The 140,708-nt window shown below is 44.4% G+C and overlaps 7 protein-coding genes across 23 annotated transcripts in view; 3 read left to right on the forward strand and 4 right to left on the reverse strand.

Annotated features, from left to right (window-relative positions):
• The window catches only part of MYO9B (myosin IXB), a 47,565-nt gene extending 39,228 nt beyond the window's left edge, over positions 1-8,337 (reverse strand). For 6 of the 13 annotated variants that reach the window (XM_059489532.1, XM_059489531.1, XM_059489529.1 and 3 more), the window contains exons 1-4: positions 3,900-4,245; positions 1,728-1,803; positions 1,411-1,509; positions 1,322-1,376 (exon numbers count right to left, since the gene is read on the reverse strand). The gene's annotated coding sequence lies outside the window, so the exon portion shown is untranslated. Of the gene's footprint in view, positions 1-1,321; positions 1,377-1,410; positions 1,510-1,694; positions 1,804-2,808; positions 2,837-3,899; positions 4,247-4,382; positions 4,458-8,285 lie in introns of those variants that run through there. The other 7 variants (XM_059489534.1, XM_059489533.1, XM_059489524.1 and 4 more) reach the window with 6 other exon arrangements.
• A 1,030-nt stretch (positions 8,338-9,367) lies between these two features.
• On the forward strand, positions 9,368-16,132 carry HAUS8 (HAUS augmin like complex subunit 8). Of its 2 annotated transcripts, none has more exons than XM_059489982.1 (10): positions 9,368-9,502; positions 9,628-9,731; positions 10,020-10,116; positions 10,810-10,923; positions 11,422-11,510; positions 12,108-12,179; positions 12,655-12,813; positions 13,506-13,647; positions 14,686-14,827; positions 15,455-16,132. In XM_059489982.1, exons 1-10 carry the CDS (start codon positions 9,442-9,444, stop codon positions 15,579-15,581), a joined length of 1,107 nt encoding a protein of 368 aa, XP_059345965.1. In that variant the 5' UTR covers positions 9,368-9,441; the 3' UTR covers positions 15,582-16,132. The 2 variants fall into 2 exon arrangements, with proteins under 2 accessions (XP_059345965.1, XP_059345966.1); XM_059489983.1 differs by having other exon boundaries at positions 11,455-11,510.
• A 7,781-nt stretch (positions 16,133-23,913) lies between these two features.
• Positions 23,914-86,442, forward strand: CPAMD8 (C3 and PZP like alpha-2-macroglobulin domain containing 8). Its single transcript, XM_059489930.1, is given in 44 exon segments — positions 23,914-24,136; positions 26,993-27,144; positions 28,244-28,266; positions 29,124-29,289; positions 29,402-29,454; positions 30,454-30,471; positions 31,466-31,520; positions 31,664-31,777; positions 32,710-32,794; positions 33,068-33,176; positions 34,712-34,939; positions 35,073-35,243; positions 35,597-35,725; positions 38,919-39,108; positions 40,291-40,355; positions 40,357-40,464; positions 40,564-40,713; positions 40,808-40,969; positions 43,488-43,630; positions 44,560-44,622; positions 47,701-47,926; positions 49,134-49,287; positions 49,814-49,956; positions 50,397-50,448; positions 51,618-51,916; positions 52,999-53,224; positions 53,772-53,948; positions 55,952-56,033; positions 57,765-57,921; positions 58,356-58,430; positions 61,117-61,282; positions 62,629-62,715; positions 63,549-63,685; positions 64,011-64,166; positions 64,534-64,596; positions 66,103-66,335; positions 70,017-70,104; positions 74,178-74,252; positions 74,842-74,947; positions 75,031-75,141; positions 76,161-76,376; positions 76,844-76,918; positions 83,484-83,679; positions 84,804-86,442. Coding segments are annotated over 44 exon segments (5,580 nt in total). The 5' UTR covers positions 23,914-24,041; the 3' UTR covers positions 84,805-86,442.
• A 2,014-nt stretch (positions 86,443-88,456) lies between these two features.
• F2RL3 (F2R like thrombin or trypsin receptor 3) lies at positions 88,457-91,835 on the reverse strand. The gene is made up of 2 exons (XM_059489931.1): positions 91,616-91,835; positions 88,457-90,482 (listed from the first exon to the last, which is right to left on the reverse strand). Exons 1-2 carry the CDS (start codon positions 91,689-91,691, stop codon positions 89,413-89,415), a joined length of 1,146 nt encoding a protein of 381 aa, XP_059345914.1. The 5' UTR covers positions 91,692-91,835; the 3' UTR covers positions 88,457-89,412.
• Positions 91,836-97,195: 5,360 nt separating this feature from the next.
• On the reverse strand, positions 97,196-112,415 carry SIN3B (SIN3 transcription regulator family member B). 4 transcript variants are annotated; one of them, XM_059489625.1, is made up of 19 exons: positions 112,308-112,415; positions 111,666-111,772; positions 110,644-110,797; positions 109,341-109,604; positions 108,835-108,978; positions 108,505-108,627; positions 107,922-108,011; positions 107,559-107,677; positions 106,729-106,936; positions 106,009-106,125; positions 105,329-105,567; positions 104,688-104,871; positions 103,891-104,485; positions 102,822-102,991; positions 101,855-102,028; positions 101,484-101,576; positions 101,096-101,190; positions 100,484-100,688; positions 97,196-99,689 (listed from the first exon to the last, which is right to left on the reverse strand). In XM_059489625.1, exons 1-19 carry the CDS (start codon positions 112,413-112,415, stop codon positions 99,459-99,461), a joined length of 3,420 nt encoding a protein of 1,139 aa, XP_059345608.1. In that variant the 3' UTR covers positions 97,196-99,458. The 4 variants fall into 4 exon arrangements, with proteins under 4 accessions (XP_059345608.1, XP_059345610.1, XP_059345611.1 ...); XM_059489627.1 differs by lacking the exon at positions 112,308-112,415 and adding an exon at positions 111,897-112,031; XM_059489628.1 differs by lacking the exons at positions 108,835-108,978; positions 109,341-109,604; positions 110,644-110,797; positions 111,666-111,772; positions 112,308-112,415 and adding an exon at positions 108,710-108,769.
• Positions 112,416-129,024: 16,609 nt separating this feature from the next.
• TMEM38A (transmembrane protein 38A) lies at positions 129,025-136,363 on the reverse strand. The gene is made up of 6 exons (XM_059489624.1): positions 136,097-136,363; positions 133,994-134,150; positions 132,881-133,065; positions 131,472-131,559; positions 131,249-131,366; positions 129,025-131,005 (listed from the first exon to the last, which is right to left on the reverse strand). The coding sequence occupies exons 1-6, from the start codon at positions 136,218-136,220 to the stop codon at positions 130,790-130,792; spliced, it is 888 nt and encodes a 295-aa protein (XP_059345607.1). The 5' UTR covers positions 136,221-136,363; the 3' UTR covers positions 129,025-130,789.
• Positions 136,364-136,427: 64 nt separating this feature from the next.
• SMIM7 (small integral membrane protein 7) lies at positions 136,428-139,024 on the forward strand. Its single transcript, XM_059489916.1, has 5 exons — positions 136,428-136,489; positions 137,138-137,179; positions 137,265-137,317; positions 137,891-137,981; positions 138,378-139,024. The coding sequence occupies exons 1-5, from the start codon at positions 136,464-136,466 to the stop codon at positions 138,391-138,393; spliced, it is 228 nt and encodes a 75-aa protein (XP_059345899.1). The 5' UTR covers positions 136,428-136,463; the 3' UTR covers positions 138,394-139,024.
• The last annotated feature ends 1,684 nt before the right edge of the window (positions 139,025-140,708 follow it).

A 140,708-nucleotide genomic window follows, 5' to 3' on the forward strand; every position in this document is an offset into this window, starting at 1 on the left:
TGAAGCTTTGTACCCATCACAGCAACTCCTTCCTCGCTGGGTTCAGGGGCCTCATTCACACATCTCCAAAAATCATTCATCATGATGGCTTTTTCCTCCCCTCAGCCTTGGTGCAGGCCAGACAGTAACCCAGCCTATCAATCACCAACCTCAGAAGCCACCTCTTCCTCAGTGCCAAGTTAAAAGTCTCCAGCCTCTGTCACCTCTGTGCCTTCCCCACTGATTTTCCCCTCTCATTTGCAGTTTGGTGTCACCAGGGCTAAGTTTGCCCATGCTGCTTTAGCTCCACAGTTTTTTTGCTTATCAAGGGGTACTGAAGGAGAAGGATAATGAAAAACCCCTTTGTTTCAGCAGGCTGTAAAACTGCATTCTGAGAATAGCAGTTCAATTTTTGTTTCAAGAACAAAGTGTTCTAATTATACACTGACATGCCAAATACATTGAAAAAAAAATAGGGAAGAGGCAGAGAAATGCCAAAGAAGTTACTTTTTGCCACTAAACAACTGCACAGGAACTTGCACAAGGCCACAGAGAGCAATCATTTCAAATTAAAATCAGTAGAGTTGGAGGCTTTTAGCTGCCACTTCCAGTGCAATAATGAATCATTTCACAAAACATATGACATAGCTGTGGCTCATGAGGAGGGAGCTGTGCTTTCAGGGACTCTGCACAGCTTACAGCAGACACTGCCACACAGGCTGGATCATTTGTAGTGGCTACTCATCAAAAGGAAGGCTGAATAAGGCACAGATGGCAAGACAAACCACAATACATCTCTGATCAAACTGTATGATCCACCCAAAAATGTTTTTCCTCATGAAATGTCACTCTGTGTTCATTAAGGAGGGTTGTTCCAAGAGCCAGGCCATCCAAAGGCTGCAGCAGGGAGCTCCAAGTGCTCACTTCATTTCCTGCAATTACCACTGGCCACTAAAGGAGTCTGAAGCACCTTTGAAGTAATTAAACAAGTGTTAAGCATTTTTAATAGATAAAAGCTCAAACCTTACACAGAGCAGAATGTGCAGATTTTCTATCTGTGCCCTTGGGAAGATCCACCTGAGCACAGACAGAAAAACAGAACAGTGACCATTTTCCTCTGCAGCCACTCAGCCAGTTTAAAGGACACAGCCTTTTGCAGACTTCCTTTTTTCACTCCCCAGCAATGAGTTTCAGACACTCAGTCTGCTGAGTTAGAGGAAGTCCCCTCAGAAGCATTTTGGCCAAAAAAGCTCCCCAAAAAACCTTGCAGCAGCTTTTTGCCAACACAGAAGAGCTGAACCTCAGTGCTGACCTGTGACTTTACTGACACACATTTCCTAACCTTGTCTCATGTCAGCCACCAAAATTTGGGACATTGCTCAAGATCCCAGCTCATACTTCCCAAAGGGGAAATCAGAGTGCAGATGTCACTTCTCTACAAGTGACAAACCCAAGCCAGTAGGGTCTGCTCAAGTGAGTACAACTGGAAAATTCAATTTTTCCATCTGAGAATGTCCAGATATTGCAGAGGTTTGAGGAAAACCTCCTGGTCTCCTACTGCTTGTGATTTTCTTACAAAGGATATCAAATTTATTTGATGACAACACTGCTCTGAAAGAGGCAGACCTCTGGCTTCTCACTGAACAATTTTTCAAGCTACAAATTAGAACATAAAAGCAAAAGAGCATTCACTGGACAGATTATTAATTGGTTACCTAATGAGTCCCAGTATTCAACTAAGGACAGGTGTCTTCAAGCAGTTGGAGGGTGAGTTCCTAGTGAAGCTGGGGTCTTGGCATCAAAGTAAACATTTTCATGATGGTTCTAAAAAAAAAAAGGAAAGAGTTACTGATAAAGAACATATCATAGATGGAGAAGGCAGCAAGAAGTTAAATCAATTAAACAGTTCAGGAATATAGGAGTAAGAAAACAACTGCTTAACAAATTTCTGCTGAGTTTACAGATAAATAAAACTTCAACTTTATCCAAGAACCAATCTGTATCAGAGGGATGGAAGGGCAGATATCCTGAAATAGGTTTGAAAGCATAGCAAGGAATTATTTGAACATGGTTTTCTACCATAGCACCCCAAGCATGACAGTGAATGCAATCTCCAGATAAACATAAATTAATATCTCATTAGGCAGCCCTATCACCCTTGGACTCAGAAGATATGACCAACACAGCATCTAGAATAAATACAAATTTCAATTAAGGAGCTAAGGGCAGCAACAACAAGAAAATAACTCCCTTTGCAGGCAAACACTCTGCAAGCTTTGTCTGCCAGGAGCACACAGAGGACCCTGTTATCAGGCAGTCCTTGCACAGGAGCTGCACTTGGGTACAATCACCAGGCTGGAGGACAAAGCCACAACACAGGGCACAGGCTGCAATTCCCAGCTAAACAAACCCAGGCAAACAGGAGACAAAAACACCAGCAGAAGGTTAAACTGCAAAAATTTAACTGACACCAAACCTCTGTTTAGAAAATCAGCCAGCCCCCAGTAACCAGTTAATTAGAGAGTTAATTAGAAGAGTTAATTAGGTACCACCCTCTTGTTTATGTCAAGAGCAGTCTGAAGAGATTGCAATGATTCCTTCTCGTTTTATGATCAATTATTTAGACAATTTGAAGCAATTGAAATATTTATTCTGTGGGATCTGGTTCATCATGGAAGCACAAGCCTGAATTCAGGTGCAGAGAATATTGGCAGTAAAAGGAGAAATACAAGAAAGAAAGTAATCCTGAAACCAAACACATCACAGGCAAACCCTGCAGCCCAACCACCAGTGCTGGCCTCTGCCTGGAGGTGGAAATTCTGCAGTTACCTCAAGTTCTTTCAATACCTTTTCTTAAAAGAAATCCCTTTTCAATACACAGAAGAGGAAAAAATCCGTAAATTTGATTTTGCTCAGAAAATTTTAGTAACAAAACCAAAAATTCCAATTCTAGATCGTAATTTTGGTGGTATTTTGTGAGGGTTTTCCAGACTCCATTAAGCCAATTAATAATTTTTTAATAGACATTAAAGACAACAGTGGTAACAGAGTGGAACTACAGCCCAGAGCTTTGCCCCAATCAGTGCAGGGTCTCTCTTTAGTTTAAATAAGGCCATAATTTGAAGGCACATATTTAGTCAATGAATCATGGTGAAGCTAAAAAGGGAAAGCTACCATTACAGCAAAATTGTTGAGGATGAACTGTGTAATATTCCAGTTCATCACATTTTCATGTGCATTTCCACTGCTGCATCCTCAGAGGGAAAAATTCCAGCTTCTCCCACTGCTCACCAAGCAATTCTCACCACAAAAGTGCAAATCTACCACAGGTACTTGGTCCTGATATTCAACACCAGAACTGCCAGTGACCATCCCCAAAAGTGACCAATCTGTTTGGTTAAATTGAAAACATTTAGCAAATTCAAAATATTCAGCATTTAGCAAATTCAAAATATTCAGCATTTAGCAAATTCAAAATATTCAGCGTTTAGCAAATTCAAAATATTCAGCGTTTAGCAAATTCAAAATATTCAGCGTTTAGCAAATTCAAAATATTCAGCGTTTAGCAAATTCAAAATACTCAGCGTTTAGCAAATTCAAAATACTCAGCATTTAGCAAATTCAAAATATTCAGCATTTAGCAAATTCAAAACATTCAGCATTTAGCAAATTCAAAATATTCAGCATTTAGCAAATTCAAAATATTCAGCATTTAGCAAATTCAAAATATTCAGCGTTTAGCAAATTCAAAATATTCAGCGTTTAGCAAATTCAAAATATTCAGCGTTTAGCAAATTCAAAATATTCAGCGTTTAGCAAATTCAAAATATTCAGCATTTAGCAAATTCAAAATATTCAGCGTTTAGCAAATTCAAAATATTCAGCGTTTAGCAAATTCAAAATATTCAGCTATTACTAACCCTGATTTCCAAAGTAAGGAATTTCCAGCAAATCAGGCTACAGAGACATTTTAAGTTTCTACAATTAACAGGAAAGGTAAAGATCCTTGTCATACCTCATGTCTGTTAACTGAGCATAATTGATTTTAATTTTTTCAGTATTCCAAGCATTTGTAGATTACCCGAAAATCACTTCAGGTTCTAGTCACACTAAACAACTTTAGATTCTTGCTTTTCTTTAAAAGTACTTGGATTTTCTGCTCCAAAAGGAGGAGTTCTGAATGGACCACACAAAAATTACACCACATTTGTTACCACTCTTTGCAATCAACCCTGCAGGGAAGTTACTGCAAGCTGGGCTGCAATGCAGTGTAACACAGGAAAAAGTCAAAGAAATCCTTTTTGGTACAGTTCCTTCTCTGTTACCTGCTCCCATCCCCACCCTCAAGCAGCCACTTCCTCTGAGTGACTCAAATTCACATTAAAACACAGACACAATCTCACCTCAAAACACAGGGTTCTTATCAGTGATGTTACCTATCAAATGTGATGTCACAGAGTTCCACATCAGAACATGATTCAGAAAATGTGGCCCAGCTGAGGAATCGAGGCAAAGCAAGTGAAAGGCTCAGAGGTAAAGAATGCAAGCCAAAAGAATTTTAGGGGTAAAAATATAACTTCTCTAATTTTAACTAATTCACAATACTTACTATAAAAACTACAATTAAAAAAAAACTTCTTAATAAATTAGCTCAAAAATATACAAATGCTATTTATACAAATTTAAATGTTACTCAATTAACTAATAACTCACCTTACCATAAAACTAAAATTCAAACAATAAACCTACCTCAACCTATTTTAACAAACATTAAAAATACTACAAAAAAACCCTTATTATCACTTAAACCAACTAACACACATTTAGATTCTTATCCACTAATCAAACAAAATAAAACTAAATCCTACAATTCTTTTTTAAACAAATTAACTCAAACAATCAAAAAACAATATCCAAATAAACAAACCCACTCTTATATTATTCAAAACCTTACTTATGTAAATACTAATAATAAAGGTAAAAAAATTATTCTAACTTTACCTAATCAACCTCCAACAATTACCCAAATATTAACAACTTACAAATTCACAAAAATCTTACAAATTCACAAGTTAATAGTTTAAAAAAAATTTAAAAACAATTTAACACAACAAATAAATAAAATTCTATCACCTTTTGTAGTTTTTTTTTTTTTTTCTTAACAGGGCTACAGCTGGCAACAAAGGAAATAAAAGTTTCATTGCTCTAATGTTGCATTTACACTGATGAGAAATTTTTTGAAGAAACTTCAGGCTGAACAGAATGTACACATGTCCAAAATAGCTTGAAAAACACTTTTATTGTTTAGTATCAATGGTCTTTCTAGAAAGGGCAGATTTTTCTGGAATCTGCATTGAGTTTCATTTGGTAATCAGAGACACACAAGACAATAAAGCCTTGATAAAAGCAACTCCACAAGCCAGGCTTAAGTCACTTGATACACCAAGAAAACACAATATTCTACAGACAAAACCTCTGAATTTTCATTTTGGGAAATAAAGACATTCCCATTAGAAAAATAAACCCTTATCAGCATCTCAGGCTTTGCTTCTCCTCAATATTTGCATAAACAAGCCTTGTTTCTTAGAAATGTGATAAACACCTTCACCTTCAAATCCCCAAAAAACACTGAGCCAAAACATTCTGGTGAATCAGAGTTTTTATTTTTCCTTGACTGCTCAGACAGCCAACACTGCTGCATTTTTTAGGAATTCTTCCTTTTTGAAAGCCTAGGATATGCAAATCCTGCCCTGTGACCTTGGAGCTGAGGAAAGGCCATATTTAGCCTCAGTGTGCATGTGAGTCAAACCCGTTATTCATGCACAGGATTATTCAAGAGCTCTGATGTTTGAATCACTGTGGGTCAGAAAAGTTTTCCTTCCTAGGTGAGCCTCCCTTAAATCTTTCATTGGCTGCATTTATTCTTTCTAAATTATTCAGCTCCTTGGGCGTTTTGGGTTCCACAGAAGAGCTCAGAGCTGGGAATCCTCCCACAGGGAATGGACAGTTTGTGCAGGCAGCTGTCACTGCAGGAGCTGCAACATTCAACTTGTGAAAAAGCTTTTTGTTGAGCCAAATGTTCAGGCACAGTAACAAAAAAACCAAAAAAAAAAAAAGTTCCAAGTTAAAACACTTTGCATTACTGCAGTTAACTCCCGAGTTTTATGTGAATAATTTTTATGTGAATAATTAAGGATTAAAGATTGAGGAAGTGGCTTCAGATGCATCATCCTGAAAAGCACAATGTTATTGCCCTTCAGATGTAGGGCAGGCAGAAAACCCCACAGCAGTGCAACGACAAAAAAACCCCAAGCTAAACTATTTTCTAAAAAAAGCCACAATGAATCTTGGAGCTTGCAATTGAAATATGCATTAAATGCTCCCCAAGCTGCTTCCCCTACATTAAATGGGTTTGTTCCTGACAAGATCCTGAGTTGAAGTCACCCAGGGCTCACTAAAACTCGCTGGGTGTGACAGCAACATCCTAAACCGGAATGCGAGCTCACCCCACGCTGTTTCTTTAGGGCAAGTTCTTCAGCCCTGGATTGCAGCTAACAGGCCTGGAAATCAAAGAGCTCCTAATTACCCATGACAAACTTATTTGCAAACAGCTTGGCAGACGCACCGATACCGATCCACCTCTAGGAGCACCGTGGGAGGATTGCTGATGACATCTTTGAAAGGGTAATTGCATCTGCCAGGAGCTTGAGATCATCTCCAGCCCTCTGCTCCATTGCCACCCTTTTCCAGAAGGTGAAATCAAAGAATGCTCAGCTCGTTTGCATCCAAAGCGCTTCTCGCTTTTCACAAACGAGAATTGCAAATAAAGCTGGGCGAAAAAATTACCAAAATGCTTACAGAGTAACAGAAAACAAAGCTAAAGCGATAGTGGGAATTCATCTTCCAGCAGGATCACACATACCTGTATCAGACCGATGGCCACAATTGTCATGAGTCAGGAGAGTAGTCTGATACTTTTAGTCTAGAAACATGTAACAAAGGATGTTCCGAGCTTGCAAAAGTTTTTACTTCCCAGAGATTGCAAAACTGAGCTTGCCAAAAACACAGAGCACTATCGACATGCACACAGCAAGAGGCACGATTCAAGTGGGTAATGACATTTATCAGGATAAAGCACGATCTCAGCACAGCAGCAGCACCGGCTGTCAAGAGCTGCTCGAAAATAACACAAAGAAACCAAAGAACCCTGAGAGCTTTAACGAATTTTTTGTAAGATCGTGAGATATGTGTCTGAAAGATTACAGGCTGCTCATACCGAGAGTCAAAGACAGCACAGAACACCGAAGAATCACAAGCAGGGGACGGAAAAAAACCAGGAGCTGGAAGCAACACCGTGCCCTGCTCAGCGGGCAGGATCTACCCGAGAAAAGGGAGGCACAGCCGGGGTCGGACACTTCCCTTTCCCTGGGCACCGCTGACACATTATCAGCATCTGCCCGTGTCCGGTACAGCCCCGGAGCCGGGCACAGCCCCCGGAGCCCGGCACAGCCCCCGAGCTGGGCACAGCCCCCGGAGCCCGGCACAGCCCCCCGAGCTGGGCACAGCCCCGGAGCCCGGCACAGACCCCCAAAGGCCCAGCACAGACCCCGTGAACCGGGTACAGACCCCCGGAGCCCCGGGAACAGCCCTGGAGCTGGGCACAGCCCCTCAGCCGGGCACAGCACACCCAAGCCGGGCACAGCCCCCGGAGGCCGGAACAGCCCCCATGAACCGGGTACAGACCCCCGGAGCCCGGCACAGCACCCAGAGCCGGGCACAGCCTCCCGGAGCCCGGGCACAGCCCCACGGAGCCCCGGCACTGCCCCACGGAGCCCCGGCACTGCCCCACGGAGCCCCGGCACTGCCCCTCAGCGGGGCACAGCACACCCAAACCGGGCACAGCCCCCCGAGCCCGGGCACAGACCCCGGAGCCGGGCACAGACCCCAGAGCCGGGCACAGACCCCGGAGCCGGGCACACCCGAGCTCCTCAGGGAGTCCCGGGGAACCGTTCCGGCGCCGAGCTCCTCAGGGCGGCTGCCGCGGGCTGGAAGTGCCCCCCGGGCTGGAAGTGACCCCCAGACAGCCCCTCCGAGCCGACCCTCCCGCGCTCCCTCACATCGGCCCCGACCCTCACAGATCCCCTCAGAGCCGACCCCCACACGCCCCCTCAGAGCTGCCCCGGCCGCCCACAGCGCTCGGTGCGAGATCGGTCGCTGCAAGGCACGGCCACCACAGCGCTGGGTAGCCCATAGCGAAGGAGCGGGAGGTTTGCGGAGCAGGGGAAGAGGAGCGCGGGGCCCGTTACCTGCGCCGGTGTCGAAGCGCGGCCGCCCGGCCCGGCCCCGCCGCCGCCACAGGCCCCGCGCGCGCCACTTCCGGGTGGGGGGGGCCGGGGCGCGCCCATTCAGCGCCGCTCTCGCCCCGCGCATGCGCATGGGCAGCACGGCCTGAAGGGAGTGGGAGAGGAGATGATGCTGGAGTCCCGGGTTCAAGCCCCGAGCCCGCTTCTCGCCCCCGCTGCGGGTGGGTGGTGGCAGCAGCAGCCAGGTGCTCTGTCTGTCTATCTGTCTGTCTATTTGAGGCCGTGGGGGTGGATTTCTGTCAAAACCGAAGAACCCTGGGGTCCTGCTGGGCGGAGAGCGTCCCCGCCTGCCGCTGCGGTTGTTGTGGGGTGGCTGGTGCTCGGTGTGTCAGAGCCCTGGGGCACAGTGGTTCACAGAATCACAGAATTGTTTAGGTTGGAAAGGACCTTCGGAGATCACCCAGTCCTGTCTCCACCTGAAGCAGATGACACAGGAACGCCTCTCTCCAGAAAGGGAAACTCCACATCCTCCCTGAGCAGCTGTTCCAGTCCTCGGCCACCCTCAACGTAAAGAAGTTCTTCCTCATATTGAGGGGTTTGTCTTGTGTTTTAGCTTGTGCCCATTACTCCTCATCCTGTCACTGGGCATCACTGAGCAGTAGCACCATCCTCTGTACACCTCTTAGAGCGGTATATTTATATATTTATATAGGACTGATGGGATCCTCTCAGCCCTCTCTTCTCTGGGCTAAGCAGCTCCCACAGTCTCTCCTCATGACACAGATGCTCCAGACTCATCATCTCTGTGGCCTCCATTGGATTCTCTCCAGCAGCCCCTTATCTTTCTTGTACTGAGGATCCCAGAACAGACTCCACCAGCTAAAGCTACCTCCCACCAAAAGCCTGAGGCAAGGAGCACTTTTAGGGCCAGCCGTGCTGCAGGAGTAGCCAGACCCTCCTTTATCGCTTTATTTAAAAGCAGCGCAGCCCCCGGGAGGGTTTCATTCCTCCGCGCCGCCAGGGGGCGCTCTGCCACCCCCTCACCGCCCCCGCCTCGGCGCGCGCATGCGCGGTGATTCAAAAGCGATGGCGGCTGCGGCCGCTGAGGGGGAGTGATCCTCGCTCGGTCCTTTCGTTCGCTCTCGGCTGCCTCGGCGCGATGTCCTCGGAGGGCAGCGGCATGGCGGCGGCCGGACAAACGCCTAAAGCTAAGCGGAAAGGTAGCGTGGGGTGAGGGCGGATCCGCACTGGCTGAGGCGGGAGCCCGGCCCGGCTGAGGGGGGACCCGACCTGAGGCGGGGACGCCCCGCGGTGGGCCCGGCTGAGCTCTCTTTGCTCTCTTTAGGAGGAAGAGTCGTTCAGTCTCGCTACCTGCAGTACGATAAGAAACAAAGCAAGACGGTGCCGAAACAGCCAAGCTCAGGCGTCGCTCAGCGAAAGGCAGCAACGGTGTGAGGGGCTGCTTGGACGTGTGGGGCTGCTTGGACCTGTGGCAGTGAGGAGGAAAAAAAAAAATAAAAACACCTCAGCCAACCAAAAAAAACAAAACAAAACAGAGGGGAAACCACCTCTGCTGCGGTGATGAGGGAGTGCTGCTAGGTGGGAGCTTGGGACTGTACTCAGGTGACTTGCAAAGCAGCAAGGTGACCTGGGATTTAGTTGTTTATTGTCAGCATTTAAGTTGAAGGTAAGATACTGCTGATTATGTTCTGTCTTATCTGTTTTCTTTATTTTCAGGATGCTTCCTCAGGTTACTCCTCATCAAACAGTTCACTGCTGTCTTCTAGAGCTGAAGCAAGAGCAGTTGTATCTCAGAAACATAAAGCTTCTGCTAGTAAGTTTTACCAGTGTTTAAAAGTTATTATTTTGTATTTCTAGCCTATGAAGCTGTTAACTCTAAGGTAGTGATATTTTGTGTTATTTGCATTACTGGCAGTTATTATTTGTATGCATAAGAAATTAAGAAACTTGATGTGGGACTAAGACAAATCAGGTCCTGGCTCTGGCATTCAGTGATTTGGTCTTTCCTGCCTTCTGCAGGATGGTTCTTTTCCTCTGCCCTCACCATTCCTCTGCTTTTTTTATTTGATCTTTCTGTTAAGCCAAATGTGAATGACAGAAAATCTGTCTGCAAACCCATCCATTTTTATTTCTTTTGTTATTACCAATGGTTCCTGTCTGGTATTACTGATAGTCCTTGGTTGTCTCCACAGATACCCAGTTATTGAGACAAATTATTCCCTTATTTTCTGGGAATTGGGACCTCAAAGGGTCTCACTTTATGGGGGATTCTCACTTTTTAGAGAGTGAGCTGTAGCCATAATAATTTTCCATTCTGGCTGCAATTCCAGTTGGTAACTTTCTCAGGAGGTTCATTAGAAAACAGGTGCTTATTAGACATTGCTGGGAAGAGAGAGTGTTTCTGATGAGCTCAGGAGGAACCTTGTCCAGGTGGAATTGTGATTTGTGCTGAACCTTATTCTTCTAGTTCTGATTCTCCTAGTCTGATAACAGCTTCTCTCTACAGGTGTGAACCTCAGCTCATTGGATCAGGCTGGTCTTGAGAAGGGTGACTTGCAGTCCACTTTATTAGATGAAGAGAAAATGAAGCTACCAGACCTTGATATTTCTGCTATTAGTGGTAAATTTCCATTCATACACCATTTCTGGTTTTTTTTTGTTTTTTTTTTTTATTTTTAATGTGTGTGCTGAAACTTGGAGATAAGAAATTGTTGTATTCTTGTATATTCACAAAAGGATTTTAAGTAGAGGTACCAATACTTTTGGAGTTTAAAATAACCTCTTAATTGATATCTTTTGGTGCTCTGTTTTTATTTAAAGTCTAAAAGTAAAGAATAAAGTCAAAGATTAAAGAATAAAGTACTCTTGAGTCTTTGTTCCTATAACAGGTGGGTGTCAGCCCTTCTGACAAGTGGATCACATTTGTTTGTCACTCAAAGCTAAATGATCCATGTCTGCTCATGAGTAAATCTGAGCCAGAAACAGAGCACAGATCTTTCTTACTGGTGCACACAATAATTTTAAAATGATCTCTGCCTTTAAAGAACCTGGTGCTCTCTTGACCCACCCTACAGACCTCTCAGAAGAGCAGCACACTAACTTTGTTGTTGTGATTCAGATAAAAGTGACCCCAAGAAGAGTTCTTTTTCAGAATCTGTTTCAGAAAAGAATTCAAAGACAAAGAAAAGAACTAATAAGACTCGTAAGGTGAGTCTCACTGCTTCCATTGGTAAGGATATTTATTTTGAAATGAAGGTTTTCTGTTTATCTTTAATCTGAATTACAGCTGAGGCCCTGGGAGGACCCGAAGCCTCCTTGCAGAAGTCAGAGCTGGCAGTGTTTGCTGTGTTGATCAGACACCTGGGCACTGACCAGAGCTTTCCTTCCATTACTTGTGATAAAACATCTGTTCCAATTATTGCATCTCCTCAGGTGGATTCTTCTTGCATTCCTGCCCATACTCTTTAATTATATCCCATTATCTTTAAGTATTTCCTGGCATTTTTGTTCGGAGAACAAACACTGACTCAATCTAATAAAAAGGGCCTTATTTGTGCATCTCATTCAGTGTAGCACCGAAGCTTCAAAATCTCTGCCAGAATAATGAAAATCTGCTGAAAATATTATTAAAGGTGGTGGAGCAAAGAGATGTGTTTAATTAACATGAATGTTAAAAAATAAAATTTTATCATTGAGCTGCCTGATTCCAGGCATGAATTGGACTATCAGTAATTAATTTCACCACTGATAAAACAATTATTTCAATACCTAACTTGATGTAAAATATTCTTTTCTTTTCTGAAGGCAACTGCTTCTTCTGATCTGCTGGAAGTGCTGGAATCTGAGACACTAATTTTAACTTTCCTAAAATTAAGGGTGAGAGCTGCTCAAATATTTGGTGTTTCACATAGAACTTGATATGGGGGAATTGTTTAATTTCTTAAATACTTGCTGACCTATAAAAGTTAGGTTTTTGTGACTGTATATTTTTATAATTTTTTAAAACCATAAGACTTGCTATCATTCAATACCAGTTTATTAAGCTAATGCTGGTTCTTGGGAATTAGGGGGAGGCAGAAATTTTGGGGAAAAATGTGATTCTGTCTGGAATTGAAGGTTGTGGCAGTGACTTTGTTCCCTCAGTGCTCTGTGTATTTTCCTTTAAATAGGAGTGAGGAAAGAGTATTAAGAGGATCTTTAATTCTGATTTTCTCTGCTTACTGTGTGAGGTCTCCTCTTCATTAATTGAAACTCTTTGATCTAATCTGAGGCTTGCATTTCTTTGTTCAGAATATGTTAATTTCTCAGATGTAGCATTGCTTTAATTGTCAATATTTTTGGGATGTAATAGACAGAAAAAAGGGTTGCCAAGATGGAGGAGAAAGCAGAAAAAAACTTGTTAATGTTGTGTGAAGAGAAGCGGAGACAGCAGGAGAAGCTCTTGGAGCTGAAACGTGAAATTCTGCTCGAGGAGAGAAAGCAGAAGCTCAATGAAGCATTAGACAAACAGGTAAGTTTTAAAAATGTTTGCCTGTAGTTACAGAAACTCATTTATGATGTAGTCCTTTATCCAGGTGAGATTTCTCTGTTTCTGTGGCCTGCAGGGTTACAATTTCATACATCTTAAAGGAAATAAATCTCTCCTTCCTGCTGAGGCCTGCAGCACCTTTGGCACTGTTGAGTTCCCTGGTGGACAGGCAGGAAGGAGAAGCTGGAGCTCCTTGGCAAGGGCAGAGATTTCAGAGATTCTGTTTTTTATTTGCCTTGTTTGTATGTGTTAGCCACAAGTAGTTCTGGCCTAATTGTAAGAAGACAGGTTTCTAATGAATAATTAATGTTTGAATAATGAATTTTCCAAACTGACTCTCTTTGCTTTTTAATAAATACTCATTGAAAAATCAAACAAGGCTTTTGGAGAACACACTTGTTAATTACAATCAAAGAATCTGATATAAAACCCTTTGCTGGCTGTGTTGCCAATCTCTCTGAGCTACAGAAACAAGGGAATGGTACTGAGGACAGAGAGGAAAACACAATCAACACTTTGATAGGATTATTGTACCACAGACTTCTTGAATTCCTCTGTCAATAAACATTTCAGAGTGGTGTTTGGTTTGATCATAAAGTTGTTTTTTTTGTAGTGAGCCAGGTGTGTAATGACAGATGTTTTTGGAGAGGTGTTGATCAGGGTTTCTCTTTCAGACAGAAGTGCTGTCTCCCCTGGTTGCTGTGTGTGAGCAGTTTAAAGAGCAATACAAAAGCTTTGCAGCTGGCCTGGATGCCACAAGACATGAATTACCCATAAAGAACATTCACATAGAAGGAGATAAGCAAACCTACCTTGGTATGAAAATTTGATTTTTCAAATTTGCTTTCAGTTTTAGTGGGTTTATGCTAAAAAAATTCTCACACTGTTACTGCTGCATCAGCCACTGGAGGAACTGTGTGTGCTCTGAGAGCCTGTGTGGATACATTATCACACATTGTGCTGTGTGGAATTCTTACCTCTCTTTAACCACTTAACTACACAGCTTTTTATCTTGCAGCAGAGAATTTTATTAAAAAAACTCCTAAAATTTTAAAAACTTTTTTTAATAAAAACTTTTAAAGTTAGCTCAGTCTTCATATACACCTTCTTTAGCAGGTTTCTATGTATTTTAACTTTATTCATGGCATTCCTCCCCCTTTCTTTTTCCTACTGTGTAAATAACTTACAGGAATGCTCTGATCTTTCTTTTTTCTGTGTTTGAGGGACAGATTCACCTGGGCAGACTTGCTCAAACTTCTGTTTTTTGTAGAACTGGAGCTTAAATATTATCATGTGCTGTCTTTAAATCAGAGAATATTTAATAAACCAGTACATGCATTTTGTATTGAAGTCTGGACAAAAAGTTACATTTTTGAACTGCTGGTCTGCAAAAAACAAGATTCTTAAATCATTTACAGTAATCTTGCACTTTAGGACAAATGAAAAACATTTCTTGAAGAACTTAAAATTCTTCTGAGAAGACTAGAAAAGAATAAGTGCATTTTTTGTTTGTGAATGTTAGGAAATAGCTGAGTAGATTTCATGGAGGGGATACATGCCAACAGCAGTACTGGCCAGGGAACTTTAGGTGTCTAAAACTTGATTTTCCTCTTACATTTCTCTTTAAAATCTTTGACATACTCTAAATGAGAGCTTGATGAGCAATTTTAATAGCTTGTTGCTGCTGCTAGTCACAACAGTGAAAAATAATTTGGCTTTCACAGTTTCATGGTGGTTTTGTGAAAGCTGAATATTTTTTGTCATCTTTTCACCTGTCTCTGGGTTACTCCAGCTGTTAATATCTTGTATTAACTGGTTCATTTTTAGTAATACCTTTAACTTCTCATCTTCCAGAGGAACTGGAAAAGCAACTAAGGATCACACAGGAGCTTCTGACAGAAGTTATGCCAGAGCACTCAGAGGATGGTGGAAAAGCACTTGGTGCACTGAAGGAGCTTCAAGAAGTGTCTCAGCAACTGAGTCAAGGGCTTCAAAGGTATCACAGCAATTGGGTGGAAAGATTTGTTGACTAAATATTTGGAGGAAAATCTCTGTCCCTTGCCAGAATACATCCAGAACTCAGACTGGAGGAGGGTTATCTGAGGGTGAGCCACCTCAGTGTGCCATTCTCTGCCACTTCAGCTGGGAATTTCACTGAGCAAGAACAGACTTGGCAAGTTTAGGTGTGTAGGAGTGGAGAAACCCAGGAGACAGACAAGTGAGCTACAGACTGTCCTAAATAACAACCCTGCAAATGTGTCATCCTTGTGAGGGCACAAGGAGCACAGAGAAGGGTTTTCTTCTCAACTGTTGTGACAACAAGTACAAACCATCCCTGGGAGGGGGAGGAAGAGATAAATCATAACTGATGTCCTTCCCTTCCTTCATTGCCCCAGAAGAGATTGGAGTTAAAATCTTTGAGGATTAATAGACCATTAAGCCACTCAACTGCCCCATCTCTCCTCCTAGTTCCTACTTTTGAGAAGAAAATTCACATTTTACATTTATTTTCTTCTTGTGGGGCCATAGTAGGAGAAGGATGTACATGTCCAGGCATGCAGTGTTTGGGCTAAAGCAGAATTTTTGTCCTTCAGAGTCACTGATTTAGCTTCATGTGTTCCAGGAGCTTCACAGATGTGCAGAACCTGTCCTTTGAAGCCAGTAAAGAAGTTTCTCTGCATAACCAGTACTTGTGTGAAGAGAAGCATGGAGTGGATGTTGTGAAAGGCTGGTATTTCAACTCTGTGTAGTGTTTTGCTGGGTAGGTACTAACTCAAAGCCAGCTGACTTCTTATCCTTTTATTTCTGCTGTGGACATCCAGCTTGCCCAATTTTTCAGTGAAACCAGCAGCAGGGGTGCTCACTGATACAGAGAATTGTTCTGCCTGTCCCACAGGGAGACATCACTGCTTGCTTTTAATGGGGATTTCTGTGACAGGTTTTCCCTCCCTTTCTGCCCTGACACAACTGAAAAGTAAATGATAAAAAGTGTTATTCCTGGCAAATCTGATCTCTGTGGTAATTACAGCCTGAGCATTGGTTGCTCACTGAACAACCTCTGCAGGAATTCTGATTTGTCCCATATTTCTGGATGTGCTGGGTGGGTGTAAAGCACTTGCTTGGAAGGAGCCTGGTCACTTTAAACAAGTGAGAAGTTTTGGTATCTTCTCACTTCTTCTTCATTGCCTAATTGCCTTGTAAATAAATTATTGAAATTACAAATGCTTTTGTATAAACCTGACTCCTCTTTAAGGATTTTATTGTTTTTGATAATAAAGACTGTTCTCCACTGCTCTAACAAGTTTGAGTGTGTTCACTGATCTCCTGCAGCAGCTTCTGTTTCCATCTGGCCTCACTAAGGGCTCATACTGCACAGTCCAGTGATGCCCTTGTACACACCAATGTCCCAGAGTCCCATGAGCATCCCAAGGGCTGAATCCAAAGGATTGGGAATGGGAAATAAACCACAAACCTGATCACTGAGTGCATGTGCTGTGCTAGGAACATCCCAGCCACACCTGGCATGTTTCTTCAACATCCTTTCCTTTTCTCTACATTTTTCTCTGGAAGATGTGCTGTAACCTGTATTTTTTAACCTCATTCTGTGATCATTTTCCACATTTCTAGCTTTAGCTGTGTCTATAAGGCTTTTTGGCCTACTCCTAAAATACCTGGAGTATTATCCTTGTACTCCTTCAGGTGCTGTTCAGGTACTACTAAAGGTCTAACTAGATTCTTTTCTCCTTTTTTTAAAAATCAGGTGTCAATTAAGTGTGATGGTGTTCACAGGGCTCTGAGGATGAGGGAAGAGACAAGAATGTTGACTCCATGTTTCGGAAGGCTGATTTATTATTTTATGATGTATATTATATTAAAACTATACTAAAAGAATAGAAGAAAGGATTTCATCAGGAGGTTAGCTAAGAATAGAACAGGAATGATAAAGGCTTGAGACTGACTGAGACAGCCTGGACAGCTGACTGTGATTTGTTAGTTTTCTGTGTTGCTGTTCTGGTGGCCTGGAAAGGCCCAGGGATGGCCTTGGAGAGCCGACGCTTCAAAGGACGAGGAGAGACTTCTGATCTTGTCTCGGTCTTGGTGTTTATTAATTGTTTATCTAAAAGATTTTCTTTCAGCCCGACAGAGGTCTGCACAGCATGTCAGCCATGGGCACACTCCCGAAGCCCCCGGGCGGTCACTTATCTTTATACCCGAAGTTACGTGTACAATATTTATCATTTTTCTCCAATACTTTCTACCCTTATTAACCGGTGCAGTTTTAGTAATGACCAATCCCAAAGTGCCACCACCACCACAGAAGATGGAGGCCAAGAAGAAGAAGAAGAAGGACAGGACACGCCCCAATTCCTCCATCTTACTTCTTTAGACCCCCCTGTACCAAAATCCTAAACCCTGTGTTTCACACTTTAACTAACTTATCCCTTCACCATTCACCCAGTGAATTCCTCCCAGTCCTCATACAGGTCTCATCTCCTGTGTAGGATCAAAATCCTGCCACCTGACACTTCTGGCAACATTCCAGGATTCCCGAGCCCCCCAAGGGTGGTCTCGGCCTCTCTGCACCTCCATCCTGAGGTGCTGAGATCCCACAGTGATTGGCCATTAATTAGAAACAACCACACGAGACCAATCACAGATGCACCTGTTGCATTCCACAGCAGCAGATAACCATTGTTTACATTTTGTTCCTGAGGTTTCTCAGCTTCTCAACAGAAAAAAATCCTAAGGAAAGGATTTTTCAGAAAATATCATGGCACACCCATACAACAAATTGTTCACACCTTCTTTGCATACAATCTGTGTCATTTTTTTAGCAGTAGCTTCCCCGTGAGCCAGTGTTATTTCAGGATATCCAGCTGTTATTTCTTTTTCCTCACAATCTGCACCTGGCAGTTCACCTGTGTGGCTGCAATCCAGCTCTGCAGTGTGGGTGGTGCAGGAGCATCAGCTGCATCCATGGATTTGGCCACTGGATGGGGAACTTTGCCCAGCAAAGTCAGCTTGGCTGCAAATGCTTGGGCTGGTTGGTTTTGGTGGGTGGAGATGTGGGTAGAACGGCTCCAACGTGATGAAACTGGTTTGGATTATTGCTGAGCTGGGTGTCCTCACACCTGTAACCTCTTTGTGATCAGTGTGTCAATTCTGAGACTGAAAGCTGGGAAGGGTCATCTTAAGTGTGGGAGGGGAGGGATGAAATTAAAATCAATATTGTAGTGCCTTGATTCTAATATCTCAGCACAGGCGTATCAGAATGTCTTTCAGAGGATTCCTTACTGGTACACCTTCCTGATTGTCTGAAAAAGTATTTATTTTAAAGTACTTACATTTACTTAAATTTAAACTTACATTAATAATACTTAATACACTTAAACAAATACTTAAATACTTAAATTTAACTCATAAATACTTAAGTTTAAACCCATTCTGTGTGGTCAAGTGACTTTCTGCCCTTGAGATGTTGTTGGATGTGTCTACCTGTTACTGTAGGACACGAAATAATGTGACACACACACACTGCTGTACTTAAGGTAAAAAAGGGAAGTTTATTTTCTGATTCTAACGTTTATAGATTTCTAAAAGTGGCAGTGGATTGGAGGGTGACAGTGCCACTGGACAAACAAACAGTCCATCACATTTCTTCCATAAAAGAATGCAACACAATGAGTTATTTACAGAAAGTGCGTCAAAAAGTTTGTTACAAAAATCTAAACATCAGAAGGCTTAGAAAATTGTGAAAAACCAAGGCGACTCTACCTACACCCAAACGTTCCCTAAGCAGCAGCAATGCAGATTTTCGCTCTGCAGAGCGCAGGAATGTTGCTGCTCTGCCCCGGGGAGGGGCTCGCTGCGAGCACAATTCCAGGCTGTAAATCCAGCGCGGGCTCAGCCCCGCTGCTGCAGGCGGCACTCGCTGCCCTCCTCATCCTCCCACGAGGCCGAAGGGAGTCCTGGGGCTGCAGCCAAGCTGCTGCTCCTCAGCGATTCTGTGCCCGGGGATGCGCGCTCATTGTTCCGCAAGAATCACAGGCGTTGATTTCAGCGTTCTGGCCCTTCTTTAAACGCAGCGCTTGGGTAATTCTGTGTACAAATGGTACAACAAGTGTTAGCTACAGCAGCTCGGCCTCTCCAGGACTGGGTGTTAAACTGCTTTGAACTGAGACTTTTTCTTCTGTTTTCTGTTCTTTCTAAGTGGTCTTGTTTTGGCTCTTTGCAGAAGTGTTTTAGGCTCCTCCACCTTGAATTGGCTGCTGTCATTTAGCACTGTACAAACAACAACAAAGAACTGCAGAATCACTGGAGCAGGAGCTAAACAGATGTGACACCACTTATTTTGTGTTTTCCACTTATTTTCTGACAATGTCACATGCTCTAAATCGGTTGGAATCCTAAACAAATTAAGGGCTCTTTTTATTCAGGTTATGTGTCTTTTTTTTTCCCCTGTGGAATTAATGATGTTCTCCTTACCGTAACTCCTATCAATGGAGATTTAATTTTGTTTTGTTTGAACTTGTGCAGTACTTATTGCCTATTTATTCATCTTTTAGGCTAGAAGTTCTTGACCAGTTGTTAACATTCCTGCGTTATTTTTGGAGGGATTTTTTTTTTCTTCCTCCAAAAACTCAAAGCAGTTGTGAATTGAGCCAGGTGGGTGAGAGCCTGGGAGGAAAGGGGAGCAAGAAATGGAAGTATTTGTCCCTTGCAAAACTCTTGGTTGTTTAAGAAGAGATTTTAGGCTGGGTTTGCCCTGCAGCTTGCCCTGCCTGGGTGCTGTGGCCACATTCTGTGCCAGCCCCTGACCACCAGCTCAGGAGGGCTGAGTCAAGGCATTTTTTGCTGTAATTCCTGTGCTCCCTGCAATGGGGGCTCTGGGGTCAAGGTAATGCAGGATCCCCCTTGCCTGGGGTGCTCTGGGGTGGAGCTGCAGCTCTGGAAACCCCCGAGGTTCCTTTGTCCCCCAAACCCTCAACTCTTTGTTCACATGAGCTGCAAAGGGAGCTGAGCCTGTGCTCATCAACAGCAAAGCAGCTCATGACCCCAGCAGATGTTTTTGCATTTTAGGCTAATGAGAACTTATTGGATTACTGCAGTCTTCCCTGCCTCGGAGTAAATACCACTTTGTTGGAGATCCGGAAATTCATCCTGAATATGATAAACAAACTGCTGGCTGGGCTGGGATTGCCAGGACATGAAAAGAGTTCCAGAGGGGCAGAAGATCTAAGAGCTCTGAAATGCACCACTGAGCCACACCAATTAAGAGCATTTCCAGTGATTATGGGAGCATTCCTGTTCAACTCACAGAAATTATTTTAGGTTGTTTCTTCCGCTGCATTTGTGTGTGGTCTGTACAGCCAGCATGAGGTCTGCAGAGTGGGCTCAAATGCCTCTGATCAGTTTCTTTTTAAAATATTTCTGTGATAATGTATATGGAAAATCTGAGTTTCCTGCTGATTCAAGATCTTTAATTTTCTATGTCATGGTTGCCCCTAGATATAACTAATTTTTAAATTTATATAGACAATGTATGCTTGGAGACGGTAGGATTTAAAAACTTAATCCCTTTGTTTAATATCTCTTGCAAATGGGAGGTGGCTCTGCTGTTCAGTCAGACTGTACACAAATTTTATTTCACCAGTCATGTAGGAGCTGAGAAGAGAATTGGGAAATTATTTCTGACTAAAATCTGAATGACAGCCCCTTATGATAAGCACATCCTTCTAAATCATTCAAAATCCTCCATTTGAATGCTTTCTTAGTACTATTTCAGTCACTTTGTCAGAAATTAAAATGTTATATTACTGTGAAAGATCAGACTCTCCTGCTCTATAGATAAGTAACCATTTTTGACAGAACTATTTAATAATTATGTTCTCAATATCATTATCCTGTTACATGCTACTTAGATTACAGTCTTAGTTGAAAAGTGCTCTTTAATTATCCTTTCTTTATAATTTCTTCTAGAGATGTTTGTATTCCTGGGGTAAGGATCAGGCTGGTTTCTGCCACTGTCTGGACTGATGTTAAATCATTTTCCCCAGTGCTGGGAGGTGCAGGAGTGTGGCAAAGCCTGGGACACTTTGCAGTTTATCAGTTTCTGCTTTTGCTATCTGTGTTTGGCTGTCACAGAAACATGAAGGGAGAACAAAACTCAGAGTTAAAGAATAGGTGTGGCTTTTTTACCATGAATATAATGCTGTAAAAATTAACTAAGGCCTTGTTCCTGTCTGGTGCTGTGCAATGACTGAGGTGAATGTTTTTGCACTGGGAAAGGGGGAGAAATCATTCTGGAAATTGATGACTTTTTTATTTTTCACCCACCTTCTACTGAAATCTAGTGTGGGCAAGAGTTAATGCAAAACTCAATAACTAATAGCCTAGGGTTTAGTACAGTATCTTTTATGCAGAATTTACATGCATTAAAATATTTAAGCAAGTGAGAATTACCTTTTATACCTGAGTGACAAGTGAGTGACACCACCCATGCTGAGGCAGTTAGCAAGGACTAATTATTGATAATTTGTCCTACCACTGTTTCCTGTGAGTTGTCTGACTGAGTTCAATCTGGCAATTGAGGAGGGGGGAAAAGCAGAAGGATTCCCAGCTGTGAGTGGCAGTACTTGGAAATTATTACTTTTTTGCTTGACAAATCCCTGTCTGATAATTTTCACATTGCACAGGTTTTTTTATGAGGTATTTGGGACATGGGGGAGGATTCTTTCTCCTGCAGGGCAATGATGAGAAGTGACCAGGGTGTGAATTTGGATCCAGCCAGAACCAACCCAGATGGATTCACACCTTGCTCCCTAAACCCCTGTCCCTCCCTCACCTTTCTGCCACCAGCAGGGCCAACGCCAATCCCCCACATGCTCCCAAGTGCCTGAGATTCCTGAGACTTTATGAGGAGCAGAATTACGTTTTCTGTAAACGAAATAAAAATCTGAGCTATGCGCAGAGCAAGCGGGTGGGTGAATATGGCCCATAGATGTGACTGATGAATAGTTTTTATACATGAGCAGTTCTTACAGAACTTCCTTTTAACTCCTAACCATTACCAGATGTGGGTTGCAGGCGGCTGCTGGAATTCCAACACCTGTTGCATCACACTGAATGGGATTCATTTTGGCAAGCACAGAAAATTCCATTTCAGAAAGTAAATAGTTTGAAATTATATCTAAAGCCTCCTTTTTTTTTTTTTATTCCAGCCTTATTTACAGGATTGCACATACCTTCATAATTAGAAGATGGTTTGGAGTCTTCAGAGGCTGTAATTGCCTGAGATTTCTTGTAGTCAGTAAATATCAAATGGAAAATCTTCAAATTAGGAGAAATCTCTCCTTTAAAAGAATGTGCAATTCAGAAGGGCTGTATTCCTCATAAGGGTGATTTCTCTCTGTGCTTTTTGAGATGTAGAAATACACATTTGTGTGTTGCTCTGAAGGTGATGGAGCTCCATTTTAGAACTGCACTTTGCTGCCTGCATCAATCCATTGCTGAATCCTGTTGCTTATTCAAAGTCCTTACCCAGAGATTTTTCAAAGCTCTTCCTGTGGCTGGCAGGATGGGTGTTTAGTGGCATTTTGTGGGTTTTTTTGGTACATTCCCCATAGATCTCATGTACAAGTCTGTAATGAGCCATTTATGGTTTGCTGTAGAAAGATATGGATTGAGTGTAGAGGTAATTCATGAATTAATATTTTTGAAAGCATGGTGCTGTTTCAGCCCAAGCATACCTGATCTGTGCCATGCCATGGGAACAGCAAAGGTGCTTCATTTTCATTTTGCCTCCTTTAATCTTTAAAGAAAGGATCCCAACATCCCCTGAAGTGTCCCCCTGAGGAGAGGCTGGCTCAGTAAGGCTGCTCTGCAGACAGGGAAACACTGAGGCAGGCAGGGTTCTGGGTTTGTAGCTCAGAACAGGAAGAAACTGGAAAACAATTTGGAATTACCAGATATTTTTCTTCGCTTGTTTCAGTTTGTCTCAAAAAAAATTCCCCAAACAAACAAAACCTAAACAATTCCACTTTAATGTACTTTCTAATAAATTCCTTCTCTTAGTTCCTAGCTCATTATTTCCTTGGGAAGTGACCCCTGTCCTTCTAGAGTCCCATCTTGTCTCATTTGTCAAAAAGGGTTTGTTCTTTTTCTAGGTTTGTTCTGCCTCTCCACAAAAATGAGACCGTGCTGGTCTAGGATAGATTCAAGTAGAAAAATGTAGCCACATCTCACAGTGTTAGCCATTATTCAAGATAATCTGAATTTGTCTAAAAGCTGTTGAGTTCGTGACTTTACTTTTAAGAGAAGACATCAAAATGAGCATCAGTTTCACACGAGATAAAAATCTAAGCACTCTTTGTGTGTGTAAGCCAGGTGGAGAAATATGATTCAAACTACATTGAGGGTTTCCATTTATTACTGGGGCAAGAATTCCCCTCTGAAGCCCTGATGGGCCTGGGATTTCTCCAGCAGGGACCAGAGGAATCATTCCTGGATATCTCTGTGTAGAGGAGATGGCATTTGTTCTGTCACCGAGGCTCTCTGCTGTCGCCCTGGGTTTGCTTTTCCCGGTTTGTGCGAGCTCTGCCCTTGGGCTGGCTCACCGAGGGCTCCTTCTCCTGTCCCAACCCCAATCCCCGGGACAGAGGGATGGAGAGGGGCAGATTCGGGCCTAGGGAGCGAGGAGGACGGACGAGCATCAATCAGTCCGTGCTGGAATTTGGGTGGCAAAGCAGCTCCGGGGCAGAACTCCACGGAGTCCTGAGCGCACAGGGACCGGACCGTGCCCCGGCCCTGCTCCCTTCGGCTTTCTCAGCTCCCATCTGTGTAGCTCGGGAAAGGCGAGGAGCCGAGCAGCGCTGCCGGGGCTGGGCAGAGCCGTGCGGGGCGGGCGGCGCTGCGGGCCGGGCTCGGCGCACCTGGGCCGGGCGGGGCGCGGCCGCCTCCCCTCGCCCCCTCCCCGGCGGCGCTGTCAGGAGCGGGCGGGGGAGCCGCAGACAAAGAGCCGGGGCCGGAGCCGAGCGGGCACCGGGGCCAGGAGGGGGCGGCCCGGGGGCGGGGACGCGGCGGGGGCGGCGGCCAGAGGCACCGGGGAGCGGAGCCCGGGCGCGGGGCGGCGGAGCCTCGGGCTGCGCTCGCCGCGAACAAAAGGCTCCAGCTGCCCGCGCACGGCGCCGTGGCCCGGGCTCCGCGGCACCATGTCCGGCTGCGAGCCCCGCCGAGCCCCGGCACTGCTGCTGCTTGTCCTGCTCGCTCTCTGCAGCCTGAGCGCTGCCCAGCCCCGCCAGCGCCAGTAAGTACCGGGGACTCTGCGGGAGCATCCCCGGGCTGGGTGGCGGGGGAGAAGCGGCTGTGCCCGGTCACGACCGCGGAACGAAGCCCGTGGAGCGGCCGGAGGGGCCTCGGATGGAGCTCGGCGCTGCCCGGCGGTCCCTCGCTGTGCCTGGCGGTCCCTGGCTCTGCCGGGTGGCCCCTCGCTGTCCCCGGCTCTTCCCCGGTCTCCCCGGCTCTGCCCGGTTCTTCCCCGCTGTCCCCGGTGGTCCCCAGCTCTGCCCAGCTCTCCCCCGGTGTCCCCGGCTCTTCCCCGGTGCGCCCGACTCTGCCCGACTCTTCCCCGCTGTCCCCGGTGGTCCCCAGCTCTGCCCAGCTCTCCCCCGGTGTCCCCGGCTCTTCCCCGGTGCGCCCGACTCTGCCCGACTCTTCCCCGCTGTCCCCGGCGGTCCCCGGCTCTGCCCCACGGTCCCCGGCTGTCCCTCGTTGTCCCCGGCTGTCCCCGGTGTCCGGAGCGCGGGCCGAGCGAACCGGGAGGAGGAGGGAGCTCCCGTGCGATACCTGCCCGCAGCTGCTCCGGGAGCGGAGCTTTTATCTGCCGGCAGTTATTTAAGGAATCCGCCTGCTGCGGTGCTGGGGGTGGTTGAAGGTAGCGCTGGGCGCTCCCGAGCAGCGTGTGAAGATTTTTGTGGGTTTTTTTTTTGTGGGAAAGATCAGCCGGGGAGAAAGTCAGAGAAGTTTCCCCGCACTCTTAGGAACTGAATCCGCAGCTCTTTTCCAGCGTGTTTGCGTTAATTCTGATTAAGGTTTGCTTTGTTCTTTATCCCTGCCTTATTATAGCCCGACAGCATCGTGAACAGCTGCATTAACTGAGTGCCGTGGAGAACTTATTCTCACTTGCTTACTAGAAAATATTTCACGTCCTGCCAAGTTTTGGTGTAACCTGACAGAGGTGTTAGTTAAAAGTGCTTAAAGGATCTGTCCAGTCCCTGTCAAGTTAACTCTTTGGTTGCCAAATCCAATATTTAATTTTCAAATGCCACTTATTAAGTGATTTAAGTGGTTGTATCAAGGGACTGATACTTCAGAAGGAGTTTCAGCAATTGGGAACAATGTGAGTACATGTGCTTCACATATGGCACTGCAGTGCTGGGCTCTTGACAGTTTAAATCTGATCATTTCATCCTGAATGCAGCTGGTACTCTTTCTCCCTCTGCAGCTAGATCAGCTATCTCTCTTACCCAGCATTTCAGGCTCAGTAGTAACTTTTTATTGTTATTTATTGCCATTCTGATGAATTTTCAAACCTAGCAGCCATAAGGTTTTGAATGTGCGAGTACCCCGTGCAATTTAACTCAAATGCCACAGAGTTCTGAACTTCCTTTGGGGGTAATGGGATCTCCATGGCAATGAGGCCTGCTGAGAGAGGAACATGGGCTTGGAATTTGATAAAAGATTACTTGGGGGCTGTAAAACACCATCATCCTCATCCCAAAGTGATAATTAATCATGAGCTAAAGCGACCTGACTCGGGGGACTGCAGAAAGGCACGGGCTGAGAAATTTGGCTTGAAAAGGCATCTGAGGAATTGCCTCTTGTTTTTAAAAAAATCCTTTTGGGTAGGGAAAAAACCCCAGAAAGGTGTGTCATGAAGAGAATATAAATGTGTTGCTTCCAGCCCAGTGCATCAAAGGGCTCAGAGCCTGCAATGCTTTTAGCTGACAAGTTCATGGCACGGTGCCATCCAGAGAGGAGTGGTGCAGATTCCATTCAGAAACTCTCACATTGCAGCATCGATGGGAGGTCGTTTTGGGTGGCTTTAAAGCCTCCTAAAATAATGCCTTTTGTAAGCTTGCAGGATCTAATTGTTTGAGCAAGAATGTGGTGGCAGAGCTGGGAATTCGAGCTCAGTTTTGGAGCTGCAGTTTCTGGGCTGCTTCTGTAGAAACTGCAAGCTCAGGTGTGTTAATGCCTTGGGCCTGACATTTAGAAAGCTCCAAAAATCTGAGTCCCTTCACTTCTCCTATGTGAAGCTGAACTATGAAAATGGAGCCATGTGATTGAGTTAAAAATATTAAAATTGTTTAAAAGAAAGCCTTGGTTATGAAGCTCTGGGAAGTTCAGGTACCTCCTTATTCCTTCATGAACTTTAACTCTTTTATGGTTGTACATTTAGTTTGTTACGTATAGTAGATAAATGAATGGGGTTTTATTAATTTATTCACTTGAATATCCATTTATTTGCTTTAATGAGAATTTATTATTATAGATGCAATAAACATGGATATATTACTGGTTTTATTTAAATCCTAAGGATATGCAAGCCACTTGTAGCCACTTAGGCTCTGTTTGTTCATTTATGCAATTAGATACATTGTAGATAAATGAATGGGTTTTTATTAATTTATTCACTTGAATATGAATTTATTCACTTGAATATGAATTTATTCACTTGAATATGAATTTATTATTATAGATGCAATAAGCATGGATATATTGCTGCTTTCATTTAAATCCTAAGGATTTGCAAGCCATTTGTAGCCACTTAGGCTCTGTTAGTTTATACAATTAGATACAGGCTTAGATAATTATACATTAAATTATATTTATACATTAGGTACTGGCTTAGATAATAATACATTAAATTGTCTTATAATTTAATTAATTAGATTCATTAGATAGAGGCTTAGATAATTATACATTAAATTATATTTATACATTAGATACAGGCTTAGACTGCTGGTGACAACAAATGTGGCCCTACAGGAGGAAATACACGACAGAGTTCTTTTCCTTTTGCTACACAAGAAGTGCCTCACAAATGGAGCCATTACTTGTGGCTGTGTCTTGACTGACCACTTCCAATTGTGCTCCTCAGGGGTTATTTGATTGCAGCACCTTCTGTTTTCCGCTCTGGGGTGGAGGAAGCCATAAGTGTGACCATCTTCAACTCTGCCAAGGAGACCACGGTGCAGATCCAGCTGGTGGTCAAGGGAGAGACGGTGTCACAGAGCCATGGGACGGTCCTGGGTGAGCTCTGAGCTCTGATGGATGAGCTGAGGTGCTGGGGGAGCACCTTGGTATCTCCTAAAGAATTGCTTTAGGTGATAACGGCATCAAACAAATGGATTTGCTGCTGCCGCGCTTCTCTGTGTTAATGTGGTTTTGATCTCAGACACTTTGATAACTTTGGGACACCAAGACATCCAGAGACCCAGTATAACTGATATTCTGGAGTTTTATAGTGATTACACTTCCTTTTATGCCTGAATATTTATCAGTGAGTTTTTATAAGTTTAATTTTGAGAAAAATAAAAAATCTACATCATCATCATCAATTTCTTCTCTCCAAAATGAGCGCTGGGAACACAATCTCCCCATCTTTAGGACTGAGGTGGTAATGTTTGTATAGCTGGATAAATCTTTAAAATCCAAGCCAGATACCTCTGTCCTGTGAGTAAAATCAATGTGATCTGATGATATCCAGCTTAATGCTGAGCGACTCTACAGTGGTGAAAGTGAATTGCAGCAGCCCTGTGGTGCCACTGTCACTAGTGGTGGAAGCTGCAGTGTAGTCGAGGCAATCAGGCTCTTTAACCCTCATGTTTAAACCCTTCTGTGTGTTAAAACTGGGAGTTTTATGAAAGCCATTCCATTTCTTGGAACAGATTTTCTCTGGTTGTGTCCTCCCCTTGGGGATTTGAGAGTGGCTGACAATTGCAAAGCAATTCAAAGGGGGTGATGCTGACACATGTGGGCAGCAAATGCTCCAGAGAACTCCTAGGTATGGCTGGGTCCATCAATCCAAACAGATCCCATGAGTGTTTGTTTTGAGAATTGTTTAAGTCCCAAAAGAGGCCAGGTCCTTTTTAGAGCAAAACACTTCAACAGAGCACTTTGCAATTTAACTTGGGCAAAAGTTGTAAATAAATGTGGACCAGGTTTATTTTGAAGAGCTATTCTGGGTCTGACTTTACCCTGCAGACAGTGCAGGAAAATTATTTCGGGTAAAATCACAACTGCAGAGAGCAGCTCTGTGGTGTGAGGTCTTCCTTCACTCAACTGCAAATATCTTAAATCTTAATGCCTTACCTTGAGAATAACTCTTGCTTTCTCTCTCATATTTTAGATAAAGGAACAATTAAGCTGAAGGTGAGTATCAATAATTTTAATGTTTTTGGTGAGCATATAAGAGACTTCCTCAGCCACATCAAGCATTGATCTCTGGCACAAATAAATGCCACTTTGTGGGGCACACACTGAGTAGGACACTGCCTTCAGCAGAGGAAAAATGCAGAGTGAAAACAACAAAGCTCAACCCATCACAGCCCACTTTTACACCACTACAGAAAATCAGTGGCTTCTGTGTTGGGGTTATTTTATAAGAATGGCAGTACAGAATTCTGTGTGGGGTTATGACTTCAAATGTTGGCAAAAGGGAGCTGGACTAGAAGAACAAGCCCTTAAAAGTGTTTTCGTTTGGTAAAGTTTCCTAACTTAGGACTTATTTTGGGCTTGTCATCTTTGGGACATTAAAGGAAGGTGGTGGAACAAAATATTCAATTATGTGCATCAGGAATGGTATCAGGTTTTTTATTTTGTCACTTTTATTCTGAAGTAATTTTAAAGTACTTGTTTTTCTGAGCAGCTGGTTGAACATGTACATGCATGGACTTTTTGGTGTTGCTCATTGGGGTTTTTCCCTCTGTTGGGTTGGTTTCCCCACATAACACACCTGTACTGGGAGCTGCATGTGTGGATCATGGATCAACCATCACTCTGCTTGAGTGATAAAGGGCAGAAGAGAATTTCCTGCCATGTTTCAGCATGAATTTACCTCCTTTGAGGTTTATATATTGTAGAAAACCTAGTATGTCCTTAATTTTCCTTTCACTACTAACACAGATTGACACCAAAAGGCAGCAGGTGCCTCTTCTCGCTCACTTCCATGTCAATGATATTCTCAGAGGTTTTTCTGTGTGTTCCTCACCTCCTGGTGTGGTGTTCAGGTGCCTCCAGGGCTCCGTGGACAAGCTCACCTGAAGGTTTGGGGCAACAGGCACCTGGCAGAGGAAGGGCACATCTTCCACAACTACACCACAGTCACCATCGACAGCAAGGGCTCCTCAGTGTTCATCCAGACCGACAAACCTGTCTACAAACCCAAGCAGAAAGGTAAAATCATCCTGGATAACTTGCCAGATGCTTTCAAGGGGGGTTTTAGGATGAGCTCATTTGTTCAGACTAAGCTCTGATGACTGATAATTTCCCTCTTTGCCTTTTTCAGTGTTGATAAATCTCTTCATGGTGACTTCTGACCTGAGGCCAGTCAATGACAGGGTAAAGAAATCTGATTTTTTTTACACTGTGCCACATGATGGAATACTTGGTAGCCTACATTTTATTCAAATATGTGAACATTTGAGAATTATATAAAATAGAATTATTTTTTATTATATATAATAAATAAAAATATTATATATTAAGTATATAATAATATATTATCATATATTATATATTTAATATATAATATAGATAATATATATAATAATACAATAATAAAAATAATAAAATATATAATAATGTATTTATATTATAAATATATAAATAATAGATATTATATTATAAATAGATATATATTGTATAGTATATATAATATAAATATATGTAAAAATAAATATAGAATAAAAATATATTCTATAACAATTATATATATTATATTAATATTATAAAAATAAAAAGTATATGTATAATATTAATATATTAATATATAATGTATATTATTATATAATATATAAAAGGTTCTTTTTAGACCAAAACAGTTCAGCAGGCACAGGCTGCCCTGTGCTGGAAGCTCAGCCTTGTGGATGCTCACCAATACGCTTATAAAGAAACAGAGTTGGATTTTTAAGCTGTTTGGGCATAGCTTGTGACAGCTTGTTTTATTTCTAATTTTTATTTGCAATTTGTAATTTATTTGTAAATTGTAATTTTTACAATTTGTAATTTGAGCGTTTTTCCCTTGGTCATGCTCCCGTTGGAGGTGAATACAAACTTCTGGAGTGCCTATTTGGAGGCAAATAGGAGGCAGCTCTGCCAGACCAGAGACAAGAATTTTTTAGAGATTTTCACATTATTTAGATGGTGCACAGATATGTAAATTGTCACTTTTCCAGATAGATCTCTGAATTAAATGTGTGTTTCTCAGGCTGCTCTTAACAAAGATGTTCAAACTCTGTCGCTTTGGGTCTCACACTTTGCTGATGTTGACTCAACACTCCATCACAAAAAGCAGAGATGTTGTTTCATAAAGCCTTTTATTTTGCTTTTTTCTTTCAGATTGAAGCTTATGTGGTGGTGAGTATCTGTGTGCCCTTCTAGCACCTGTCCTGTGTAGCATTTAAAGGAACAAATTTCTGCTTTTCCTGTCCATTATTGCCATTCCCACCCCTAACCAATGAAATTCGCTATCCCTGTGTCTCTATCTGATCTCTGTGCCTTTGATTTTTTGCCATCACCAGCAAATATCCTGGTTTTCTGCTTCACTTTCATAAGTTAATTCCCATTTTTCAGCCTGAGAAGAACTGGCTTGGTTTACTGGGATTTCTAATTGTGACAGCCCCATTTCTCCTCCCTTCTTTTCACTCCAATCCTTGCACCCAAACATGGATAGTGGAGAGTAGAAATTCATGGAAATTCATGGGAAGGAAAGGTTCTCCTGTCCTTTTCCTTATGAGGGGAATGAGAGGTTCCCTCTGTGCTTAAGGGTTTTTTTGGGGGTGTTTTTTGGGTGCTGTTTTGGGGTGGTTTTTTTTGTTTTGTTTTTTTGGTGATTTTTTTGTCTTGTTGGTTGGTTTTTGGTTTTTTGTGGGTTTTTGTAGATTTTTTGTTGTTGTTTTGGTTTGGTTTTTTTTTGTTGTTGTTGTTTTTAATGGGTTTTCCTGTCAGAAAGCAAGAGGATTCACTCTTGTTGAAGATTTAATGCTGACAAAAATGGCAGGATTTGTTTCACCTGAGTTTTTTCATCCAAAATTTGTCTTTCTGCTTGTACAGCTCCCTTTAGGAATGAGGTCAGTTCACCCCATCCAGGGGTGGTGTTTTAAGGCAGGGGAAAGATCTACTTGACATTTACTTGTGTGCATTGCTTACAGGAGCAGAGCTCTTAAACAACTCCAGAAAGCAAATACCCCTGCTGTAAGGTATTTTTGGGACATTTTTGACAGGTTTTGGTTACATTTGAGCTGTCAGTGAGGTGTGTGTATTATAAAAGGAAGTTCTTTGTTGCAAACTGAGTTAAATTGAGTTAAATTCAGGAGTGATGCTCATTTCTCACCCCTAAACCTCCCTGCAGGATCCCCGGGGGTCTCGGATGATAGAATGGAATAACCTGAAGCCATTTTGTTGTGGTAAATTCCAGATTTTTTTTTTTTTTTCCCCTCTGTGTGCTGTGATTTGCCTTTGCTTCTGCTTCCACTGAGTGGTGTTCAGTGAGGCTTGGCAGGGGCTGGAGAGTGACAGAGCTCAGAGAATGATGTTTTCTTTTTTTCAGGCATTGTCAATATGACTTTTCCCCTGTCTGATCAGCCAGTGTTTGGGGAATGGCTCATCTTTGCTGAGATGCAGGGGCACACCTACAACAAATCCTTTGAGGTGCAGAAATATGGTGAGTTTACTCTAACCCAGGTGCATTTGGAAGAACAGAACACTGAGAAATGCTTTCATTTGAGATTTAAAATGCCATGAGGAGAAATTCCTTCTAGCCATGTATTTCAGGGATGTTAATTGGGAGCTTTGCTGAGGTTACCTTGCCAAGGTGATTTTGGTTTGTTGCTGTTTTGATTGTCCTGTTTTGAACAGACAGGTGTCTGTTAAGGAAGGCAGGAGCCTCCCCTGAAATGGAAAATGCAAACCCCTTCCTTCTGAATTATTATAATTATGAAATTAAAAGGCTTTCAGGCAAAGATATGGGAATAGGAATAACAGGATAAATAAAAATACAAATGCAATGGCACAAAAAAAAGAAAACAGACCACTGCCAGAGTCAGAGCAGTCCCTGCCCCCTGTGTGTCAGGGTGGTGTCCCAGCCCCATCCCATGGGGGCTCAGCCCTCCTGCAGTGCCAGCTGTGGCTCTGCTGCAGCAGGGTGGAGTTTTCCTCTGAAGATCCAGTGGAAAAGGCAACTGCTCCTCTGGGAATGCAGTGGAAAGGCTGTGCTGGTGTCCCAAACCTCAGATTGTGCCCAGGTAGGAATGCTTGGCTCCTCCCCTGGGCGGAGCATCTCCCCATGGGATGCTGGGATTGGATCAGCCCTGCAGGGACACTCAGTGGCCATGGACAGCAGAGATCTCCTGGAGGGAGGGTTGGCTGTGGGAGAGATAAAGAAAAAACTGCCCCATCAACAGCAGAGAACTGCCCCAGCTCTGACAGATGGGAACAGAACACACAGCCCCATTTCCATCCTAATTTATGGACCCTCTACTGGGTGTTACCCTGATAAATCAGAACCAGCTCCTGTCAGAGCTCTGGGGACTTTTTCTATAAGCTGGGCAGTGAGATCTGCTTGGAAAGGTTCTGCTTTATTTCTTTTCCTTGCAGTGTTGCCAAAGTTTGAGCTGCTGATCGATCCCCCGCGCTACATCCGGGACCTTTCCCTGTGTGAGAAAGGAACTGTCCATGCCAGGTAGGAACATTCCCAAACCAGGTTTCACTGCTGTGGGTTGTAGTGCAGGCACTGGAGCTTGGATCCCACCTGCTGCACGCTTTTCAGATGATTTCTAATCATCATCATCAGCTTTCTGATGTAAGAGTCTTCAAAAACATGGTAAAAATAACAATCTGGAAAACTTCCTGTGGTAATGTTTTCTAGATGTGCAGGTGACATGATAATTGTCTTTATACAACTGGAAGAACAGAAACCAGCTGGAAGTTATTAACCATCTCCTTTGCATTTCAGATACACATTTGGCAAACCAGTGACAGGGAAGTTAATTGTCAATATGACAATAAATGGTGTTGGCTACTACAGACATGAAGTGGGACACCCTGTCCTCAAGACCACCCAGGTGAGGGAGACCATGGACTCACCTGTGATAAAATGCCTGATCTGTCTTCTTACACATTTATCCCACAGCTCTGTTTTGTTGCTGATGGGAGATCAGAAAAAGGAGTAAATATAACTGAGGCCATTGCTTATTTTTACATTATATATTTATTATTCTTGATATTAGGAAGAAACTGTTTTCCCAGAGGGTGCTGGGCACTGCCCAGGCTGCCCAGGGAATGGTGCCAAGGCTGCCAGAGCTCCAGGAGCTCTTGGGGTGCTCAGGGTGGGGTTGTTGGGGTGGCTGTGCAGGGACAGGGGCTGCACTCATCATCCCTGAGGGTCCCTCCCAGCTCAGGATATTCTGGAATTTGGTGAGATGGGAATTTGTGGGTATAATTTTAATCTGTTTTAAGATTATGGGGCTGAGGAGAGCAGGAGCCTGAGGTGACAGAGTTAGTGCAGACCATGGCTAAGGGAGGAAAATGAAGCACCCTTCCCCTTTCCTTTTCCCCTTCCTTTTTGTCATGGACATATTTTATGAAAAATCCTTTCATAAAAGAAAGAAGCTGAGAGGCCTCAGAAATGAAATGTAAACAATAATTATCTGCTGCTGTGGAATGCAACAGGTGCATCTTTGGTCTCGTGTGGTTGTTTTTAATTAATGGCCAATCGAAGTCTGGCTGTGTCGGACTCTCTGGTCAGTCATAAGATTTTATTATCATTCCATTCCTTGCTAGCCCTCTGATGAAATCCTTTCTTCTAGTCTTTTAGTATAGTTTATAATTTTCTTTTAATATAATATATATCATAAAATAATAAATCATCCTTCTGAAACATGGAGTAAAGATTCTTATCTCTTCCCTCGTCCTGGGACCCCTGTGAACATTGCTACAATTGGTGACCCCGAGTGAGGAACATTCCCACACCTTTTCCCCTCCCCTTTTCCTTTTCCCCTCCCCTTTTCCTTTTCCCCTCCCCTTTTCCTTTTCCCCTCCCCTTTTCCTTTTCCCCTCCCCTTTTCCTTTTCCCCTCCCCTTTTCCTTTTCCCCTCCCCTTTTCCTTTTCCCCTCCCCTTTTCCTTTTCCCCTCCCCTTTTCCTTTTCCCCTCCCCTTTTCCTTTTCCCCTCCCCTTTTCCTTTTCCCCTCCCCTTTTCCTTTTCCCCTCCCCTTTTCCTTTTCCCCTCCCCTTTTCCTTTTCCCCTCCCCTTTTCCTTTTCCCCTCCCCTTTTCCTTTTCCCCTCCCCTTTTCCTTTTCCCCTCCCCTTTTCCTTTTCCCCTCCCCTTTTCCTTTTCCCCTCCCCTTTTCCTTTTCCCCTCCCCTTTTCCTTTTCCCCTCCCCTTTTCCTTTTCCCCTCCCCTTTTCCTTTTCCCCTCCCCTTTTCCTTTTCCCCTCCCCTTTTCCTTTTCCCCTCCCCTTTTCCTTTTCCCCTTTCCCTTTCCATCCCAACCCCTCCAAACCCCTGCTGCACACCCCCCCACTGTGTGCCTGTGCTTTAGCTGTGTTTGCCGTGCCCTGTGTGGTGTCCAACCCCATCCCCTGTGTGCCCGCCCCAGATCGATGGCTCGGCCCAGTTCGAGGTGTGTGTCAGGGACATGATGCCAGCCGATGTCCCCGAGCACTTCCGAGGCACTGTCAACATCTGGGCCACGGTGATCAGCTCTGATGGCAGCAAGCAGGTGACCTTTGATGACTCCACACCTGTCCAGAAGCAGCTGATTGACATCAAATACTCCAAGGACACCAGGAAACAGTTCAAGCCTGGGCTGCCTTACAAAGGCAAGGTGAGATTAGGAATAATCCTATTTTTCATGGTTTTGTGTACTAATATGGCTGATTTAAGTTGACTCCAGTAGTTTTCCCAACCTGGAATTGCTGATTTAAAGCTAATGGTTCTATAAATGCCCCACTGTGCAGGTAGAGGTCACCTACCCCGATGGAAGCCCAGCTGACAGAGTCACCATCCGAATTAAAGCTGAGCTCACACCAAAGGACAACGTTTACACAAGTGAACTGGTCTCAAGGAATGGCCTGGTGGAGTTTGAGATCCCCTCCATCCCCACAGCTGCCCAATACGTCTGGCTGGAGGTGGGTAAAAGCTCCTTATGGGATTAGCAGGCTTTAATGGAACTAATCTTGTCAAACCTGCACTTTATAAACCAGTGCTGCAAACAGGAAATCGGTGCCTTTTTAGCTCCAGCTTCTGGATTTCAACACAGCAAACACTGGTTTGTTTCCTGCTGCCAAGAGAACTGATGTTGGTAACCACCATGAAAAGATGCTCCTCCAAATGCACCTTAACATGGTGGTAGGGGGCAAAATTTGGGGAGCGAAGATGTCAAGTGTTGAAAGGTATAAAATGGGAGAGGAGAGATTAAAAAAGAACAAAATGAGCTTTCTATTCATAGCATTGATGTAACTTTTTTTCCATTTTTTTAAAGACCAAAGTGACAGCAATTGATGGGAAACCCTCTGGGGATCAATATCTGCCCAACTATTTGTCCATCAGCAGCTGGTACTCACCCAGCAAGTGCCACATCCAGCTCCAGGCACCAGATAAACCTTTCCAGGTATGTTGGCTGCACCTTCCAGCATGGAAATTAAATTAATCCACTGCATTGCTTGGCTTAAAGCACTTTGTTCTAATTAAATATTTCTGGACATTCCTGATTCTGGGATCTTGAGCTGTTTCCACTACAAAGGAAGAAGAAGCTGCACTGGAGCCACCAAATAATTGTTGAATGTGGGCTCCACAAGGTGCTAAGCACAATTCCCTGGGTGCTCTGTGCACCAATCCACAAATCCAACCCTTTCTGTGCAGACAGAATGGGTGTAGGCATGGAAAACTCGATAATTTCACATTTGAATGTGTGTTCTGTGCCTCCAGTAATGCTCAGACATGGATTGCTTGCTGAAAATGCCTGGGAGTGATGTTAGTGGGAGTGGCTGAATTGCTAAGGACCAAAATTAAGGCTGTGTAGTCTCACTGGAACTTCCAGCTTAAATCTCAGCTGGATCTGTTCAATCCCCCAATTATTGAGCTCTGAACAGGATTGCCTTGTTTTCTTTGGTAGATTCTGTAGGAGCCTCTCTAAAAATGTAATCCTGCCCTATAAAAGCTGATGTGATTCCTCTCCTAGAGAAAAAAATCTGATTTAATAATGACTTCTGTTGCATAATTTTTCTGAGAGCTGTTCAGGGTTTCTTCTTACCCAAGAAAGTATTCTGAAGGTCTGCATAGTGCTCAGTGGGGGGAAAAAAAATGGGTTTTGGCCATAAACACACTGAGATTTGTTATCAGCAGGTCTGTGAGGTTGGTTTCAGATTCTTTGTATCCAAATAAGAGCTTTTATTTTTTTTTTTATCATTGCATTTCATGGAAGTTTAATGGCTAATTAATCTTTTACAAGTTTCCTGAGGTATGGAAAGGGGATTATACACTGCTAATCTGAACACATTGTTCTTATTATAACCTGATTAGAACTAATTCTTCTGTGGGAAAGCTTGGAGCTGGGTGACCAGCTGATGTGGGAACCATTCCCATGCATTGCCAGCTCTTACTGGGTGTTCCAATTAGCTACATTCATTTTTTTAATGAATTGTTTCATCATTTGCACCAGGGAATTCTTAATACTTGAAATATTTGGTGTCACGAGGCACCTCTTGGACTCTGTGGCATTCTCAGTGTGTTTCAGCATCAGCAGCTCCTTGTGTTCCAGTTCTACCCCTTTTTCTTGGTGCCGTGTGTGAATTCTGCAAGGGAGAACACTTGGAGCTGAAAAAAGAGAATTTTTTCAGAACATTTCTTTGGGGATTTTCTAAGATTCAATGGTTTTATTTGGCAACTGCTCTGATTTAAATGGCAGGAGGGTGAGGAGGGGAAGGTGCTGAAGGAAGGCTGCTGGTGTAGGATCCCACAGGTGTCAGCCACTGCTCAGACCCCAAAAGGAAGGGGTTTGTATTGGGAAAAGGCTCCCAATATTACCAGTTAGGTTGTGCCTGGGCCAGTCTGACCCTCGCTGCTGGGCCAAAGGCAGCAACTGTGGTGTATCACCCCAGAGATACCTTGGCTTGCTGGAGATTGCAGCTGGGCACTGAACAAGTCCAGGCTTGTTAGGAACCCTGTTTACCTCAGGAGGAATAGCTTCAGGCGATGGTGAAGAGAAAAAGGAGAGGATTCTGCTGGAGGGTTTAATGTCCAGAGGTTTATTCCATGGTTACAGAGGTCTGAACGTGAGCAACTGCTCCAAGGCCGCATGGTCTGATTCACCTTTTAAGCTCAGGGACAGGGGGAGGGGAGGGGACAGGTGAGCACCAACCAGGTGAGAGGGGCAGGGTCTCAAGGGACAAGGGACACCCAGACAGGCCAATGACCCCCAGGCCTGAGGGGCATCCTTTGAACTTGACCAACCACACGACGCCTTGCTGGAATGTTAGGCCTGATGGACAGGACTCACTCAGCATGGGGGCGAGGGGGAAGGGAGAGAGGTGTAGGCACACCTGGGGAAGTGACCTGGAAGGCCAAAATGGGACATTACAGCACACCACAACAGGTTTGTGTTCCTAGGACAGCCTGCTGCTCCTTAGGGGGACCAATCCCATGGCTGGTGTCTGTTCTGTTGGGAATTTGGGGGATTTTGTGTTGGGGGTGTTAAGCGCTCCCTGAGCCCCTCTGGGTGTGGTTTCAGTGCCCAGGTGTGCTGCTCTGGAGCCTATTGACTACAATAAAGTCACCACACTAAAATAAAGCAAATTTCTTCTCATTTATTTGTGTGTTTGACACCTCCCTGAGTGCCCAACTTACAAATTGTTATCAAGGCTTCGTGTCATTTGGCAGCATTTTCCCTCAGATCTCTTCCCAGTCATTTCATGGTGATGTTTGAATTGGTGTTTACCACATGGATATAATTACAATTAAATTGCAAAGACTATCAAACACACATCTCCTCCCACCCCCAACCCAACTCTTTCCTTTTTTGGGCTGGGCTACTGAAGGGGTGTCTAAAATTCAACCAATTCTGACAGCTGCTCTGTGCCAAAAGGCTTAACTTCAGAATTCCAGAGATTCCTTCATTGTTCCATTAATGCACACAACCCCCAGCTCAGTCTCCTGTAGATTTGCAGTGAACACAGGCTCCTTTTTAGTGTGGAAAAAGCCCCTGAGAACAGTGCTAATGTATTAATACATCATTATCATAATAATAATTGTTATTGTTGTTATTATTATTATCATCAATTTATTATTAAAATTTTATTGTTATTGTTATCATTATAATTTTTATTGTTTAATATTATTTATATTATTTATTACTTTATTATTATTTATTACTGATATTATCTTTATTATTTTATTCACTTTATAGCATATTAATATTTTAATACTTTTATTGATAGTATTAATTTTTATTACATTACTGTATTATTTATTATTTTATTTTATTAATAATTTTAATTATTTTTATTTTGAGTTCTTTATTTTTTATAATTATTATTGTTAATTTATTACTTTAAAATTATTTTATTATTAAATAATGTTTTTATTTTATGATTTATTATTATTATTATTATTATTATTATTATTATTATTATTATTATTATTATTATTATTATTATTATTATTTCATTAATTAACTTCTCAATCCATCCATTTGTTAGGAGAGGACTCTCACTTCCTGTGACCTGGAACCCAAGCAGGATCCTGTCCTTTATCAGCCCAAAACTCAGGACTGAACAAATCTTTGGCTTTTCTGTCCTTGCCTGCAGGTGGGAGAGGAGGCCTGGATTGCAGTGAAATCCACCTGTCCTTGCAACTTCACTCTCCATTACGAGGTGGCATCAAGGGGGAACATTGTCCTGTCGGGGCTGCAGCCCAGCAATGTCACCCAGCAGAGGAGCAAAAGAGCCACCACAGCCCTGGAGAGGAACATTGACCTCACACACTTCCCAGGAACAGGTAGCCAGCACCAGAAATGCAGCTCACCCCTATTTTCAGCAAAAAAAAAAAAAAAAAGCCCTTCTCACACCCTTTTTTGTTAATGTGATGCTCCTTAAAGAAATTTGCGCAAGGAAAATAGTGAAATACATTGCCCTCGTGGATATAAAAGTTTTCTCCAAGGAGGGTAACTCTTGAAAAGTTTTCTTTGGTCTTTCCAAATTCTTTCTCAGATGGCAAAACTCTAATATTTGCTTGGAGTGGAGTGGCAGGGAAGTGTAGGGCAGGGCTGGGGCAGTTGGTTAAATTGGTTGAGTTTAAACTGAGGAGAGGATGTTAGATGGGAAGAGAAAATTAAATGGGCTGATAAAGGAGATCACACAGCCCACAGGGGGAAGGGAAATGAAATGGGGACTCCTGGCTTGCACAAGGAGTAACAGAAACACACAAATCTGGTGGATTTGGGGAGTGAAAATTTGGGGTTGGGAAGATGGATAGAACACCTGCCAAAGGAAAAGTCTGACTGTGCTGGTAACCACTGTGGGAGTTGTGGAAAGAGGAACAGGAACCTCCCTCCAGTATCCACCAAGCTTCTGAGAGTCAGTAATTTAGGATTTGTGATGATTCCCTGTGCTGAAGGTTTGTTCTGAGCTGTTGCATTCGCAGTTTGCTCTGTCACTGGATGAGTTCAAGGCCAGGTTCTGTGGGGCTTTGGGCAGCCTGGTCTGATGAAACACATCCTTGTCCACAAAATTAGAGGATCTTTAAAGGTCCCCTTCAGCCTAAACCACTCTGTGATTCTATTTAACAGCTCCAGTGAGTCTCTGCTCTATAAACTGCACAATCCTTTTTCAAGCTCGTTCCTTTTCTCTCATCAGCATTCTCTAAGAATAGATAACATGTTTATTTTCAATGGCTTGATAATTTAACTGTGTGTTTCCTTGATTTCATGGCTGGAAAACCACAGAGTAATCCTTCCCTCCCCACCTTCTCCATGCTGCTCATTAAATTAGGAGTGCTAATTACCTTCCACAACGAGGAGAAAAAGGGAAATATTGTGAACTCAAGGTGTGGAGCAGGAACAAGGGAAGAATGCAAGTCCTGAATGGAGAGTTCTGTGCCTGTCAGCATTAGCAGGGGGCAGGAAGGGAATGACTTGGATAAATAAAACTATTTTTTTTCTCTCCACAATTCCTATTTCAGCACCTCCCAGCACTCCTGCAGCAGAGGTTGAGGTGTGTGTGACCTTCCTGAGGTTCTCTGTCGTTCACTTCCATGGCTCCCCTGGCTCGGCTCCTGGTGTACTACGTCAGGGAGAACGGAGAGGGGGTCACGGACAGCCTGCAGGTCCCTGTCACCTCCTCCTTTGAGAACCAGGTACAGGACAGGGAGGGCTGGTGTTTCACTGCTCTGGTTTTTGGGGCCATCACTGGTTTTTGGGACAATCACCGGATTTAATGGCATTTCCCTTCCCAGGTCGCCGTGGCGCTCTCGGCCAACGAGACCAGGCCTGGTGACGTTGTGAACATCAAGGCCAGAGCTGCCAAAGGGAGCTGTGTCTGCCTGGCCACGGTGGACAAGAGTGTCTACCTGCTCAAACCAGGCTTCCAGCTGACAGCCAGCCAGGTAGGGTGGGCTTCCAGCTCTGATGTCCTCTCCTGAGCCCTGTGATCCTCCCCAGCTGGAGGGAGCAGCCCGTGCCCTTTCCCTTTCCCTGCAGGTGTTCCAGGAGCTGGCAGAGTACGACGTGTCTGATGCTTTTGGGGCTCCCAAGGAGGAAGGGCACTTCTGGTGGCCTGGCATGTCCTCCCGCAGGCGCCGCCGCTCCTCGGTGTTCCCCTGGCACTGGGACATCACCAAGGACGCTCGCTTCGCCTTCACAGTAGGAAGAGCCACCCTCCCCTTCTGGCTTTTGTGGTTGCACATTTACAGGGGGGGTTTCAGCCCCATAACCACCCTCCCTTCTCTATTTTCTGCTTTCACGTTTGCAGCCCCATAACCAGCCTCCCTTCTGTCTCCTGTGCTTTCCATGTTTGCAGGGGCACTCCAGAACCAGCCCCCCTTCTCTGTTTTCATGTTTGCAAGGCATTTTCAGCCCCATAACCACCCTCCCTTCTCTATTTTCTGCTTTCACGTTTGCAGCCTCATAACCAGCCTCCCTTCTGTCTCCTGTGTGTTCATGTTTTCATTTTCAGCCCCATAACCACCCTGCCTTCTCTTTTCTGCATTCATGTCTGCAGGGCGGTTTTCAGCTCCAGAATGAGCCTCCCTTCTCTGCAGAGCCTCTTTGGTGCTTTCATGTTTGTAGAGTGATTTTCAGCCCTATAACCACCCTCCCTTCTCTGCTTTCTTGTTTACAAGGGCATTTTCAGCCCCATAACCAGCCTCCCTTCTCTCTTTTCTGCACTCATGTCTGCAGGGGCATTTTCAGCTCCAGAATCAGCCTCCCTTCTCTCTGCAGTGTTTCTCTCGTGTGCTTTCATGTTTGTAGGATGATTTTCAGCTCCAGAACCTTCTGATGGTTCTGAAATCCTCCCTTCTCTCTTTTCTGTACTTTCACGTTTCCAGAGCACTTTCACCTTCAGAACCAGCCTCCCTTCTCTTCAGAGTCTCTTTGGTGCTTTGATGTTTGTAGAGTGATTTTTCAGCCCCATAGCTAGGCTCCCTTCTCTCTCCTGTGCTTTTCATGTTTGCAGGGGCACTCCAGAACCAGCCCCCCTTCTCTGTTTTCATGTTTGCAAGGAATTTTCAGCCCCTTAACCACCCTCCCTTCTCTATTTTCTGCTTTCATGTTTGTAGGGTGATTTTCAGCTCCAGAACCAGCCTCTCCTCTCTTTTCTGCTTTCATGTTTTCAGAGGCATTTTCAGCTCCAGAAGCAGCCTCCTTCCCCTCTGCAGAGTCTCCCTTGTGTGTTTTCATGTTTGTAGGGTGATTTTCAGCTCCATAACCACCCTCCTTTCTCTGCAGTGTCTCTCTTCTGTGCTTTCACGTTTTCAGTGCATTTTCAGCCCCTTAACCAGCCTCCCTTGTCTGCTTTCTTGTTTTCAGGGGCATTTTCAGCTCCACCCTCCCTTCTCTTTTCTCTGCTTTCATGTTTGTAGAGTGATTTTCAGCCCCATAACCAGCCTCCCTTCTCTGTCCTGTGCTTTCATGTTTTCAGAGGCATTTTCATCTCCATAGCCACCCTCCCTCCTCTCTGGAGGGTCTCCCTTGTGTTTTCATGTTTGCAAGGGGGTTTTCAGCTCCAGAACCAGCTTCTCTTATCATTTGTGCTTTTCATGTTTCAGGGCAATTTTCAGCCCCATAACTATCCTCCTTCTGTCTTGTGTGCCTTCATGTTTGTAGGGTGATTTCCAGCCCCATAACCAGCCTCCCTTCTCTCTTTTTGCCCGCTGCTGCTTCTTCCCCTGGGCTCTGAGGGTTTTTCCTTCTCTGATGCAGCTTTTTTTGTCCTTACTGAGAGCTGAAAATCTTGGGGAAAAGTTCATTTTTGGGGGAGCTGGTGTGAATGCAGGGCTGCACACCTGGTGTGTGCAGGGAACAAAGCTCATCCTCCAGTGCTGCTGGGAGCTGCTGCCTCTCATGAAAAAGGGAATTTAGAGCTGGGAGCTTTCCCTGTGAGGGCATTTTTCATTTTGCTTGGCATTCCTGGCAGGGCAGAACTGGTGATGCCTGATGAGAGAGCAGCCTGCTCACTGCAGCAGAGCACACTGGGAGATTTTAGGAAGGGTAAAAAGCTGTGGTGTTTTATTCTAGGGGAAAAATAAGATTTTTTTTTACATGTCACACTTGCCTAGTAATGGTATATACTGATTTAAATGTATTTTCCAAACAGACAATAGTATATATTTATATTTAAATAGTATGTATTTACATTTAAATAGTATATGTTTATATTTAAAATATTATATATTTATATAATAGTTATATATATAGTTAGTTAAACTAACTATATTTAACTATATATAGTTATATATAGTTATATTAGTAGCATATATTTATATATTATGCTATTATATAAATAATATATATTTATATTTAAAGATTTCTATATTTAAAGCATTTAAATATTAATATTTAATATAGATGTTAAATATTATTAAATAAAAATATTATTATTAATGTTAAGCATTTAATATTTAATACAAATATTTTCCAAGCTTTCTCATAAAGCCTATGCACCTTCACATTAACAATCATTTTACACAAAGCTTTAAAAAATCCTCAAGATTCCATTGAGATTTCCCTGGCAAATATTAAAATATTATTAAGGGATTCTATTTTAAAAAATCAATTCATTAATCAAATTTAATTATTTTTCTTTAATTCTTTTTTATTTATTTCTTTTTTTTTTCCCTTGCTGGTTTTTGTTTTGTGCTGTTGATTTGTCACTGTCTAGGAAACTGGCTTGGTGGTGATGACTGACATAGTCAGCCTGAACCACAGGCAGAATGGAGGGATGTACACAGATGAGGCTGTCCCAGCCTTCCAGCCACACACTGGCACCTTGGTGGCCACCATGCATTCCAAAATAGCACCAAGGTAACTTTTGGGGTTTAATAACTATTGTTTTTTATGCTCCTGGCTGGTTTTTTTTCTCTATTCTCAGGTTTTTCCACCTCAGGTTTAGACAAGGCAGTGATGGGGAAATTCTTTAAATGGCTTGGTAGATATAAAAACCAAAAACTGGCATTGCTTTCTTAAATTTAATTTAATTCTGACACATGCAAAGTGTGCTAAATTATCATTTTGAAGAACATTTCTTTGCAATTTGCTGTGAATTTCTTGGAATATTTGCAAGCTACGGCTGTTTTTGCAGAGCCACTCATTGCTCAGGATTTGGACCATTCAGCTGGTGGTCAAAATGAGCAGAATGAGGATTTGCATGAAAGAAAGGCTGTGAAATACCAGAAGTGATGAGGATGGGCCTTCCCTCTGCATCCTGAATTTCCTAAAAGCCTCTGTTAGCAGAGGAAATTCTGGGCTTAGTTAGGAAATAGATGATGGAGTATAACAGGTATGATGGAGTATAATAGGTATAATGCAGTATAACAGGTATAAAAAGCTGATTTAAATTGTTCAAATATTAGAAATCAGGACAATTCAAAGAGCAGGGATGGAGAAGGATGTCATTGCTGGAAGTCACATGCTGCATTTCTTCCCCTTGATTATCTTTGGTAAAAGAATTTGGATCACAAACCAGTTTTATTTAAAATTCCATTATTTCTGCTGGTTTCAAAGGTTATCTTTCTTGCACTATTTTTTGGATTCTTGCCTGCAGAGTGGGTGTGCACACAAAGGAATTGTTTCAAAACCCATTAATTTGTGTTATTCGCTCCTTAATGAGTCTGCACCAGGCAGAGTTTTGGTCGTGTGAGCCAGAGTCAGCTGATAACTCTGATTTATCACTGACTGCTGGAAATGTCTTATTAAAAGAATCAATTTGGAGGATTTGTTTCTTGTTCTAGCAGAGCAGAGAAGAGGAAAAGAACCTTCTTCCCTGAGACGTGGATTTGGCGCTGCCTCAATGTCAGGTATTGGCATTAATCATACCCAGAAGGTTGTAAACAGAGCTCTTTAAAATCTAATTATGGCATTTTCTGATTTTTAATTTTTAAATTTTTTTTCTCCCCTTTTTTGTTGGTTTTCTTTATTACTATTTCAGTCTTTGCAGCATTTCCTCTGGTCCTGAAGTGTTCCCTTGCTTCAAACTAAACATTTCAGTTGTGCCCACGTTGATTCTCTGTTGATTGCTTATCAAATTTTCACTTTCTCTGTCATCTCCTGCAAGAACATCTCCCCCAGACCTCAATCTGCCTCCTCTCAAATCCTGATTTCCTCTGGGTACAGTTGGGACTAAAAAAATAAATTATTAAAGAGATAATAAATCTATAACACAACAGCACATCTAGGATAATTTGAAGCAATTATTAAAAAGCTTCTCCAGGTTTTGCAAGTGAACTTCATCCTCAATAAATGGCTGTAAATTAAATTTGACAGGAACTTGGAGCAAGTGTATTCAAATCTGTTCAATTGAGCATGAAATATGCTTTGTAGAAATACACAAAGAATTCCAGAAGTGCCCATTTGGGCCTCAGCAAGCCAGGGCAGTTAATTATAAGTGGGAGAGTGTGGAATAAAAAGTTGCAGATTGTGTTTTCTCTACTTCATTTCATTAGAAACAACTGAGGTGGAGCATTTCTTTCATTTCCACTCTCTTGAACAGGCAGAATTTTTTTTTTCCTTCTATAATTTATAATATACAATCCTAAAAAAAAAAAAAAAAAAAAAAAAAAAAAGAGTTTAAAAAAAAAGAAATAAAAGCCTAATGTCAACTTCCCAAACCAATTCTAAAAATTCCTAGAGCCTGGCTGGAGGGTCTAATGGTTGAGAACGAGTGTGTACTTTGGCCCTGTGCCCAGAAGAGTAAGTGCCCTCATGTGTGAAAATAATGTTAATGCTGGTTATGGGCTGAAATCCCAGTGGAAAGAACATCAGCTGCAACAAATTGTCCGGTTAAACAGGCTGGAATTGTGCCAGCCCTGCCTCCCTCCGTGCTGCTCCCCGGGGCTCAGCATCAGGGCAGCTGCAAATGCAAACTGGGTGGGCACCGGTGCCTGCTGAAAATGGGTTAAATAACTTGGAGATTTTAGTTGGTTTAGTGGGATAGTGGGGAAAAATCTTTCTATGGAGCCCTGGCACAGGGTGGGTGCCCCTGGATCCCTGGCAGTGCCCAAGGCCAGGCTGGGTGGGATTTGGAGCAGCCTGGGATGGTGAAGGTGTCCCTGCCATGGCAGGGGTGGCACTGGATGGGCTTTGAGATCCTTCCAACCTGAACCATCCTGGGATTTTGTGAACATTTCCATTGCTTGGCAGCCTCTCTGGAGCAGTGGAAGGTGTCCCTGCCATGGCAGGAGTGGAACTTGAGGGCCTTTAAGGTCCCTTCCAGCTTGAACCATCCTGAGTGACCATTTCTATTGCTTGGAAGTTCCTCTGGAGCGGTGGAAAGTGTCCCTGCCATGGTAGGGGTGGAACTCAATGGCCTTTAAAGTCCCTTCCAACCTGAAATTCTGTGAACATTTCCATTGCTTGGCAGCTTCTGTGGAGCAGTGGATGGGCAGGGGTGCCACTGGATGGACTTTGAGATCTTCCAACCCAAACCATCCTGGGGTTGTGTGACCATTTCCATTGCTTGCAAGCTTCTCTGGAGCAGTGGGAGGTGTCCCTGCAATGGCAGGGGTGGCACTGGATGGGCTTTAAGATTCCTCCAACCCAACCCATTCCATGTTTTTATGATCCAAGTGCATTTCCCAAGGCGCTTCCCTCTGCAGTTTGAGCTGGGGGAGCCAAATTCACCAGGCAGTGCTTGGAGTGTGGCTGAATGACAAAAAGCACAGGGATCTCCACTTCTTACTGCTCACACTGATCTCCACTTTTATTGTTCACGCTGATCTCCACTTTTTATTGTTTTAATCCTTTCCCTTTGTAATACAAACACAAAGATGGGTCCCTGATGAGCTGCCTGGCTCCTGCCAGGAGCAGCACCTTCAGCCTCACTGGGGATTCATTTATTTAGAGGATAAAAGCAAATCCAAGGTGCTTTTCTCAAGTGGGAACAATCTGAAAATCGGTGGCAGTGCAGCTCTGGGTGTGCATCCTGAGGACACCATGTCATGCTGGACATTTCTTCTGGAGATCTCCCATTCTCATTGTCCATGTGTGTCAGGCTCTGGGGAATAAATAAGGACTTGTGAGGAAACAACCTTGGGGTGTACTCACAACCTGCACCCATCACCCTGCCAGCTAAACCATGAAACAGCTTTTGTGTTAGAGGAAATGTTTTCTGTTCCAGGCAGGGCCAAAGCTGCTTTGCAGGAGGGAAACAGCAAAGTCCGAAGAGCAAATCTGAATTTTTGTTATTATAAAGCATGGAAGAGGATACCAGGGTTATGATATCCCTTTGTGCCATGCATAGGAAATCTAAATATGCAAAGATTTGATTTTTAATAACTAATTTCAATCCTCATAAATTCCATTCAAACACAGGATTCTGTCTGGTCAGAGTCAACTTCTTCCTCATAATCCTAACTGAGCAAGGTGGGAAGAAGTTCATTTATCCTGATAATGGGGCAATAAATGCTCTTTCCCTGAAAGAATCAGGTGTCCTGTGGCTGCAGGTCCTTTCTTTACAAAAAAAGTATCCTACGTAGCATTGTTTCTATTTTAACGTTTTGTTGTAACATAAAACTATATTTAACACACTACTTAAGAGAATTAATACAGCATCACTTTCTAACATAATATTCATTTTAATATTTGTGAAATGTAATATATATATATATATAATATATATTCTATATATCTATTATATGTAATATATAAACATATCTAGAATGTATTATGTTATATATAGACTATATCTTATAGTATTATGTATAGAATATATATTATATATAGAATATACATTATAATTAGTATTATAATATATTATATAATATAATGAATATTATAATTTATAATATTATCATATACAATATTATAACATATAATATTATAATATTCATTTTAATATTTGCAAAAAGGCAATCATAAAATGTGCATTTTTCACCCAGCTCAGGGGAAGCCCAGCTGCAGGTGGAGGTGCCTGACTCCATCACCACGTGGATCACAGAGGCCGTGGCTCTGTCTGAGGACAAGGGGCTGGGCATTGCCAGCCAGGCAGAGCTGAGGACCTTCAAACCCTTCTTCATCGACTTCACCCTGCCCTACCACGTCATCAGGGGGGAGCAGACCAAGATCCCCCTCACTGTCTACAACTACCTGCCCCTGTGTGTGGAGGTAAAGCTCAGCCCTCCCCTGCCACTGACGTATTTTATTTTTAAAAAATTCCTTTATTTAGGATCTTTTTCTCCTGAGAAGCTGAGAGGCCTCAGAAACAATTATTTTAAACAATAATGATAAAAATAATTAAATGATTAATATTTAATTAACTAAAATTAATTGCAGTAATTAATATCAATTATTTTAAACAATAATTATAAAATTAATTTAAATTACTACTATTTAATTAATTAAGATTAATGAAAATAATCTTAATTATTTTAAACAATAAATATCTGCTGCTGTGGAATGCAACAGGTGGATCTGTGATTGATCTCATGTGTTTTTTTTTTTAATTAATGGCCAATCACAGTCCAGCGGTCTCAGACCCTCTGGTCAGTCACAACATTTTATTATCATTCCATTCCTTTCAGGCCTTATGATGAAATCCTTTCTTCTATTCCTTTAGTATAGTTTCAATATATAATTTTCTTTTAATATAATATATATAATAAAATAATAAATCAGCCTTCTGAAACATGGAGTCAAGATCCTCATCTCTTCCCTTGTTGGGGTGTTCTGCAAATTCCACCCCTGCCTCAGTTCTAACTCCTCACCATGGCTGGTGGGTGATTTACCTGTCACAGGAGAGAAGGTGGCAGGTTGACAGAAGGGTAAACTCAGCAGAAATGCTTTGAGAAGATAAATATTGCTTTTTTCCAACTCAAATAAATGTCTTTGCTTGGTTTGGTTTTGGTTTGAAACGCCTGTGGTAGGCTGAAGTATCCTGCAGCATTTCAGAAAAGCAAATATTGAAAAAGACAGGGAAAAGACATTTGAAAGACATTCCCCAGCTTGGGATCTCGTGCTGAACCAAAAAGCATTTCCTTCATAATCAAAAAGCTGCTAAAAAATTTTCATTTTGAAGGAATTTTTGTCCCAAGGAATTTCGTCTCCCTTCTCACACTCCCCAGCTCCAGTGCCATCTCCCAGAAACACTTGTAGAATTGCTGAGCTGAAAGCCCTGCTCTCAGTCAAATCCATGGCTAGAAACTTTGAAGAATGAATAATCTTCAAAGATTTGAAGATTCTAGAAATCTTCATTCTGTGATTGTTATGATGGGAAACCCACGGAATTCTTCATTCGCACAGCCCAGTTTGACTTTGTGACTGATATTGTGGCTGATATTATTTCCAATAAATGACAATTCCAAATCTTTCACAGGTCCACGTGAAGATTTCTGTCCCAAAAGGCATCAAGTTTGTGGGGCACCCTGGGAAGCACCACCTGACCAGGAAGAAATGTGTGGCCCCAGGGGAGGCCAAGCCCACCTCCATCGTCCTGTCCTTCAACGAGCTGGGCCTGAGCAACATCACTGGTACAACCCAAAACAGCTTTACAAGCGTTTGTTTTCCTTCCTCTTTCAGGAGAAAATTCTGATTTCCCCATTGCCCCCAGTTCGTTCATTCCTCTTGCTGCCAGCTTGGCTTTTCCACCTCGTTTGTTGTAGGAACAAATCCCCTGCCTGTGATGCACAGAATGTAAAATCAAACATCAGGACATTCTCTGGTCAGCATTTTTTTGTTGTGATATCAAGGTTGGGCCTGTTTCATTTCCCTGAAGAGATCAGTGGAAATTTTTAAACAAGAGAATAACAACAAATTCTGTGCAAATAATCCCAGTGAAAACCAGAAACCAAAAATTAGGGAAGAGCTTCTGTTGCCCTATGATTGTTCAAATATTGCCTAATTTTAAATGTGACCACTCAAATATGGGTAAAGGGAATATGAGAGAGGTAATTACAGCACTTGTTAATCAGCTGCTTCTAATTAATTTGGATCTTTTTAACTTCTAGAGGTGTTTATATCTCAAAATCTCAGCTGCTTTTCCCTTCTGTTTCTTAGCAAAAGCTTTTGCCTATGGTGGCACCAACTGCTGCCAGGAGGGGATGCAGAGCCTGAAGAATGGCAAACACTCAGAGGATTCTTACCTGGACAAAAGGAGCCCTGTGGGGGTGGATTATGTTCGCAGCAGTGTCATTATTGAGGTGAGAAAACACCAATTTAGGAAAATAAAAATGCCTGGGAAACTGTGAAATCAAACCTGAGCAGGTTTATAATGATCCTCAAGGTGATTTCACCCTCAAGGCGTTTTATGGTGTGTTAGAGGGTTGGAAATAATCAGATTTAGTGGTTCTTGTACAGAAAGAGCCCATTTGAGCTCCTCTGGTGAATCTTCAACACTGATCAGGAGAAAAAGCAGTGGATGTTTTATGGGATAAGCTTGCCCTGTTAATCTAAGAAATATGATAAGAGGGAAAGTTCTGGCACTGCTCTAACTAACAAAACACAGTGCCATCACTTTTCTATAAAGGATATAAAGCACTGCACAGCACTAAAATAATTTCTGTGTTTTCCAAGTCAAACTGGGATCTGTTCCTGCTAATCCAAGCCCTGTGGTTTATGCATGGATTTCTGTCTTTTATAGCCAGAGGGACTGTCCAGAGAATACACCTACAGTGTGTTCTTCTGCCCAAATGGTAAGTTCATGATTTGAATGAGATATTCAGTTTGTTTGAATCAGTTTTAAAAAGAAGCATTTGGCTACTTTAAAAAAAAATTAAAAAATCTTTGTTTCCATTTCTCTGTGATTGATGAGTTCTGGTCTGTAGGAAGAACTTGTAAATAAAGAGTCTTTCTTACCTGGCTGGCTAATTATGAATTTGCTCTAACTGCCCAAGTGATTTCTGGAAATGGCCATTAAATTCCTTTACTTTAGGGAACAGTTTCAGTATTCAGCACTGTGGACAGTAACTGGGACTGTGCTTTATTTTCAGCTGGTGCTTTAAGATTCAGTTCTGGAATCAGTCTGTCCTTTCTGCCAGAGGTTTGGATAGCTCAGAGCTGGCTCCACTAGCTGAACAGAGATGCTTTTGACCACTAGATTAGAACCAAAAAATCACTTGCTGAGCTCAGAAGAAATTCAGCTGAGCAGTTTGAAGGATTTTTCTGCCTTGAAGGGGGTAAAAATAAAAAATGAGAAGGGACAACCATGTGTATTTTAATATGTTGTTCATCAGAATGGGAGAGATGTTGGGAAGGATGAAAGTTTGACAAGAAAGTCTCACAGATATGTGTGCTTAGCAGAAAGATTTTTAAATGCAGAGTCTGATGAAGGAATAGAGATGGAAGCAAGTTTTGATATAGAAGAAAAGAATTGCTGAGCCAGTCTTACTGGGTAACCAAGGAGGCAAAGGGTGTGTTAGTTTGAGGTGGGTTTATCCTTTGTTCTAAGCCATAAAAACCCCTTCTAACTAGTTTGAGGTGGGTTTATCCTTTGTTTTAAGTCATAAAAACCCCTTCTAACTAGTTTGAGGTGGGTCTATCCTTTAAGTCATAAAAACCCCTTCTAACTAACACACCCTTTGCCTCCTTGGTTATCCAGTAAGACTGGCTCAGCAATTCTTTTCTTCTATATCAAAACTTGCTTCCATCTCTATTCCTTCATCAGACTCTGCATTTAAAAATCTTTCTGCTAAGCACACATATCTGTGAGACTTTCTTGTCAAACTTTCATCCTTCCCAACATTAATACTCTAAAAGAAGCTGGAATAAAACCCACGTGCTTAGCAAAGCTCTGCTCGAATTTCAGTCATCGCCTCTAAGCTGGGCTCCAACTCTTACAACATCCCCTTGTTTTTCTGACTAGAGAAAATACACATTTCCACCCCTAACAAGTACGAGTACCAGTACCTGCAGAAGCCAGCCCAGATGAGGCACTTTGAGCTGGCAGTGAAGGCTCACAACGACGCCCACCTGGCCCTGTCCTCGGGCCCCCACGACATGGCCGAGATGGCCGAGATCGTCATCGGGGGACAGCAGAACTCCAGGACCTGGATCTCCTCCAGCAAAATGGGAGAGCCAGTGGCCAGCAGGGACACGCCTGGCATCCTCTCCTGGGATGAGTTCCGCAGCTTCTGGATCAGCTGGAAAAATGGAGTTATCCAGGTACTGCGTTCTTCTGGGAGTCTCTTTGTGAACAGAGTTGGAGCACACTCAGAGCAGTTTCTCCCTGAGCTCCATTCCTGTTGCCTTTTCCCTCTGAAGCCCTGATCAGGCTGTTGTGATCACACCAAATCTGCTTTTGCCACCAATGTGTTCTCAGGACCTCAGTCCTGCTTGAGATGGAGACAATGCAAAGCAATGTGTAGCCATGGTATTTTCTGAAAAATCCTTTCCTTAGGATTTTTTCTCCTGAGAAGCTGAGAGGCCTCAGGAACAAAATGTAAACATTGATTATCTGCTGCTGTGGAATGCAACAGGTGCATCTGTGATTGGTCTCATGTGGTTGTTTGTAATTAATGGCCAATCTCAGTCAGCTGGCTTGGACTCTCTATCCAAGACACAAGCTTTTGTTATTCTTCCTTGTCTATTCTTCTGATTCAATCCTTTCTTCTATTCTTTTAGTATAGTTTTAGTATAATATATACCATAAAATAATAAATCAAGCCTTCTGAAGCATGGAGTCATCTCTTCCTTCTTCCTCAGACCCCTGTGAACACCGTCACAGCAATGTGTTGTCTTTTTGCCATTGTCTTATTTTCCATATTGCCTTATTGTTTTATTGCCATTTTCAGAAGGCTTCAAACTGGTTTTATTCTAGCATGCATGCTTTTTATACCTTCTTACAAAGTTCATAAGTTTACACTTTACTCATTGATTACAAAAGACAAAGTGTTTATTGGAATAGTTGCAGGTTTCTCTTCTTTCCCCTTCTTCTTTCTTGGTTTCTATGTCAGTGACCTTGGTAGAAAATTCTTTCAGGGGTAATATGGATCCTGTTCTCAAACTTCTCTCTGGCTTACAGAGCTCACTTAAAACCTCTTCCATGAGTCCTCAACATTTTTAGTGATGAAACCTTGCAGGCCAAGCCTGCGGATTTCCCACTGAACTCCCTTGGATTGTTTTGTGGGTGGGAAGGAGAGAGGTATTTCTGCACCTCTCTGGGCTGGGAGGTGTCCCAGCACACCAGGCACAGTGACTCCACCTGTGTGACCTCCTGGATCTCCATGGTCTCTTGTCTCTTTCAGGTTGGCCACGGTACTCGGGTGCTAAACGAATCTATAATTGTGGAGTGGACAGTCCCCAAACAGCTTGAGGTGAAGTACATTGGCTTTTCCACAGGCTGGGGGTCAATGGGAGAGTTTAAAATTTGGAGAAAAGAAGAGACTGATGAAAATCACAATGAAGCATTTACTCTTGGAGTTCCCCACAACATAATTCCAGGATCAGAAAGAGCTACGGCTTCAATAATAGGTATCAATAATCAGGAGGTATCACTTAGGTACCCCCTCCCAAATGTCAACAGATGCTCCAGCTGTTACTTCTGACCAGTTCTTGAGTAATGCACAGCAGATAAGATAGTCACAGGCACTTTAAAAGGTTTATTACAGCTTAATTTTTGGGGTAGATCATTCCTTGGGTTTTTTTTGGCATTTGTTTGAAGCCTGTTTGGGTTGTCAGCGGCTTGAAGTTGGTGAGGGGCTTGGCAGGGGCACTGTCTGTTACTGCTCGTGGTGTTTATCTCATTGTCATCCTCATCACAAATTGTGCTGTGTTTTAAACTGGTCTAAACTGGGAAGTCATGGATAATCAGAGGCTGAAATGGGGAATTTCTTTAATGCAACAAGAAATCAAAGGGCTAGGACTTAACAGCTGAAGGACTTCCCATTTGTCACAGTTTATTTAAGCTGCTTTGGGGTAGCCAGGAGATATTAGTGCAGTGAGGTGGGGGATAACCACAAAACACCAAAGGAAAACCTTAAATTACCTGATCCTGAACAATTCCCCTCTTTCTCATCAGGAGATGTGATGGGTCCCACCCTGAACAACCTGGACAACCTGCTGAGGTTGCCCTTTGGCTGTGGGGAGCAGAACATGATCCACTTTGCCCCCAATGTCTTTGTCCTGAAATACCTGCAGAAAACCAAGCAGCTCAGCCACGAGGTGGAGGCTGAGGCTACAGATTACCTCGTTCAAGGTAACTCAACACAATTAAATTTACAGGTGGAGAAAAGGCTTTCAATTCATAGTTTTGCTTTGCATGTCACTTTTTATAATCAAGAATAGCCCAAGCGATGAGGATTCATCATTTCTTGCAGGCTAATCTCACAGTGTGACAGATTTTGATGGCAAGATGTTAGTCTGTTTGTCTTCAGTAACTCCTAGTTCAGATATTTACTGATTTATCTTTATCTCTTTTTCCTTACCTGATTTCTGTTTAAACGTTTTAGAAAGTAAAGGAAAACTAAATTTACTGAAAATCTGTATATTTAGGGGGTTTTGCCTTATTCATAAATTGTCTTTTCAAACCTTTAGGTACTAGAGTTAAGGCTCTTTTCTGGACTTTTTTTTTTAATAGTATTTTCTTAGTAATAGAATATATATATTTTCTTAGTAATAGAATAATATACCAAAAATCAAAATTTAGTACTCAAAGTAGTTAAAATCCTTCATTACATGGCTCTAGGTTATCTGTCCTTTCAGTGTCCTGTCCTGCTTTACCAAGCAACTCAAAACAACCTTTTTTTGTTTTCATTTTTTCCTTTTTTTTTTTTTTTTTTTTTTTTTCTGCACCGTTTTCCTCAGCATTTGTTTTGGGAAGAGCCACATGCAAAACAGTTTTATAACTAAGTGCAATAATTCTCAGGACAAGTAAGAATTCAGAGATCATTAAAAACCCAGAGTGACCCAAAGGGACAAAGCTCTCTTGTGTATGAGTCAGACAATAGTCATGTCATGAAATCAGAGGTGACAGGGTTAGGTGGTTCTCCTCTGAAAATATAAATATAAAATGTAATATGTGAGATATTTCTTGTGTTCAGCAGCAAAAGCCCAGCTTTGCTTCCTCTGCCTGGCTCCACTTATTTCACTTGGAATTTTCTGGGCTTGCTGGGAGCAGTGAGGCAAAGGGAATTTGTTAATGGCCCGAGTCAGTGTTTCCTTTGCAACATCATTTGCTTTTGTTTCTTTTTATGAATCTGCAAACCTTCCAGGTTTTTGGCTCCAAACCCTGTTTGCTAATTAACCCTTACAGAAGAAACCCCCAAGAGTTTTAAACCCTTCTGTGTTCACTGGAGCCCTGCCAAGTGTAAGGTTTGGATGGGAAATGCTCACTCCAGAATTGCTTTTGTGATTTACCAAGCCAGGAAACTTCTTCATCCCTCGAGCATCCATCATGGAAAGTGCTGATAATAAATGCCAATAATTCCCTCTTCTTTTGAAGTGGCCTGGGCTAAACCAGTCAGTATTTTTAGTACTTTCCCACAAAAATAAAAACCAAACAAGTGAACAGGGGAAAACTGGATGAATACACATTTTATACAACTCATTTTTTTCGGGATGAGCATGGCTATAGACAAAAAGGTCTGATAAATCATTTTCCTAGTAGACAGAACAATTTTTTTTTCATTTACAGCCTCAGAAGATGTTCCAGGAGGGAGTTCTTACCTTCAGCATTCACCTTAATTATTCACCTAATTATTATAATGTTAATAATGATGTCTAAAGCAAGCCTTGGAGGTGTTCACATGCATTGAGGCCACAGCTGTTTTTTGTTTTTATGTTACCTAAAGCTGTTCCAAGCAACAGCTTTGGGAAAAGCCAGAACCCAGCTGTACTGTCACAGGCAAAACCTTTTTCATTTGTAAATGGAAGTAAAATGGAAAGAGAGTGGCTGCATGATTAAGTAAAAACCTTTTGATAATGCATTTTTTTTTTCCAGAGAAGTGTCAGATTTTTAGCATTTTCAGGGTCCCAGATGTTACCCTGAGCAGATTTCTGGACAAAGTGCACACAGAGCTGGCTCTCACTCACAGATAAATACACAGAATAAGAAGCAGCCTCGGGGCAGCAGAATCCCTTACACATGTTCCAGATGTTCTGAGCCTTCATTCACTTTAAACACTCGTTTTTCTCTGTGTGAGGAGGTTTTGAAGTTCCCAGTTCTTTTCAATTTCTTTGCTTTTCCCCAATTCTTTGCAGGCTACCAGCGCCAGCTGACCTACAAGAGGCAGGATGGCTCCTACAGTGCTTTTGGGGAGAGGGACTCCTCAGGGAGCATGTGGTGAGTGCCTGTTCAAAACTGAGCCCAGACTACTTAAAACTGAGCCCAAACTACTTAAAACTGAGCTCAAACTGAGTTAGAAAAGTTCTAAGTGCTTGCAAAACAAGAAAAGTACACTGGGCTGGGAAAGAGGAGTCATTTTCCTGCTTCTCTCATGGTATCACACACAGTGGAGAGCAGAAATAATGCAATAATACTCAGAAATATCCAATTATATTCTATGGAGTTGCTGTACAGTGCTGCTGAGTGCTCTGACTGCATTAGCTGGTGTGATTCAGGACTCAGGAACAGTTAGGAGAGTTAAATCTGTTAATTAGTGCAGGTTTCAGGCACAAAGCTGTGGTTAAGGATCATATCTGCAATTGGAGTAGCAATTAAGGGGTAATTAAGCACCTGATTCCATTAGGGAAGGGGGTTTGACCTGAAGCAGAGGCTTCTGTCAGGTAAAAAACCAACCAAAACCAACCCCAAACCCCTCAGAGACATCCTTGTACCAATAGGATGGGTTCGTCTTTGATCTTTGTGATCTTTGGATTTGTGCACTGTGATCTTTGGAGAAAATCCTTAAACTCATTTTCTCTGACATCAGTTTGTTGTATATTCATAAACTTTTCCCCTAAACTAGTTTGTATATTCTATGAACTGTTTAGCATGGCTCCTCCTTGGTTCTACTTACTTAAAGTATGTGAATTCCTTGGTTGTGGTTTTAGTCTTTTTTTTAATTATCATTTTTAGTTTTGGGCTTTGGTCTTCACTGCCTTCAGTCAGTGAGTGCTGATAATTGGCATTTCTGTAGCAGGTGTCTTCATTTATATTATTATTGAATCTTATCTTACATTTTTATTTATCTTATATTTTTGTTGGATCTTACCCCATCTAAGCAGGCATTTTAACATAAGCATATTTATGTCAGCTATTTTACTACTATGTCTAAACTTAATTAACAAGAGAAATAAAAAGTGTGTCTTTACAACAATTTTAACACCACACATATAAAATCCATTTTAATATTTGCAAAAAGCCAATATTACAATATGCATCTATAACACAGGGAACTTCCACCTCAGCCCCAGCATGTCCCAGTCCCTGGATGTGAGATGTGGTGACACAGAATTACTCAACACTCCAAAAATCCCCTGCCAGGCAGCAGAGTTTGCTACCCTCCCATTCCTCAGGGGCCTGTAAATGCAATGACTCAATCCCCCCAAGCTGGCCAGTGCTCACTCTTGCTGTCAGAGGTTTAGAATTCCAAAAACATTTCTGGTGCTTTCTGAAGTCTTAATTCTGTATAAAGTGTAACACAGCTTCAGGATTGAGGAAGGGACCTGGATTTCTTATGAGAAATATTAATTCTTAATTTTAAAATATTGATTCTTTGCTTAAAAACTTGAATAATTTGGGATAAAAAAGAACTATATTTCAGAGTGTGCCATAATTATGACAAATACACCTTTGAGTTCTACATTTCAATTTAGTTTGTGGACCTTTAATCCTTTTCTTATCCAAAGCCTGGACAGCGTTCAGGTGATTTTATGTCCCATTATTAAATTATTAATTTAATAATTATTAAACCTCAATAATTTATTGTTATTGAGGTTTTAACAACAATATTTAGTGTTTCCCAACAAGATCTTTTTCAATTTGTGCTTTCTAAGAATATAATTTTTTCCTTACAGACACTTCAATCTGAATTTGTTTTTTTCAGTAAAGATGATTAATTCATTTTTCCAGGTTAACAGCTTTTGTCCTCAAGTCCTTTGCTCAGTCCCGTGGGTTTATTTTCATTGATCCCAAAGAGCTCACGGCTGCCAAAGACTGGATCATCCAGCACCAGAAAGAAGATGGTTCTTTCCCTGCTATGGGCAGGATACTAAACAAGGATATTCAGGTAAAAACCACCCAGGATCACTTTGCAGCAAGGACATTTTAAAAGTTATTACCAGGGCATGAAGTGGTGCAGTTTGAATGTGAATTTTGCACTTGAAAGGCTGGGATGCTGCAGGGAGAATCAGAGGAATTTCAGTTCAGAAAGGTCTATCAGAATGTGTTTGTGGGGTGTCCTCAGAGGATGGAAATCAAGGTGTGAAATTTTAAAAAATCCTGCATTAAATGAGTCCTCAGGCCTGGGACAGCTGGCTCCAAGCAATGTGGGCTTGAGTTCCTAAATTTTGTACTCCTTGTGTGCGAAGAAAAGAAATTTGGTGATGCTTTAGCTTCTCCTCCAGCTCTAACACATCCTTTGAATTGCTTCAAATTCTGTTTTTTTCCCCAGTGTCTTTTCTGTAGTTTTCATCCAGTGGTTTGTGTTGTTTGCCCTTCCAGGGTGGGATCCATGGGAAGATCTCCCTGACAGCTTATGTGGTTGCATCTCTTCTGGAAACAGGTGTCACTTCTGAGGTAACAAAAGCTCCAAAATTTTTCTCAATCCTTTCTTTATAAAATCTTCATTTTGCTGCTGTTTGCCTTCAGACGTTCTGGGCTCTCTGAAAGCATCCAGGGAAGGGGAGGCTGCTGGAAAGCCTTGGGGCTGTTCTGAAGTTAAAGAATCTGTTCTGAAGTTGTTCAAGGTGGTCTCCCACCCTCCAACCATCAGCTCATGATTATTCCAGCAGAGCAAAACAATCCCCTGCAGCCCCATCCCTCAACCTCTCCCAGAAATTACTGCAAAAAGAGTTTTTCTGCCTCTTAGCTCCAAGCTGTGAGTGCAGCCTGTGCTGATCCTGCTCTTCTTTTGCCTGCAGGGACTCAGCAATCCTGGCTTGGTGCTAAAAGCAGTGTAACTTGGGGATCCAGAGAGCTCTTGTGGTCTGGCTTGGCTGCAGTGGCCAAAATGCTACTGCTGTCAGATTACAGAGCCTTTGGAGAGCTGAGCTCCTGCTCCGAGCTGGATTCAGGGCTCTGGAAGAAAATGTTGCTGTTCTTTGCAGGAACACTGCAAAAAAGAGAAGCAGCTATGTAGGAACAGCCAATTCCACTGGAAAAAAACCCCAAATTTCCAGTACAACTGGTGGTTTTGGGATTCCTCCTTAAAACTCCTGCTAACACAGTGCTCCTGCCCTCTGATGTGTTTCTGCCAGCATGCAGCTTCACTAGGATGGAGATGTTTAGATAAGATTGTGGTGGCACATTGCCACTGACCAGGACTGGGAAGATGCTCCCTTGCAGATGTTCCCCTGCTCTTCAGCCAAGGGAGAGGGCAGGGGTGGCCTGGGAGGTGAAAAAAGGAGGTGCAGGGGATGCTGCAGCATCTTCTGGAGATCTGCTCTCACACCAAAGGCTCCATTCAGCACAACCCTGTGGGTTTGTGGATTGTCAGAGCAGCCAGTGCCCATTCAGGACCTCTGATAACCTCAGCACTCCTCACCCATCCCTGTGGAGCATGAAGAGTAAAATAAAACAGAACTGCTGCTGCAGGCAGATGCCCCCCATAGCCCTTATCCTTGTTGGAGTGGAAGCTTTCAACCTTATTAAAAATTGAGAAAACCCTGCAGAGCTCCCAGAGGAGCTTCCTGCCTCCCTGTGAGCAGGGATGCGATGCTCTGTGTGGCAGGGCAGCCCCAGCAGTGCAGTTTCTGAGCATTCTAATGCTTTTCCTAGAGGAGATTCGTGAGTGTTCCTAATGATCTTAGCTAGGAAATGAGGAAGGGCAAGGTTAGCGCCACAGGGAAATCAAAGGAAACCAAATTACATCAAGTCCAATTAAATTGTTTCTATAAATTATCAGAGCCACGTTCCTGCATGGTGAGGTCATTGGGGGAGTTAATAAAACATGTTTGTTGGCTGCAGGGACCCCTGGGAACCTTGGCCTTTATTATCCTCTGGCGTCTGCCAGACGTGTCAGGAGCACAATCAAAGCTCCAGCACAGAGCTCACCCTGCCCTGCTCATCTGCTGCCTTGCAGGGCACACAATTTCTCCAGCTTTAGGGAGGGAAAAGTGTGTCGAAAAGTTAGCCTAAATCATTCTCACTCTGCTGTTGGCACTTTTTTTTTGAATTTTTGATGCATGGCATTTCTCAGGGTGTCCAATGTGTTCTCAAAGTGTCCATGCTGTTCTGCAGAGAGCAAAATGTATCTTTCTGAGTTGATTGTGTGGATTTTTGTTTGGATTTTGTTGTTGGTTTTTGTTTGGTTGCTATTGTATTTGCTGGGAAATGTCCCAACCGAGGCAGGAATGGAGAATCTGAGGCCATGTTCTCAGAAGGCGAATTTATTATTTTATAATACTGTATTATATTAAAGAATATTATTAGCATATTATATTAAAGAATATAATACTATAAAGAGTATAATTACTTTATAATACTATATTACAATACTATATTATAATACTATATTATATTAAAGAACATTATTACTTACTATAACATGTATTATAATATAATATTATAATTTAAAGTATTATAGTATATAATACTATATTAGTATATACTATTAGTATTATAGTATATAATACTAATATAATATAGTATTATATAGTATAATATATAATATTATACTATATTTATAGTACATACTATTATAATACCATATTATATTAAAGAATATTATTACTTACTATATAATATATATTATATTATAATATATAATAGTATAATATATATTATATAGTATAATATATAATATTATACTATATTTAGAATACATACCATTGTAATACTGTATTATATTAAAGAATATTATTACTTTATAATACTATATCATATTAAAGAACACTATATTAAGAATACAGAAAGGATACTTACAGAATGCTAAAAAGATAATTAAAAACTTGTGGCTCTCTGCAGAGTCCCAACACAACTTGACACTGATTGGCCAATGAGTGAAAACAATTCACAGCAGAATCCAATGACACAATCCCCAAACACATTCCACATGAGCAAAACACAGGAGAAGCAAATGAGATAAGAATTGTTTTCCTTTTCTCTATGGCTTCTTAGCTTCCCAGGAGAAAAATGGAGATTTTTTCAGAGAATGTGAATGCTACAAGTTGCCTTTTTTTTTTTTAAACATAACAAGTAATAAAGCAATCCCAACTCCTGAGACTGGTACATCTACCTGGGCCTCTTTCCCCTGTGAATATAGGAAGAAAGAACAGCTGTAGAAAAAGCAAAACACTTCCTGGAGTCCAACCTGTACTCAGCAGAGGATCCCTACACCACTGCCCTGAGCGCCTACGCCCTGACCCTGCTGCACAGCCCCAGCGCTGCTGCCACGCTGCGCAGGATGAACAGCATGGCCATCACCCAAGGTAGGAGCTGCTTGGCCTCACTGGGGCCTGGGATGGGAAAAAGGGGCAAAACCGGATGGGTTCTGTGCCATATGAGTTGATAAGGGAGATTGTGCCAGCTGAAGGTGAGCAGAGTTGTTTGGGAGTTCGTTGTGTTCCTGTTTTCTTCACTATTCTGCCCCCACACCATCCAAACACAGCCTGGATCATCTGAGCTGCTGGACAGGATGAGGGATGAGGGATTCCTCACTGACAGGTTCTGTAGTTTCACTGAAAGAGGCTGATTTTGGAAAAAAAATGAAGAACAATCCCATCTCTCTGAAGCGAAAACATTTGCGTTCACATGGAAATCATCACAGTTTCCTTTGAGAGGAAAAGGGAGGAAAACCTTTTTTGCCATATGAGTTAACAAGGGAGATTCACTGTTTGGGAGTTTGTTGTGTTCCTGTTTTCTTCACTATTTTGCCCCCACACCATCCAAACACAGCCTGGATCATCTGAGCTGCTGGACAAGATGGGATCTGGAGGATCAAGGATTCCTCACTGACAGTTTCACTGAAAGAGGCTGATTTTGGAAAAAAAATGAAGAAAAATCCCATCTCTCTAAAGTGATAACATTTGTGTTCATATGGAAATCATCTCAGTTTCCTTTCACAAGCACATTTGGGCTGCCATGAAGCTCCTTTTTGCCCTCCTTAGGATCAGACCCTTGGTAGGATCCTTTAAACACTATCAGAACAGGAACACCAAGAGGACAAACACTAAATCTGGATTTTTTTCAGTACGTTAGAAAAGAAAAGAAATATAAAGAAATATATAAAGAAATATAAAGAGGCAAGATTTTCATACGAACCCAAGGTGGCACAGTTTGGCTTTGTAAGGCAAGGGTGCTCCTGGTTTTCTTTGGAGAGGGATCCACACATGTGGCTGATGCTGAAGGGAAGGCAAGTGCAGCAAAATCAGAGAATATTCTGAATTGTAGGGGACCAATTAATGAGTGAGTGTCCCACACAGAGATCAGAGCCACAGCCCTGGTGTTCAGTTCAATTCTCTAACCACTGGAATGATTTCGAGTTGTTCAGAGGCTCTGCAATGCCCTGTAACACCTCACATTCCCTGGTGGTGTGTTTTAATCCAAAATTAAAGAATCACCTGATTTTTTGAATTATTGGATTGCATTTCATTGAATTGGATTACACTGAATTACCTCTGTCGTTGGATTACATCGAATTTTCTCTGCCATTCCAAAGGAGCTCCTTGCCCAGGCACTGGTGTCCAAAAAGAGGGACAGGGAGCTCAGGGCAGGGAGCAAAAGTGGGATTTGACTGCTCTGATAACAGCCCTGTCCCTCTGCCCTCTTCTCCCAGATGGATTTACCCACTGGAGCCTCACAGGAACCCTTGTCACTGATGAAGACACCTTCATGGGGTTTAATGATGGACTCTCTCAATCAGGTAATTGGGAACCTGCAGGGCAGAGAAAAGGGAAGGGGCTGCCACGCCTGCCTGCAGGGAATTGTTTATAAAAAATATAGGGTATTCTGAAACTGTCAGTCAGGGAAGGGTTCAGAGAAAAGAGAGCTCAGAAAGGCAGGTAACATGATGCTGAAAGAATAAATGAGACACAGAGCAAGATGTGGTTCAGACAGGACAGGTTTTTTAGCCCCAGATGTCTCATCAGCTTTCACTCCAGTTTTATAAAGACAGAATCCCAAGTGGTTCTCACTCTTCTGTCAGGGAGTAATAATTCAAAATGGAAATCTGTGGGAATTCAAATATGTTTAATTTTAGAGCTGTTTATCTATGTATTTTCAAGTGAACCTAAGGGTTCACTGACTCTTCAGCTGATTTTTCTACACTTTGGCTGTCAAACCACAGAAAGTGAATGATGTTGGAATTTTCAAGGCACTTAAAGCCATTGACTCTTTGGATATGATTTTGGTGCAGCAATGCTCAGGAGGGATCTGACAGGATATTGTATGAAAATCTCTGGGGCAGGACAACAGTGTGGGCAGCAGCAGAGTAGAACTGGAGTGGGAGAGTGGGATGCAGTCAAGAAAAAGGAGTTTGTGTAAATATCTTAATTATTGGTTATCTATTGCCTGAAGGGAAGCTTTTGTTGAAAGCAAAGATGTTTTAGGGAGGTGCAAACATTTTAACTTCCCTTTTTACTTCTACAGATGCTTAACTTTTTAGAATTATTTTTAAGTTAATAAATATTCATAGAACTATCTCTAGACCTGGTGGTATTTTGATTTTTTTTTTTTTTTAATTCACCCCTCTTTCAGTTGTTTCTGCAGAGGTGGAAATGACATCTTATGCCCTTCTGACCTACACACTGCTGGGAGACGTGGCCTCTGCACTCCCTGTGGTCAAGTGGCTCTCCCAGCAGAGGAATGCACTGGGAGGATTCTCCTCTACTCAGGTGGGCAGCCTCTGGAAAAGGTACCTGGGATGGATGCATTGGCAATTGATTCAGGAATGTGGAGTTTCCACCTTCCTGACATAAATTATTTGTGCTCTGGTAAGAAGGAAAACTTTCCATGGCTCTTTGCAGCTTCCTCTTCATACTGGTAATAAAAGGAACCCAGAGTTTGTCCTCACAGGTGCCTTTGATAGGAGAAGTGAGCAAAACCTGATGTTTCTATTGCCATATGAATTAATAAGGGAGATTCTGCCAGCTGGAGCTGTTTGGAAGCTTGCTGTGCTCCTTTTTCACTATTCTGATTTCTCCCTCTTCTGGCCCCCAGGACACCTGTGTGGCCCTGCAGGCTCTGGCTGAATATGCCATCCTTTCTTATGTTGGAGGAGTCAACCTGACCATTTCCTTGGCTTCCACAAACCTGGACTACCAGGAGACCTTTGAGCTTAACAAGATGAATAAAAAAGTCCTTCAGACTGCAGTGGTAGGTGGTTTTGTGCAGGGAGGTTTTTAAAGCAATCAGGTGAGCTGGGTTCTGAATGAGTACTTGGATCAGTGATGGGAAAAGCAGAAGTTAAGCACTGTGGGACTTTCTGTGGGTTTGTGCCTGGATTCTGCTGGGAAGGAGGCAGCACTCCTAATTAAAGGCATTTTTCACCATGACCAATGCCTGATGTTGATTTTGTGCTGCTGTTTGTCTCTGCTGTTGTAAGTGCAGGTGGTGAAGAGACTCAGCCATGCTCACTTCACTTCTGCATGTCCTTTATAAAGGTATTTTGTACAGAACAGAGCTAAATTTAATGTTCATTTCCATTCTGAGTGCCATGTCTTGTCTTGTGCATTCTCCCCAGATCCCCAGTATTCCAACAGGGCTGTTTGTGAGTGCCAAGGGTGAAGGATGCTGTCTGATGCAGGTGAGTTTGTCATGGGGCTGGAGAAGGCATGACAGCAGATGATCTCTAACCTCACAGCCTGATTGCTGCTTTTCTAATCCCACTTTGCAGCGAGGAAGGACTTACACTTGGGATTTCTCTCAAAATAATTCTGTAACTCTTGGTGTTGCTTTACTTTGGGAAGTGAATGTGAAGATGTCTATGTAAGCTCTGGTAGAGCTTAGATAGAGACAGAACTGTGTGTTATTGTAACAACAATTCCCCCTGAATGGGGAATAATTAACATTGACTCCATGACTCCAATAATTAACATTGACTCCATGACTCCAATAATTATCATTGACTCCATAATTGTGGAAGGCTGATCAATTGCTTTATTAAGCTATACTATATTATACTATACTATACTATACTATACTATACTATACTATACTATACTATACTATACAATTAAGAAACTCATAACCTTTATAGATTGTCTGATATAGTTTTAAGTTAATTGGTCAATCAATCCAAACATCATCCAGTGTCCAATTAAGAAATCACCTGATCAATTGCTTTACTAAGTTATATTATACTACACTATTAAGAAACTCATAACCTTTACAGATTGTCTGATACAGTTTTAACTTAATTGGTCAATCAATCCAAACACCATCCAGTGTCCAATTAAGAAATCACCTGATCAATTGCTTTATTAAGCTATACTATACTATACTATTAAGCAACTCATAACCTTTACTGTCTGATATAGTTTTAAGTTAATTGGTCAATCAATTCAAACACCGTCCAGTGTCCAATTAAGAAATCACCCTTTGGTAAACAATCACCATAACACATGTGCACAACAACAGGTGCAGCAAATGGAGATAAGAATTGTTTCTCATTCTCTTCTCTGAACTTTCTCACAGCTTCCCAGGAAAATCCTGGGAGAGAACTATGTCTCTCTGTGTTCAGAGGATATGTGATTGCCACATGTAGTAAAGCCTCTGTTGCCTGTCCCTCTGAGGAGGTCTTGTGTCTATGCTGGGTGTTTGTGGACAATTTTTTGTGTCAACATTACATTGGGTTACTGTGACCGTGTTCACAGGGGTCTCAGGTTGAGGGAAGAGATGAGGATCTGACTCCATGTTTCAGAAGGCTTGATTTATTATTTTATTATATATATTATATTAAAACTATACTAAGAGAATAGTAGAAAAGGTTTCATCAGAAGGCTGGCTAAGAATAGGAAAAAAAGGAATGATAATAAAGGCTTGTGGCTCAGACAGAGTCTGAGCCAGCTGGGCTGATTGGCCATTAATTAGAAACAACTCTATGGGACCAATCACAAATCCACCTGCTGCATTCCACAGCAGCAGATAACCAATGTTTACATTTTGTTCCTGAGGCCTCCCAGCTTCTCAGGAGAAAAAAATCCAAAATCCTAAGGAAAGGATTTCTCATGAAAGATGTCTGTGACAGATTACATTGGAGCTGTAATAACCCACCCTGATTAGATTTTTTTTTCACCTTTTCCCGCTGCAGATCGATGTCACTTACAACGTGCCTGACCCCATAGCCAAGCCAGCCTTCCAGCTGCTGGTGAACCTGAAGGAGCCCAAGGCAGAGCAGCCCCTGCCAGCCCCGGCCCTGCTGCGCTCGGGCGCTGAGCGCCGCCCCGGAGCCCTGCACAGGGACAGGGCCCTGGGGGACGACGAGGACCCGGCCTCTGACCAGGACCAGCGAGAGTACAAAGTCATCCTGGAGACCTGCACCAGGTGGGAAATGCTGTTCCTGCCCCCCACAGAATGTTTGGTTTGCTGGTCTTGGTGTGCGTTGTCACCGAAGGGGTGTCAGGGACACTCAAAGGTGATACAGAGACTCCATCATCAGACGGCATGAAAAGTCCTTTATTTTAAAAAGTCCTTTATTAGAAATCCACAGTTCTTAGAGAAGCAATTTTCTTTTTTTCCCAAAAGAAAAAAAAAAAGGCAGAAATTTACTACTGGCCTCCTCTTTATATAAATATTATATATTTACATATAATACAGTTTGTAAATATATGTATTATTTATAGTGTATATATCCTGGAGACCTGCACCAGGTGGGAAATGCTGTTCCTGCCCCCCACAGAATGTTTGGTTTGCTGGTCTTGGTGTGCATTGTCACCAAAGGGGTGTCAGGGACACTCAAAGGTGATACAGAGACTCCATCATCAGACGGCATGAAAAGTCCTTTATTTTAAAAAGTCCTTTATTAGAAATCCACAGTTCTTAGAGAAGCAATTTTCTTTTTTTCCCAAAAGAAAAAAAAGGCAGAAATTTACTGCTGGCCTCCTCTTTATACAAATATTATATGTTTATACATAATATAGTTTGTATATATATGTATTACTTATAGTGTAATACATATAATCTCCATTACTTGGAGACCTGCACCAGGTAGGAAATGCCAGTCCTGTTCGTCAATGAGCTCTTGGTGTGCATTGTCACCGAAGGGGTATCGGGGACAGACAAAGGTGATAGAGAAACTCCATCATCAGGAAAGTCCTTTTTTATTAGAAATCCACAGTTCTTACAGAAGCAATTTTCTTTTTCCTCAAAAGAAAAAAAAAGGCAGAAATTTACTATTGCCCTCCTTTTTGTATAAAGATTTAATTTCTATAAATATATAATATTTAAATATTTAATATATATTAATAATAAATAATAAATAATAATATATATTTTAAATATATCTATATTATATATATAAAATATTTATACGTTTATACATAATGTAGTTTGTAAATATATATATTTTATATAGTGTATATATCTATATGTGTATAGATATATACACTATATATAATATATATATTATAGTGTTGTCTGTCAATCTTTGGCACATTTTTTAATCAATGCCAGAGTACCACTGAGCCAGACCAGGAAGAAGAGATTATCTGAAGAACTGGATTAATACTTACAGCTCCAAAATTAAAATTGACAAGGGCTGTGTTAGCTTTAAAGCTTTGCCAATAAGGGGAAGGAGCTGATGCTGAGACTGAATCAGCTCACACAGATCTAGGACCTGGTTGGCCTTTAGGAATCTTCTTTCACCTACTGGTCAAGAAGGGACAACTCCTTCTTATGTTATCACTGAGTTTCATTATTGCCTTTCCAAACCCTGAAAATGAAAAATGTGGTGTGATTTGCTTGTATAAGGATAAAAAGAAAAAGTTCTGGATTATTTTCACCACTTGGGTTGCAGGACAGAGTCATTCCAAGGTCATTCTTGATCTTTTCAGTGCCAATAAGAGAAATAAGAAAAAGACCTTGAGGTTTTATCATTGAGTTAATTATTGCCTCTCCAAACCCTGAAAATGACAAATGTGATGTGATTTGTTTGTATAAGGATGAAAGGAAAAACTTCTGGATTATTTTCTTTAAAGCTTCAAAGAGAAAGGTAAATTCAGCTGGTTGACTAATATCTTAATTGTGTCAATAGTTTTATAAATATTACTGACTTGACTTTGTTATTCAGAGCTAATTTCATGTTTGTGACCAGGAGCAGGGCAGGTGCTGCTTCCCTCCAACAGGAGAACTCCAGAGAGTGCCTCAGATGGAAATGGAAAATTGTGGCTGCCTTATCAGAGCTTAGTGGGAAACTCTGGCTCCCCTATCAGCTTCTGTCCCTTCCGTCCTGCAGAGGCAAGGGCACACAGGGACTGCAGAGCTGCAGGGCCCCAGGAAAAGCTGGGATTTGTTTTCCTTGGCCCAAACTTGCCCCTGGCCCACAGGGCTGTGTTGTGGCACAGGCACTGCCCCCAAGTGTCACTGTGCCAACCTCCTCTCCCCCTGCCCGAGCCCTCAGCCTGTTTTGGGGAGAGGCTCAAATTCCACAGTGCTGTCAGATGCTGAGGAGGCTGCCCTGCATCAGCACAAGCTCTCTGCTGATAGCTCTGAAACTCCTGCCCTGGGAATTGCTGCAGCTGAGGCAGAAATTTGAGAGGAAGCCCAGTGCAGGGAGATGGATTGCTTGGAAAGGAAACAAAAGCAAATGAAATCTTCCTTTCCTCCCTTTCTCCCTGTAATGATGCTCTCAGCTCCATCATCATCATCTTGCTGGGGCAGTGTGAGGAGAGGAGTGCAGCTGAGGATGACAAGTGAGCTATTTTGGAGCTCGGGGTGTTCTCAGGATGTGATGAAGTGTTGTCATGGCCAGTGACATCCCTGGGGCACTGCTGAAGGGTTAGGGAGAGCCCATGGTGGAAAACAGAGCTGTGATGTGTAACAGAGGCTGGGGAGATGCAGGCAGAGGGATCCTGAATGATTTATTTGGGACTGTGGCTCTGTTTGAATACACTTTGCATGCTCTTGCATCTTTTTCTTCCCATTACCAAGAGAAACATGGAATTAGATGGGAATTGAGGGATCCTGGATGATTTATTTGGGACTGTGGGTCTGTTTGAATACACTTTGCATGCTCTTGCATCCTTTTGTGCCCATTACCAAGAGGAGTGTGGAGTCAGATGGCAACTGAGAGATCCTGGCTGATTTATTTGGGAATTGATGGATCCTGGATGATTTATTTGGGAATTGAGGGATCCTGGATAATTTATTTGGGAATTGAGGGATCCTGGATGATTTATTTGGGAGTGTGGCTCTGTTTGAATACACTTTGCATGCTCTTGCATGTTTTGATGCCCATTACCAAGAGGAGCATGGAGTTAGATGGGAATTGAGGAGGTTTAATGGCTCTGGGAACCCTGAGTGCCTCACCCAGAGCCACCTCATGCTACTGTGAGCCTTGGGCTGGGGTGTGGCAAAATTGAGATTTTGCCCCAACAGCCCTTCTCTCCACACCTTTCTGTGTGGGGGTTTTGTGCACATTTATAACAACTCAGTTTCAGAGATTTTTTCTGAGTTTTCAGTTATGCTCTAGAGGATGATACAGACAGTGATTTAACACCACTTTGCTGATTCATTAGCAAAAGCCCTTTTCTCAGTGCCAGGGGTGAAACAGGCATTTATGAAAGCCCAGGACTGAATGACCTTGCCTGGTGTTGGGAATTAGCATCCCTCTCCCACCACAGTCCATCCACAGCCCTTCTCTCAGGGTGGAGCAGAAGTTTCTTCTACTCCAGGGGTTTATTTCCTTCCCAAGTGTATTTTCTCAGTGATTAATTGAAAGATAAAGCAATCAGCCCCACAGGTGGCTGCATCCCTCTGCTTTTCTGCATCCGTGTTCCAGGACATCTCCCACCCCCTGTGAGCTGGGCATCATTTTGTTAAATAAAAGCAGAAAAGAGGATTTTTAAAAACCAACTTGTGGCCTATGGCTTTCCCCAAGCATTTCAACAAGGAGAGCCTTTTAATATGATTTTTTTTTTTTAAATTCTGGAGTTGGTTTCTCCATTCTGAGTTGTCCATGGATCTTGAGTTTGTTCCCATTTTCTCTCTTTTTGTTCCCATGGGAAGATGGCTGCACTCTGGATCTTCAAACATGGCTGTGTTGGAAGTGCCTCTGTTCTCGGGGTTTCGGGCAGATATTGAGAGCCTGGAGCAGGTAAGGGATGGGATTGGAATGGGGTGGGATTGGGTGGGATCAATGGGATGGGAACAATAGGATGGGATTTGGATGGAATCAGTGGGATGGGATTCGGATGGGATGGGATCAATAGAATGGGGTAGGACCCATGGGATGGGATCAATGGGATGGGATGTGATTGATGGGATAGGATCCATGGAATAGGATCAGTGGGATGGGATTGATGGGATGGGATCAGTGGGATCCATGGGGATAGGATCGGTGGGATGGGATAGGATCAATAAGATGAATGTGATGGGATGGGATAGGATCAATGGCATGGAATCAATGGGGTGGGATGGGATCAATGGGATGGGATAGGATCAATAGTATCAGTGGGATGGGATGGGATCACTGGGATGGGGGTGCAGTGTTTGGATGTGGATCTCTGCCTGGGAGGGGTTCCCTCTGAGGTGCAAGAAGAGCCCATTGAGTGTCAGAGCACTGAAAAGATGCAATTAAAATTGGGACAGGGGAGGAAGAGATTCCACTTGTCAAAAAATCTCTCTGAAATGAGGCAACAGAGCAAGCTGAGCAAACCCAGCCTGGCCAAGCCAAGGCTTTCCTGAGCCAGTGCACAGTAATTAACTGAGAGCCCTTGGAAAAGCTGAGGTGCAAATGTGCTCTAACAGGAGCTGTTTATGGCTGCTTAGTGAGCTGTGTTATCTCCAACATCTGGATCCCATTTCTTTGGAGGCTCTGTGTCTTGGAATTTTTTGCCCTTTTTATTATTTTTTTTCCTTCTCTCTGGGAGAACATGGAGTTTCTTGCAGCCAAGCTGAGGTGGACAGAATGTGCCTCGTGCCCAGCCAGCCCTTCAGGGCAGATGAACTGAAATCCTGAGCTTTGCTTTATATTTGTGGGAGTATTCCATTCATTACAACTCATTACATTTTGTGGAACGTTGCATTCACTGCTGGGGTTCTTATGCTGCAAAGATTTATTTTTTTAAGGACTATTTAACTGAAGAGGTATAAAATTTTTGCCACCTTGAGAGCCTTTGGGCCTAAAAGGGGCTCCAGGAGAGCTGGAGAGGGACTGGGGACAAGGCATGGAGGGACAGGACACAGGGAATGGCTCCCACTGAAAAAGTGAGATTTAGATGGCAAAAAAATCCCATTTAGATGGAATATTGGGAAGGAATTGTTCCCTGGCACAGCTGGGAGTGCTCACCTGGACAAGAGAAGGTTCCAGGGAGAGCTCAGAGTCCCTGGCAGGGCCTGAAGGGGCTCCAGGAGAGGGACTTGGGACAGGACACAGGGAATGGCCTCCACTGGAAAAAATGAAATTTAGATGGGAAAAAATCCCATTTAGATGGGAAAAAATCATATTTAGATGGGATATTGGGCAGGAATTGCTCCCTGGCAGGAGAGAAGGCTCCAGGGACATCACAGAGCCCCCTGAGGGCCCTAAAGGGGCTCCAGGAGAGGGACTGGGGACGAGGCCTGGAGGGACAGGACCCAGGGAATGGCTCCCACTGGAAAAGGGGAGATTTCTGTGGGATATTTGGAAGGAATTGCTCCCTTTGAGGGTGGGGAGGGGCTGGGATGGAATTCCCAGAGCAGCTGTGCTCTGGGATCCCTGGCAGTGCCCAAGGCCAGGCTGGACAGGGCTTGGAGGAGCCTGGGACAGTGGAAGGTGTCCCTGCCATGGCTGGGATGAGTTTTAAGGTCCCTTCCAACCATCCCTTTTGGGGATTTCTTCATGGCTATCAAACAAGGGCCCAACACAAAATTCACCCCCTGAAGCTTCACCGCGTACTTTGGACCCCACCTTGAGCAGAGCCAAGTCCCACCTCTGTCCCTGCTGCCTTTTCCCTGCCCTGCTGTGGAGGGGCTGGGCTGTAAATCAGCATTTTCTGGCATTTTTTTGGCATTTTGTGATTTTTCCCTCAGCCCAGGCTGGGAGCAGCCCCACGTGCAGCCCCAGGGCAGCTGTGCTTAATGAGGGCTCTGTGCACAGCCCACCACAAATCCTCCTAATAATGCTGGATGTCGACAGGGTCAGGAGGTCACCCTGGGCTGGGATAGATCAAACCCCAGCAGAAAAATGCACTTTTAGCTGAGCCCAGCAGTTCCCGGTGGCGCCGGCGTCTCCAGGCCCTCATAAAAGTCCTGTCTGCAGCCATGGGCTGCTGAGGGATAACAGCCACCAGCAGGGCCCTAAAATTATAAGGACAAATTAAATTGGCCCTTCCCATGTTGTGGGGGGCTTAAAGAGATGGTGCTTGGCTTGTTACAGGAGGAGCAGGGGTTACAAGTTGGAGCACTCTGCTGGTGGCAGGTTTGGGCAAATTTCAGTGTTCAGAAAGAAGCAGTGCTGCTTGTTTTGTGTCAATCTAAATTATAATTGTAGTTGTTATTATTATTACTATTATTATTATCATTACAATATTTGTTAGTAGTAATTATTTTTATAATTAATATTATATATTTTATAGTATACAGTATATATGATGTATACTATATAATATATATCATAATATATATAATAATTATTATAATTATTTGTTCCCATTTCCACAGATTTTAGTCTGTGATCTCAGAGTAACTTAAGATATATATAATAAGATATATTAATATTACATTATTATATATAATAATTATTAGGTTTATTCATAATAATAATTATTATTATGAAAATAATAATAATTATAATTATTTGTTCTCATTTTCACAGAGATTTTAGCCTACGATCTTAAAGTAACTTGAGAACATTAAAACCAAAATAACAACAAAACAGAAACAAAAACACCAAAAACCAAAAACAAACCCCCTAAAACCCACAAAAGCCCAAACAAACAAAAACTCACAAAATACCCCCACAAGAATATGTTTAAAAATGGGGTTGTCTAACAGAGGTTGAAGTAATGGGACAGTTTAGAGAATAGAATTATAGAATAGAGTGCTCTGGCCCTATCTTGGCTCTCCAAACTTTGATTAAAACACAAAAATCCTTTTCCACAAACCCTCATCCTCCCCAGCTTCAGTTTTAAGTATTTTCCACATGCCAGATGCATTTTAATACAAATTATCAAAATAGTAATGCTTGATCAGGCAGGACAATCACCGTGTTGAGATGTTCCAAGGGCAGAAATCATGGGAGGAACTTTTGGAAAATTGAAAATGAAGTTTTGGAGATGTGGGAAGTGCCCTTAGATGGTGTGCAGATAAAAAGCATAAAAAGATAAAAATATAAGAAGAAGTGGGTCTGTGGGCCTGCCTGGTACAATGCAGACCCCAAATTCCAAATTTGGGGCCTGGAAGGGAGAGAAGCTGAGGAGCAGAGGCCTGGCCTGACCCCATTTGTCAAAGGGAGGGTGCCTGGGGCTTTTTCAAATGGCTGCTCTTCTCAAATGGGAGGATTAATTTTCCTGGCAGAAGAATGTTTTGGATTTTTCAGCTGCTGGGAGGAGGGGACCTTCAATACCCAGGGAGATTTCCTGGTGGTCTGAGGGGTGTAAAATAAATAAGAGCCTTCATTGAGTGGTTTGGAGTCTCTGGGGTCTTGCTGGAGCCTTGGCACTGAAAACAATCTGGGAGCTGCTGGGTGAGATCATGGATGAGGCAGCAGCAGAGTCCCAGGGGGATACGGAAGAGCCCTCAGCTGATGCACCTTGCAAGAATTCCTCAGCAGGACTCAGAAGTGGCTTTTCCCCCTCTGTCATGTGGCAGCAACTTCAATCCCTTTGCATTTTCTCACTCTTGCAAGAATTCCTCAGCAGGACAGGCAGGGACACACAGGTGGCTTTTCCCCCTCTGTCATGTGGCAGCAACTTCAATCCCTTTGCATTTTCCCTCTCTTGCAAGAATTCCTCAGCAGGACACAGAAGTGGCTTTTCCCTTTCTGTCATGTGACAGCAATTTCAATCCCTTTGCATTTTTCCTCTCTTATGGAAACTCCATTTTCCAGCAGAAGAAATCCCTGGAGTTTATTGTCTGAAGAGTTTTCTAAGTAGCGTGAAATCTTATTCTCTCATTTCTACCTGTTTTCTATAAAATGAGATTAAACTGAACACGATGACTTTTAATTTTTTTTTTTTTTGCCCACAGTTATTGATGAACAAGCAAATTGGGTTAAAAAGATATGAAGTGGATGGAAGAAAAGTCCTGTTTTATTTTGATGAGGTAATGGCTTTGTTTCTTATAATTATGTTGGATTTTAATGAGAGGCAAATGAGCAGGGAATGAGGCACAGGTAGGGTTGGGATCCCTCAGGGGTGAGGATCACCCTGCAGCTTTAAGTGATTTTTGCTTGAGTTTCTTTTGCTGCAGGTGGGGTTGTGGTTTTGCTTGGAAACCAAAGTATAACAGAGGCAGGTGATTTTCTTCACCCCATGGAGTAGTTTTGGGTGGATATCACTTAGATTTTTGCCTTGAAATAATCTGATTTTCAGGTCCAACTAGCAGTGCTAAATGCAGAATAATTTAAATCTCAGCACAGACCTGAGAGTGGAAGGTGAGATCTCTCTTGGCTTGATCAGCAGCAGGAAATTGTCTGTGGTTGTGGGCAAGCCAGGGAACACAGCTGGAGTGTCTGTGGCAAAAATGTGTTTTAAAGGTCAGCAAAGCATCCAGGTTTGGTTCACCCTGTTTGGTTTTTATTCATTGTCTCTGTTCTTGGGGTATTGTAGGTGTCTTTGCGCTTGGCATTCGGGGCATGTGCTGTGTTCATTTTCAAGCGTAGTTTTTGAGTGTTTTACCCCATTTCTCACAGATTCCCAGCCAGTGCATGACCTGTGTGAAGTTCCAAGCTTTCAGAGAGCACATAGTGGGGAAAACAGCCCCAGTTCCCATCAAGGTGTACGATTACTACGAGCCAGGTTGGTGCCTGTTCCCCTCTGATCCCTGATTGATCAGATCTCCAGGCAGGGGGCTCAGCTGTGATTTCTCCTCCTTGCTGCAGCTTTTGAAGCCACTCGTTTCTACAATGTGAGTGAGAACAGCCCCCTGGCCAGGGAGCTCTGTGATGGCCCGACCTGCAACGAGGTGGAAAGCTCAGCCAGCCAGTGGGTTGGTGAGTTACCCCAAAACCACACAGATCTTTAAGAAAAATGGGACCCACAACTGTTCTGGACTCAGAACATTTATATTCTGAGTTATAATATTTTATATTATATTTATATATAAATATATACAATTATATCTTATTCTTTATATTATTATATTTATTATATATTACTTATTATATTATTCTATTATTATTTATAATATTATAAATTAGATTTAGACAAATGCTGTGTTTCCCTCTCTGTGTTAGTAAAATTAAATTATATAATTTTATATTATATTTTATATAAATATATGAAATTATGTATTATATCATATTATAAATTATATTTAGAAAAATTGTTTGCTTTGCTCTCTGTGTTAGTACAATAAAATAATATCATTTCTATATTATATTTTTATATAAATATATAAAATTATATATTATTATATCATATTATATAATATTATAGATTCTATTTAGACAAATGTTGTGTTTCCCTCTCTGTGTTAGTGGAAATTTCACAAAGATTTGGGGGTTTGGCAGTGTTAAAGTCAGGACAAACAGAGCAGTGGTGCTCTTCAGGCACCAGAGTGACTGTGATTTGCTTCAGAGGCAAGAAAAATGTCTAATTCTAGAAGAACCTTCACAAGGGGAGGTGTGTCAGTAAACAAGGAGGTAAAAAATCCTCACCATGTAATTTGGTTTTCTTTCTCTCCAATACTTTGCAGTGGAGTTCCACAATTATCTGTAGGAAGATTGAACAATTTCATACATCCATGAAAGGAATAACTTGCCCCAGAAGCTGTTGTTCCTTTCTGTGCTCTGTGGCCAAAAACCAGCTGCTTTATCCCAAGTCAGGAAGCTGTTGCACCATGGCTCCTTCAAAAAGGCAACTTTGTTCCCACAGCTTTTAACTCGCTAAATTTGTACATCCCTCTTAGAAATCCTTGAGAATTCAACACAAAATTTAATCATCGGTGAACTATTTCCATTCCACCCTCCCTGTGCTGTGCAAAACTGACTGGGAATTGTTTAACCCCCAGGATTTGTCCACTCTGGCCCTTGCAACAACATCTTTGGCTGCCTGGAGGACGAGCACTTCGAGCAGTGCCTGTGCTCGCGGGACTGCGGCTACGACGGCGAGCCCGTGTGCGCCTCCGACGGCCTCATCTACCCCAACCACTGCCAGATGGAGGTGGCATCCTGCAGGAACAACACCAGGATAGAGCAGATGCCCATGTCTCAGTGTTCTTCTGCCTGTAGGTTTCGTTTCCTTCCCTTTTTTTTTGTCATGGTTCAGCTGCTGGATGTCAGAAATCGTCCTTTGAGCAAATTAATATTCCATACGTGTGGTAGGGATTCAGAGTTCTCTGATTCAGAACTTGCTCTGTGCTATTATTTTGCTGTTCATTGTACATAGATTAAGGGATAAGGGCAGCTGCTTTTCAGCTTGGAAAAACTGGTTTTCTGTTCTCATGGATACATGTTTTACCAGTCAGAATGAATTGAAGAGAAAATGGGTGATACTGTTTGATCTGAAGTGAATATTCCTGGATAAAAATTAAATCCAAAATTAAAGCAAGCTTTGGAGATTCTGCATGGGCTTTCAAGGAGTGTAGTATATCAGGGAACTGATTACTCCACCTCTGGAAATGCAAACCTTTACTAAAGAGGCATTATTAACGAATTATGTGACAAATGAGTTTATTTTTCTTCGTATTTGCAGCCAAGAACTTGCCAGAGGAAAGGGAGGCACACTCCCACACAGCTGAGCAGCCCAGTGTTCCCCAGACCCCAGCAGGTAATGCAATACTTTTGCATTTATCCAAAGGTTTTCTTAAATAGAGTTAAAGTTTGTCCTATCTCTGTACTAAGTACAAGTGGCTCTCAATCACATTTTAAATAAAGATGCTAAATTTCTCCATCTTATACAAAAGATAGAATATTCAGAAATCAGAAAAAAGTGAAGAGGTCAGGGAAGCTGAGGATGAGAGGTATTCAGTAGCAGACAGCTCTCCTACTTTTCCTTCCAGGAAATCATGCAGGAATCCTGCCCAGCTCAGCACCTGCAGGATTTAGATAATTATTTGTAGGAGTGGACAACTGACCCTCCTATTTTCTCAGCCTTGCTGTGTTTGAACAACACACTCTCTGTGATCTTTTCTTCCACTATTAAGCTGGAAAGATCCCATTGAAAGCCAGGCTGATGTAATGTGTTCCAACAAACAACTGACAAGAGCCCAAACCACTGCAAGGACTCAAATCCAGGTGGATTAACTTTGTCCCTGCAGTTCTGTACAAAAATGGGGCTGGCAGCCTTGGTTCTCTCTGTTTGGAATAAAGAGCCTTAATGAACAAAAATGTTAAGGTCAGTGGATGGAGTAGCCAGGAATTTGGCTGCTCATTTTATTTGGTGCTTATGTTCATGCACTTTTTTCCAAGGCTCGTGTCGAACTCGCTCATGGCTCACAATAAATCTCACCAAGAAGCAGTGGAGGGTCAATAGAATAGCTTGTTTCATGCTGTTTCTAGTAAATAAACTGGTCTAGATTTTTTTCCTGGCTGCTTTCCACTCATTAATTTTCCCCTGGCCTCCAACTCTCCCAACAAATTGGTAAAACCAGTTCAAGTCTTCAGGAGAAGAATTAAATTCAGGAGCTTTGTGGCTACTCATGTCCTCCTTGTGCACCAGAGTCAGACTAACAAATGTCCAAAAGGAGACACCAATCTGTTCTTTACTTTCTGGACAGCAGCTGATGGACAGTTTTCTTATTAAGGTGCAAAAATATGGTGAATATTCCATTATCACATTTTCTAATGGTCATTCAGTCTTAGTATTTAATATCTCTACTATTTTCCTCCCCCTTTTTTTTTTTCCTGGGCTTGTTGTGAATATATTTATATCTTATTGCCCTTTATTCTATACACATGCCATGTGCTCAGCATGGAAAATTTGCAATCTGAACCCTTTCAAGCAGCATTCCCAAAGTGTTTCATTTGGGCACTGCTGGAATGTGAGGCCACACCAAGGTCTACAAAAATGGGGCTGCCATTACATAATTTTCAAATGAAAATTTGATATGATTACCTGGGGGAAAGAAATGATGGAACTTGATGGTAATCCACAATCAAAAAAATGTTTAGAACAGAGTTTTTGAAATAATCTGCATTGAAGTAAAAGGAAAATCCCTCTGTGGTTTTTGTTCTGAATTGGCAGAAACAGTGCTGGCTCAGAAGGAGCTCAAGGGGAAAATCTGATTATTTTGTGTGGCATTTTAATTCAGATTTTAGATGGACAAACTTGAGTGCCACAGGGATTTTTTGTCAAAGCACAAGCACTTGGCTTTGTCCTGGCATCTGGGAGTGCCCAAATTTCCTGGCAGGAGGATGCTGAGCTGGGAGCAGCCATGGCAGAATGAGCATTCAGGAATCAATCTGACTAAATCCCACCCCAGGAAAAGGGCCCAGCATGTGATTTTCATTAATCCTCAGGGCTCCTCTCAGGTCAAGCACACGGGACATGAATCAAAGAGCAGCACATGAATGAGCCCCTCCTCAGGCAGCCTCTCCTGGGCTGCTGGAGCATGTGATGGGGTTAAGTCGGCTCAGGTGCTCCAGCAGGGGCTCTGCTGAGCCGTGCCTGAATCTGGGACTTCCTAAAGGGCTGCAAAACTCCAGGAGCCGAATCAAGCTTAGGGCAGGTTGGTGTGAAACCATCTGGGTGTGTTAATCTGCAGGAAATGCTGGGTTTTCAGGGAGGCACGTGGTGTTTGTGTTGTCTGGGAGCCTCCTGAGTTTGCCATGCAGCTCAGCTTGGGCTGGTGGATGCTTTAATTGAATTCTTTGATTGAGGAGCAAGCAGCCTCCCAGCCATCAGTGGGAATTACAGGATGTGTTGGGGCTCCCTCTGGACCCACAGTGAAGTTCCACACACGCCAGTGGGTTTGCAGGAATAAATTCCAGCTGTTCAAGATGAGTAATTGAACAGAGATGGCCCTGAAAGGTCAGGATGCAGCTCTGTTGCTGTTGTCAGAACATTTTAAAATGCCTTCCCAAAGTCTGCAGAGAGGCAGAACGGCTGAGGTTTGACCTTAAAACTTTTTTTGAGCAGATGGGTGGGATCCTCTTTGCATCTGTAGATGCTCTGATTGCCAGGGAAGTGTGCAGGGTGACAGGACTCAGCTGTAATAACTCCTGTGTGAATCCCCTTCCTCAGCTGTTCCTTCTCAGGTGAATTACTGAGTCTCCAAAGGGTGGGACAGGATTGTGATGAGTGGGCCCAGCTCTGGGTGTGCTCGTGTGCCTTCACAGCCTGCTGCAATATTTGTTTGGATAGAAAACCCTTGAGAAGGAGCTGAATTACTGACTGGGATCTCACTGAATTTCTGGCTGTGCCTTTCCTGAGGTCCTTGTCACTCCTTGGCCACCAGGATCTGGGTGGATTTTGGAGCCTGTGGGATCCCCTGTAGCTCTGATGGTGTCTCTGTGATGCAGTGGTGCCTTGATTGCTCCCACACATCACTAACTCTGCTGTTCTTCTGCACACAGTGAGATAAAAGGGGGCAGATAGCACAGGGGATTCACTCTGCACCCTGAAAATCTCTCCTCTCACCAGACACCTCAGGTAAGGAGAGCCCCATCTCTATGGGGACATGTCCTGTGTGCCCTCAGCTGTGCCTCATTCCATAAAACAAGTGACAAAGCTGCAGGGACACCCTGAGCGAACAGCTCACCCAGTCACTGATCAGTGCAGGCAGCCAATTTTCTTTTGGGGAAGGTTTTGAGGCCAGGAAGCCACAGCAGAGCCATGGACTCCAGCCTGGATGAGGAGCTGAGGCACCTCTGCCCCAGCACAGTCACACAGCACTGAAATCTCCATCACTTTGTGTAGGGACAGCCCAGCACAGGCAGGAGCAGGAATTTCTCCTTTTCCCACACCCTGCAGCCTGTGCTGGTCCCTCTCAGCAGGCTGTGTCTCTGTGCTCCCTGTCCAAAGTAAAACTGTAAGATAAATCTGTGCCAAAGGTACTCAAGGCACAGCCACTGATGTTGGAGGACAATATTTTGCCATCACTGCTGTGATTCTGCATGGATTTGGTGGAAAACAACATCCAGGTGTGTGGGGCAGCAGTGCTGGGGTATCAGAGCAGGAACCCCCCCAGGCTCAGCTCTCTGGCCCCCTGCCTCTCCCCACAGCCATGCTCTTTGTACAATTCTTCTCCAATAATCAGAAAAGGCCAATGGCTGGAACTGGGAGAAAGTTCTATGTGGAATTATGACACTTTTGTTTGGTGGTGGTGTTTTGTTTGTGGATTATTTTTTTTTTTAATTAAATGCCATCACCCACACCAGCTCCTACCAGGAGCATCAGCCTGAGCTCTGCTTCCAGGTGAAATCATCCCCAAAATTCCCTGGCTGGTGTGTTCCCCACAGGGCTGCAGCTCTTTCAGGATTGACTGAGCTGGCACAGGGCTGGTTTTCCCTCTCCCCCCATCCCTGCTCAGCAAACATTGGCCGTGGCACAAACATTTGGGGCTGGGGCAGTGGTTTGTGTGCAGCAGGAAACCTCAGCCTGTGCTCTTTGCTTGAGCTCCAGAGCTGAATTCCTGGGAAGAGTCAGGCCTGTGATGTTCATCCCATCCCAGCAATCACCCATTCATAGAAGGAGCTCATGCTCTGGCAGGTTCTCCCAGGGAGGAGGCCAAGAAGGAGGGAACAGAGCCTGACTCCCCTGCCCAGAGCTGGGAGGATGTGGGAGGCAACAGGGAAGATCCTTCAGATATTTTCTTTCTAGAGAACAAACATTTTCAAAGGCCTTGATGAGTGTTCTCTCTAAATCAAGCCAGCTTTGGGCAGGCTGGGGATTTTTCCTCCCCTGCAATAATTCTGCCTCAGAGCTTGCTTTGGTTTGGATTAAAGCAGTGTACACAGGAAGGATGGACAGCTGAGCTGGCTCGAGGAGCACTTTAGGAAACACAAATCTGCTGCTGTTCCTGGAAGTTTTATCTGATGGGTTTGAACTTCAGCACCTCAGTGCTCAAAAAGGGGAACTTTTTTCAAACTACATTGCCCTTTATCTTGCAGTTTTGCCCTCTGGGTAGGGAGCACAGAGGCACAGCCTGCTGAGAGGGACCTGCCAGTGTCAGCACAGGCTGCAGGGAGTGGGAAAAGGAGAAATTCCTGCTCCTGCCTGTGCTGGGCTGTCCCTACACAAAGTGATGGAGATTTCAGTGCTGTGTGACTGTGCTGGGGCAGAGGTGCCTCAGCTCCTCATCCAGGCTGGAGTCCATGGCTCTGCTGTGGCTTCCTGGCCTCAAAACCTTCCCCAAAAGAAAATTGGCTGCCTGCACTGATCAGTGACTGGGTGAGCTGTTCCCTCAGGGTGTCCCTGCAGCTTTGTCACTTGCTTTATGGAATGAGGCACAGCTGAGGGCACACAGGACACGTCCCCATAGAGATGGGGCTCTCCTAACCTGAGGTGTCTGGTGAGGGGAGATTTTCAGGGTGCAGAGTGAACCCCCTGTGCCATCTGCCCTCTGCACGACACTTTCATCTCACTGTGTGCAGCTCTCAGGCTGATGGGCTTGAACTTCAGCACCTCAGTTAATTCCATGCTGGAAAAGGAGACATTTTTCAAATTACATTGCCCTTTGCCTCCCTTTATTTCCCTTTTCCCCCTTGTTTCTTTCTCTTTCTCCCCTTGTTTCTCCTTCTTTCTCCCCTTGTTTCTCCTTTCTCTCCTTCTTTCTCTCCTTGTTTCTCCTTCTTTTCCCCCTTGTTTCTTCTTCTTCCCCCCCTTGTTTTCTCATTTCCTCTCCTTGTTTCCCCCTCTTCCCACCTTTATTTGCCTTCCCCCTTTGTTTTCCCTTTTCTTCCTTATTTCCCCTCTCTTTCTTCCCCCTCTTTCATTTTATTCCAATTTCTCAGACTGGGAAATAGAAAACTCCTTTTGCAGCAGCTTCTCCCCTCCCCTATGAACCCCACCAATACCTTCCCTGGTATTGGAATAACTACCAATATTGCAGACAGGACGTGCCTGAGCTTGTCTGGCCCTTGCTGCTTGACCAAATAGTGGCACTGTGGTGTTTCACCCCACTTTTGGCTGGCTGGGTGTGTGGTGTTTTCCCCCACAGACACTTTTGGCTGTGGGATGTGTGGTGTTTCACCCCACAGACCCTTTAGGCTGTCTGAGTGTGTGGTGTTTGACCCCACAGACACTTTTGGCTGTGAGATGTGTGGTGTTTCACCCCACAGACCCTTTAGGCTGTCTGAGTGTGTGTTGTTTCACCCCACAGACACTTTGGGCTGGCTGGGTGTGTGGTGTTTCACCCCACAGACCCTTTTGGCTGTGGGTGTGTGGTGTTTCACCCCACAGACCCTTTAGGCTGGCTGGGTGCTGCAGCTGGGCCCGTGGGGACAATTCCAGGCCTGCAGGAGCTCTGGTGGTGCTGGGATGGAGCTTCCCCCCATAGCAGGGGCTGCTCCTTAGGTTTCCCTCTGTGGAGAAGCTTTAAGGTGAAGGAAAGGAGTCGGTTCTGATGGAGGGTTTGGATCCAGAGCTTTATTCTGGCCCACAGGCCTCTGAATGCAGCACCAGCTCCAACAGAACTCCCTGAGCCCGTGGTTGGTGTTCCTTTAACCCCAGGGAGAGGGGCAGGGAAGGGGCAGGGAGCCACCAAGCAGGGACAGGAGGGGAGGGACAAAGGGACAAAGGACACTTGGATGGCCCAATGTCCCCAGGGGTGTGGTGGCCTTCATAGGGGTCCCAGGATGAGGGAAGAGATGAGAATGTTGACTCCATGTTTCAGAAGGCTTATTTATTATTTTATGATGTATATTCTACTAAAACTATACTATAAGAATAGAAGAAAGGATTTCATCAGAAGGCTAGCTAAGAATAGAAAAAGAATTATAACAAAGGTTTGTGACTGATTGAGACAGTCTGGACAGCTGGAATGTGATTGGCCATTAATTAGAAAAAAATAACATGGACTAATCACAGATTTACCTGTTGCATTTTACAGCAGCAGATAATTATTGTTTACATTTTGTTCTTGAGGCCTCTCAGCTTCTCAGGGAAAAAAATCTTAAGGAAAGGATATTTCAGAAAATATCATGGCTACACAGGGGTAGAGGGCATCCTTTAATCTGCCTTCACCTTTGAATCTGCCAATTCCATACCCTTCTGGAATTCCAGAATTGGCAGACAGTGCTGGGAGGGGAAAGCAGAGGTGACTGACACACCTGGGAGGGAATTATTAGGGAGGGACCCAAGGTTTTGGGGGTAAACGCTGAAATCACAATGAAATACCCTGGTGTCCTTGACTAAAACCCCTTCCTGCTGCTGCCCTGCCCTGCTCTTGCAGCTCCTGCCGCTCTGGTTCCCCCAGCAGCCGAGGAGGGGCCCCCCCTGCACTCAGACCTGTCCTACTACTCCTACGAGTACGACCCCGACGCCTTCGCCGTGGAGGGCGATGCGTTCGAGCTGGCGGCAGAGCTGAGCACGGCCAGCACCTCCAGGGCAGGGGACAGCAGCCAGGCTGAGGCCACCCCAGCAGAATGGTGAGTCCACATCAGAGCTCTAAGCCACCTGTGGTGTCCTTGTGCTGGTCAGTTCCCCAAAAAGGGAATGGGGCAGCTCAAAAAGGCTCTGGGACCTCAGTGGTTTCATCCCCAGGGGGATGGAGTGATCTGTCACTGGGTGTGTTCAGCTGGAGCAGAGGAGCCCAGGGAAGGTGGGGAGGGGGAATGGACATGGATCTTGCTTTGGAGTGACAGGGACAGGAGCTCAGCAAGGGCTGGAGCTGTGCCAGGGCTTGGCATGGAGCTCAGGGCAAGGTTCTGCCCCCCGAGGCTGCTGGGCACTGCCCAGGCTGCCCAGGGAATGATGCCAAGGCTGCCAGAGCTGCAGGAGTGTTTGGACACAGAATTCATAAAATTCACAGAATTCCAGAATCATTGGGTTGGCAGAGACCTCCAAGATCATCAAGCCCAACCCAGCCCCAACCCCTCAACTGAACCCTGGCACCCAGTGCCACATCCAGGCTTTGTTAAACACACCCAGGGATGGGGACTGCACCACCTCCCCGGGCAGCCATTCCAGAACTTCATAATCCTTTCCATTAAAAACTGAAAGAATAATAAATTTTTCCCAGTATCCAACCTATATTTTTTCCCAATATCCTAATTAGGTTTTTTCCTAATATCTTACCTATAGGATAGGATCTCACCAACTTCCTGATATCCAACGTATATTTTTTTCCTAATATCCAACCTAGATTTCTTTCCCAATATCCAACCTGTATTTCCCTTGGCACAGCTCGAGGCTGTGTGCTCTGGTTCTGTCAGTTCCTGCAGACAGAGCCCAGCCCCAGCTGAGCACAGGCACCTTTCAGGAGCTGCAGAGAGTGATGGAGGCACCCCTGAGTCTCCTTTTCTCCAGGCTGAGCACCCCCAGCTCCCTCAGGGGCTCCTCACAGGGTTTGTGTTCCCAGCCCCTCACTGACAGAGCTCCCAAGGGTGTCAGGGTGGGTTTTTGGGGGGTCTGTGCAGGGACAGGGCTGGATTTGATCCCTGAGGGTCCCTCCCAGCTCTGTGACCTTTTCAGCTTTCCCAGGCTTAGCAATATCTCACGAAGATGCATCACAGCAAGGTGACTTTTCCTCCTTGCGTTCTCTTCCCCACAGAAATACATAATTTAAATCCAGAGAAGAGGCTCAGAATCAACTCCTGTATGAGTTTGCTCCTCCAGATGATGACCTGCTGCAGAACAGAACCTGAATGATGACTACTTGCTGATGCCCTCAGAACTGTAGCCTTTGCTGCCCCACGGGGCAGATCTGGAGCTCTAAGGGGGACACTCAGAGTTATTTTCCTGTCCATTTTCCTGCCTTCTTGTGCATCCTCTTTGGAGCCCTCCCAGTGGTGAGAGACCAATATGCTGTGTGCCCTCTAGGTGAGAAAAATAGGGGCTGGAATTCAAACTTTGATAGAGCATTTCCAAGTGTTTTCTCTGCTATCAGGATTTTCTGCAAATGCCATTTCCTAGCTACACTTAGAAGCTAAGTCCAGGCCTTGTGCTTAGCTGAACTGCTGTTTGAGGAAAGATGGCTGAGAAGTTTTTTTGCTCAAATTATAATAATAAAAAATCAGTGTGTTTTCCCAATTATGACATAGCAAGAGGCTGCTCATCTCCCCCAGCCCATCAGGAAAGAAACACTTCCCTGTAGCTCCACTATTCAGGGAGGTGCATTTAACCTGAGAAAACTGAAATCCACTGCCAGGGCTGAAAGGTTTCATGTCTGCTGCTGTTTGCAGCCTGAGCAGAGGCAGGGCTGAGGTGGGGGAGCCCTCTTTGTGTTGCACTATGTGCTGACACAGGGGCTGCTTGCAGCCTTCTCAGCCCCTGAAAATGAACCTGGCTCAGGCACAGCCCTTTTTAAATATTTGCCTGACTTCACCAACCCCTTTTATTTTGCTCCCACTGGCATCCAGCACAGCATGTTCTGGTCCTGGTGCTCCCTGGCCAGTACCAATCCCTGGTGTCACAGGCTGGACTCCCTTGGTCTGACCTGCCCCAAGCAACGTGGCAAAACTTAAAAAGAAAAGCTTTGTGTTCCCAAAAGTGCAGGAGCCAAGATTTTTTGAGTTTCCCTTCCTGCCTGGAGCAGCATTGTTCTCTTTGGAGGAGTTACATGCAATTGCCTCTTGCAAAATAGTGTTAATATTTTATCCTCCCACTTCTATTGTTACCAGGACCCAGAGCAGGGTGGAAACTCCTTTTTGAGGGTGTTTATTGGTGAATGGAAACAGAAAAAAAAAAAAAAAAAGCCCAGTTCCATTCATTTTTAAGGCTTGTTTACACAGGAACCATGACAAGAATATATCCCAGTATAGACATTCCATTCCAGAATAAAGGCAAGTTTATTCCAGAAAAATGTCCACATGGGGACAACCAGGAGGTGTCCCAGAGGTTGGGCATGTGTAGTTTCCAGTCCTTTTTGTCTGGGGCCAGACATTTGCAGAATGCAGTTGACATGATGAAGGTCTGGCTCTTGAAGTTCCCAGAAATTTCTGAGCTGCCTCAGAAGTTGGCAGCTGTGCCAGCCTCCCCTCATGGGGATCCTGCTGGGATGAGGGTCCAGGGTGTGCAGGGGCAGATCCTGCCCTCACCCTGGCAGCTGCATTCCTGCCTGGCAGGTAAATTAATGCCTTTAAACTAAAATTCCACTTCCTGCAAGCAACTGTCCTGGCAGGCTATTGTGTACACACACACAGGACTGGGTCAATATTTATCCCTGGGTAAATAACAGGCCTAGTGTGAGCTGCAACAAGATTCCTTTTTTATTTTCTTCTTTTTTTTTTTTTGGTTTTTTTTTTTTTTGTTTTGTTTTTTTTTTTTTTTGTTTTCCTTTTCTAAAACTCAAAACTGCACACTGCACAATACAAGCCCTGCTGTTTGCTGGTTCAGGCTGCAGCTGTTTGGTGCTGAGAGTTGGAGGATGAGGCATTTGGTCACACTGGTAATGGCTGTGGTTGCCTTCATCCAGGAGCTGGGACCTGTGCTCAGTCCTCAGTCCCTTTGTAGTGTTCCTCTCCTCTCTCTCACCCATTGTACACCCAGTGGAGAGATATTTGAAGTAATTTGAAATTTATTGGTCCTCTCACAGATCTTTGGGCACTCAGATCTCCTCCTGGAGATGAGGAGATGAGGGTAGGGAGCTCCTGCCAAGAATCAAACCAGGCTTTCTTCACTTCCCTCAGGCTGTGGGACATGTAATGTCCTAATTCCAGCTGCAGACATCCCCCTGCTGCTGCCAGGTAAATAATTCCTGCTGGTGGCGCCAGCCCATCAATCAGGGCCTTGTGTGAGGGATCTCTGTGCTAGTGCTGGAGGCAGAGGAGTCTGGCTTCTGTTTTACAATTCAAAGGAAAGCCAGAGAGCCCTGGACCCTCAGAAGGCAAAGGCAGAGCAGCTTTAGTGTCCTCAGAGCCAGACAGAGCAGGGCAGTGTTGTGGGAGGGGATGGGACAGGATTTCTGGATCCTCACTTCACCCCCAGCCTTGGCACTTCCAGTCCCTCTGCTCTTGGCAGCCTCTGCCTCCCCTGCTCTTGCTGCACCAAACCAGCTCCTCTTTGTGGCTAAAAAGGAAAAAAGGTGATTTTATTGAAGGAAATGAGTCAAGGAACCTGCAGTTCCACCACTGTGGTTGCCTTTTCCCCCCATCACAGGAATAAAGGAGGTCTCTGCTCCCTTCTCCACCCCAGCTGAGGGTCCAGAGCTTTCCCCTGTCCCACATTTGCTATTCATGTTTCTTGTAACCATCATTCACTCTTATCTAGGGGGGAAAAATCATAGATTATTTTTTCTCCATTGTTCAACATCCTGCTTGGAATACAGAAGCTGTAGGACTGGATCCCTGAGCAGCACAGCTGAACAGACTCAAAGCCACTCACAGGCTTAGACCCAGCTCTGCTCAGTCTCCCTCCTGTCCCTGAGAGCACAAGGACATCTCAGGCTCCCATTTTATGTACCTCAGCCAGGCAGTTTAGACAGAAAGATTGGTTTTATTTTTTTATTTTTCCACCAAGGAAAAGACCAGCTGGGTGCTGGAAAGCCAAAGCCAGCAAGGCCAGCAGCTGCTGCTGCTGCTGCTTTGGGTTATTTCTGGTTTAAAGACTTTGCCTCCCTCTATCAAAGATATTTCTCCTTTCCTTTTCCTGATGGTCCCTCACTGCAAAAGGAGAAAAGTGCCAGTGGGTTTGTAAGACACAGAAATTGCTTCTTCCACCTAGTTCTGTGACTGAACAGCTGCAGCAGTGCTAGTTATCAGTGATTGATGCTTGCAATCCTTTCAAGGAAATGAATATTTATATATTTGTAACTGTACATTATGCAGAGTAATCATTACCATGGTATTTATTTTAAAGCAATAGTCCCCCTTGTTCTTTCTTGTCCTGTGTTTTGGTCTTGCCTCTTCCCCTCCTTCTTAATCAGCCTCAGTAGAAAGCAAATACCAGAAGAATGTTCAGCTTGCTTGAAGAACATCCCTGACACACCAGCACTTGCTTTGCTCACACTGACTGTTGACATTTAATGCACAATAACCTGGTTTTCATTATTGTGAATAGAGAAACTCTTTAGAAAACCTCTCCCAGCCTGGGTTTGGGTTTGGGGTTTTTTTTTAAGTCTCTGCTGTTTCTGAGTGAGTGCCCAGCACCTGGAGCCCAGCTTTGTGTTTCCCCTGCCTTTTGCCCCCACAGGTACACACAAACAGCTCTCTGACCAGTTGTTGGTTTGTTCACACACATCTTAGCAAGTCTGAGTCCAGAAAAGTGTTTTTTTTTAGATTCTGATAAATATTTTATTAAAAACTGATTTTAAGACAATCCTCTCTGCCTCTTATTCACACTTTATGTTGTCAAGCCTGTGCTGGGAAAACGAAAGAATTAAGGAGCTCTAAAGAGGTTTATTGCTCATTTCTACCTGGCTGCTCTCAGAGCTGTGCCCCAGTTGTGTCTGAGAGATGAGCAGGCTGCATTTTGTCAGATTTGCAGCAGGTTCCATCAAACAACAAACCTGAGCACCTCTTTGATCAGAGCCAGCTTTTGGCTGTGGGTGACATTGCTCAAAGGGAGTGTGGAGTACCAGAGGCTTTGCTCCATTCCTACTTTACTATTTCCCTTCATCAGACATCATTTTTTCACAAAATCCATTAACACAACCTTTGCCTGAAAGGAATGATGGATGCCAAGGGTGATTTGCAAAAACAGGGATGAGTGAAGAGGATTTTTACACCTTTTACCAACAGTGGGCTGGCATTGCTGACAAATCAAGCCAAGAATGTTTTTGCTACACAAGCCAGCGTTCTGCACTCTTTTGACAGACTGCTTTAGTTCAGGAGAGTAGCTTTTGAAACATTTAGAAATCTGGGGTTGCAATGATGGGTCTTCTTCAGTTTTAGGGGAAGGGAATATGCATTTAAGGACAGAGAACAAGCCAGGAGCAGGACTAGCAGGGGGAGTTCTGGAGGAACACCAGACCCATCTGAGGAACCTCCCTGGTGGTGTGTGAGCAGCTGAGAAGCTGCAGGCAGTGTCCCAGTGCAGGATGGATGTGTCCAGCACTCAGCCTCTTGTCTGGGCAAAGAACCCCACAGCCTGACTTTATTCATCCTTATCTGTGCAAACAGGGAAAAGCACTCGTGGGAAACACTGTTCTGGGTGAAAGTTGTGGAATTCGAGTTCTGAATTCCTCTTATCCCCTCTGTGTGCATGATGAGTGCCCTGGAGGCTCACACCAGCGAGTGCTTGGAACGGGGCAGCGTTTCCTTGGAGGTCTTTAGGGACGTGGTGGTTTTTTTGCTGCCCCTGAACACTCTCCTCTTTACCTTTTCCCGAAAATCCTCTGACACGTAATAATACACAAAGGGATCAGCACAGCTATTGAAGGTGCTGAGGGCCAGGCTGACCATGTAGCTGAGGTACAGCCGGCCGTGCAGCCTGGAGCAGGGGCTGGAGTAGTGAAGCAGCAGCAGGATGTTGCTGGGAGCATAAAAAACCACCAGAGTGACCACCATGAGGGCCGTGAGCTTGGCGGCGTGGCCGTAGCGGCCTCCCCCTCGCAGGAGGACGCGCAGCACCGCGCCCGAGCTCAGCACCAGCAGCACCAGCGGCAGCAGGAAGGCGCAGGAGATCAACACCACGAAATAATAAAAGTAAAACCCATCGTCGTCATGCCTGGGCAGCACATCGTGGCACAGCGTGAGGCCTGCCCCGAGCAGCGGGTAGGATTGCTGCTGCAGGGTCAGGGGCAGCGTGAGGGCGGCGGAGCAGAGCCAGACCCCGGCACAGGTGCTGGCGGCCAAGGTGGGAGTGCGGAAAGCGCGGGAGGAGAAGGGGTGAGCCACGGCCAGGTAGCGATCCACGCTGATGCAGCTGAGCAGCAGCACGGAGCAGTACATGTTCCCGTAGAACAGCGCCGTGGTGAGGCGGCACAGCCCTTCCCCGAAGGGCCAGTGGTTGCCCAGGAAATAATAGGAGATTTTGAAGGGCAGCACGGAGATGAGCAGCAGGTCGGCCATGGCCAGGTTCATCAGGAACACGGTGGGGGCCCGGCGCTCGGCCCGCGTGGCCAGCACCCACAGGGCCAGGGTGTTGGAGGGCAGCCCCAGCAGCAGCACCAGGACATACAGACACGGGATGAGGCGCACCGTGATGGCACTGCCCAGCTGGGCACGGGTGGCCTCGGGGATCAGCAGGTAGGTGACGTTGTTGACCGTGGCCTGGTCCCCCGGGATGGCTCGGGGACAAGGGGTGACCTCTGGAGTGCTGGGCTGATCGCTGGTGCTGTTCTGGGAGTAATCTGGGAGGGGAAGGAGGCCTGTTACTCAGGATGTTACACACTCAGCCTGTTACTCACTCAGGATGTTACTCGCTAAGCCTGTTACACGCTCAGACTGCTACACACTCAGCCTGTTCCTCACTCAACCTGTTCCTATTCAGTCTGTTCTTCACACAGCTTGTTCCTCACTCAGCCTATTCCTTACTCAGCTTGTTCCTCACTCAGCCTATTCCTTACTCAGCTTATTCCTCAGCCTGTGTTCCTCACTCAGCTTGTTCCTCACTCAGCCCATTCCTCACTCAGACTTTACCTCACTCAGCCTGTTCCTCACTCAGACTTTACCTCACTCAGCCTGTTACACACTCTGAGCACACAGCTCACCCCAAAGGCTGCTCTTTGTCTTTTCTGTTGTGTCCCTACAACTGGGAATGTTCTGGAAAGGCTGTTGAGTGACAGGCACAAAAAGCTGGCAGAGTTAGGCATGCATGAGCCACCCTCAGCCACCTCTCTGAGAACAGCCCTGATTCCTTTGCCCTGTGGTTTCCCACAGCTCACAGTGGACTGTGATGCTCTACAGCTCTCAGCAGGCCTAGGGATCCAGAGAGAAATTCCCGTGTACAACCATGAACAGGCCTGGGAATCCAGAGAACAATTCCTCTGTACAGCCATGAACATTCCTGGGAATCCAGAGAGAAATTCCCTTGTTCAGCCATGAACAGGCCTCAGAATTCAGAGAGAAATTCCCTTGTTCAGCCATGAACATTCCTGGGAATCCAGGGAACAATTCCTTTGTAAATTCATGAACAGGCCTGGGAACCCAGAGAACAATTCCTCTGCTGGGCTTTCACAACAATCTGTAGTTCTGGAGCCACTCCAGTGTAAAGTTGTGGCTCTGGGTGTATAATTAGCTGAAGATTTAGCTTTTGAGTCCTTTCTGGTTTACTACTCCTCTCTTTTTCCTTTCTCTTTCTAGTTTCTTCCACCCCACCTTCTTTCTCTGCTGTATCACCTCTGTTCAACAAGAGCCACACGAAGCTCTATCAGAGCATCCTCCCATGTGAACCCATTACAAAAAGGGATTTCAGGGATTTTACAAAGCTCCAAACACCCAGCACTTTAACAAGAGGCAGCTTTGACCCAAAGCAGACACTCACCATCATAGTCTGAGGCCAGGCAGAGTCCCCAGAGGGCCCAGCAGAGCAGGAGCTGCCTGATCCCAAGGGTGCCCATGGCAGTGCAGGGTCTGGCAGAGCCCAGAGCTGTGTGGGAGCAGCAGCAGCAGCAGCAGAGGGACCCTGCTTATGCATTTCCTGCTCCTGCTGCTCCTTAACCCTCGGAAGGATGAGGGGATGGAGGGGCTGGCACCACTGGACACCCCCAGCGTCAGACTGGGACTGGGAGGGGCTTGTCCACCCAGGCCTGAAGTGTTTTAAGGCTGCACTTCATCCTCAGAGTGAGATGGTGGCTCAAGTGACTCATCTGGGTCTCCTTCCTGCTCCGGAATATTCCTGGAAATAACAAATGTGGGGTTTGGTCTGCACGTAAACAGAACCCATGCAGCTCAGCCCATGGAAATGCTGAGCATTCTCCACTACAGAGACCTGAGTGGCTCTGTGGGTGAGCTGAAGTCTTTTCCTCAAGCCTGAGTCACAGCATTTGCTGGTACTACAAACAGGGAGATATCCCAGACATCAAAGCTGCAGACCACACAGATCTGCCAGTGATTCCAGGGGGCTCCTGCAGGACTCATGTTCTGGCAGTGGAAGGGTTTTAGTGTCAGCCTTGCAGCCTTCAGGACAGGCTGGGCCCTTCTGAGTTCCCCTTTATTCCCTTTTATTCCCTTTTATTCCCCTTTATTCCCTTTTATCCTTTTTATTCCCTTTTATTCCTGGCTAAACAGCACCAAGCTCCTGCACCTTTTACTGCAGAGGATGGTTAAAAACCCTCTGGTATTTTGAGGACTTTGCACTGGAAAGCAGCAGCAGGAGCACCATGACACACCAAGGGTGGGTGGCCCAGAGAGGAGAAGCTTTGCTTCCTCTGATAAAGCACTGGGACAGGGAGAGCAGCTCCAAGCAGCAGGAAAGGGGCCTGCAAAGGGCACTCAGGAAGTCCCTGCTGGTGGGGAGATAATGGGGAGCTCCAGCCACTCGTGCCCCACAAAAAGCTGCTTTTCCCCACAGCTGAGCAGTCCCACCCTGCACAATCCCCACTGTGCCTGGGATAAGAACCCAGAGCAGCACAGGGAGCTGCAGACAACCCAGATGATGCTGGAACAGGGCCTGGCAGAGGCTAAATGAGCCTTAAGACCCTTTCCTGCCAGGTTCCACCTGCTCTAACCCCCAGGCAGGTCCCTCCCGTGCTCTGCTCTGGGAAGCTCCTAAATCTCTTGGGTAGATGGTTGTTAATTGCTGCCCTGAGATGTGCAGGGTGTCTCTGTTTCAGCCTGTGTGTCTGAATAACAAGTCTGGACTCTTCACTTTTCACTCTTGAAGTTGTTTATTAATTCTTATCTATAAAATTTTACTTTCTGTTCACCAGGGCAGCCACAGGCACTCTCTGTGTTGTCCTTTTATACTACAAACTACCTATAATTAATTCCCAATACCCATCACCTGTGTTAGACAGTGCACTTCTACTCTAAACCAATCCCAAAGTGCCAACATCACTGCAGAAAATGGAGAAGAAGAAGAAGAAGAAGAGGAAGAGGAAGAGGAAGAGGAAGAGGAAGAGGAAGGAGGAGAAGGAGAAGCAGAAGAAGAAGAAGAAGAGGAAGAAGAAGAAGAAGAAGAAGAAGAAGAAGAAGAAGAAGAAGAAGAAGAAGAAGAAGAAGAAGAAGAAGAAGAAGAAGAGAAAGAAGAAAGGCAGGACACACCCAAGTTCCTCCATCCTGTCCCCATAACCCCCATACCAAAAATCCTAAAATCTACATTTTTACCCCGTGATCATTTTATTATTATACTATTTAAATTTCTGTGACTTTCAGGTCCTCATTCAAAGCTGGTAGCTTGCTCCAGAGGTCACAATCAAATCCCCAGGTGCTCTGGGCTGCGTGCCAGGGTCTCTGAGCCCCCTAGCAGGGTTCTCAGCAATTCTGGACACCCAGAAGGATGCACGGAGTTCTGACACCTAAATCCTCTCCCATCTCCTGTGTCAGAGCCCCAGTGTGGCGTGGGTCAGTGGGACAGGAGGGTGCTGGGCTTTGGGCTGTGCTCTGCAGGGAAGGAAGGAAGGACAGGAGCTGGAGCCCAGGCAGTAGGAACTGTAAATTTGGTTTGGCAAGGCGAGGAGGAGCAGCTCGTTTCTTTCTCCTCTCCTCATGAATGGCCTCTTCTGTGAAGGTTGCAAATCTGAGCCTGGCTGCTGTTTGATGAGATTCTTCTATTCCAAGGAGAAAATGATCCTATTTCCTCTGCTTTCACCATATTCCCACATCCCTGTGCCGAGCGTGTCAAGAGGTGGAGTTGCACTGGCAGGGAGAGGGAAGATGCAATGTTAGATGTTTTGCTTTTGTGATTCTCTCAGGATTTATGAACCATTGCAGAATGACTCATGTGGCCACATATTTTCCATGCCTCAGCCAGGATCCTTTCCATGCTCTGTATGCAAAAAATTAGCCATAATCAGGTTCAGATAGTGTGCAAATCACAGCCCTGCTTCCTATGGGCAGGTCTCTGGAGTGGAGCAGAGAGGGGTTACTCATCTCTGTATCCTTCATTTTTCAGATGCTGTGTGATCTTTAGTGACTGCCTTAGATGCAGAACAGCTTGCCTGAAAATTCTGATGCCAGAGGTTTGTCACGGCTTGTTAACATCTCTTTAAGTCGTGTGATCCCTGCCCTGTGGGGTAACAATTCGGTTTTAAAGTAATTCATTGTGCAATAGATCATCTCCTGGGAGCAGGGGCTCTTCCATTCCGTGGTTCTGAAGCCAAAAGATGTAATGCTGGAAATCAGGCTGGGGATTTCAGAGCTCAGAGGGAGGGTGCAAACCCCACCTGGCCTGTCCCACACATCTTGGAGGCTTGGAAGAGCAAACTGTGGTGGGTAAAGGATGGGATTCACTGTGGCAGCTCCAGGGGGTTCCTGAGCAGCAGCTTGGACCTGATTCTGCAGGTTCTGCACATTCAAAGTGCCCTAAAATCTCTGACACAGGTCCCCTCCTTCTCCCTGGGCCATCCTGAGACTCTCCATGGCTCCAGGGAATGCTCTCCTCTCCTCCTGCTCATCCTGCATCTCTCCTGATCCTCTGGGATCCCACCCTGGGTGATCCCAAACTTTCTCCTCAGCCTCACCCTGCTCGGGGAGGCTTCTCAGAGCTGCTTTTCTGCCTGCTGGCAGTTGTCACTTCACACCATTAAAGTCCATGTGAAGACATTTTCCTGGAAAATTTGAAGCTTATTAACACCCCTACAGCTCAGTGCTCTGGAATAGCTTTTGGAAGGGCCTTTCTCAGTAAAATAGTGACACCTGGTCTGACACAGCCTCATCATCATCATCATCATCATCATCATCATCATCATCATCATCATCATCATCATCATCATTCCTTCTCAGCATCAGGACCCTTTGGATTCATTCTTTATGAAGAATGAATCCTCTTTAGCACAGGTTAGGGGTTTACTTAACTAGGAGTTTAGTTAACTTCTCTTTAGCACAGGTTAGGAGTTGCCAGATTTTAATTTAGTCTGTAAATTGTATTAGTTAGTTCTAATCCAGAGGAATGGTTAAAACATGAAGAAAACCTCAATTTGTGTTTGCTCACCAGACTCTCTCGCTGATGAGAGAACCCCAACTCTCCCAGTGCATCCCTGTGATGAGGAAACAATTAAAAAACATCCTATAATACTAAATGCTTGAACTCAGGCTTAACAACTCTGGGTTTAATTGTGCAAACCATTTGTACCTATCCCATCCTGCAAACCTGAAGGACGTTTTAAAGCTGTTTGCTGCTGTCCACTGAGAACTCCAAGAGCTCTCATGTCACACCTGGCTGTGCAGCTCAGGGAACATCCCCTTTGTGAGAGGACCAAGAGAAGACTTGCAAAGTGCAAAAGTGGGCTGTGTCCTCTGAGACCCCCCCACCACCATTCTAATCCAATTATTCTGTGCACAGAGGGTTGTTCTGGGGAGAACAACACTTTGTTTCCCTGTGAGTGAGCAGGGGGCTGCCCAGAGAGCAGAGCTGCCTTTTGTTATGGCAACAGAAGTGTTGGGGATGATGTCAAGGAAACTCCTATCAGCTCTGGGTCACATCACTGCAGCTTCATTTGCAAAATCCACTCATTCATTTGTCCTGCAGAGCTCACAGGGAACACACTTAAACATGTTATTAGCCAGGAATTTGGGGAGGCTGAGGGAAAGGCGGGTGGAGGGTTATTTTCATGGTTGCAGTTGTGTTGTCTTAACCTGTAGCAGATGTGCTGGTGGGGTTGGGAACAGGGATGAGCCCCTTCTCCTGAGCCCTGCTGGTGTTCACTGAGGGGCTCCTGGGGCTGTGCCTCACCTCAGAGGTGCTGCTGGGGCTGCAAGGAGTCACTGCCGGGCAGGACACAGCTCCAGAGCTGGAAGGATCCCACAAGGATCAAATCCAGCCCCTGGCCCTGCATCTTTGTGAGACAGCTCTGAGCCTGGGCTGGGAAAAGCTGAAAAGGTCACAGAGCTGGGAGGGACCCTCAGGGATCAAATCCAGCCCTGTCCCTGCACAGACATCCCAAAAACCCAACCCTGACACCCCTGAGGGCTCTGTCAGTGAGGGGCTGGGAACACAAACCCTGTGAGGAACAGCTGAGGGAGCTGGGGGTGCTCAGCCTGGAGAAAAGGAGACTCAGGGGTGCCCCCATCGCTCTCTGCAGCTCCTGAAAGGTGCCTGTGCTCAGCTGGGGCTGGGCTCTGTCTGCAGGAACTGACAGAACCAGAGCACACAGCCTCGAGCTGCACCAAGGGAAATACAGGTTGGATATCAGGGAAAAAATGTAGTTTGGGTATTAGGAAGTTGGTGAGATCCTATCCTATAGGCAGGACATTAGGAAAAACCTAATTAGCATATTAGGAAAAAAGTATAGGTTGGATATCAGGAAAAAAAGGTTTTTACAGAAAGGATGATGAAGTTCTGCAATGGCTGCCCGGGGAGGTGGTGCAGTCCCCATCCCTGGGTGTGTTTAACAAAGCCTGGATGTGGCACCGGGTGCCAGGGTTCAGTTGAGGGGTTGGGGCTGGGTTGGATTTGATCTTGAAGGTCTCTCCCAACCCAGTGATTCTGTGAATTCTGTATCCAAACGCTCCTGCAGCTCTGGCAGCCTTGGCACCATTCCCTGGGCAGCCTGGGCAGTGCCCAGCAGCCTTGGGGGGCAGAACCTTGCCCTGAGCTCCATGCCAAGCCCTGGCACAGCTGCAGCCCTTGCAGTGTTTGCTTTGAGAGCTCTCTGGTGGAGCAACTCTGCCACCCCCTGGGCTCCCTGCTGCAGGAGGGGTTTTGGTGAGTGCAGCCCCAGCTCCTGCGTGGGATCTCTGCTTGCAGGGAATTTATTTCCCTTTTCCATCAGCAGTGCACTGCTCACACCCTCACACAGCATTTGCTGACACACAGCTGCATCAGCACACCCTGCAGCCTTCAACCTTTCCATTGCATTTTTCTCCCATTTAAAATCTACTTTCAGGCAAAAAACAATCAATTCTGGGGGTTGTCACAAAGTTTAAATTAGTTGGAATAAAATATAAAACAGTGACAGCTGCAGACTTTTAAAATCAATATTTTATTTTACTTGAATGTGCAAATAAATATAAAAAAAACTACATTCAAGGAGCTGGCAAAGCAATTACAAGCCCAAAAGCAAAGAATCCTTCAAACAAATGGAAGAACAAACTCTTGACTCAAGGTCGTGCAGTTACACAGCTGAAACCCTCAGACTTGAACAAGCCCCTCTCAAACCTGCCTGATATTCCCTTCACATCCTTTGCTACTCTCAGCTTTGAGACAATAGCACTGTAAAAGGGCAAAAGTCTTGCTTAATCAGTTCAGATTATAAATTAAGGTTTACAAAATAAGGATAAAAATACCTGAAGTACACTTAGAATGGGTGATGGAACAGGACGGTGCCCAGGTGTGCTGCCCACCTTGGGACACCTGGAATCAAATGCATTTTAAGCCACAAGTTGCCACCTATTTTCTAGTAAACAGTTTTCTGTATCATAAAACCATAAAATTTGGCACAATTGTCATCTCCACTGGGAGACAGCAGAGAGGTGAGCAGGACTGAGGTGTGATTTGGTAAGTTGGCTGGAGGGGAAAGGGGGACACTGTGCTTGGCACTGGGATTGTCCCCCTGCTCCCCCCAGCCCCTGCAGAGCCTCGTGGTCTCTTATCACTGCAAGGAGGGCAGGGGGAGAACCTTCAGATCATTTCAGGAACCAAAGTTTAGCAGAAACCCAGCCCAGGAGAACAGGGGCTCTTGCAAAGTCTCTGCTGGCAGTGGTTGTGCAAGTGGCCACGAATGCCAGAGAGTGGCCTCCCTCCTTCCCTCCCACAGATTATTTTGCAAAAAAAGACAAAGACTTGGGACAGTTTTCTATTAAACATACCCCAAAGGCCAATTTTTCTACTGTCAAGTGAGACAATTGTGAAACCAAATGTCATACAGTGGAAATAACCCAGGACAAATCCTACAGGCTGCTCCTTAGGTCTGGCAGAAATCATAACCTAAAAATCAAAGCCACAGAAAGTTTCAGGGGTAGGGGGGGGTTATTGCCCCAAAAGCCAGGGAAAAGTTGGAAGCAAAGCTGAAAGGAGGCTGGGTATGCCTCAAAAATGTTAATTTTGTAATACACTCCACAGACAGCGTGCTTGCCCTTGGCCACTGAGAAACAGGAGTGAAGAAGTCACAGTGGGGCTGCAGGACAAACACCAGTAAATTTCCTTGATTTCTCACTAGTTAAAGTCAGATGTAGTGTTCTGCAGGGATCAGGGCAGGCTGTGTTAGGCTTCATGGCAAAAAAAGCTTCAATAGCAGTATGGATGCTCTCTAGGATGGTTGTGGCTGGATCTCCCTCTGCTCCTCGCAGATTCCCGTGTGTCCCTGCCAACCCAGCAGGAACAGCAGAACCCCTGGGCTGGATCTCAGCTCCCAGCCGTGCTCCGGGAGCTCCATCTGCCGATGGCACCGATGTGCTGCAGCCCAGAGCGCCGGGGGCAGGGCAGGGAAACGCCCAGCTCCGGAGCTGCCCTCCAACATGCAAAACACAAACCAAAAACCAGGCCAGACCTCGCAATGGACGCTCCTCCCCATGGATATTCTGGAAGGCAGAGTCTGCAGCAGCTCCTCAGCTCCCAAAGCAGTGGATTTCTGGATTTCAGCAGGAGGATCTCTGGCTGAGCATCACTCCCATCCCAGCACCACAGCTCAGGGTTCTTCCCTCAGTTCATGCTCCTGAACACTTGGTTGATGAAGGAGAGTCAGAGCCTTGAGTGCTGGCCATCCCCGTGTCAGTTTTGGCATTTTTCTCACCAGAGCACCAGGAACAAGAGTCATTTGTTGCCTTGTTGGGTCGCAGGGATAACAAAGCCCCAGGGTACAGTGAAGAGTTCTGCAGGCTCCAACACAGCACAAAGTCAGGAAGATAAGGAATATTAAACCCTTGGAAGTGGAAGCAGCTGCCAGCATCTGCTCAAACATCAGCCCAGCTCCACCTCTCCAACAAAGCCACCAGTGGTAGTTCACCCCCTCACTGAGCTGGTCAGCAGTGGCTTTCCTAAAGCCAGGAAACTGCTCCAAAGTGTGTGGCAATGCCAGGAGCCCCCTTCCCATAAAAGCTTTTCAAAGTCTCTTCATGATGGCTGGAGGATTACACTGCAAGGAGACAAGTCTATGCCACATGGAAAATACATGATAATCCAAAGTAAAATGCTGTTTGGATAAATATCATTAATACATACATTGCATTCCCACCACTATTCTCATGGTAAATGTGCTTCACCAGCAGAGCTCTGCATCTCTGGGTGCTCAGGGTGAAGCAGGACGGCGGCTGTACTGCACTCTGTATCTGTTCACTGGCACCCCATGGACATTCACTGTCTCACAGGTGGTTTTGCAGGGCACCATCTCCTCATCCTCATCCCCCATGAGCCAGTCTTGAACCACATCCACGGCCTCCATGGACACGTTCTCCTCCAGCCACCGGTTGTGCCACTCCTCGAACTGCTGGTGGTGCTTCAGCAGCACCACGGGCTGGACCTGGGAGGAGCAGGGCAGTAAAGATCACTGAGAGGGAAAGCCAAAGCCCTGAGCTCTACCTGAGGTGTGCAATGCTTTGGGAACAGCACAAACGGAAACAGGAAACCACAGACCGTTTAACCACCCCTATTTCCTAATGGCTGCCACTCCCACTTAGAATTTGCATGTAAAGAAAAGGCTGCTAAGCTAATCCAAAGTACAGAGCATTTACCAGCTCTCTTCTGTGTTACACCCAACACAGAGTAGTAACTTTTGGGTGCAGCTTGCAGGAATTCAGCCACAATTCCTGCAATTGGTATTGTGGAATTGGAAATATTGATACCTACATTCTGCCTCCCACCCCTGTCACAGACATCTTTTTATGAAATTCCTTTCCTTAAGATTTCTTCCTCCTGAGAAGCTGAGAGGCTTCAGAAACAAAATGTAAACAATGGTTATCTGCTGCTGTGGAATGCAACAGGTGGATCTGTCATAGGTCTCGTGTGGATGTTTATAATTAATGGCCAATCACAGCAGAGCTGACTCGGACAGAGAGTCTGAGGCAGCTGCCTTTGTTATCATTCTTTCTTTTCTATTCTTAGCTTAGCTAGCCTTCTGAGATGAAACTTTTCCTTCTATTCTTTTAGTGTGTTTTTAATGTAATATATATCACAAAATAATAAATCAAGCCTTCTGTAACATGGATTCAGATCCACATCTCTTCCCTCATCCTCACACCCCTGTGACCACCATAACACCCCCCAACCTCTGCTACCACCTGGGCTGCAGTGGGAGCAAAAGGGAGATGTGTGTACCTGCTTGGCTCTGCAGAGAGCTCCCCTCCTGTACATGTAATCCTCAGAGTTCATGATGAACATCATCTTGTGGGTGTTGAGTTTGAAGCGGCAGTCGACGTTGCAGGCGCTCTCCACCCCGATCAGGCGCTTCCAGGAGCTCTTGACCTCGCTGCGCAGGGCCCTCACCTGCTTGCACTGCCACTTGCGAAACTTCTTCAGGTTCCTGCAGCAAAACAAGGATGACAAAGCATGTGTCACACCTGCTGGAGTGCCCTCCTCGGCTGACAGGGCTCACAGCACAAGTGTGGGACTTGTATTTGCACGTTTGGTATTTCAGGCTCTCTCCGGGAGCTTCCTCTGTATCCTCTGACAAATACTTAGTGAAATGGGAACAAAGTAGACCCAGAATCCCATCCTGAGTGCATCCTGCTCCATTCCAAACACAGTTCCATGAACAAACCTCAGTGCAGTGATCATAAATCTCTCTGTCAGCATTCCCATGCAGCTCACTGGGCTGGAGCAGCCCCTCAGAGGTGAGTACATTCCCCCAGGGCTGGCACAGCACCCAAACCCCTGGCACAGGGGCAGGGAGGAGGCAGCAGGTGTGGCTCAGGGCAGGGAGCAGCTCACCTTTGCAGAAAGACCGGTTTCAGGAGGAAGCCATCGTTCTGGGTGTTGGGAGCTCCTTCCACCCCAACGTACTGCTCCATGTAGTTTGCCAGGTGCTACACAAGGGAGACAATTCCAGTGAGATTTCACTTCATCAGGACAAACTTCACCGCAAAAAACCTGTTTATTTCCAAGCTGATTATTCTGGGGCTGATTTAGGTTGCTACTCTTTTGCTAAAGCACCATTTCGGTCAATGGCCACAGCCCCACAAGTCTTCTGCCCACCCTCCAGACAAACTTGTCCTCCTGGCAAAGCCTCACAGTTTGGAATGAAGCAGGGAAATGAGTTTTCCTCATTTTTAGACATCTGCTCTGTGGTACCCAGACTCCATGGTCACTGTGGTGTTACCTGGACCTCCACAGGATCTTCTGTCTGGGTTTCTTCTGTATCCAGCAGCTCAATGGTCATGATCACCTGTCCTTTCCTCTGGAGAAACATGACCTGGGATAAAGTTACAGAAAATATTTGCCACAGGGGTTCACAATAAAATGCTGCATATTCACAAGTGATTTGGACAACAAACAGAAGTTAGGAGAGAAGCAGCAGTGCCACAATGTGCCCTCACTGCCTGTGCTCTGATTTTGGTGCCTTCTCTCCACATTGCTCACTCTCTCACCTTGGAGCTTCTAAACCCAACTTCTCCCGGGTGAAACGTCACCTGGGAGATTCCCTGAAGGTTTTCAGTGATTTTGTGAAGTTCCCTGGCAGCAAGGTCTCACCTTGAAGCAGTTCTCATCAGCCATGCACCGTTCAGCCTTCCACTGGTAGCTGGTCTCCTTTGCTGCCCGGACACAGCGGGATGAGAGATTCCCCCCAGCAGCTCCTCGCTTCCTCTCGTTCAGGTAGAGCTCCACCACCTTCAGGCAGATGTCATCGCTCACTAGATGGTGAAGCTTCCATTAAAAAAGGGGGAATTCAGTCAGCAAACCTGGGCCAAGAGTTCACTCCAGTGTGTCATAAAGGAGTGTGAAATTCAGCATGGCATCACACTCAGCTGAAGCAGCAAACTCCAAAGATTTCCCATATTTCACTCTCTTTTTCATGGCTTTACAATAAAAGGAAGAGAGGAGAGTGAGGGGCTGATGTGCCTTAACTATAAATCTACAGCTGGAAGACAGATTTGAGTAAGAAGGATCTGACATTTTTTGTGTTGCCTTAGATGTATGTCACTATAGGACACAAAATAACACGAGTGCTGCTCTCAAGGTGAAAAAAGGGAAATTTATTTTCTGATTTTAACATTTTTAGTTTTCCAAAAGTGTCACTGGATTGGAGAGTGAAAGTGCCACCTCTCCAATGACACTGGACAAACATCTATCAAATTTTTCTTCTTCTATAAAGAATGCAAAACAATAAGTTATTTACAGAAAGTGTGTGAGAAAGTTTGTTACAAGACAGTAAACATTAGAAAATCTTAAAAAAATCAAAATGACAGATGCATTTTGAGCATGGCAAAATTTTGAAAAGACTGGAACTCAAAAAAACATCGGGGAAGGTAAATCCCCTAAGACGGTTTTTGTATAGAAGCCGAATTCTCTCCCTAAACTTCTGCTGAGGCATTTCCCTGTCAGATTTAACTTTTCCCTGGATTTGCTCTGAGCTCAGTGCCCGCTGCTCTGCAGGGCACTGGGAGAAGGCTGGCAGTGTGTGAGGGGAGATGCCCAGCCCTGCCCAGCCCAGGCTCACCTGGCGCACGATGTTCTGCACCAGCTTGTCCATGGTGAAGCCGATGTAGGCGTGGATGGTGAACATCTCCCTCAGGGTGTCCTCGTACTGAGTGGGGTCAATGTTCCCATCCAGAAGGCTCCTCACCATGTCTAGGAAGGCTGGGTAGTATTCCTCCAGCTCCACCTCACCTGGCATGGGGAAAGGGAGTTCATTCCACACACAGAACAGGCAGAGTGAAGTCAAGCAGCGCAAGAGGCAGCATGTCACCGATTTTATGTCACATATTTTATGAAAAATCCTTTTGCTAGGATCTTTTTCTCCTGAGAAGCTGAGAGGCCTCAGAAACAAAATGTAAACAATAATTATGTACTGCTGTGGAATGCAACAGGTGCATCTTTGATTGGTCTCATGTGGTTGTTTCTAATTAATGGCCAATCTCTCTAGTCAGTCACAAGATTTTATTATCATTTCCTTCTATTCCATGCTAGCCTTCTGATGAAATCCTTTCTTCTATTCTTTTAGTATAGTTTTAATATATAATTTCAATATAATATATATCATAAAATAATAAATCAGCCTTCTGAACCATGGAGTCAAGATCCTCATCTCTTCCCTCGTCCTGGGACCCCTGAGAACACCACCACAGCAGCACTGCTCAAGAACCACAAAACCCAGGGCAGAGAGAGACATGACAGACAGGAGAGTGACATGACAGACAGGAGAGTGACATGACAGACAGGCAGATCCCTGCCAGCTGCCCTGACAGGCTGGGGCAGTTTTCCTCATGCATTTCCAGGCGTGCCCAGGGCAATAACTATTTCTTTGTGGAGCTGTTTACATTGTAAATCAAAGTAACGGATTCCTACAGTGAGGTACCTGGGAACAGCTGATCACAGTGTTCAGGAAGTCTCTGTGAAGCAGCCTGTGACACCCTGAGTGCCCTGCTGAAGGAGCTGTGTCCACAAATCACCAACACAGCAGAGGATTGCACCTCCACACCCCTCACATTGCTGGCCCTGGTGACTCAGACACACACAATGGAGCACCCAGAGCATTATGAATGAACTAAGCCCTGCATTATTCTTACTTGGTTGTTTGAGTCTTAGCTCCATGGCTGGATCATTGGTTTTTTCTTTCCTCCCTTCACAGAGGAGCTTCTCTCTCTCTTTCTCAGTCCTATATTCCAGAAGCTGCTTCTGGGCCTGGCGATAAATCTTGAGGAGCCTGGAGCACAGAGTCTGGTGAAGGCGTAGGAAGAAATACCAATTATTATTGACAAAGAAGAGGCTGTAAACATCATCCAGGGTGTTGTGGGGCTCAGCAGCTGTCACATCACAGAAGGTTGCTTTGGTCTCCAAAGGACTGCTTGGAGGCCCAGGCACATGTTTTTTCCTCAGCTCAGGAGTATCCAGGTTCTGCCCCTGGTGGTTTTCTCTGTCCTCATCTGTTGATTCCTCAGAAATGTTGTGTTCAGGTGGCTGAGAGAAGAACAGCTCAGGTATGAAGTGATGCACAATCTGCCTGATGGTTGCCTGATCCTCCTTTTGGATGGTGGGTTGCCTTTTCACGTAATAGCTGATAAGAGATGCTGCATCTTCCAAAATCTGCTTGTCTTCATAGATGAAGATAAGATGAGGCTCATTTGTGGATGAACTCCTCCCCTCTGAATGCTGCTCCTGATGCTGTAATCAAGAGAAAAACACATAAAGATCCCTCCAATCCATGCTCAAGAGCATTCCTGCCAGGAGGAATAAGCCTCTGCTTGGCACAGCTGTTTTTGACCCAATTTCCAACAATTCCACATGGCCCCAGATGTTATGGACACATCTGGGTGACACCAGCAAGGCAGGAAATGCAGGAGGGCTCATTTCCTGTCACACCCACCTCATCATAAACACTCTCAATTTCATTCAACAAGCTCTTGGAGCGCAGAGCTTTGGTGTCATTCTGCTTGAAGTTGACAGCCTGGTGGTCCAGGGATTTCAAATAGGCCTTCTCATACTGCTCCCTCCAAATCTTGTTGAAGCCCTGCTGGGCCTCCCTCCATTCTTCCTCTTTTGCTTTCAACCTGCATAAATGAACAATGTCAGTTCAGACAGACACAGAAACACACCCAAAACATTTTAATGCAGCCAATTGTGGTGCAGCAAGAAGTTTTCAGTGGAAAACTGGAATTGATTCCTGGAAGCAATAAATACATTTGGGAAAGCACAAGCAGTGATGATGACACCTAGAGAATCACAAAACCATTTAGGTTGGAGAAGACCTCTGAAATCATCAAGTCCAACCTTTGATCAATCACTTCTTTGTCAACCAGACCAGAGCACCAAGTGCCATGTCCAGTTGGTTTTTGAACAGCTCCAGGGATGGGGACTCCACCACCTCCCTTCCAATGTTTAGAAACTTCCATGAAGAAATTCCCCCTGATGTCCAACCAGAAGCGAAGCTTGAGGCTATTCCTCACATTTTATTGTCTAAAAAATCCTTTTTCATCTTCTTAAAGAACCCAACACAATGGGAATTACCTCTTAAGAACCACAGGGACAGCAGTAACTGGGTTTTTCTTCAGACTCTCGATGATCTCAGGCGCTTTGTCGCCGTAGATGCGGTAGATGGCCCGGCGCTGGATCACCTCTGAGGTTCCTCCCAAACAATCATCCAGGCGAAATTTCTCCTGGTCCTCCTGGCTCAGGCGGGACAGTTTCTTCTGCACACTCTCCAGCACACGGATTGTGGCTAAATTGGTCTCCAGGACAACATCCAGCTGTTGAGAGTTGCCAAAAATCAGTGTCAGAACAGGCAGAGCAGGAACACGGAGAGCAGCAGCTCAGCTTTGTGGAAGGTGTTCCAGCCCCACAGGGTGGAGCCAGGAAGCAGCAGAAAGGTTTTTACTGGAAACCAAACCTCTGCCAGCTCTCCCAAAGGTCACATGCAATTTAGAACTGGATTCATGCCTAGGAAGAACTATTAGACTCCAAGCACAGCACACCAAACTCCATCTCAAACCAACAAACGCCAACAGAACTTTCAAGTCTAGGAAGAACTGGATTCAAGCCTAGGAAGAACTATTAGACTCCACACCAAACTCCACCTCAAACCAACAAACACCAACAGAACTTTCAGGAATTGGCCATTAATTAATTCAGTAAAATCCAGAGGTTTTGCTTTCTGAGGGAGCAGAGAGGGGGCTCAGCAGCAGAGGTACCTCAAAGCGCTCGTCCTCGCAGCGGTGCAGCTGCTCCTCATATGGAGTCTTCTTGGAGCTGACAAAAGTGGAATCTTCAGACCAGGATGGAAATGAAACCCAGGTATCATTTAACACCTGCAACAGTGCAGACATGACATTGAGCCTTGTGAGCCCAGAGCTGGTCTCATGGGGTTTTCTCTCTTGTATTTTCCACAATTCTTTCCTGAGGTTCTGTAGGATATTCCAGGCCTAATTCCCAGGTCACTGCTCCCCAGATTTGAGGTCTGTGTGGAACTGCAGGGCCCTGTTCAGAAAACTCAACACCTTCACTATCACCTCACAAACTGTGATCAGCAGCTGTAAATAAAGGAGACAGAGCTCCTCACAACAGCAGGAATGGCACCTCAGCCACTGCCTCATGGGGCTCTTCCAGAGAAAAAATTGTCCCCAAAGCCAATACTGGCCCACTGATAGAAAATTAATTCCAGGATATTCAATATTCTTTTCTGTCTATAGGAATAAATTTCTGTCTGCACACAGACTCAAAAGCTATTAAGAGATGTGATTTGAGAAAGGTTTAGATAAAATAAGTGAAATGTGGGTGTTATTCCAATAAATTGGCTGAATAAATTGAATTAGCACCAAAAAGGGGACCCCACATGCAGCAGCTGTGGCACAAACCGCCCCACTCTGATTTTTGTGTGTGTTCAGGGATTGAAGAGCCTGATCCCAGAGTACCTCCTTGCAAATGGCTGTTCTCCCACTGCACTTTGGCTGCTGGTAGGTTTTTGGGAGAGCTCTGTAACTGGATCCGATGCGTTTGCAGGAGGCGTAATCGATTTCCCGGCTCATTCCGTCCCCGGAGCGGTCGCTCAGAGGAGAAGCAAAGGAAAGTTCTTTCACTCCAAGGAAGGACTTGAACTGTGCAAAGAGTTCTGGGAATTTCCTTCAAAAACACAAGTATTTTGTTATTTTAGTGTGACAGTTTTAGGGTGGTTAATGCATGTCATAAAAGGGAGGCAGAAATATCTCAACAAACTCAGCAGTGCAGGGAGAAATCTTTCTCCATCTCACCTCTGTTATCATTCTCTCTGAATTGCTCTAGGGTTTGTTTTTTTTTTTTACTTAAGGTAGAAAAATTATTTCCCTTCACCACACAAACACTCCCCCTTAAGTACCTGAGGAGAAACTGATCCTTGCCATTTGATTCTCCCTCTTCTCTGCAAGCCAAACAGCTCAGGAGGCTCAGAGCAGAGCTGGAGCTGTTTATCCTTCTCACAGCCCTGTTCTCAGATTTCATGTTTATACCTTTATTACACTTTGAGATATTAAATGGGGAGTGTGAACAGCCAGAAGAAAATATCCTCTTCACAATACTCATTAAGAGCTGTAGAGATAAATTTAAAGGTTCAGATTTTATTCCTCCTCATTTTGGATTAAACTTCATTTTTTTTGCCTGCTACCCAGGAGATACTTCTAAATTAAATCCAAAACATTCACAATGTGCCAAAAAAATAACAGAATATGATCTACAAAGTAAAGGGCAGAGAAGTAAGTTAGTAACTTACCCTAAAAAGGGTGTAACAAGCTGGAGCAACTCAGAGCCAGAGACCAACTCCTGGTTGAAGAGAGCAATGCAACGGAGAAAATTTTCATAGACCTCCTGACTCTTGAGCACCCTGCGCACCTGCAGCAGTTTGGAGAGATGATCACAGCCCCTGAATGCCACTTGTATTGAGAAAATTATTCATTATCAGTCTATTCATCTTCCAAACCCACTTATTTTCATTTTTGTTGGTTTTTCTATACCTGAAAAGCCAGGGAATGTCTTAAGTGCTGACACATAAATTGTACAGAAAATCAACAACTTAACAACCATGTAAAAGGATGAAGATAAGTCCAGAGAAAGTGAGAAAAGGACAAATGCTGACCTTGTCAAAGAAGGAAAACTCTTGCAGTGTCCCATATTTCCCCACTGTTGCAACTGACAGATCTTTGGTACCTCGCAGCTTCATTTTCTTCTGTTAAAAGAACAAGCAATTATATTTAAAATGTTGTGACTCAAATGCCATTAAATTCCACTCTGTTGACACAGAACAGCTCCCTGCAAAGGCTGAGACCCTGTATTTCCCTCTATTTCCCTCTATTTCCCTAGCAGTGATCTGGCATTGCTGTGTCACATCCTCACAGCAATCTCTGTCAAATGTCTCCCAGCAAAGAAGAAACAACAAAAAAAGAGAATCACTTGAGATTCTGCATCGAAGTAATAAATTGTCCCTTTCCAGGGCCAATACTTAGCACAGAAGCTTGTGATATTTAGTATCAAACTTGTTACCACACACATTAAAGCAAGCATTAGAAATTCCCTTTTTCTACAGCAATTAAAATAACTCAAAATTTTGTTTCTTGTACACCTACATACATCAAAGACACTGCTCATTACACCTTTAGCTCAGCAATTAGTAAGCACAATTAATATGAGGTTTTTATGAGTTTTTACTTGCTGGAAGATACCTTTGCTGGGCCAGAAACAGGACGCAGCAGCAGCGGCCTGGATCGCTTCTTGCTGTGCTCCAGATTCTTCTCATGCTCGGTTTTCTGGACACTGTTCACTTCACATGGTCCATTTCCTGTGAACTGAAGTACATAAATAATGATTTCAACATTCTCCTCTCAAATAAAGAGTCCTAACAGGACACAGAGCATGTGGTTAAGTCACCTGTTCTGAGAAAATCCAAACAATGAAGAGGAGCAACGTTCATTACTGGCTGAATGATTTCCATGTTTTTCATATTCTACATGCAGAAAGAGCATTCAATATCCTGCCCTGCTCTCAGCACATACCAAAGACCTTTTTGCCTCTGGGAGGAACTGTCCAAATTCTGAGAGCAGATCCTCCTGTCCCCGGAACAGATTGGCCACTTCAGTGAACACTTCCTCCTCTGACATGCCCCGGAAGGGTCGGCCCTTGGTGTTCAGCTGCTCCTTCTGAAAAGATACACACAGATGTTCAACAGAGTCAAAAGATCCCTCACTCTGCCAGAAAATTCATCCTGAGCCAAAAACATGAATGCCACAGAACTTGAAAGGATTCTGAGGCAGCTGCACGTTCTTACAGGGCCTCTTCACACACAGGATCACAAAATCAGCTGGAGATGAGTAAAGACAGGTCTGGCTACAACCTCTTTACACCCCACAGTTTTCACATTTTTTGTCATTTCCTGTGAATATCTATGAAGACAAGTGCTTGGAACTCTCAGTCTGCTCAACAGGCAGAGATTAAATTTGATAACCACAACTCCAACAGCTCCAGTGCCAACCCGCTGCCTCTAACACAGGAGACTTTTTACCTGGTAAGTGTGAAGGATTTCTAGAAAAGATCTGTAAATCTCTGGATGGTCAAGGAAACGTGTTTTGATCTTATTCACATAACTGATGGCATTATTGAACTCCACAGAATCAGATTCCAAGGGGATTTGGGATTTATCTTCTTTGTAGGGAAGCTGCTGCCGGAACTCCTCGGAGCAGTCGCTGTGGTTGTGGGAGTTCTCCTGGGAGTAGTGCAACACCAGCCCACTGCCAGGGAGCGCACTGGGCACGGGCTCTGGGGGCACCTGGGGGCACAGGACACACGAGATGGGTTGGAAAAAGATCAGGGATCAGCTCAACAACAAGGCAGCAGCAGTGCTGGCAAGGTGTCCAGCTAAGAAATACTGTCACGTGAAGAAGGAAGAGAAATTATTTCAGTCACCAGCCAATTTCCCTGCCAGGTTTATTAACTCCACCTGTTAAAATAATGCCTGAAGTCCTCCCTGATTTGAGGCTGCACCAAACACTCCTGCAGGTTCTGCTGCTCCCACTGGTTACTGCAGAGGAGCTGCCAGTTTTAAGGGCTATATTAAACATAACTCCCTTTAGGTGTTAATTCCTAAACAACACAGAGATCTGAGGGAGCTGAGATTTAAAAGGTAGTTCCTGCTGCTAGCTGGAGTTAAACCACAAGTTTATCAGCAGAATTCAGTTTATGGCTCTATTTCAGCTCCACAACCACTCAATAATAACAAAAAACAAGCAGGGGTAACACCCACCTGTATCCCAGCAAGTGTTTCACACCAACAGAACCTGATGGGGACTCTATGATCTTAAAGACCTTTCCCAACATAAACAACTCAATGATTTCACAGCTCTTTTGCCTGCTTCCTAAACAAATTTCCTGGTTTCTCAGTGGAAGACTGGAAGTGCAATTCTTCCAGGATCACCCTTTGAAATTTGCCACTACCCACAACCCATATTGGGAATAAATTTAACAATATCAAGCCAATCACAATTTCAGTAATTGGCTTGTTATTGTTAAATTTCAGTTTCCAAATACAACTGAAATATTTGGTGTTTCCATGCAGAATCATCATTCCCGTGTAAGTCAAACTACCCAGTTTGAGAATAAATCAGGGATTAGAACTAGGTGATCTTTAAGGCCTCTTCCACTATATGATTCTTTGAATAAACATTTAAATTTATACTACACCCATTATCACAGGTTTGAAAAGCATCAGCAACGTGCACTACACATAAATCTGCACAGCCTAAACTGTGCTGACATGTCCAGTGACACACAAAAGAATTTATTTAGAGAATAAGAGCTCTGTGACATACCTGACTATTCAAAGGTGACTGTATACTTAATTTCCCATTCTTTGGAATTTCTATCCTGTAGCCCAGAGGGAGAAATGCATTGAATCCTACAATGAGGTCAGGATGCTCATGGAAAAGCTGAGAAACACGTCGGATGACTCCAGGTGTGTCAATGCTAAAATTGAGAGGGGTTTGTTACTTTTTTATCCACATCAGAAACACAAATTAAGCCCAGAAAATGCCAAGAGGAATGGGAATTATCTGGTAACTTAAGGATGCAATTCTTTAAAAAAAAAATAGTTCAGTTGGAGGGAATGAGCACTGACAGGGGTTTGTTACTTTGTTATCCAAATCAGAAACACAAATTAAGTCCAGAAAATACCAAGAGAAATGGGAAGTATCTGGTAAATTAAAGATGCAATTCTTTAAAAAAAAAAATTAGCCTAATTAGAGGGAATGACCACTGCAGCTTCACCCTGGGAATGTTATCCATGGAAAGTAGAGATGAGTGTGCAGGTTGGCAAAGGGGCAGGACAGACAGACAGACAGCACCTCCAGGGCTGGCAGATCACAGGTTCTGCTCAGCCTGCCTCACTTATTCCCCAGATCTGTGTTTCAGAGCGGAAAGCAAAAGCAGATTTGCTTTCTCCTGTGGATTTCACCTCTGGAAAATTATGGGATGGGCAGAAATACTCCAGCTTCACAGGACTGCAACACTGTGGGACAGGGCAGGGGGGGAGTGATGGGGTGAAGCTGGGGGGCTCTGCACAGACCCCACAAAGGCTGAGACCTGGGGGAAGAGCTGGAGCTGTGCCAGGCCTTGGCATGGAGCTCAGGGCAAGGTTCTTCCCCCCAGGGGTGCTGGGCACTGCCCAGGGAATGGTGCCAAGGCTGCCAGAGCTGCTCAGGGCTGCTCAGGGTGGGGGTGTTGGGGTGGCTGGATTTGATCCCTGAGGGTCCCTCCCAGCTCAGGATGTTCTGGGGGTCTGGGAAAGGCTGAGGAGCTCCCTGGAGCACCCAGGGCTGCAGGACCTCGGCTTTACCTCTGGCTCTTGAACTCCTTCATGATCTCCAGGAAGCCGTTGTAGGTGGCGGGGTCGCTGCCAAAGCGAATCTTCACCTGGTCCAGGTAGGAAAGGGCATCCTCCACCTGTGGGGGGAGAACACGGTGAGCCCAGGCAGGGGAACCGGCCCCGGGGGAGCCCCGGGAGGGGCACTCGGTACCGGAGAGGCCCCAGTGGCCGCCCGGGTTCGGGGGTGTCACGGCACGGTACCGGGAGCCGGGAACACGTCCCTGGGGAGGATGACCGCGGTACCAGAGAGAACAGCAGGGCCGGGGAGAGCGGTATGGCCCAGGGGAGGGGGGAACGGGCCCGGGGAGCCCTCACGGTACCGGGGAACACGACACGGTACCGGGGGGAGAGGATGCGGCCCCAGGGGACCCCACGGAAGCAGCGCAGGAGGGCGGGGAAGCCCCTGGCGCGATGAGGACAAGCCCCCGGGACACCGATACCGGTAGGTGAGGGACAAGCCCCGGGGGACGAGCTCGGCACCGCGGCCGGCACAGGGCAGGTCACGGCGGGGGCGGGCGGGGCCGTCCCGGGGGGGGTCGGAGCGGCCATTCGCGGGGGCGGGGAGGGTGGGGAAGGGGCGATGGCGGCCGCCGGGGCGGCCCCCGCACTCACGTGCACCGGCAGCTTCTCGTGCGGCGCGGCCCGGCCGCCGCCGCCGCCCCAGCGCGGGGCGCTGCCCCCGCCGGCCCCGCGGCCGCCGCCGCCGCCCCCCGCCGCCATGTTGGGTTCGGGCGGGCGAGCGCGGCCCCGGCGGCGCGCGCGGCCGCTGCGTCAGCGCGCACGGCACAGACCACGCCCCCTCCGCGTCTCCGCCCTCTGATTGGCCACGCCCCCTGATAAACCACACCTCCTTACCGCCCACACTGTGTAGCCACGCGCCTGTCCAGCAGGCCACGCCCTCATTTGTGAGAGACCACGCCCCCAGTGCGGCTTCCGGCCGTTCGAGCGCCGGGGCGGGAGCGGCGCCTCAGGGAGCGCCTGAGGGAGCGGCGGGACCGCGGCGGGGCTGGGGGGGGGGGGGGAAATCAACGCCCGCGGAGGAGCCCGGGGCTGAGGGGGAACAGCGCCCGCGGGGCTCGGGGCTGCGGCGGGGCTGAGGGGGAACAACGCCCGCGGAGGAGCCCTGGGGGCTGCGGGAGCCTGAGGGGGCTGCAGGATCCCACGGAGTCTTCAGGAGCCGCCGGCTGAGAACTGGAACTGCCAGGGCTGGAGGAACCGCGTCTGATGCTGCGGGGCTGAGGGAGCCGGGGGGTGTTGGAGGGGTTCAGAGGGGGCTGGTGGGGCCTGAGGGGAGCTTGAGGAATGAGGGCTGGGGGAGCCCCAGGGGCTGGAAGAGCCGGGGTTGGTGAGCAACCGGGGTTGGAAGGGCCATGAGGGGGTTTGGGAGAATCACGAGGGGGTTTTGGGGAGCCCGGGGAGCCCCTCACTGGTGTGCCCTGAGCTCAAGGGTTGTTTTGAGGGTAGCAGGATAAATCAGGATAAATGTGAGCTTAAAATATGTCACTTCCCCAGCGATCCCTGTCAGCAGGCAATTTGAACTCAGTAAAACTGAGTGATGTGAAGAGCAAGGAGGAGAGGGGATAAAATAAGCCATGTGGTTTGTTTTTCCTTAAAGCATTACCCATGATTTGCATCATAGAGAAGTGTGGAAGCCTTTCTTGCATTGCCTTTAAACTTGCTGCTGGTATTTGAATCCAGAATGATTTTCTGCCTCTGGATTTGATATTCCGTCCCCTGTTCTGTTCACAAACTGCTGCCCTGTGACCCATTCCCCTTCATACAGGAAGGATTAAATTAATACAGACCTTTTCTTTCACAGTTACTGCTTTCCGCATCCCAGACTGTGATGGATTGATTCGTTGACCCAGCTTACAACTATTTATAATCTTTGGAGAAGCAGGCACTGCAAAGGCCTTTCAGGAGAGATGTGGGCTGAAAATGGCATTAGATTGTTGTGCTGGTAAATAATAGGTTGAAGTGGAGATATTTTAGAGTTTTCAGTGGTTATTCTGTGCTTAAGAATAGAGGTAATAAATACAGATTTTTACAGGAGTGATGATGAAAGGGTGGTGGGGTGAACCTTCTTATGTTATGAAGCACTCATAGCTGTGCAGGGAAGAGCCTGGTAAGACAGAGTAAAATCCTTTATTCCATCTGTGGAAAGGAGTAGCTCAGAGATATCCTTGTGTTGTCAAGTGAAAGAAAATCAGCATTTTTTTTTCTTTTTTCCTCCAGGATTCTCCTGAACTGGCCAAATTTCTTTTTCTATTAGTGTTATTAACTTGAGAAGTCTCATCTTCTTCCCTGGTCATGCCATGTGGTGACATGAGCAGAACCAGCTGCAGATTAATAACTCCCGTGAGTTTTGTTTTCTGTCAGAGCAGATTTCTCAGCACCAGCACCTGGATGGTGAATCCAGCTGTAAGGCTGCTCCCAAAGCAGCCCTGGGTGCTGGGAAAAGCTTGTGCCTGTCAGTTAGTCAGGATTTGGGTGTTCTCTTGGGAACCCTGGGGGCTGGATGTCCATTAACCATTGACACTCAGCTCCTGGTGCCTCAGAATAGCTCAGCTCAGGTTGCTGCTGACAGAGCTCCAGGGGACCCTGGGCTCCACTGGCTGCTGCTGCCAGGCAGGAGCTCTGTGACCTTCCAGAGGCATCCCCTGAAGGACTGAATCCCTCTGGGGGACTGCCTTGCTTTGGAAAGTCAGGTTTCTGCTAAGGAGGGCAGGAGCCTCCCCTGAAATGGAAAAGGTAAACCCCCTTGTCACGGGCATATTTTCTGAAAAATCCTTTCATCAGGATCTTTTCTCCTGAGAAGCTTCAGCTTCCCCATGTTTTGCTGCTTTGGAGAATTGTTTACCCAGCATGTGAATTGTCTTTACTTGATGACCACTGACAGCCACCTGCGTTGAGGGTGTGAGAAGTCACGAGATTTTATTGTCATTCCTTTTCTAGCCTTCTGATGCAATCCTTCTGTTCTTTAGTATAATTTTAATATTTCATTTTCTGTTAATATATATCATAAAGTAATAAATCAGTCTTCTGAAACGGAGTCATGATTCTCATCTCTTCCCTCATCCTGAGACCCCTGTGAACACCACCACACCCCCTCCCTCCAAATTGCTATAAATTTTAAATTAAGGGGCTCTCAGGCAAAAATATGGGAGCAGGAATAACAATTCTTTAATAGGGAAGAAAATGAAAAGATAAACTAAACCAACACTGACATAGTCAGAACCCAACCTGACACCCTGTGTTGGCAGCAGTCCCATTGGAATTGTGGCTCAGCCCTCCTGCAGTGCCAGGGGTAGAGAAACCATCCCAGGGAGGTTTCACTTGGATGGCACCAAGTGCCAGAGAGGAGGGAGAGGAAAATGACATTTTTGAGCTTGTTTCTGTGCTGTGTTTCCCCGGGTCCTGTGTGAAGCCCGAGGTCTGTGCCAGGAGCACCATCAGGTTCCTGCAGCCATATCTAGGTCAGTGTGTGCTGCTGTTGTCCTGACGACTGAGTGACCCACTTTCCCCTCATTTGTGGGAGCAGCTGCCAATGGGGCCGGGGCATGGCCAGCACAAAGGCACAGCACCTTCCTCCTGCCTTTGTCTGCAAGCTGGGTCCTACACAAACAGGGCTTTTCTCCTCCTAATTTATTTTTGTGTTTCTTGCAGAGAAAATCCCTCATTTTCTGAGCCCCTTTCTTATTTGATAGCTGAGGTGAGGTGTGCGAAGGGTTGTGCTGTTTTTGCTGCCATGGATGGCAGTCTGCACATCTGGAATTTGATTTCTGGCACAGCCAGGTTAATTATCCAGGATTTGCATCCTCACATCACCTTCCTGTGGATGAGGGGCACAGGGACTGTGATTTCCAAGGAAATCAGGGATCTGGTGGTGTGGGTGGACCTGTGGATCTGCAAGGACTAAATCATCCTGTGCTGTGGCAAACTGCTGCTCCTGCCCCTTGGTTGCCATGTGCTTGACTGGTGTCTGTGTTCCTCAGATGAACACAATCAATTCTTCCTTCCTGTTTATTGTGTTTCTTGCATCTCATTCATAACAGATGGGTAATTAGAAATATTTTTGGGCTGTATCTGCCCCAGGAATGATCCTAGCTTTGAGGAGAGGGCTTTTCTCCTCCAAATTTATTTTTGTGTTTCTTGCAGAGAAAATCCCTCATTTTGTGAGCCCCTCTTTTATGTGATAGCTGAGGTGTGTGGAAGGGTTTGAAAAAGGAAGCTGTGCTGCTTCTGCTGCCATGGATCACAGTCTGCACATCTGGAATTTGATTTCTGGCAGAGCCAGGTTTATTATCCAGGATTTGCATCCCAAAGAACAATCCCTACATCACCTTCCTGTGGATGAGGGGCACAGGATTGTCTGTTCTTCCTCAGAACAACACAAAAAAATTCTTCCTTCCTGTTTATTGTGTTTATGGGGTTAATTATCCACCATTCATAACAGGTGGATAATTAGAAATATTTTTGGGCTGTATCTGCCCCAGGAATGATCCTACCTTTGAGGATAAGTGGGATCCTACACACAACCCTGAGAAAACCACAGAGTGGGATCAGCACGGGGTAGGGACAGACCCTGCAGCAGCTGCCCCAAGAGCTCCAGGTAGGAAAGCACCAAGGCAAGAAGCCTGGCCAACATTTCTGTGTGGATTATCCTCATCCCTGAGAGGGCAGAGACAGAAAAACCTTTTAGGACCTGGCTCTGGTGAGCCCGTGCAAGCAGCCAGAGCTGCGTTTCTGTGGTGTGCAAAGTGAAATGAGCTGGAGAGAGATCATGAAGAAAATGAGAAATCATGAAGATTATTTCGTGAGAAATCATGAAGATGATGAGAAATCATGAAGGTTTCTCTTCATGGCTGTCACCAAAGTGCACTGAGCAGGGCTGGGGAGCTCTCAGGGTTTAGGAGTGAGCAGAGGGTTGCAGACAGAAGCAGGGAGCTGGTGCCAGCCTGCAGTGCCACCCTGCTCTGTCCCTGCTGGTTGCTATGGCATTTCCATTTCTGCTTCTCTGCAAGGGGGATTTGTGGTTTTTCCCTGGTTACTGAGCAAACCTCAGCAGTGTGGAGTCGCCACTAATGTAAAAACAGGGATATGGGGAAAATCAAGTTGGATATTTAGATGAGTCTGAACATCAGGGAATCACAGAATGGCTTGGGTTGGAAGAGACCTTAAAGATAATCCCATTCCAATGTGAACAAGGACATGCAACTCTGATTGCCAGAACTCTGCAAGAAACTGAAATATTAAAAATCTCTTGCTAAGGATTTTTTCTGTGAAAAACCTGGGGATTTTGGACCATGGATGACCCACTAAACAGCTTGGTCTTTCAGGACGAGGAACCTCATGACTGCAGATGCAACATTTCAAGCCTATACACTGCCACAGAATGATCCCTCATGTTTTAATAGCCTCTTTTATGGTAGACATTCTGTGCAAATTAGTCTAATTAGGATTAAATTACCCCTGAAGTATATCCAGTGCAATTTATACATGGCATTTTTTTCCAGTTGAATAGAGAAATGAAAAGATTCTATAACCCTCATGTCCAGGTGTTTGAAGGTGATGAACCACCTCAATCAAGCCACCTCAGCCTTGAAATCCAGACAACTCAATCATACAAATACATTTTATTCAAAGGTTCTAGAAAATTGGTACAGCAGTATTTGACTTCTGAGGAGATGGAAAATCCATGAGTGTCACCATGACATTTTATGAAAGTCCCTTCACCAGGATTTCCTCTCTTGGCAAAATGAGAAGCCTCAGCTTCTCCATGTTTTGCTCCTCTGGAATGGGATTTGAAAAATTGTTTACCCAGCATGTGAATTGTTTTTAATTAATGATCAATCCCAGTCCAGCTGTGCTGGGACTCTGGTCAGTCACAAGTTTTTATTATTCATTCTTGTTTAAGCCTTCTGATGTCTCCTTTCTCTTTCTTTAGTCTAGGAATAGAATAGAATAGAATAGAATAGAATAGAATAGAATAGAATAGAATAGAATAGAATAGAATAGAATAGAATAGAATAGAATAGAATAGAATAGAATAGAATAATCAGCCTTCTGAGAACTTGGAGTCAATTCTCATCTCTCACCTCATCCTGGGGACCCTCACAAAACCACAACTAAAAACTACCTGGACAATGTTTACAACTCCTTCCCAATACCTATCACCTATGTTAGACAGTGAGCTTCTACTCTAAACCAATCTAAAAGTGCCAACATCACAGCAGAAGATGAGGCCAAGAAGGAGAAAGGCTGGACATGCCCAGATTCCTCCATCTTGCCCCCTGAACCCCCATACCAAAAACCCCAAAATCTACTTTTTCACCCCGTGATAACTTCACTAATATTCTGCTTAAACTGTTGTGGCTTGCAGATCTTCGTGTAAGGTTGGTAACTTGCTACAGGGGTCATAATCAAACCCACAGGTGTCTTGGGCTCTGTGCCAGGGTCTCTGAGCCCCCTGGCAGGGATCTTGGCCATCCAGGACAGCCACAGGGATGTCCTGAATTCTGACACCACTGGAGCTTGTTGCTCTGGCCATTATTGATATTTGCCATTCCCAACTTGTGCCACCATCGCAGCAGAAGATGGAGGCCAAGAAGAAGAAGGAGAAAGGCTGGACATGCCCAGTTCCCTCCATATTGCCCCCTGAACCCCCATAGCAAAAACCCCAAAATCTACTTTTCCACCCTGTGATAACTTCACTATTATTCTACTTAAATTGTTGTGGCTTGCTGATCTTCAAGGTTGGTAATAATCAAACCCACGGGTGTTTTGGGCTCTGTGCCAGGGTCTCTGAGCCCCCTGGCAGGGAATTGGCAGTTCAGGACAGCCAGGGCATGTCCTGGGTTCCCACACCTTGGATGAGTTTTAAGGTCCCTCCCAACCCAAACCAACCCGGGATTCTATGATTAAAAAAAGAACATGAAAACTCTGGATTGAGCCATTTGGGATTGCTTGGTTACAGAACACAGCACAGCAGCATTGATCCAGAAAACCACATTTCTTACACCTTGCTGCAGCAAAGCCTGCAGCTGATTTCAAATCAAACCCCCACACTTTGCTGCTGGCCAGCTCAGCAGTGAGAAACAGCCCTAATAAAAGGCAACTCTGCTCCCAGGGAAGCTTTTCATACCCAGTGGAGGCTGAAATTCCTCCACTGCTTCCCCTGCTGTGCCTTTTTCAAGAGAGATTCCCACTTTTCCAGAAAAATCTGCGTGGCACCTTTTAAGTGATGCATTCACTGAATTAAATCAAACGGCCAGCTGGGGAAAATTCAGATAAATTAAGAAGACAAAGCAAATAGAAATAAATTGAGCACATTCATGCATGAGAGCCCTCATCCAGCAGGCTGTTCACTGATACACAAGATTATGGTCATGGATACTTTTCATACATGCAAAATTTAAAAATATATAATAATATATAAATATATGACATTCATATATTACTATATATTCTATATAGAATATAGAATAATATAGAAATATAATATAGAATATATTGTAATATAGAAATATATTATAGAAATATTATATCGATATCTAGAAATATAATACAGAATATATTATAATATATAAATAAAGGGAATATATATAAAATAAATATAAATATAACTATAAATATATTTTTATATAAATAAAGGGGATCCCTTAAATAAAGGGAATATAAATAAATCTATATTTTTAATATAAATAAGGGGAATTTCCCAAATAAAGGGAATATAAATAAATTTGTATTTTAATATGAATATATTCAATATATTCTTATTTATTGTTATATATATTTAAATATTGTAAATATAAATATTTAGAATATATATAAATAAAGGGAATACATATATAAATAAATGTCAATATAACTATATAAATATATTTTATATAAATACAGGGAATCTCCTAAAGAAAGGGAATATAAATAAATCTGTATTTTTATATAAATAAAGGGGAATTCCCAAATGAAGGGAATATAAATAAATCTGTAATATTTTTATAAATAAAGGGAATTTCCCAAATAAAGGGAATATAAATAAATCTGTGTTTTTATATAATTAACGGTAATTTCCTAACTAAAGGGAAAATAAGTACATCTGTATTTTTAAATATAAATAAAGAGAATTTCCCAAATAAACGGAATATAAATAAATTATATTTTTATACAACAAATATAAAGGTGTGTTGTGTTTAATATGAGATTAAAATTACTTCAGAGCTGGTATAATTTCTCCCCAGAATTATGTAAACTTTCATGGTCATACCCAATCATGTGCTAAAGCGGTACAAGAGGGAGTGCTAAAATTAGGAAGGGGAATGGCTCTGTCTCAGCTTTCTTTGGGACTGGGCTGAGCGCAAAGTGATCCCTGGTGGGGCCTGTGCCAGCCAGAGAGGAAAGAGCTCCCTGGGGTGGGAATTGTGTCTGTCCTGCTGTCCCACAGGGACCAGGCTCAGCACAAAGCCCTGCAATAATTCATCAGCTCTCAGCAACACTGCAGGAGTTAAAGGAAATTCTTGTGTCGCTTTACACGCCAGCCCACAGGAATTCCAGACCTTGCAGTGAGAGACAGGGGGTTTAGTTTATTGTGTTTTAGTGAAAATCGGATCACGTGTTACATCCTTCATCCCAAAAATGGCTGAGGTCCAACACACCTTGAAAGGTGTTGTACATAAAACTCAGCGCTGTGTCCTTACACGCTGACCAATCTTTGAATCATTAAGGTTGGAAAAGATCTCCAAAATCACCGAGTTCAACCTTAAATTTCAGCCCCTCTGCAGTTCTCCTGGATTCCTTCCAGAGGCTGCAGCTCCAACGACTCTGCAAAGAGAAACTGCAAAAACTGGGCTGAGCCCTCCCTGCCCAAAGAGCAGCTTCACCTCCCTGCAGGAGATCCTGCTGGGCTTCCTGTCACTGACACATTTTATGAAAACTCATTTTTCCTCCTGAGAAGCTGAGAGACCTCAGGAACAAAATGCAAACATTGATTATCTGCTGCTGTGGAATGCAACAGGTGGGTCTGTGATTGGCTCATGTGGTTGTTTCTAATTAATGGCCAATCACAGTCAGCTGGCTTGGACTCTCTGTCTGGGACAGAAGCTTTTGTTATTCATTCTTTCTTTTGCTATTCTTAGCTTAGCTAGCCTTCTGATGAAATCTTTTCTTCTATTCTTTTAGTATAGAAGAATATACTAAATATTCATATATTTAACTTTTTAATCTAATAAATATAATAAAAGAGTAGATTTAATATAACTTTTAATATAATATATATCATAATATAGAAAATATTTTAAGATAATTTTAAAATTTATATAATATTTAATATATCCTATATCCTATATCCTATATCATATATTATATATATCTTATATCCTATATTATATATTATATATATCCTATATAATATAATATATAATATATAATATATAATATATATTATATATTATATGTTATATATTATATATTATATATTATATATTATATATATTATATTGTATATTGTATAATATATATTATATTATGTATAATATAATATATAATAAATACATATTACATAATAAATAATATATAATTATATAAAATATAAAATATATACAATGTATTATATATAATAATATATTATATATTATAATATATAATATATAACATATAATGAATAATATATAATATATAATACATAATATATATAATATATTATATATAATATATAATACATATGTAATATATTATATGTAATATGCATAATGATATATTATATATATTATATAATATATTATATTTATATATAATAAAATTATAAATCAAACCTTCTGAAACATGGAGTCAGATCCTTCTCTCTTCCCTCATCCTAAGACCCCTGTGACCACCTCCTTGGGAGGCACTTTTATGCAACTCAGAGCCTTTCTTATTTAAAATGGAGTCTGAGGGAATGATTTCCACCAGGGAGAAGCTGAGTTTTGTAATTCCCGAAAATCTGAGTCACTGCTGCCCACTGCCAGTTGCCACTTTAGGAGCTCAGTCTGGCAACTGCGTCCCAGTGGGCAGAGGAAATGGGAAATGTTTGGGCATTGTCCAAGAGGAGAAGTTCTGCACAAACATTTCTTGCTGTTCCAGGGCTGGATGGGAGTGCAGCTTGTGTTGTCCAGGATTTTGGGAATGAGTAGTTATAAAAAATAAGGAATTCAGTGTATCATAATACACCTAATTAAAGTCCACCACCCAGGACAGAACTGTAATGGGCCAATCAGGAGCCTTAAACCTTCATGCAAATGAAGGATCCAAAATGAAAAAAATAACCGCCAATAATTTAATTTTTTTTAATTTTTAAAGTTTAATGATAATAAGATGGTTATAAAAATAGCAATATAATTAGAGTAATAATAATGTGGACAATTTGGATTAGGATAATATGAGACAATAAGAACAAAGAGTTATGGACAGTCTGGGTACCTCTTTCTGGGCAAAATAAGCCCGAAAAAGGACACAGTTAACAGAGGATTAACCCTTAGAAACAACAGCCTGTTGCATATTCATACAGCTCATACATGATGCATAAATTCCATTCAAACACAGGATTCTGTCTGGGCAGTGTCAACTTCTTCCTCTGAATCTTCATAGGTGAGCAAGGTGGGAAGAAGTTCGTTTCTCCTGATAATGGGGCAATAAATTCTCTTTCTCTGAAAGATTGAGGTGTCCTGTGGCTGCTATCTCGCTGCAATTCCTTTCTTTAAAAAAAGTATCTTACACAGCATAGTTTCTATTTTAACATTTTGTTATAACCCAAAACTATATTTACCACACTACTTAAGAGAATTAATACAACACCACTTTCTAACATATAATATTCAGTTTAATATTTGCAAAAAGTCAATCATAAGATACGCATTTTTCACAAAAAGGACAAAAAAAAAAAAAAAAACAGGATAAAAAGGGAACTTCTGATTGAGAGGAATTGCAGATTTGTCTTTCCAAACAAGCTGTGGGGCTGCTGGTAGATAAAACCAGCACTGGGAGATAAAAGAAACAATGGGAAGGATTCCACTGATTGATGAATGGAAAAAGAGATATTTGCTTTTACAAATAAACTTTAGGTTTGCTGATGAAATTAAATTAGACATTGAAAGATGAAAGAAACAATGGAGAAGCAAACCCCCTAAATTCTGTAAGAATTAAAAATTAAAAGGGAGGGTTATAGGTTAGAGGAAAATCTTTGGTATCAAGAGTATCAGGAAGTCTGAACCTCTCCAGTACCTCAGAAATGGGGAAAGAGAGAAGGAAATTGGGATAAAAAGGAGGCTGCATCCTCCAAAAATTGGAGACATCCCATTGGAATGCCCCATGGCCTCTCCCTTTATTTGAATAAAGTCAAAGGACTCCTCTGTCTCCTTTTTGGACATAAACTTCTGCTGTTTGTGGATTCATTTTCCTAACCTAACAAAATCCCAAAACCAAAAAATAATCTATAATTTCTGTGGATTTTTGCCTCTTTCAGGCAACTGAACTGAGCATGTGAGAGACAACCAATATCAGCTGCTGTGCTTTTCCTGGTTCTCCCATGAAATGAGATTTCAGGGGCTGCTGTCTATCCCTGGCTGGATCCCTCTGGCATACAGAGGAATAATTAATGAAAAATTAGTAATCTGCATTTATGGGCTCCTTTTGCAGACAATACTTGATTAATCTCCACAGTCATCTACCCAAATAAGAGGAGATTAACCAACATCTTAATCTGTCATAAATCAAACGGGCAGGGAGCCTTACAAACAGCACAGAGCCCACATTGGGGTTTAGCCTACATTATTCTAAATCTAATTTAAGCCAACACCAGCGCTCTGAAAATGGATTTTTAGGCTGCATTTCAAGGCATCAAAATCTGGGTTGCTTTCCCTGCTTCTCCTGCTGCATCCCCCTGCCATTGTCATTTTCTTGTCACACACACAAAGAAAATCAGTGGCACAGAGGTCCCCAAGCCTGCAGAGCTTTTTTTGGGGGAATGCCAAGAGCTGCCAGCTCCATTGGGAAAATGTAGAAAATAAAAATGTAATCACTAGCAAAGAGCCCAGCAAGACAGAAATCAGAAGGAGAGAAGAAAATTCCCTTTCCTGAGGGATGCTGCAGCTGCCAGGAACTTGTGATTCCTCTGAGGAGCACCAGGGCTGGTGTGAAAAATGCGCCAATCACTTGTTTTTAAAATTTTAAAAGTTTAATAGTAATAAAATGGTTATAAAAATAGTAATACAATTAGAGTAATAATAATTTGGACAATTTGAATTAGGACAATATGAGACAATAGAAACAAAGACTTAGGGACAGTCTGGGTACCTCTTTCTGGGCAAAATAAGCCTGAAAAAGGACACACATTAACAGAGGATTAACTTTAAAAAGCAGTAACCTGTTGCATATTCATATATCTCATGCATGATGTATAAATTCCATTCAAACACAGGATTCTGTCTGGTCATCTTCAATTCTTCCTCATAATCTTAATGGCATCTTCATGGCTGAGCGAGGTGGGAAGAAGTTTGTTTCTCCTGATAATGGGGCAATAAATTCCCTTTCTCTGAAAGATTGAGGTGTCCTGTGGCTGCTATCTCAGTGTGAGTCCTTTCTTTAAAAAAAAGAAGTATCTTACATAGCATCGTTTCTATTTTAACATTTTTTATCACTTTAAACTATATTTACCACACCACTTAAGAGAGTTAATACAGCATCACTTTCTAACACAACACATATAATATTAATTGAATTTTTGCCAAAAGCCAATCATCAAATGCACAGTGTTCACAGCTGGGATCACGGGGCAGCAGCAGTTTGGAGTGCTGAGTTTTGGGGGAGCTCGCTGTGATTTGCAAATCAAAACCAAACAAAATCAGACGAGGAAATCTTTTCCGGGCACATTCTGGATTTCCTCGGGCTATAAAAATGTTGAAGCCTCCGAACATCTCGGACCTGTTTTCCTGCATTCCAGGGCTATTAGCCTACCTATACCCTAAGGCTAAGATGGAATCTCTGTCTCACACCGATCCTCCCTGACATTCACAAGCTCCTTAAATAAAAAAAAAAAAAAAAAAAAATCCCTCCCAGATTCGCTTTTGGCAAGCAGAGGAAGCAGATAAGGAAATATAAGATAAGGAAATAAATATAAGATAAGGAAATATAAGATAAGGAAATATAAACGTCTTTTTTTTTTTTTTTTTTTTTTTTTTTTTTTTGCTGAGGATAACGCGTGAAAGATGCAAACGCGCAAGTGTGAAAGACAGCCCAGACTCCGAGGCGCTCCTGAGTGTTGATCTTCGCACAGATCTTCAACAGATGTTGATCAACATCTTTTTGTGGCAGATGCCACCGCAGAGGCGAAGCGAGGAGCAGCTGTGACTCGGGACGGCGGCGTGGGCAGGATGGAGAGGAGATTTCTCGTTCTCTGCTTGCTCCCGGAGCCTCCAGCCCCCATCAGCTCCTTCACAGCCTGATGCTCTCGGGGCAGGATGAAATCCTCAGCTGCCAGGTGATTTTGTGGGTGTTCACCAGGCCTGATGAAATTCCAACCCCTTTAATTGGCGTTTCCGCAGGGTGAACCAGATGCCTTGGGGGCAATGCTGAGAGCATCCTAAAGAGGAAAATATCAACACACTGTGCAGAGCGTTTGGTATCAACAGTGGGATTTCTCTGCTCTGAGTTGTGTCCTGTCTGTGTCCTGTCTGTGTCCTGTTTTCCTGTTGGAAAAGAAATGAAATTTAGCAAAATGTTTAATTATAGTTTAGTTATGAGTTGTGTGTGAATTGGTTTGTTAAAAGCAGTTTTGTAGCCGTTGAAAGTGTGTGTTGGGTTTTGTGTCTAACATAGCAGGTAGTCTTAGGGATTTAATAAATATTTAAACTAGTGTAGGAAAGTAAGAATGCTAACCTGTCTGGAGGCAGCATACAATGCTCTTAGAATAAGATAAGTGGAAGATTTATGATTTTGTTTGTGAACTAAGGAATGTATCACAAGGGGTCTGTGGCTAGGCAAGGGGAACTGTTTCTTGGAGACCTTGTTATGAATCGCATGTGTGAAAAGGGAAGCACCCATACGTGAAATTGGGGGCTCGGGCTTGGGACGTGAGTCCACCGGCTCCCCGGGCCCTTAATAAAGCACCCACAAAACTTATCCGAGTTTTGTGTCATTTATCAATCGGGCAACATTCCTGGGTGGAAGCAGCTCACACTAAATCCAAACTCCCCTTGAGACCTTTCTGGGAACTCCTGTATAGATGTATATTCTGATTTCTCGTTATTTGGACAAAGAATAAAAATTTAGGGCCATAGAAAATGCTATTTCATCCCAGATTTACCTTCCTTAGCATCCTCACAGGAACCATTTACACCCTCTGTGAAAAATGCATGTATTTTGTGTTTGGCTTTTCGCAAATATTCAAATGAATATTATATGTGTTGTGTTAGAAAGTAGCGCTGTATTAATTCTCTGTACTGTGTTAAATATAATTTTAGGCTATAAAAATTGTTAAAACAGAAACTGTGCTGTGTAAGATGCTTTGTTTAAAAGAAAGGACTTGCAGCGAGATAGCAGCCACAGGACACCTAGATCTTTCAGAGAAAAAGAATTTATTGCTCTCTAATCAGAAGAAACGAACTTCTTCCCACCTCGAAGGCGCTGTTGGGATTCAGAGGAAGAAGTTGAGGATGACCAGACAGAATCTTGTGTTTGAATGGAATTTATGCATCATGTATGAGGTGTATGAATATGCAACAGGCTGTTGTTTTTAAGGGTTAATCGTCTGTGAACTGTGTCCTTATTTTGCCCAGAAAAAGGTACCCGGACTGTCGGTAACTCTTTGTTTTTATTGTCTCATATTGTCCTAATTCAATTTGTCCAAATTGTTATTACTCTAGTTGTGTTACTATTTTTTTAACCATTTTACTACTATCAAACTTTTAAAATGTTAAAAACAAGTGATTGGCGTTTTTCACACCCTTCAAAGAACAGCACAAGAACCATAAAACACAGAATCATAGCTAAGGGCCAGAAAAAGCTGAAACACACCAAGCTCTAATTTTTAATGCTTTTTTTGCACCCTTAAAGCACCATGAACAGGCTGCAGGAAGGAGCAGGCATTTGGCAGCTGATCACCTGGCAAGTGATAAAAGGAAAAACTTCTGTAGAGCTCAGGAGGCTGCCAAGGTAACTTCCACCTTTATCCTCTGGGTCTTTCTGCTTTGCTGCATTATATAATTCGTTTATTCTTTGGACAAAGCGTGTAATAATGTAAATATTGGCATAATAACAAAAGGAAAAGTGGAAACCAAGAACACTGGTTGCTCTGGCTTGGTGCTCTTGCACTGGCTTTGCCCTTTCTGAAATTCTTCCCTTTGTCCTCCTCTTTTTGTTACTTCATTTACTGTGAGGAATTATTAATGCTCTGTGTAAATTGATCCCCTGGGTTTGTTTGTTGTTTTTTTTTTTTTTTTTTTTTTTTTTTTTTTTTTTCTTTTTGTTTTAAATTACAAACACACAAGGCCTGTGGAGCTTTCCCTATCTGTGGAGCTGATCTGCCACCATGGAAAAGCTGCAGGCACCGAGTTTGGCTCTGCAACAGGAAAAGGGAAACCTGTCAATCCTCATGAAATGCTGAAACAGCAACTGAAACATTTGCTTTTCCCAGCAGGCACCCAGGGCCTCTTTGAGGATTAAACCTACAGCTAAATTTAGCCTGGTCTCACTGGAGTCGGTATCAGAAGTTATCAGATCAGGACATCTCTGGAGGGAGTGACGTCTGTCCCTGCAAGGCTGAGCCCTGCCAGGCTCCTGTCCTGGGAGCTGGGAATGTTCTGTGGAGGAACAATTAATCAAAAATGATTTATTCCCACAAGGTGGGATTCTTCAGAGGATGGGAAAAACCTGCTCTCATCAGCCTGTTCACATATTCACAAAATAACCCTGACCTGAATGTCACAGGGTTGAACCACCTGAATTATTGTGACCCATTCTTTTCTGAGCTGGTTTTCTTAGTTTAAATGCCATTTACACTCTCATCTGCTCTAAATTAAGGAGTGTTTATGAACATTCTAAGAGTTAAATCTGTGGGGAAGGGAAGGGAAGGGAAGAGAAGAGAAGAGAAGAGAAGAGAAGAGAAGAGAAGAGAAGAGAAGAGAAGAGAAGAGAAGAGAAGAGAAGAGAAGAGAAGAGAAGAGAAAGAGGATAAACCCTTCAAAATATAAACAGATTTTGCAGATTCTTGTTTGGGTCGATTGGCTGTGTCATGATTTCCTCATCATTCCACCTCTGAGTTGTGCAAATAAATTATTCCATCCCTTTAGAAACACCCCACTCCCATTTTTTTTTCTGTTTGGAGCAGAGCCTGAAGGAAGGAAGGGCCTGGAAAGGGCAGGTGGGGTTTCCAGAGGTGCTGGAGCAGCTCTGTGTCCCCCACAATTGTGCAGCTTTTCCAAATCCCATTTTTGCTCCTTGAGCTGAAGGGCAGCAGGCTGGAATTGCACCAGCCTGGCAGTGCTGAGCCATGGAAATTCAAGACAAGTTCCATTTCTCTCACTGGGAAAGGCTTCACCAAATGGAATTTGTGATTCCTCTGTGGCTCTTGTATTCTCAAAATTAATCCTGCTCCTGTTGGGTACTCTGAAGGTGTTCAGAGCTTGAATTTTAACCTCCTTTGGAATATTTCTTCTCTTTGTGTTTGATTAGAAGCTGTGATTGGGCTCCGTTCAATTTTATTCAGAATCCAGACTCTGAAGAGCAAAGACTGCACTCAGAGAGCAGAGCAGCAGCTACAGGACCACACTAAATATTCACTTCTGCAGAGAATTTAGATTTTTTCCCAGTTTTCAATACTGATACTCCACATAAATCTGCTGGAACTCTGTGTGTACGTGTGTATATTTATCAGTCACAGGTGAATGCCCTCCTCCCTCTTACAGTGACAAAAGGAAAAATAGAGACAACTGCTATGAACAACAAGGGAGGCAATTCCTTTTTCAAGGAATAAAGAATTTTCAAGGAAATTCTCAAGGGAATTTTTAAGGGAATAAGGAAATTTCAAGGGAATTTTCAAGGAGCTTTTCAAGGGAATAAGGAAATTTCTAATTTATATTTATTCTTATTCCTAAATTTCCAATCCCTGAAATCTGAAGCTATCTGCTCTGAGAACACCACAAACACCTTTTACCCTGTTATTTCCATTTCTAACAGTTTCAGACACAGCTGCAGGACATTCATTCTGATCTCCTCCTTCAACCAGAATCATTTTGTCCCCAGATCCTGGTGCCACAGAGCTCCTGCATGGCTGGGAAGGGTAAAAAGCAAACAAACACAGAGATTTCCTCAGGTGCCACTGGACAATCAGAGTCACTTCACAATTTTTTATTTGTTGACAGCTTTTATAAAACAAAATTCCCCTTGGATCAGACACCTCATAGAACATTTATTTCAGTCTCGTGCATGCTCGTGACACACCAGGCTCCAGCAGAGCAGCATCTGCAGGAGCAGACAGAGCTGAAAGCAGAATTCCTGCTCTCTGCTCAAGGGGAGGGAAACTCACAACATTAAGGCACTGTCAAACCCCAAACCCACACATTTGAACTTTCCTCCTGGCTTTTCCCCTGCTTGCACACAGGGAGGGTTTCTTATCTTTAATTAATTAACCATCAGCAGTTTTGAACAGGGACACACACACACACAAACCCTCTTTTCTCTCCAATCCTGTTTCCATTCCCAGCTGCAATGGAAACAGCAGCAAAACCTCAGTGCCAGGGATGGAAAATGCCCAGTGCTGCATCCCCAGGCTTGCCACTGCCCCTGTGGTGATGCCAGCCCTTGGAAGATGCCGTTGATAAGAAGAAAATCAGTGATAAGAACAGCTTTGGACTACTCTAAAAGCCAGTGTAACACAAATGAGCTGACAGAGCCCTCCTGAGCCATGCAGGGCAGTTCAGGTTCTTCACTCACAGGGCACAAGCTGCATCCACAGCCCAGCAATTTGGCCCCAGGGGACCTGCAGAAGGTAATCAGGATTTTCAGCTGATTTTTATCAGTCCTTTAAGGTAGTTTTTCATCAGCTGGTGTGAAATGCCCTGCTTCAGCCTTTTTATGTGAATTTAAGAATGTAGGAAAGGTTTTTCCTGCCCCCAGGGAGTGTTCAGGATGTCCTGGAGCACTCCAGGATCACCAAACCAGCTGTGGGCTCAGGGCCACAACTAAAAGTTCCAAAAAAAGGCCAAATTCAGGTCCTTGCCTTAGGTGCCCTGGCAATTACAAATAAATAATCATAAATACTTACACTCACACACACTCTTCCTGCATCCCAGAGGATCACAAACAAACCAGAGCCATGCTTCTCCCCTGGTTCAAGGTTTTGAGGTTGGGGTGGGACTCAGCAATGCCACACACAGCCCAGCATGGTGACAGTGCCAACACTGGCACTGGCAGCACTTCACAGCTTCAGAGCTCCAGCAAACACAGACCTGGCTGAGCAAATCAATGTCCTGACCATCAGAATGAGAGGGAACTGAGGTGAACAGGGTTTGGCTCAAAGGCCATGTCATTATTGCATTTAAAATGTCACATTGCTTGGAGATATGGCAGCTGTGGGAGCTGGGATAAACCAGAGCAGGCTCATACCAGAACATTCAATTTCCTTGAGTATGAAACCTGATTTTCACATTGTGCCTTAACTGTTTGTTGTTTTGGCAGACACTGAAAAGGTCAGTGAAAATTCCAAGGAACTTAAGAGTTGCAGGAGCACAAACCATTCATAAATAAACACAGTGAAAGATTTTACATCAATTGAAAATGCTGCATCAGATTTGGTGCCAGTTTGGGAAGTGGCACCCACTCCCCACCCTGGCACAAACCTCCAAATCCCTGAAAACCTGATCAGAATAGAGAGAGGCAGAGACCAAGAAGCAAGCAGCAGCACAGAGAGCAAAAATGAAATTCAGAGACCCAGCTGGCAGTGTCCTGGCTTCCACCTCTCCTCTGGGAGTCTGAGAGAGAAGGACTGGAGCATAAAGGAGGTCACAGGTGGCTCTGAGACTCAGCTCTGGAAGAATTTTCTTGGCCTATTTCCTGCGCCGTCGCTTTTTTTATTCTGCTTTTTTTGCCTTCCTTTTCCTGGTGCCTTCGTTCAGCTCCTCTTTGGACTTGGCAGGAGGAGGAGGAGGAGGAGGGTGGGAAACCTCGTGGTGGTCGTGGTGGTGGCTTGGGTGGCCACTGGAGACAGAGCCAAAGAGGACAGGGCAGATGAGGTTCTCCAGAGGAGCAAAGGGTGAGGCGTGGGAGTGAGTGGCCGTCATGAAAACCTGCCAGGCAAAAAGGAACACTCAGAGATCACACAGAGCAGGGAAATTCTGAACTGTGAGCATCCTCCTCACCCCACAGAACAGCCCTGCTGCTGCATGACTCCAGGCACAAGGAGCTGCTTGTGTGATGGAGGATTCAGCATTGAATTTCCTGAGCAGATCCTACAGACAGTGAATCCTGCAGTGGCTCAGGAAGGTGAATATTCCCACTTTAGGTTCTGTCATTTGCTGCTGTAAATTTACCTTGCAGACTATCATGAACATGCTGAAAAAGAAGATGAGGTTGGCTTCAGAGATGGGGAGCCAGTGGGTCTGCTGCAGGGTGAAGAGGACTGTGCCATACAGACTGGCCTTTGTAGGGCTGCAAGAGAAAAAAGGAGATTTTCTGAGAGGTTTGCACCCAGCCCTGAGTGGTTCTTTCATTCCATTCTTCACCTGGCTGGGAATTTCCAGGCTGCTGACTTACAAGGACATGTGAAGAATTTCATTTGTTTCGGGCTTCCAGACCCCACGCAGCAGCTGCTCAAAGTTTGACATCAAGGCCACACCAGAACCTGGGAGAGAGAGAAACCTGTCAGAGCTGGAGCTGCCACAGGCTCTGGATCCTCAAGGGGACAAAGGGTTCTTGACATTCTCCCCAAATGTAGAAGTCAGCCTAAGCCAACAGAGCAGGGCAAACGCCTCCCTGACTTTCCACCAAGTGGATCCTGACTCAGGGAAAAGGCATTTGCCTCTTGCAGTCACTGATGCTCAAGTGCTTGCTCCAAACACAGCCTTAAAGGAAAACTGACTGGCAGAACCCCCTGAAAAGACACAGGTGAGGTCAGAGGCAGCACAAACACCTGCACGGCGAGAACCTGAGCCCACACCTGTCACTGTCATATTTTCTGAAAAATCCCTTAGCCAGGATTTCTTCTCCTGGGAAGTTGAGCAGCCTCAGAGAAAAATGAAAACAATATTACCTCCTTTGCTTCTCCTGTGTTTTGCTGCTTTGGAATGTGGTTTGGACATTGTTTACCAACAGATAAATAAATGTTTGATTGGTTTCATGTGAATTGTTTTTGCTTAATGACCAATCATGGTCCAGCTGTATTGGGACTCTGAAAGGGGTCACAGATTCTCATGATCATTCTGTCTGTATCCTTTCTCTATTCTTTAGTATACTTTTAGTATAGCATTCTATAATATAATAAATATAATATAATATAATAATTCTATTATTTTCAATTCTATTCTAATTGTAATATATATATTATATAGATACTATATATTATAACAATTATATTATAATTCCATATAATTATATTATATATGATAGTAAATATAATACAATGCAATACAATGTAATATAATAACATACTACATTATCATTGTAATATATATTATATATAATATAGATATTAGATACCATAGTAATATAATAACTATACCATAATATATCTATTAAAATTATATTATATAATAAATAATACAATATTATAGATTAGAATAATTTATAATATAATAATTATATTATATTACAATTGTAATGTATATTATACACGACATATATTATATTATATTATATTATATTATATTATATTATATTATATTATATTATATTATATTATATTATATTATATTATGTTATATTATATTATATTATATTACATTACATTATATTACATTACATTATATTACATTACATTATATTATATTAATATATAATAATACATAAATATGATATTATTATGACATGACATAATATAACTTATCAGCCTTCTAAGAACACGGATTCAGATTCCTCACTCCTTCCACCATCGGGGCACCCCAGAAAACACAACACCCTCTCTGCTGCTCCCCCCTGAGCTGTCCCCACACCATCCCAGGTGTCACCTTTGAGCCATCCCGTGGCCACCATGACGAACCAGCCGTGGTGGTACAGGTGGTGGGCGTGGTGCACCCCGGCCGAGATCTTGCGCACCCGCACCACCTCCTTCATGGCCACCAGGATCAGCTTCACGGGCAGGAAGCTGACACACTTGTAGAAGAGGTTCATGGGGCAGAAGAATATCAGGTACCTGCAAAAAAAAAAAAAAAAAAAAAAAAAAAAACAAAAAAAAAAAAAAAAAAACCCACACGGGTTTGTTCTGATCTGGGAGGTGCAGAGTGTGGCAGATTGAGTTATGGCAGGTGAGAGAAAATCTAAAAATAAAATATTCCTGATTTCATGGCTAATCCTGAAAGGAAACCATCATGCAATAAAGCCTCTCTACAGCAAGAGCTGAGTGAGCCCTCAGTAACTCAGAGAGCCCTCACTACTAACACTCCATCTTGAATAAAACCCAATAATTTTAATTCAGAATCTTTTTGAAGTTTGTGTCTTGTATGGTCCAGAAGCATCAGCTCATAGAGAACAAGAAGCTACCTATACTGAAATGATATTACAGACAGAGGACAGATTTCAAACACTCCTTTTTCCAAAGACTGCCATATTTTTCAGCCCTGAAAGAAGATATTTCTCAAGTATAGAAAACTAGATGGCTGATTTTCTCTAGTATAGAAAACTAGAAGGCTGAGGGATTTATTCCGAGACTTCTATTTATGAAAACCTCATTCTCAATATTTCCCAACAATGCTCATTCTGCCAGGCAAAAGCACCTACAGCCCACACACACTGGGGAAATTAAAGCTCCATTTGTGCACATTTCACCAACACAACAAATAAAATGCCCCCAAACCTCCAGGAGGTGCCACCCCTTGCCCCGTGCAGGACCCGTGGGTGCTGCTGCTCCTGGCTCAGCAGTGCCTGCTATGAATAGAAGTGCCCCAGCCCAGATAATCACAGCATTAGACAACTGGGCAGGGAAACTGGGAACCAGAGCCAGGAGTGCCTCCAAGGCAGCCTCAGCCCACCTCTGGTGTCCCCAGTTAATCCCAGTGGGATCAGAGCTGTGTCCCACAGGGAGAACATCTCCCCCCGCACCAGGAGGGCTGCAGGGCACTCACCACACTGCTGTGGCCAGGATGACACTGGAGTTGTGGCTGAAGTAGGCAATGGGAGCCTCTCCCAGCAGCAGGTCAGCCAGGATGTAGCTCCCAAAGCAGTGGAGCATGGCACAGAGCCAGGAGGCAAAAGGGCTCCTCCGGGACATCTCCACGGCTCCTGTGGAAAAAATTGGGAATCTCGGAGTCACCAGTGGTGAAAGGGACCCTCAAGGCCATCTCAGAGAGAAGCAGGAACTTCAAGACCCAGGAAGAGAGAAGCTGGAGGTGCGTGTTCTCCCACAAAGCAACTCAAAGAGAAGCGCTTGTAAAACGAAATATAAAAGTGAAACCCAAACAATCACCAGAGACACCAAGAACTGATCACAGCCTGCAGATCCCCCAAAGATCTCACACGAATAGTCATTAGAAGTTTATGAACTGGCTGAGAGATTCTCTCCTTCATTCTACTACCATAAAGAACATTTTTTTCCCCTTGAAATCAGTGTCTTTTTACAGGCTAAAAATAAAATGCATACTGGTACCATTCTCTCCACTGCTTCAACCTAGGTGCCCTCAAGAATTCATGAACAATCTGTTCAGCTCTTTCATTCATAAGATAACCTGCAAAAATAGAACAGGAATTCTTAATCTTTATTTGAGAGAAGAGGATTTGAGGGTTCTACCTCACTCCTGTGCTAGTCTGGAAATACTTTGTGGTCTCCTCCCACAATCTGCTATGGCCTTTTTTTAAATTCCTGCAGCAATTTTCGTCCACCTTTGTACTTTTTCAGGGAAACCTCCCAATAATATCAATTCTGGGAAGTTCTTTCACCACCTTAAAATACTCCAGAATTTTTTGTGATTTTTTTTTTTCAGATACAAAACAGTTCAGTGAGCGGACAAAGAGTGAAAACACTAAAAATGTTATATCAACACGATTACCTGGTACCCCTTAAACAGCAGTAAGAGGATCAGCATGAGCCAAAGCTGTGAGTGCCCAGGCTCTTCCATCCTCGGGGACATTTGAACCAGCTGAAAACACAGCGGCAGCGAGACAGCTGCAACAGCCGGGACACGAAACTGGTTCTATAGGAACCTGAGGTTTAGCTTGAGGCTTAAATTTAGCAACACTTGTTTTTCCTTGGCTCCACGAAGCCATTCTGTCTCCAAGGGGGAAACAGGACGGTTCTGTCCTGACACTGATCCGCAGCCCATAGCTGTGGGATGGGAGCACTGCAGGAATCTGGGGAAAAGCACACCCCGGCCTTATCCAGTCCCAAGCGGATTGCTGGGCTTGCATATGTTTAAAAGCTATTTTTGTGAGGGCTGCCTGTTAATTGTTCGGTTCAGGGCTCCATGCTGGAAGGCAGCTGGGAGTGATCAGGGCTGGAAAGGCAGCGCTTGTTTACAGGAGTTTAAGGGGAACAGCGTGTGGATTGTACGGCTCGGAGGTCACACAACGTGAGGTCTGAAAATCACTCCTGAGCTCAGGGGTGGTTTTCCCTTCAGTCACTGTGTAATCACCGGGAAACTGCTCAAAACAGAGCATGAGGAGTGCACACATTGTCAAAAACAGAGGGAAAGGGGCGTTTGGGAAAGAGCGAGGCACAGCTAGGCCGTGACAAAGGCAGAAGGTGAAAGCCAAGGCACGGGTCTATCGATCTGTGCAAGATAAGCCCAAGAGAACAAACAAAGCAAGGTCAGTTATGGTTCCTGAGAACAGCTCAGGGCATGGTCCAGAGGGTGGGAAAAAACCAAGGTTTTACTTCCAGCCGTTTCGTATATAAATAGGAGGAAGGTGCTGCCACAAAAATATTCAAGCCAAGGGATTGGCCAGAAACGCAACTCTGAGTCCTGGGGCGGCAGCCAAGTGAGCGAACTGAAATACCCCAATGCTGCCGGAATCCAGCCTCAAATAAAACCCAGGATTATTGCTCAAAATCAGAGTCACGGGTTCGCGGGGGTTTTTCCTGCTTCATATTTAGGCACAGGTGTCGCAGCTGTGACACCGCCTGTGACAGGCGGCACAGGAGAGGCACGGGCAGGTGTCAGGACCTGTTGGTGCGGGCTCTGTGCCGGTACCGGAGCTCCCCCCGGGGCCCCCCGGCCAAGGGCCGCACTCACCGGGCTCGTACTTGAGGTAGAGGACGGAGATGATGAAGTAGGCGGTGTCGAAGAGCGGGAACACCGGCAGCGCGGCGAAGGCGGCCGCCAGCTCCCCGAGGGGCAGCGCCTCCGCCAGATCCATCGCGGCTCCGGAGCGCGGCTCTCAATCCCCGGTTCTCGGTTCCCTGCCCCGGCCCGGCAGCTCCGTGCGGGAGCTGCGGGGGAAGCGGGCGGCGCTGCCCGGCCCGGGCCGCTCGCTCCCCGCCGTGTCCGGGCGCGGAGCCGCCGCCGCTGCGGAGCCGCCGCGGGGAGCGCAGGCGCCGCCGGCCCGGGCAGCGCCCGCCCCTTCCGCTTCCCCCCGGCCCCCGGAGCCGCCGCCGGAGCCATGATCGGGGACCTGCTGCTCTGCGGGTACCGGGGCCGGGAACCGGGAGCGGCTCAGCCGGGTTAGCCTGGCCCGGCTGTGCCTGACCCTGTTCCCGTCCCGCTTCTCGGCCCCTTTCCCCCTTCCCGACCCTTCACATCCCCGTTCTCCCTTCCCGACCCGCTTCCCCGGCCTCACTCCGTTTCCCCGTCTCACTTTTCCTGTCTTTTCCCCTTTCCCCCCATCCTGACCCTTTCCCCGTTCCCCTTCCTTGACCTCTTTCACCATCCCCGACCTTTTTCCCATTCTCCATCTCCGTTCCCCCTCCCTACCCGTTTCCCTGTCCTCACTCCCTCTCTCCCGTACCCGTTTCGTTCTTCCCTCTTTCCTCGTCCCCCTTCCTCCCTCCCCAACTCCTCATTCCCCATCCCCGACCCTTTTTCCCCATCCCCATCTCCTCTCTTTGCCCCTCTCCTTCCCCGACCTCTTTCACTATCCCCGACCCTTCTCCCATTCTCCATCGCCGTCCTCCATTCCCTTCTCTCTCCCTCTTTTCCCGTGCCCGTTTCCTTCTTCTCTTTCTTCGTTCCCCTTCCACCGTCCCCAACCCCCCCTTGTCCATCCTCATTCCCCTTCCCCGACCCTTTTTCCCCGTCCCCTCTCCTTGCCCCTCTCCATCCCCGTCTCTCTCGCAGGACGCTGCTGGTGAACGCCGGTGCCGTGCTCAACTTCAGGCTGTGAGCGAACGGGGAAGGGCGGGCAGGGGAACGGGGAGGGTTTTTTTGGGGTTCACCTGCCTGACACGACCCCTGTGCCCCGCAGGAGGAGGAGGGACACGGAGGGATTCGGAGAGGAGCAGAGGGAACCCACGACCGGTAACGGAGGGGATGCGGGAGCCGGGCACGGGACACGCACAGGAACGGGATTTTCTGGAGGAAATCCTTGGCCAAGCCACAGATTTTCCACCCCTTTTTGCTGGTTGTGAATTGCTGTAGAATAACTGGTTTATTAATTGTAAACTGAAATGAGAAGAAGTACACAAAAAGCACATTTCTTTCATAATTTCTGACCTGTAGGTACCTGTGCTATAGAGGTAATGCTCTGCTCACTCCTCGATTGCTATTTCCACGTGGATCCACCTGTGTTGCTCCCTTGTAGCCCTGTTTGCTGGTTAAAAATCCCAGAAAACCTTTTCTGGTCTTCCCTTTTTTCACAGTGTGACCCCTTTTTTATAATTTTTTGGTAATTTTGCCACGTCTCCCTACAAAGTTGCACCAAACAGAACATCCATCCTTCACCTACAACCTCAAATTTCAATCCAAACTTTTTGTTGTGTTTTTTAATTTTGTTTTTCCCTCTCAGAGTTGCTTGTGATTTTCAGGCAGAGCTGAAAATACGACTTTTCAGGTGTGTTTTTCATATCAAAAGCTTCTCCTCTTGGATTCTAGGTGACAATATCAGAGAGTTCTTGCTGAGTCTTAGGTATTTCCGAATCTTCATTGCCCTGTGGAATATCTTCATGATGTTCTGCATGATTGTGTGAGTAACCCTGTGCATCTTCTCACTTATTGGCACTTTTCTTGCACATACATCTCTTTTCACATCTGTCTCTCCCACTCGATTTTTCCACAATTCTTTTTCACTTCTTTATTTCAATTTTCAAATATGGGTTGATCTCATGGGGTTTTTTATGCTTACATGAGCATCTGTAGTGCATGAAAACCACCTGTGCCAGCACCTGAGCCATTCAGCCTCATGCTGAACGTTGTTTTTTGGGGGTTACTCAAAACAAAAATCACCTGGGTTTAAATTGGGGGATTTAAATTAGGGGTTTTTCATTTTGGGGTGGGGTGGAAACCCACCAAGTAAATCAGCCTTGCACTGGTGTGGCTGTTTCTCACCTCTTTTTTTATTTTATTTTTTTGTATCCCCCAGGTTATTTGGATCTTGAAAGCCACTCATGGACACGTTGGAAGAGACTTTTGGCTGGCAACAAACTTTTCTAGAAGTAAAAGATCCTGCTGCTCTCCAGCTGCAGCTCCATGGGGAGCTGGGACACGCTCATCCCCTCCAGGTTCCTGCTCTGCCAGGGCTTGGAGCCACAACCTTCACACAAATTATCTCAGCTTCACTCAAAGAGAATTTTGACTTGGTTTTCTAAGCTCTGAGTTGAGAGCAGAGGAGAATTGAAGCCAGTTTTAAACCATTGCCTTGCCAGTCCCAGCTGGGGCTGTGCCAGCTCGAGTTCCCCCTGTCCAAGTCACACTCCTGAGTTCTCAGTTTTGTGTAAAAGTTGAGCAGAGTGTTCTTGTAACTTCTCACTATTCCATTTGTTTTGTTGGAGGTGTTAAAAAGGAATATTCAAGGAAAAAAAAATAATTCCATTCTCACTTTCTCCCTGTTTTTCCAGAAAAAAATGCTTTTTAAATTAATATTTCAAAGATTTTTTTTTCCTAAGCAATATGTAAGGGATTTTGAATGGGGAAAAATGGCAAAAATAATTCTCTAAGTCAATGTTAAGAGATAATTTTGGAATAATCTTGGATTTGGTTGAATAAAGTTCTATTTAAGGGTAAAATATATATCTGATGTCATGTTCATTCTGTTACAGGAGAAATTGATTCTGTATTGGTGTATTTTGGGAAATTGAAGCTATTACTGTGATCTGTCTGGAGTCTTGTGTTATTTATATTAACTTTCTGACCAACAGCTTTTCCCCAGAATCACCAAGATCATTTAAGAGTGAAGTACTGAGAATCTTTTAAATCAAACTGTAAACTGTTAGTGGGACTTCCACAGCTTCAGTTTCTTCAACTGTGGAGGACAAATCTGATTTAAATGATTCCCTGGCACAGGTTTTAGGGAGTATTTTGAATTTTTCCTGATTGTGAGATGCAAGTGTTGGACACCTGCAGCGTTTTACTTGAGTCACCTTCTTGGTTGAACTGAAGTTTTCACCTTAATGAAACATGATGGGGGAAGTGTCATTTGAGGAGGCTGTAATGAACCCAGAAAAATGTACAGACAGGTTCCTTCAAGTGTGGTTTGAGCCATCCAGAAATATGTACAACCTTTGGTTAAATTTAAGCATATTCATTGCCTGTAATTTTGGTATATTTTAACCCTTTCCTGATTCTTTAGAATGAGACAAAAAGAAAAAAGTGTACTGCCAAATACAATACAGGGATTTAACCAGTATAATTCTTGGGAAACATTTTAGTGCCTAATCTTCATTAAACCAAGTGTGAAGAGAAGGGTGGATGTGGCATCACTGTGTGTGTGACCTGCTGGACAGCCCTGGGCTCAGCTTGTTTTATTCTCCTTAGATGAATGATGACTTCATGATGACAGAGAGTTCCACTGCTAAAGGAATTCAAACAGTTTTATCACCTTGCACACACCGTGTGGCTCCAGAGCGTGCTGGCCCCACAAGACTCCAGTTGTGCAAAAGTTGTGATTCAGCTTTGAAGCAGCCACTTAAAATAACGAAATCATAAGTCAATCTTGTGCTGCTCTTAAATGCTATGAACCACTTCTACGTGCTTTGTTGAGCACACCACCCCTCACCTTCCTGGCCTGCGGGGGGTTTATTCCCGTTATTTATTTCCATTATTTATTTCTCTCCGCTGAGTGCTTGGTGGGGTCCACTCTTCCCCTCACGGCTCCCCGTGGCAGCGCCCTCTCCTCCAGCTGCTTCCTGCTGCCCCCATGTCCTCCAGCATGGCCCCTGTCCCCTCAGGGGTCCCCGTTCGCTGTCCCCATGTCCTCCCTGTCCCCTCGGGGGTCCCCGTTTGCTGTCCCCAGTGTCCCCTCAGTGGTGCCAGTTCGCTGTCCCCATGTCCTCCAGCATCACCCCTGTCCCCTCAGGGGTCCCTGTTCACTGTCCCCATGCCCCCCCTGTCCCCTCAGAGGTCCCCGTTCGCGATCCCCATGTCCCCCAGCATCGCCCCGTCCCCTCAGGGGTCCCCGTTCACTGTCCCCATGCCCCCCCTCTCCCCTCAGAGGTCCCTGTTCGCTGTCCCCATGTCCTCTTCAGGGGTCCCTGCTCGCTGTCCCCATGTCCCCCAGCATCACCCCCGCGTCCCCCTCTCCCCGTGTCCCCCTCTCCCCCCTCACGGCGCCCCAACCCCGCCCCTCTCCCCGGACGGCGCACGCGCGTTCCCGCCGCCGCCCGCCCTCCCCCGCGCACGCGCGGTGCGCGCCCCCGGCGGTGCGGGCAGGCGGGCGGGGGCCGGGGCGCGGCGCGCGCACGTCACGGCGTCGGGC

This window comes from Ammospiza nelsoni, chromosome 27 (genome assembly GCF_027579445.1).
Source record: "Ammospiza nelsoni isolate bAmmNel1 chromosome 27, bAmmNel1.pri, whole genome shotgun sequence".
In the NCBI taxonomy this organism is placed as follows: Eukaryota; Metazoa; Chordata; class Aves; order Passeriformes; family Passerellidae; genus Ammospiza; species Ammospiza nelsoni.

Bases quoted from the DNA above. Each gene is read 5' to 3' on its own strand.
- HAUS8 (XM_059489982.1), top strand. From the start codon at position 9,442: ATGTCCTCGGAGGGCAGCGGCATGGCGGCGGCCGGACAAACGCCTAAA. The intron at 9,503-9,627 runs GTAGCGTGGGGT...TGCTCTCTTTAG, and splicing joins GCCTAAAGCTAAGCGGAAAG to GAGGAAGAGTCGTTCAGTCT. The intron at 10,117-10,809 runs GTAAGTTTTACC...TTCTCTCTACAG, and splicing joins GAAACATAAAGCTTCTGCTA to GTGTGAACCTCAGCTCATTG.
- F2RL3 (XM_059489931.1), bottom strand. From the start codon at position 91,691: ATGGGCACCCTTGGGATCAGGCAGCTCCTGCTCTGCTGGGCCCTCTGG. The intron at 90,483-91,615 runs GTGAGTGTCTGC...TTCCCCTCCCAG, and splicing joins CCTGGCCTCAGACTATGATG to ATTACTCCCAGAACAGCACC.
- SIN3B (XM_059489625.1), bottom strand. From the start codon at position 112,415: ATGGCGGCGGGGGGCGGCGGCGGCGGCCGCGGGGCCGGCGGGGGCAGC. The intron at 108,628-108,834 runs GTATGTGCTGAG...TATGTACTTCAG, and splicing joins CAGAGGCAAAAAGGTCTTTG to TTCACAGGAAATGGACCATG. The intron at 104,872-105,328 runs GTAATTCCCATT...TCATTTATGCAG, and splicing joins GTCCCTGTGGTTCTTAAGAG to GTTGAAAGCAAAAGAGGAAG.
- TMEM38A (XM_059489624.1), bottom strand. From the start codon at position 136,220: ATGGATCTGGCGGAGGCGCTGCCCCTCGGGGAGCTGGCGGCCGCCTTC. The intron at 133,066-133,993 runs GTGAGTGCCCTG...TTTTTTTTGCAG, and splicing joins ATCCTGGCCACAGCAGTGTG to GTACCTGATATTCTTCTGCC. The intron at 131,560-132,880 runs GTGACACCTGGG...TCTCTCTCCCAG, and splicing joins GGCCACGGGATGGCTCAAAG to GTTCTGGTGTGGCCTTGATG.
- SMIM7 (XM_059489916.1), top strand. From the start codon at position 136,464: ATGATCGGGGACCTGCTGCTCTGCGG. The intron at 136,490-137,137 runs GTACCGGGGCCG...TCTCTCTCGCAG, and splicing joins GGGGACCTGCTGCTCTGCGG to GACGCTGCTGGTGAACGCCG. The intron at 137,180-137,264 runs GTGAGCGAACGG...TGTGCCCCGCAG, and splicing joins GCCGTGCTCAACTTCAGGCT to GAGGAGGAGGGACACGGAGG.